This window comes from Callithrix jacchus, chromosome 9 (genome assembly GCF_049354715.1).
Source record: "Callithrix jacchus isolate 240 chromosome 9, calJac240_pri, whole genome shotgun sequence".
Lineage (NCBI taxonomy): Eukaryota > Metazoa > Chordata > Mammalia > Primates > Cebidae > Callithrix > Callithrix jacchus.
In genome coordinates this window covers 12813323-12935218 of record NC_133510.1, presented here as the reverse complement: position 1 = coordinate 12935218, position 121896 = coordinate 12813323, and the positions used below count along the sequence as shown (strand labels likewise).

Genomic DNA, 121896 nt, shown 5'->3' with positions numbered 1-121896 from the left:
TGGAGGAAAGCTATCACTACCTAGGATTAGGATTCCTGGAGCAAAAAAATAAAATAAAATAAAAAAATAAAAATAAATTACGTAAGATATAAACTTTTATTGTGTTAAGTTACTGATATTTTGAGGTTTACTTACCGCAGTAACTAGCATTACACGATCAGATATACAGTAAGTAAATTTATTTTAAGGTTGAAATTCCTTCCTAGCGTTGTTGTTTAAGGCCACCCAGTGATCTGACACTCTTTACACCCTGGTTTGCTCGATGAGAGAATCTTTAGATCTTCACTATCCAGGTCATCTCTATGCTTCGTCTCCTATACCGAATGCAAGTGCGTTCTTTGCACTATTATCTTTTTCTTCTGAATTCACTGCTCTCACCTTCAACATCTGCTACATTTTGGAAACCAGATAAAAAATTTCTGTCCTTGGCCAATCTGAATTCAGTTCTCTCTCATTTCCTTTTTCACCAAGTTGTGTTTTGGCTTAAACTTCATAAACTTCTACTTTCTGAATGAAGATGCATGTATTCTACTCCTTAAAAGCCAAGTATTTTCCCACTACTGTGAAAATGTAACCAATTTCAGTTCTTTCACTAGCCTGCTCCAAACCACCTGAGGAGTTATTTTTGCCAGCCCCTTGTGTGAACTGCTTTTCTATCAAAGCACCTCAGACATGCATGAAGAAGAAATATACACCTCTCTTCAGTGGGATAGTCCAGTACCTAACACTTACCAGAAATGTCTGTCTTCCAACAGATGTTCAGGTAACCAGTTCTAACTATTTTGTGTGAGACTTTAGAGTTCACGTTTTTTTTTTCTGCTCTATCATGAAGTCAAGATGTTTATTCTAATCTGAGATAATCTATTTAAGAGTACCGTAATGTGCAGGAAATGTTTAATGAAGTGTGGAAGGAGTAAGTAAAGATGAAAAAAAGTGCAATGAACTTGATAAATACATGGAACTATTTCCAATATATCTTGAACTATTATCAAGATAATAGTGCTCTGTCTCTCTAAAAGAGAAAAAGAATACCTAGATTTGGGAAATACATGAAAAAATACAATTTTAGTTAATCGAACTACTATGTAAAACACTCTGCAAATTATCGGTAAATACTAAGAAATAAAAAGAGAAAGCATAAGTTGAAAAACTGGCAAGATCTCTTTGGCCTAGAGTTGTCTGCTACAGTAATTAGTTCTGTCTGTGTCACTTAATAGCTGTGTTAGTACCTGTCTGCTGGTGTAACCAATCACATAGACTTAGGGGATTTATAGAATGCAAATTTATTATCTTATGCTTCTAGATGTCACGAATTGAAATGGATTTCAGTGAGCTAAAACCAAGGTGTTGTCAGGGATCTAGGGGAAGAATCCATCCCTTGTCTTTTCTGGTCTCTAGACCTGCATTTATTGTTTTCCTTGGCTCATGGACCCTTCTTCTATCTTAGAAGCCAACAACGTAACCTCTTTAAATGTTTCTCAGCCTCCATCATCACGCTGTGTTCCGTCTCTCCAATATCCTACCTCTCACTTAAAAAGGACCCGGGTAATCCAGGCTAACCTTCTCATCCAAAATCCTTAACTTAATGACATCTTCGAAATCCCTTTTGCACATAAGGTAATTTACAAGTTTGAGGAATTATGACATGGACATGTTAGAAAAGGGCATTTTTCTGCCTATCACAATGTCCAAAAATAAATTTTAACTATTTTTCTCTGATTAGTTTTTCGAATACAACAAATCACACATTTTTTTCCCTCTCTATAGAGTTGTAAAATTACCCTGGAAAACTTGTTCCTCTTCCAAAAATGTATATTTAAAAGTATATATTTAAAATGTGTATCTTTCTTTCTTTGATTCAATCATGTTCAATTGACACTGAAGAGATGGGGAGATGTGAGGCAGCGTTCTTAATCTCAAAAGATAAAGCCAGCATTTCACTTATGAGAATCTCCAAAAGATTGTTGGAAAGTAATACATATAATTACTTGGCAAGGTGTGACATCAAAGATAAGGATAACAGAGGTATACTATTAAATCTACTTAATTTGGCAATTTCCATATCACATGTATTCAAGTTATGACTTGCATTTAAATGCATTTGAGCAAAGGTTCTCTTTGTCCTTTCCTTTTTACACATTCCAGGCCCCAACAACTCTCCTGTAGAAATGTCAACATTAATTCCTTCTTTTACTCACTTTCAATCTATCCTTGTCCCATCCGTTTTATCTGCTTTCTCTAACTCGGTTTCATTTTTCCTATTCCATGGTTAGGAGCGTGGTGTCTTGTGATGGTGATTTCATGTATTTTCTGCTTGGGATTATTAACAACATCCATTTTCCTGACCATCAAGTGTAAGTACAAAAAGAGAGTTTCAAAATAGCAGATATTGATATATGCATTATATACTACAAATAGCTTATATATAATGATATAAGTATATCATTATATACAAAACTTCATAATTTACAAATGAATGGTAAATCAAGTAATATGTGAATGCATGCAAATGATATAAAACATCATGATATAAATGAATGGCCTCAAATTTAAATCATTTAATAGAAGTCTCTGAGCACCCAGATGCCACTTTCAATGATCTATTGCATATTTTTTAACTCAAATCCTGTGCCATAGATCTCTGGGAGAAACAATGAAAATAATAACATATTCTGATTCAATTTGTGAGTAACATGTTAAGAATGCAATTTGAAAGATTTCACATTCTGCCTTCTGTTTCTAACATACATTTAATTTAAACTTGACTTTTGAAGATTATTTATATTAGGCAAGTTTCAATTTAAAATGTTTAATGCAAACCTGAGAGTTTTGTTAAACCACATTTAACCACATTGCTTTTTGGTTCAAATGAAAGACATATTTTCATGTTTGGCAAGTGAAATTTTTATAAAATATAATAATTACAGAGCTTCAGATTCCAGAAAAAGAACTATGAACCTCTAACATCACACATGGTAGCACTAAGAAAATGTATGTAAAAAGACAGAGGTGAAGGGCATTGTTTGGGTAGATGTTTCTTTCTTGTATGCCTTGGCAAATCCTGTATCTAACAGGCATCAGCTAGAGAGGAAGAACTATGTACTCAGAATAAGGAAGGGAAAGGTTCAGATTCACATTCACAAAGTATGGGAAGTTTGATTTTGCTCATGTAATGTCATGAGCTTCCTTTTCCTGCTGGAGTTTAGAGGAACGTTTTAAGAATTACTAAGAGCTTAATTGTTACTTTGTCTATCTCTTCAAATGAAGTTTCACAGCTTAACTGAAATGTTAGAACTTCATGACAGTTTACTTTTTCTCTCTCTCTGCTCACTTTGTGTCTTATTAAAAAATATATAATTTAGGCAAATGTGAATTCATTTTTTTAAGAAGCATACATATTGAATACCTATTTATCAAACACAATGGAAACAATTTGTATTTAAAAGACCAAACAGTTAAGTCAATTAACGTCTAATAATCCATTTTCTTCGGTAAAAACTGAGAACTTTTAATGACATGTTGCCAAGCTTCATTGTAATTCTACAATATAAGAATTTGTATTTAACTATTGTTGCAAATATTTAAAAATATTGTTTAAATATTAATTCTGTATAATGAATTTCAATGCTATTTTACAAATAATAATTATTTGGGTAAGAAGATTTTAAAACAACATATAAAAACATTTTCAATTAAAAACAAAATTAACTGAACATGCAACATCTTGAAGCAGTGTTGTCAAGTGAATGCAGTATATATAATTTGGTTTTTATATAAACATAAATCTACAGTCTCCAATTGCAAAATATTTTGTCTACTATATAGACAAAAATTATATACTACATAATAAGGATGATTAGAAAATTACACTCTACATTTCCCATGTTCCGAAAAGATTTGTTGTTCAGTGTATATATAAGTGTCTTCTCTATCTACTAAGCAAAATCTCTTAGATGAAACATAAAAATATTGTTCCTAAGACAGTGAGTTATTTTAAACTGTATTAATTAATTTTGACCCAGCAGAATCACTTTGGGAAATCGTTTCTATAGGTAAACCTGCAATTTAACAATGGGGGGAAATTCTCAAATACCACATTGGTAAGAGACCATGTAAATAAATAAGGGTACAGCATCTAAACAATAGAATACCATGAAGCAAGAACAAACAAACACACACTGTATTAAGAAAATGTCACTATGATGAGAATAAAAAACCTAGCTAGAAAATGATGTGATTAAGACTTCCAGTAATTTCTAGAAAATTCTTACAAATTAAAGTTTTAGCTTGCTAAAAATAGGTACTTAAAAAACTTAAATATCGCTATACAGATGTAAAGTGTATTTTCCTTTAGCTTTTGTTCAAGTGTAGTGACTATTAATTTGTATTGTTGTTGTTTTCAAAATTATAATTTGCCTAGGTTTCTTAAACATTCTTAGAACTTAAGGCTTGAAAAAAATAAAACCAGTTACCATAATAAAACTGTTGTGTTAAGCAATAAGCAGCTTCTTCTTGAGAAATATTCTGTTCAATGATTAATTACTTGCCCCAGCTAGTTAGAGATTCTGTTATAGCCAGGACTTGAGTTACAAAAATCATGTTTATTTTTTAATAAATATGCCATTTTAATTATGTTCCATTTTAAATTAAAATATTACATCCAATTCTCTTAATGAAAACTTGCATTGTAAGGCAAGTGTCAAAACATATTTAAATTATATACATATATATATTTTTAAATAGGACTATGTTTCTGGCAAAAAGTAGTGAATAAACACTATAACCTTTTATTTAAAAGTATCATCATGTGAACATAATGAAAGTACTAATTATAAATTACTGAAGGACAGTTCATACCTACCTCACAATAGAAGGACTGGTAAAATTAATTATATCATATTTATATAAAGAATACAATGCAGACCAGATGTGGTGTCTGTAATCCCAGCACTTTGGGAGGCCAAGGTGGGCAGATCATGAGGTCAGGAGTTCGAGACCAGCCTGACCAACATAGTGAAACCCCATCTCTACTAAAAATACAAAAATGAGCCAGGCGTGGTGGTGGGCACCTGTAATCCCAGCTACTTGGGAGGCTGAGGCAGGAGAATCGCTTGAACCCAGGAGGTGCAGGTTGCGATAAGCTGAGATCGCTCCACTGCACTCCAGCCTGGGCTACAGAGCAAGACTCCATCGAATAAATAAATAAATAAATAAAACAAAACGCCATTATTTAAAGAAATCTTCTAGAACCATTGTTATTGTTATGAAAATATGGTTTTGCAATATTTTCTCATGAGATTTCTAAAAAGACATTTTTACAAATATACGGTTTTCTAACAGTTGTATTTAAAATACTTTTCTATGTACGTACTTAGAAAAGGGTTTCTGTAGATATAAACCAAATAATAACGGCTATTATTTGAGTGGTAGGTTCCAAAGCAAGTAGACTTAATTTTTAGCTTTCTTCTTACCATTTCACATTTTCTAATTTTTCTACCACATTATTTATGCCACCATTTTTTATGTAAAAAAAACTATAAATAAAATATTTATAAAATAAAATACAAAATATTTTCTAAGAAATCAGCTTTTCTATTTGTTTTTACTGTTTATTTTCTTAATTCATCAATTAGGTACAATGTATAATATCATATAACAAATAATTTTATTTTGGGGAGCTTAAAAGTACTGTATTATTTTTCCCTAGGAAATTATATTGTTTTGCCTTTATTCCTCACGTTGCAAATCGATTACAACCTCAATCCCAATTAAGGTGCTATATTTTGCTTCCTATTTAGGGGGAAACTCTGAAGGGAAGTCTTATTTCCCTTTCTCCAGTTTTATTACAATTTTATATAGTATAAGCTGTTCAGATAGTAATAAACACAACAGCTTCTAAAATACAGCTAATCTTAATAAGTATCTATAAAATTTTGTAATTATATCTTGAATTTCTAAGAGGAAAATTATTTTTCGATGTCTAAACATGCCAGATTATTAATAGGATAAAATTAGAGCATCACTGTCCTACACTCCTCTCTGGTTAGGTTCATTATTTTGCTAAAAAGAGGAAAAATAATCCAAGCAGCTGTCAGCCTGGGGTTTGAACTATGCACACCTGCACAGGCCATAAACATCTGCTTTCTCAAGTCCATGCTTTGACTTCTGCTATTTCCTTCTCAGCGGCAATATTGATAAGTAAAACAGATCAGAATATGTAGATACACAATTAATTAAAAGTTTTCCTTCCTTCCTTCCTTCCTTCCTTCCTTCCTTCCTTCCTCCCTCCCTCCCTCCCTCCCTCTCTCCCTCTCTCTCTCTCTCTCTCCCCCTTTCCTTTCTTTCTTTCTTTCTTTCTTTCTTTCTTTCTTTCTTTCTTTCTTTCTTTCTTTCTTTCTTTCTTTCTTTCTTTCTTTCTTTCTTTCTTTCTTTCTTTCTTTCTTTCTTCTTTCTGTCTTCTTTTTGACAGAGTCTTGCTGTCTTGCCCAGGCCAGAGTGCAGGTAACCCTGCCTTCTGGGTTCAAGTACCTCTCCTGCCTCACCTTCCTGAGTAGCGGGGATTACACCTGCTCGCCACCACACCCAGCTAATTTTTGTATTTTTAGTAGAGACAGGGTTTTGCCCTGTTGGCCTTGCTGATCTCAATCTCTTGACCTCATGTGATCCACCAGTCTCAGCCTCCCACAGTGCTGGGATTACAGGCAAGAGCCACCGCGCCCAGCCCAGCCTGTCTTGGCCAGATAAAAAATATAAAAATAATTTTACAGATTTGCCCATTTGTTCTCCTCTTTTGTTGTTCCATTTCGCTCTAAAAGATATGCTTTTTAATCCTAAAGGTCTGGCTGACATGAATAGATTTTTGCTTTATTAATTCACTAATTTTTCTCGATGCCATTTGCTCTATACAGCATGTCCATTCAATAGTCACAATCCAATAACGATTAACATATCAACTTATTTTTTTTTTTTGAGACGGAGTTTCGCTCTTGTTACCCAGGCTGGAGTGCAATGGCGCGATCTCCGCTCACCGCAACCTCCGCCTCCTGGGTTCAGGCAATTCTCCTGCCTCAGCCTCCTGAGTAGCTGGGATTACAGGCACGCACCACCATGCCCAGCTAATTTTTTGTATTTTTAGTAGAGACGGGGTTTCTCCATGTTGACCAGGATGGTCTCGATCTCTTGACCTTGTGATCCACCTGCCTCGGCCTCCCAAACTGCTGGGATTACAGGCTTGAGCCACTGCGCCCGGCCCATCAACTTATTTTAAACCAATTATATAACTGAGTAGAATCATTCTCCCTGATTTCAAAGCCTATATTAATTAAAACTAGGTGTATTAGTGGACAAAAAGACAGCTATAAAATACAAAAAAGAATCCAGAAATAGACTCATACTAATATGCCAAGTGATTTTGTCAGTAGTGTAAATCAACTGAAAGAGGGAGGATAGTCTTTTCAACAAATGGTGCTGGAAAAATTAGACATCCACAGGGGAAAAAAAGAAAAAGAAAAAGAAAATAAACCTGTCTTATACCTTATACAAAAATTAAAAGTTAACTCAAAATAGGTCACAGTCTTAAATGTAGAGCATAAAACTGTAAAACTGTCAGAAAATATAGGACAAAATCTTTAGAATCTAAAGGTAGGCAAACAGTTCTTGGACTTACATCAAAAAATAATTATTGAAAGGAAAATTGGTAAGCTGGATGGACCTCATCAAAATATAGCATGCATAATGTGTAAAAGACAGTAGGAAGCGGGTAAAAAGACATGTTACAGGCCAGGTGTGGTGGCTCACACCTTGAATTACAGCACTTTGGGATTCCTTGAGCTCAGGTGTTCAAGACCATCCTGGGCAAGATGGCGAGACCCTGTTTCTACAAAAATAAATAAGTAAATAAATAAAATACAAGTTAAAGACCTGGAATAAATACTTGTAAATCAATATCTGACAAAGGACTAGAACCTAGAATGTGCAAAGAAGTCTCAAAACTCAACAGTAAAAAACTAGGCCTTCCAATTAGAAAATGGCAAAAACACATGAAAAGACATTTCACCAGAGAGAATATACGATGTCAAATAAGCACAAGAAAAGATGTTCAATGTCATTAGCCATTAAGAAAATGAAAATTAAAAATATAGTGAGATGTTACTATATACATAATCAGAATGGCTAAAATAACAGTAAGTGACAACATCAAATGCTTGTCAAGCTACCGAGAAAGCAGATCATGCACTCACTCCTGGTGGGAATATAATATGCTGTAGCCACTCTGGAAGGTAGCGTAGCAGTTTTTAAAAATCTAAATTTCACACTTCCTTAAAACACAGCAATTGCCCTCTTGAGCATTTACCTCATAGAAGTAAAAACTTATGTTCACGCGAAAACCTGCACGTGAATGTTTATAGTAGCTCTATTTGTAATGGCTAAAACCTGAAAACTACCTAAATGTCCTTCAGTGGGTGAATAGTTAAACCAGTAGTGGTAATCCATATCATGGAATTCTACTCAACAATAAAAAATAGATGAGCTATTAATTTAAACAACAATCTACATGAGTCTCCATAGGATTATTCTGAGTGAAATAGGCCAACAGCAAAAGGTTACATACTGTAAGATCCTATTTATATATAATTCATGTGATAAAATAGAAAAGGAAAACAAATTAGTGATTGCCAGGAGTTAACACACGGTGAAGGCAAGAGGGAAGTGGATGTGCTTATAAAAGGGCAAAGACAGATCCTCACGGTAAGGGAGGAGCTGAGTATCGTGATTGTATCAATATCAATATTCCTGGTTGTGGCATTGAACTATAATTTTGCATGCCCATGTACTTATATGGAACTGTGTTTAAATATATATGTTAATGATAAAACAAAAGGTGCAAAACCATGTAAACATATTGTTACCATTTATGTTAAGGGGAGCGAGGGAATTTCATATTCATTTGCTTTCATTTGTAAAATTTCATTTTGTTTTATTTTATGTGTAATATTCAAAAGCTCTCAAATAACAAATAAATCGGTAAATCTGGTTGTTTGTGGGGAGTAAAATCGAGTGAATTTAAAATGGGTGCAAAGAGACGTTTTGCTCCACATCCTTTGCAGTGTTCGTTTCTTGTACAATGTACATTTTAAGAGAAAACCCAAAATAATACAAATTTGAGTCTCAAAAATAATAGTAATTTGTAGTTGTCTTTTGTCTGTGTTGAAGGATTATTTTGCTATAAAATGTCAAAATTTTATTAGAAATGATTGCTGCCATTTGAAGTGTTGCAGGTGTCCACCATTGTGATACAGCAGCAAGAAAAACTCATCCAACAAGAGAGGGCACTGCTAAACTGTACACAGTGGAATAGAAGCCATGCCCTTCAGATGAAACATTGTCAAACCTTCATGCAAAACTTTCTCAGCTCAGGTAATGGATACAAAATCAGTTTGCACTGTATAAACCCAGTTATATATACAGCAATACCTCAAAAGAAACAGTGACACACATTTTGTTCTCTGCAAAACTGTGAGGATTTTATAATGAGTGCCTAATTTTGATCACTCTTCAGTTCAATCTTATTTATAACCTCCAATACTATGTGGAAACACTAAGGATCCAAAAGAATGCAACTAAGGGAAATGTACTATCAAATGCCAAAAAGGTTTGTGTGCAATTAGCAATCAGATTAAAACATACACACACACACACACACACACACACACACACACACACACACACACACAAACATTGTTTCATCCAGTCATTCAAATTTGTAAGTGTATTTTAATTCTAGCTCCAAATTTCTCAATACATTTAGATATTACTTTAGATTCAAGTTTAGATAGCTTTGAGCAGAAAAATTCATTTTGAAAATAAAAGAGTATTTACCACGAAATTCTTTTATGAATGCGTGACCAGCTCTTTTTAAAAATTCTATGAACTTACTCTAGTTTATACTTTTATAGGCCTTACAAGCCTTTTAAACCTAATGCAGTTATTTCTACCTGTCATATACTTTGTCAAGTATTCTATGGTTACTTAATTGGCATTTCATAATGCTTGCACATATAATTTAGAGAACGAACTTTCCTAGAGTGGATACCATTTACATAATTGCCAATGAGAGAGGTCAAAAGTCAACCACAGTTCCTTCTGATTAAAATTTAATCAAGTAACTGTTTGAAGAATCACTGTGTGTCCAACAATGTTTCTATCTGCAGCAGGCCATTGCAAACTTCAGTGAGGCTCACCTCTGAGCCATCAACCTTGAATAGAATAACAATATCCATTTTGGAGACCTACAAATCCAACATGTTCTCCAATGCCACAAGTATCATTGTCTATAACAATGATATTTGTTATTTACACTCGAACTCTAACAATGTTCCAGAAATTGATTAGCATGGATTCCAAACAAAAGGTATTAAAGGCTTTAAACAACTCAACATCTGACCCGGAAGCTACTGATTTCTTAGCCTAAATCTAGGGACTATCTAGAAACCAGAGTCGTGGAAGTTTCTGTGTCCTTCCTTCTATAAAACTGCCAGAAACACTTGGTCAGATTCTTGATCTTAGATTCCCCTTTTACACATTTGATCGTCCTTCTTTTGTGACTATATTGCTTCTTAAAACAGTTTCCATAAAACTGAGGAAACATTGAGACTTTCTTCTCAGTTGTATCAGAGTCCTAAATTAAGCCTATTGTTCATTTCTGTTCTTCTCCAATTTTCCTCACCTGCATGTTTTCAAATCACCCCTTAAGGTGGATTACTTGTTCTCAACATTATGAAATATTTCCTTGTTTAGCTCTCAGAATTTAAACACAAATTCAAGGCTTAGTATTCAATCCATTCAATGGTCCGGTACATTTCTAGCTAAATTGGGGCAGGAAGACTAACGGACATGAAACAATGAGCAAATAACTGAAGACAATAAACGATGTGAATTCAAACAGAGGGAAGATTGATAAAACTGGAATAATCAGATCAATTATTATAGAAGAGAAAAGAATTGTTAAATATATCCCCAAATTATTTTCATATTTAAGTTAAGGCCCATTGCAGGTAGAAATTATTACATATATCTTACTATATTGAGCCCCAAGAAGCTGAAATTGATAAGTACTATGTCATTGAACCATTATGTTATGGGATTAAGCCTGACTGAGGGTGATGCAAGAGGTTTTTTGGGGGATATATGTTGTTAATATTTTATAATAAGATAATAAAGTAAAATGTTCATATTTAAAGCTCATAACTGCAACCCTTGTCCAGACAATTGGATTCAGAATGGAGAAAGTTGTTACTATGTCTCTGAAAAATGGGAATATTGGCACACCAGTCAAGAGAATTGTTTAAAGGAAGACTCCAGGCTGCTACAAATAGACAGCAAAGAAGAAATGGTAAATACTGTTTTGTGGTCTTATTCTGAATATACCATGTTAATTATTAAAAGAAATTCCTCATTCTCATAAAATTCCTTAATATTCTATAACAGAATATAATTGTAAAAATAAACGTTTAAAAGAGACAAAGTTAGAATCCATATGCTTTGTTTTCCTTTGAATGGAAAAACATAAAAACAGGATGGTTATCAGAAATTGAGAAGAATATGTGTGTTCCATGTCCTGGTTAACTAAAAGGTGGAGGGAATAAGAATACTGTTTTGTAGCATGATAATCCACATCAAGATATACATACATTATGGTTGCAGATACGTTTCAAATGTATTATTTTCAATGCTATAGGCAAATATAACAATCTATGATAATCTTGTAATTATCAAGGAAAAACAGAAGTATAAAAGCTGAAGTGATATTATGAAATAAATAGATCTTTAAAAGTAAGTATCTGCTAAATGAAATGTTTAAGTGGCATTAAACCTAGTTTACCAATGTCTTAACAAGTGAATAGGCCGGGCACAGTGGCTCACGTCTGCAATCCCAGCACTTTGGGAGGCTGAGGCGAGTGGATCACCTGAGCTCAGGAATTCAAGGACAGCCTGGCCAACATGGTGAAACCCGACTCTATTAAAAAATACAAATATTAGGTGGTTGTGGTGATAGGTGCCTGTAATCCCAGCTACTTGGGAGGCTGAGGCCGGAGAATCACTTGAACCCAGGAGGTGGAGGTTTGCAATGAGCCGAGATCACACCATTGAACTCCAGCTTGGGCAACAAACATGAAACTCCATCTCAAAAAAATAAAAAATAAAAAAAATAAAACAAGTGAACAGTAAGATGTTTTCTTGAACTCATTCCACCCATACATATATATGAAACAGAATGCAACATTATACATTTTGGGCCCGATGAAAAATGTATACCTGCCATATTCAGTAATTGGATGAAGTTCATTTCAACAAAAATCATGAGAAAATAATTCGTTAAGGATATGCAGTAAACCAAGAACACCTGAATAAACTATTACAATTTGTCAAGTTGCCTCTGGAATCTTCTGAACTATTTTCCACATCGAAGTATTCTGAGAAAGGTCTGTGATGTCAAGGTTATTTTGACTTTTGACAATGAAGGTACAGTATAACATTTACCTTTTTTTAGTATATTCTACCTGCCAGGCTCTGACTATGTTGAAACATTTTAAATCCCAGTTGTCTATTTTTTTCATCGTACTTAACACCACATTGATCATACAGCAATAGAAAAGAGTCTAAAAAATGCATCTACACTTTTTTATAATACTCCCTTCTCCCTTTTTCCAGGTTTCAAGTTCCCATAAATTTCTAGGTAAAATGTCACATTTCATATTTCACCGCAGTTTTGTTTGTTTGTTTTTCTCACTTCACGTTCAGGTCTTGTCTCTTACAGGATTTTATCACCGGCAGCTTGAGGAAGATCGAGAGAGGCCATGAATACTGGGTGGGGTTGTCTCAGAATGGACACAGCGCACGCTGGCTTTGGCAAGATGGCTCTTCTCTTTCTCCTGGCCTGTAAGTCTCTGAATGAAATGCTGCATGCAAAGTTAGAAACATGAGGGAATTCCAAAGTTTATTTTACCTTGTACCATGAATTTTCTCCAAGAGACAAGCAGCATGTTAATGTTACAAGCTGCTAATTGGTACTAAAGCTAACAAAATTAAGAGTAACTTCATGCCTTCGAAGTCTTTCTCCTTCCCCACCCTGCTGCTATCTTATAGAAAATTCACCTCACAATTTGAGTGTCTGATGAACAATATAATTATCAAGTGCATTTCTTTTGTATTGCTTAAAGTTTAGAGAGGGCTAAGGGGAAAGGATTAAAATGACTGTTAATTTCCACATTAAGCTTTTCAGATGGCAGCAGGGAGACGGAGAAGCAGAATCAGGTGCCTTATTATTTTGAAAATTAAGAGTCAGCAAAGAGATTCTAATTTAGAGACGTCTTTGGGTATTTTTGTTATTTTTTTTTTTCTTGACATGCTGTTTTTGTTCAAATCGTATTAACATTCTTTGTTGAGAGAAGCAGTTACTGAAGGACAAAACCACCACCGGAAGGTGCTATGTTAATACAAAACAAAACAGGCATCTCCACACCTCTCATTAGTTACCCTCAGGAACGTCTCTGAAACCCCCAAATCTAACCCCAGAAATGCTGGCTTGCCTTTCCAGGTTGCCAGTAGAGAGATCTCAATCAACTAACCAAGTCTGTGGATACGTCAAGAACCATTCCCTTCTTTCGTCTAACTGCAGCAGTTGGAAGCATTTTATCTGTGAGAAGTACGCATTAAGACCCTCTATCTGAAAGAAATCGTGTTCCAAGTGCTCTGCTGCACTAGAACTTGGAAAAGGCCATTGGAAACCACCATCCCCCCCAAAAAACCACAAAAAACTAACAGCAAGTAGAGCAGCAAACCAATATGTGGGCGATGAAATTAGCAACCTGGGACTCAATAATACACTTGGGAATATTCTTCCTTACTGTCCAGATTTCATTTGATGTTGTTCGAATTGCCAAGAATAAAACTTATTTAGAGCTAGAGGACAAAACCCTGACGAGTTAAGAACAAATGCAAGGAAATCATTTTTATTGCTGAAAGTCCAGAATGACTGTAAATTTCACACAAGGTACAGAGCTGTAAGTTGTTGGGGAGGTGATGCGGTTACAGCTGACTAATACTTTTAAAGGAAGTAAATCTGACCTTTTCAACGCACAGTCCGTGAGATCTTTCTTTGCATTTTATAGGGTTTCAGGCATTATGTTATCAAAATGTTAAGACAGAAGTACAGAGATACGAATTTCCAAAGTGGAAGAAAGTCAGGCTTCTATCTGCAGCCTGCACAACCACGTACTGTTTAAGGTTTGGTTTCTACTAGAAAGATGAACTACTAGCATTTGACATACGCAGAAGGAATAGTCAGGATGCCAGGTCAGTGTGTTCTCCAGGGAATGCTGTGAATTCCGTCTTTCCTTTCAGTGACCATCCCTGCCATTCACAAAGTAAAGGAGTCATGGTCTGGCCTCTCAGGGTTAACACTCCAGCACTTTCAACTACATCTCTCAGTGCCTCAATTGCCTCACTGTAAAATAACACCAGAACTTACTTCAAAATACTGTATGCGGATTAGACTGTAAATATATGTCAGTGCTGAGAAGAGCCTTGCACAGAGTTGAACGCTCTGCCAGCGCTTGCTTTTGCTCTCTGGATTACCTCGCCAATCATCTCTGGCAGCAACCTGTATTTGTGCATTCCAGACAAAAATCATCCCTTTTTTGCTCCCGTTGCAGCAATATTGAGAAGTTACAGTTCATGTGTAAAATGTCAGCAGCTCTTTGGAGAGAACATCTGCTTTAAAGTTGATTCTCTTCAAATAAATCAATAGACAGTCTCTGTCCTAAGTCTTTAGGCTCCCTGAACATGAACTATCTTATTCCCAAGAGAGGATTCATAGCTAAATACCCTGTGATCTACAGAAGGAACAGATTCCTTAACTGTTATTACATTACCTGTTACCATTTACCATCCCTACAAACACCTTACAGCATAGTACGTTCTCAATAAATATTTGCTTAATTCAATATGATTCTATTGAATTCTTCATTTCTCACAAGGAGGAGCTGACATTCATTAGGTTGTCATCTTTTCTTCCAAGCATACAGGCGTCATTTAAATATATAAAGTAAAAATAAAACCTAATTCTCAGAGTCACTGGAAATAATTTAAATAAAACGAACTATCCTCTTACCTAAAGGTCCTTTTACAATGGGTAAGGTTGCATAAGGGTGAGAGGAGTATGTTTTTGTTTATTTACCCTTGACCTAGAGCTTTCATTTGTGGGAGTATTAAGTAAAAGAGATTTTTCTCTAACTTTCTGCCTAACCTGAAAAAGGAAAATAGCAGAGAAAACACAGCATATATTGTCTCCTGTGTTTGGTTTCCACAGCCGACAGTTGGCAGCTGAATGTAATAGCCTGGAATAAAGGCGAAACAACAGCGGAATTTACCAGCAAAGATGGTTTGCCTTAAAGATTCTTCAAAGTATTGTCATGGAGCTATGTTTAGAGAAGGGATACGAGGCATTTGTAATCATTCTTAAGAAAGTACAATGAAGCGAAAGGCAAACATCCTTCAGCTGATGTCTTCCTGTAGTGGATGATGCAGTATTTACAAGTTAGAATTTATCTACAGTGCAGCTGACTTCAGCTCCTACAAATCTCCTCAGCAACGATGCTGCTTTCCACACAGATGCTATAGTTGGGGGATTCTTCTCTGCAGGTTTCTTTTGGTCCAGGATAGCAAGGCTTTTTAAATACAGTACTGAGTATATGAGTCTTACATCCTAGTCCTATCAACAATGAATTGGGCATTTTAGATCTCCGTCATTGAGTTCCAAGTTAGCCTTAAACAAAGAAAAAGAAACCTAAAAGTGAAACTGTCCTGCAAATGTGAAAAGTTTTTGTTTCATGGTTTGGTTAAAGTATATTAAATGTATAAAAAATATATAATAATAATAATATTGGTAGAATAATAGTAGATATTATTTGAGCCTAAAAATCTATTCATGCAATGAAGCTTGTGCAAAAGTCATGCACACTTTAAATTAGATGATCTTGCTGTTTGTAATCTTCAAAAACCGTAAGAATTTTTCTATAGAGGAATTGACTCCCAAATATTAAAGCTGGCCTTGAGACAACCTGGTAGACTTCTCTACCCTGTTCATAATGTGTTTGCAACCTCAAAATAAAAACTCCCCATTACCCTTCTCACACTTCCTGCTGTTAGAGGGCTCATGGCCTGCTTCCTGTTGATAAACCCTGAGAGCAGGTTCAATATCCTCTGGAAAGGAAAGGGCTTATTGTGTACCCTGGGGATCTCAGCTCTACCAGGAAAGGCTGGGCTCCTCATTTGACTGTTCCTGCAATTTCTTCAGAGTTACATAAACAAGAACCTACAAGAGAAAATAAATCTCATGCAGAAAACCAATTCATATACTGCCCATCTCTGATTCTCAACTGGAATTGTTTTTAGCAAATCAGATTTTAAAATTCATTTTATCATTATTTCCTATTCTTAATACCTATTTTTCAAAAGCGTGTAGTAAGAATGTTATGCTATACACTTTTTCTCTTGTTTTAAAATGTTTGTTCATATTGTGATCAATATTGTGAATTTTTCTATGAAGATGAAGGTATTGAGAGGAAAGAAGGAAAAGAATAAGCTCAAGGAAGGAGCTGAAGTATGTCAAATGTATGTTATTTTTTCCTCCTCACTATCTAAAGTGACTATCCCTTAGTCCCAGACTTGGAATGAGAATGCCATTCAACACTCACTCTGCAGGCGGCTGGACTCTTCAAATCAAGCACTTAAAAAGAGGCTTGCCATCCATCCCTGAGCTAGACTGCAGCTACATAGGATGCTAGGAGTCAAAACTTAAATGAGTGCATGTTTCTGTTTTACAGTTAATCCACATTTCTGCTATCAGCCATATTTTCTTTCTGTAGCCACAAGACTTACATACCAATTACTTAACTGCAGGCTTACTTCTCATTTCTTGTTATGTACCTATTATATAAACTACTTTCACTGAATGTCTGCACTCATCATAGAAAATATTTGCAAATAATGTCCTTAGCTCCCCAGTATACGTGCCCTTCTACAATTTGTTCATAAAAATCTCCAAAGAAGTCTGTTGTTATTAATAAATCAAGTTTAGCCTAACACTGCCTTCTTGCATATTTTAAGATCAGCCTCAAGGTTTCTCTGTACATCATGTGAACTCTAAAAAAGTTGAGGTATAAACAGACCCCAGCCTACACTTGTGCCAATCACTGTGTTTTGGCCAATCAAATGTAGCCAACTGTTTGAACTGTGTTCAAATAAGGCAAGTGCCGAGCTGAAACCAATCCGGTTTTTTCTGCACCTCACTTCTGTTTTCTATACTATATTTTCCTTTTTCTGTCCATAGCTCTTCTTCCACCACATGGCTGCTCTGGAGCCTTTGAGTCTACTGTGACTCTGACTCTACTGTGGCTGCCCGATTTGTAAATGGTTCATTGCTCAATTAAACTTTTAATTTAATTCACTTGAAGTTTTTTCTTTTTAACATTGTTCAGCCATGTGTGTGCCCCCCATATTTAAAAATAAATCACTAGAGTCCTTTTAGAAATACTTTCGTGAGCTCCCTGACATTTTATATTGCAATTTACATTATGAAATGGATTTCACCTCATTTCAGCTAACAGTAACATTATGAGGAAGTTATAACTGTTTCTACTTCATATGCAGCGAGACAGACTTCATGAAGTAAAGCGACTTGCCTAATAAGTACATCAGAATAAGAAGTCTAAAGTCTTCATTTTCTGACCACAAATACAGTTTTCTTTGCATGACACAATGTATCAACAGAACCTGCTCAACCCTAAAGAAAAGTTTAAGGAAATCAACAGAAAATTGAAAGGAAAGTTCTCAAGGAAGAATTTGCAATAGTCTTTGCTAAGTGACAATCTTACAAAAGGAAGTTTATGAAAATGAGCACCAGTGTGTTCTTTCTATCATATGATTGCTCCTGTCTGTCGTTTTACCATGAGATAGATGTTTATGAAAAACACAACTGAAGTACTTCAATTTCCACTGTTGAAAAACAAAGATTTATAATGTTATATTTTCTAGCATTAAACCCCCAAAATTGATTTATAAATAAACCAGTAAACTTGGTGGTTGCAATGATGTCTCTCACAATGATCCCTGCTCCATTTGTGCATGGAGTCATCTCAAGAAAGAAATGCCTCGCAAAGGAGTAGCTGCAAAGATGTTACCGCCTCTGTTCATGTCCCATGACCTGACTGGAAATCATGTGCACTAATGCAGCTCGGCTTACTCATCAACCATGTGTTAATGCCATAAGCTCTCCTCAAAAGATTTCATTTTAGGAAAGTGTTAAAACCATTCTCTCGAAGACAACATGTATTTCAAAGATGGCTTATTTCCCCAAATAATCACATAATCAGTACTCTTGTAGAGTCCCCAAAAACTCTCAGTAAGACGTCCAATCAAAATAATAATTGCTATCATATTTTGAAAAGCATTTTCATGCTGAATTTCCCCACAAATCATAAGTCCATTGTAAAATCACACACTTCACAGTATTTACATTTATTATTATTATTAAGTCTTCAGTACCTCAAAGGTATAAATATGGTCAATGGAAGAAAATAGGAACTGAAATCAAAGTATTACAGGTGCAGATGAAGAGACTGACTTTTTTCTAGTCTTTAATCTCTTTGAAGGGAACATTGGGGACAGTAATTCTGATACGGAAATGAGAGGGGGATATATTTCTTTCCTGGGAGAAATTCATATGGAAGAGAGACAACTATCAGGGTCTTAATGGACCCAGGGAGGAATGTTTATAAGACACTGACATTCTCATAACAATAGACACTACTGTTCAGAAGCAGGCCATAGAGAAAGCAAATGGGGTCTTTACTGAGAGATTAAGAAGGGACTGGTATGAACTGAAACAAACATGAAGAATTTCTTGTGTATTCGGTGGTACAATCTGGGGAGTGACTGCTTATTTCTCACGGACAACTTGACTGTCAGGAAAAAGGATGTTACTTCCGTGTATTTCCTCTGCTTCAAAAAGTTTCTCACTCCTCCAAGTATAAGGAAGACATGGAAACAAGGAGGTGATATTCGACGTTGAGAAGAAAGAAAGCTAAAAGTTGTCTCTAAACCAAGAAGGTAGATGACATTATGGGTTTCTGAGGTTGTTGGTGGCATGTAAGTAAGACTTCTTGTGACTGTTAAATATGTGCATGGACCCAAGCTCGGAAATGCTGGTGATCCTGAGCAGGAAACATGAGAACCCATCTTGTACTAGTCAGAGAAATATTCTTGCCTGATTATGTTCCATTTCCCCACGTCTCAAGTAGCCCTTGCATTGGCATTGCCTGGCTCACTCTGCTGTTTGTAGTTGCAGCTGGGGAGTCAGTCACCTTCACCTGATGTTTCAGGGAGGAAATGGAGGCTCTCTGGCTTCACCATTGCTGCCCTCCTCTCACACACACACCGCTTCAATTCTTGGCAGTCCTTTGAGAAGATCATCTTATTAAGGATGGCCACACAGTCTCTGCTTCTCGGGCTGGTGACATCTATCATAACATGGAACCTTAAAAAAAGAAGAAAAAGTAAATTTAATCACGGTTTATTTCTAAAATAAAATATTAAATACCCATTCTTCCTAGGGTGATAAAATTATAGTCTGGGTATCAGAATAAGTGTACTGAGAAAATGGGGTCATGTGCCTCTTTTTCTTCAGCCCCTTCAGTTTCCAGACTCATTCTTAGAAACAACAGTTCACCTAAAACAACACAAATCATCTCTAACTAAAGTGAAGCTATGTGTTCTATTCCAAAATTATAGGGGTTTTCTGCCACTTAAAAAGTTACCTACCTCCTCTGTAACTCAGTTTACTTAACTGTAAAATACAAGTGATTACATCCAATATGTCCTGTCTCCTGGGAGAATAAATGCTATCTTATATGTGGGGAAGAATAGTATCTGTTCCAACATGGATTTAAATGTGGTATATTTCTATAGAGAAATTACATGTTCTTATTTCAAAGGATACTGATATGGTTTGGATGCTTCCTCTTTACAAATTTCAGTTGAAATGTCATCCCCAGTGCTGGAGGTAGGGCCTGGTGGGAGGTGTTTGGGTCATGGGGTGGATTCCTCATGAATGGCTTGGTGCCCTCTTCTAGGTGATAAGTGAGTTCTCACTCAGTTCATGCAAGATCTGGTGGTTTAAAAGGGCCTGGACCCTCCCTCACCCCTCTCTTTTGTGTTTTCTCTTGCCATTGGACATGCCAGCTCTTGTTTTGCCTTCTGACATGAATGAGTAAAGCTCCCTGAAGCCTCCCCAGAAGCCAAGCAGATGCTTGTACAGCCTGCAGAATTGTGAGCCAATTAAGTCTCCTTTCTTTATAAACTACCCAGGCTCAGGCATTCCTTTATAGTGATGCAAAAATGGACTAACACAGTTACCATGTCAACTCCTACCTAAATGCTCATAGCATAAGTACTACTAGTGTTTCCCACCACTGCTTGTATTTTCTGCAAGTCTTTTCTCAGAGACTGCGTTTTTAAAGATGTGCTCCCTATTTCACTGAACAGAAAGCCAAGAAATCTTATCCTATCTCTGAGTATTGACAAGTTATGTGACTTTAGGCAACAATCATTACAGCCCGGACTTCTGGGCTTCAGTTTATTCATCTATAAAAGATCTCTCTCTCTCACGATCTCTCGTCTCTCCCTTCTTTCATCCATAATAAATACCAGACACACACTTCTGAAAGCAGCAAGAGAACTACCCCTGATATTTTACTAATGCTATGTGTCTTTCTCCCTCACAGGCTTATAGGCAGTTCAAGAGCAAGCACTATCTGGGTACGGTGGCTCATGCTTGTATTCCCACCACTTTGGGAGGCCAAGATGGGCAAATCACTTGAGTTCAGAAGTTCTAAACAAGACGGGGCAACACAGCATAAACCCACCTTTACAAAAAATACAAAAAATTAGCTAAATGTAGTGGTGCACACCTGTAGTCTGAGCTACTCGGGAGACTGAGGTGAGAAGAGAACTTGAGCCTGGGAGGCAGAGGTTTCAGTGAGCAGAGATTGTACCACTACACTCCAGCCTAGGCAACAGAGCAAGACACTATATCAAAGAAAAAAAAATGATGTAGCACTGTGGTGAAAACATCTTCAGTCATCCTCCTGCAAACAGTCTCCAGTACAAAGCAGAAGTTGGATTAATACTTGATGAGCCAAATTCTTGAACTCTAGCAAACTATCTTGTAAATGCCTTTCCCATAAAATATCCTGAGGGCTTACAGTTCAGAAGTGTACGGGGTTCCATCCATCCACAGCCAGACCTTGCCACCGCCAGGGCGGAAGAGCCCTATCCAGTAAAAGTAGAAAAACTCAGAGTAGCTCTGAGACATGGCAAACTCCTGTGAAAAGTACACAAGAAAACCTTTAGATTTGGTGGCACAATTACACACATGTACAGACGTGCATGGGGCAGCCAGCACTTTTCTCAAAGCACATACAAGTCCTGCTTCGCATAGATGCTCGAATGCTTAAGAGAAAAAGCATCTGTCCTGAGGCCAGTCAGAAGTTTATCCAGGTTTAATAACTTATTTTGTCTTAGTATATATGGAGAACATATCAATATTCTGAAAGCAGAAATCACATCAACTAAGATTTGTTCCTGACCCCTTGCTTTAAAGGCTCAGAATTAAACACTAATGTTGATATAAAATATGAGGGAAAGATTAACAAACAGATGTGGAATGATTCTGGGACATGGAAGAATATGGAGGGGAAAATGCAGGAATGAGGCAGTAACCTTCATAAATACCTGGGAAAGGAAGAAAAAAAGTAAATGAAAAATTTGCAAGGATGATTTATGTCTTAGACTAGGAAGGGGAGAAAGAAATTTTACATTTCGATTTATAAATATTTATGAGCACACATATGTATAGTCCTATACATGGTAATTCTTTTCCTAATATCCATATTTAACATATGTTTACATTTTAAAAGTTATTTTGAAATGCAGAGTGAGACTAGATACTTTTTCAAAGTGATTTTAAAATGTATCTTGTCTCACTCTGCATTCCTAATACATGTTTTTGGAGAGTTGGTGGGGGCAGGGTCTCACTCTGCTGCCCAGGCTGGAGTGCAGTGGCATGATCACGGCTCACTGTAGCCTCAACCTCCCCAGGCTCAGTGCACTCCTAATATTTTAACAGAAAAACGATCTAAACATGTATAATAATTATCCATTTTGATATCTTTAGTTTCCACCATACAATGAGTTTCTCAACAATACACTTTGTTTCATTGCTATGTCCATAAGCCTTCAGATAGTTAACAAAATATACAGATTTAATAAGAGATTATTGGAAATTTAAATGAAACTGTTACCAAGCAATAGTCATAATGTGAGCATGTGAAAATAACTGTACTTGAAAATATTGATTCCAATTAAATAGGAGGGGTTCCTTCAAATTATAAGTTTTGAAAGCAAATCATATGAAAATGATTTAAATATATAGACATAAATATGAAGTTCATGATAGAAAATAACTACATAGCTTTAACAAGGAAATTTCTCGCTTGTTACTTGAATATGCTAAAAGGAAAAAGGAAAAAAATAAAACAAGAAAATTCCCTACCACATGATATAATATGGTCCAATTATATACCTGAGTCTGCAGTATGTGCTGGGGGCAGAGGAAACAAAGAGAATAAGAAAAATTAGGAGGGTTTATGTCAGGGCACAGTCTTAGACAAAGAAATTACCTCACTTTATGCCTAAATTAAATCATCAAGAAAGGGTCATAAAATATTATTTTAGTAGGTGAGAGAAATTACAGAGTTTCTTTCATCACAGATTTCAGGAAGTAGGCAGAAATTAGAGGTAATTAGAACAATGTTAAGAATTTGTGGAGTGAGCTTGGCATTTAATTCAATTAAATAATCCCTTCTTGATGACCTATTCTTCATCAAGAAAATCTCTGCTAAATTCTAGAGAAACAGTGATAAATAAGCAATGGCTATACTGTTTGAGCCCTTCAATTCAAAGGCAGTAATAACTATGAGAGGAAAGGGAATCATCATATTTCGTTAGTGTACTTTAACTGCATGTATTAACTCAATAAACGTCAATTTGTAGTTTTATTGTCACACTTGCCTTGACCAGTCTATCCTAGGCTGTAAACTTCTGGAAGGCAAGATATATATTTGCAGATTATGGTAATAATTTAAATGTTTTCCACTTAAAAACTTTGCCACTTTTAGAATGGAAGAATAGACAGCACTATTTTCATTTCAATGTTTCTGACATTGCATCAACATTATTCCAGGCTGGGTGCAGTGGCTCATGCCTGCAATCCCAGCACTTTGGGAGGCCGAGGCGTGTGGATCACGAGGTCAAGAGATCGAGACCCTCCTGGTCAACAAGGTGAAACCCCGTCTCTACTAATAATACAAAAATTAGCTGGGCATGGTGGTGCGCGCCTATAGTCCCAGCTACTCGGGAGGCTGAGACAGAAGAATTGCTTGAACCCAGAAGGCGGAGGTTGTGGTGAGCCAAGATGGTGCCATTGCACTCCAGCCTGGGTAACAAGAGTGAAACTCCAGCTCAAAAAAACAGCAAACAAAAAACAAAAGACATTATTCCTTTTCCACCCAAACCAAAAAAGAAAAGAATGCGTTCTATCTTTGCTCCCTGACTGAGCGGGAAGTTTAAAGAGATATTGCTCACGTTTCTAAGGGGTGGGTATTTGTGGAGAACACAACTCCTTTTATCTACTTCAGGGGACCATTCAAAGCAATAGGAATAAGACTCAGGCCCTGATTAAAACAAGTAGGAAAACCTGTCGACCGATATCCTTGATCCTTAGAATCTTCTTGCCCAGCTCTTTTATGGCCTCTTTTTAATAATCCTTCAAACATTGAAAAGCCTCAGAATCTTACCAGCTCTTCTTTTGTGTCTATCTTCAGCATGGTAGAGTTCTCACTACGGCAGAAATATTTACAGTCCTCCCAACTTTTGCTGTCTTTATAGAACTGGTAGCAATTGTCTCCATGCCACTTCCATTGCTCTGGACAAGGGCTGCACCTGTGTGCTTGGAAAAATTTTATTATTATTTTGTCATTTTCTGCATGAGTCTGTTGTGTTCCTTTCTTGAAGTTATATAGTATTTGATGTCCCAAGAAAGAACTAAGTTGTCTTCAACATTTAATGAATAGCCCAGGCAGTGATAACTATGAATATTTAAAGAACACCTACTAAATGCCAGGAATTATAAGTGGTGCTGAGATACTGTAGAATTAAAACACACATTAGCTGCTTATGTGGAATGTGGAATCTAGTAATAAATGATGGGAACTCTCTTGACACTGCCTATGAAATTTGGAACATGCTGCTGTAGTGGTTCGTGCCTGCAATCCCAGCACTTTGGGAGGCCAAGGCAGGTGGATCACCTGAGTTCTGGAGTTTGAGACCAGCCTGCCAACATGGAGAAACCCTGTCTTTATTAAAAATACAAAAAAAAAAATTAGCTGGGAGCCTATAATCCCAGCTATTAGGGAGGCTGAGGCAGGAGAATCACTTGAACCCAGGAGACGGAGATTGCAGTGAGCCGACATTGTGCCAATGCACTCCAGCCTAGGCAAAAACCAAGACTCTGTCTCAAAAAAAAAAAAAAATTTGGCACATGAAGAGAATATCCAATTTCACAAAGCTGTTCATATGTACAGAAACTTCATCTGCATTGTGTTTAGGAAATAAAGTTTCTGTAATGTTCTTCCTCAAAATGATCTTATACAATAGCAAAATAAGTTTTAGGAAATACAATTATACCAATATGATATGGAATCTTTTCTCACTCTAAACAAAGATAGATAAAATTTTAAAGAAAAAAATTACTGAGGCAAGCATGAAGTTAGAATTGCTAAATCTCCATGTCACAAATTAAGTGGGGCATCCAGGCCACAGAAGTATGGGTAGTGACAGCAAATATAGGATCCAGGCCCTGAGAGTCCTAGTTTCAACACCTACGTGGGTACATGACCTTAGGTCATTCAGAGTTAGGAGCCTGTAATCCAGTCTCTGGTGGGTTTGTAGTGGGGCGAGAACTTGAGTCATATCGGTAACAGTTTTTTTAACTTTAAAAGCAATCTAGTTAACATGTTAAAATCTCAGTGGCTAATACATAAGTAGGTATTATATTATTGTTTATATCTTCTTGTAAATTTCAAATATTTCATAAAATAATAACTTAGAAGGATATTTTTATCATTGTTAGGACAACCTTGCTGTGGTGCCCAGTAGCTTTTGCACTCTGTCAGACAGGTCTGCTCCCCTCAGAATTCTGCTAGGAGAAATATAACAAACCTGGATAGACTCAAGCACAAATAAAAGGATCCTCAGACTTCCTAAAACACAGAACAAGAATGGGAATGATGCTTACCTAAGAGGATCTCTGTAAAGAGGAAATAAGTAAAACAGTCCAGTTCGCACAGAGACTGACACATAATAAATGTCAGTTTCAACTGTGGTCCCTGTTATGAGAATTTGGATGGGTAATGCCTGCTTGGAGAGCTGTGCTGAAAAAGATTAAGAAGCAGCATCTGGACTCAGCAAGGAGAATCTTGGTTCATTGTCATGTCCGCTCTGATTCAGTAAGTAGAAACTGTGTAACTGCAATTTTGGTACAGTGCATAAATACCTTATCCCCCTCTCATGTGTAATGTTTTCTTAAATACCTTTGATTTTCAGGTATAAGTGATCCTCTATGTGCTCTATGTAAAAACAAGTCCCATACTCATATGGGAATTAGTATGAAGAGAAATTTTCAATGAATGTTTAAGAGGAAGCAAGGGACAATTAGATTGAAAAGTGAGAGACTCCAGGACCAAGAGCCTTATGTGAAATCGGTAGTGATATGATGTAACTAAAGAGACAGAGAAACCTTTATACATTCTTATCTTCAACTAACTAAATATTTGATATAATATTACTTAAACCATTGGACGGTGAAACTGTAATACAGATCAGAAGAAATTCATTTATCTATGTATACATACAGTTACAGGTATAGACATAGATAGAGATAGATATAGTTATAGATATATAAATACAAAGAGATCTGCAGATATCCTCCACTCTAGCCTGGGTGACAGAGTGAGACCCGGTTCCCCCACGTCTCTGTCTCCCAAATAATATGTATATTTTTAAAGAAGAAAATGTATGTTTTGGGTCAGAAAAAAATGTGTGGACTGAAAATGGACTGATCTCAAATGTTTTGTCCATGGTATATACACCTAGGAAAATTAAAATACAAACGAACTTCTAAACTGAACACGTACACTTTCTATGAACTTATTTTATCTATAAATTGCCAAATTTTGTATATGGTATAGTGCAATAAATATTTACAGGTATTTAGGATCAGTAAATAATAATGTTCATATTAGCAAGACCAATACCCTGAAGGGCATTCCATTTCATAAATACATGAAAATATGTCATCAAAAAAAAAAAAAAGGCTGATCATCTTTTTTTTCTTATAGTCCTTTCTCTCTCTGTTTCTCCTTTATTTTTCTGTGCTTCAGACAAAAGGAATGTAAGTCTGTTTACATGTCTGGCCCAGAACTTTCTGCTCATATATCTAACTCCCCAAATAGCATTCCTGGTTTCCAATTTCCCCCTTGTAGCCAAAGAATTCTTCTTCCTTTCACTTGATTACATCTCGATGCTTCTAGTTATTTTGTACCCAAATTCTGGAGATATTTTGGAATCTTTCATTTCTCATACATCCATTTATAGCCCATCACATAACTATTTTCACAAACAATATCCTAGTTAGAGGTATCATCATGTTTCTCCTAGATTTCAGTAGTAGCCATCTCTTATCTGATTTCTCTGTTGCTATTCTTTCCTCTTCCAGTCTAATTTTAACATAATTGCAGAGTAAGCCTGTAAAAACTTATGCCAGATAATGTATTTCTTCTGCTCAAGATCCCATAATTAATCCTTATCTTCTCAAAATAGTAGCCAAACCTCTTGCAAAGGCACCTAATGCTGTACATCATCTCTACCTAGTCTCCTGTTAGTCTTCCACTCCAAGCACATGGGCTCCTCATTCTTCCTTGAACATGCAGATACATTCACATTTTAAGGCTCTTGTGTTCCTGCTTTACCTATGAGGCTTATTATTCCTCTCTATATGTACATGGCTAACTCCCTCAATTTTTCAAGTCTTTCTACCATAAAATCATCTTAATTAAAGATTTATGACATCTCTACTTAAAGTAGCAACACAAACACACTACCCTTGAATTCCTTATCCCTCTTGCCTTGTTTACCTTCATTTCTCATAGGATTGATTAATCTCTCCTACATTTTATTTTGGTTGACCAGTCATTATTGTATACCTGGGACCTAGGGTTTCCCAGGCTGTGGGGCTTTTAGTACTAAAATAGGGAACATTTGGGGCAGACTTGGAAATGCTGGTTGATATAGTTTGAACATTTGCCCCCTCCAAATCTCACATTGAAATTTGATCCTGGTGTTGGAGATGGGGCCTAAGGGGGAGTGTCTCGGTCACGGGATCCCTTATGAACAGCTTGTTGAGTTCTCACTCCACTAGTCCTGGGAGAACTGATTGTTAAAAAGTGCCTGACACGTCCCTCCCCAGTCTCTTGCCTCCTGGACTCTTGCCATGTTACCTGCTGCACTTTCCCCCATGTATGGAAGCCACCTGAGGCTCTCAGAAGAAGCAGATGCCGGCACCATGCTTCTTGTATAGCCTGCAGAATCATTAGCCAAATAAAACTCTTTTCTGTATGAATTACCCAGGCTCAGGTACTCCCTTACAGCAACAGAAACAGACAAAGACGTTAGTTGTCTTTTTAAATGTTTTTCAATATACTTATTTCCACCACCCCGCTAGAGTAAGTGGCCCATGAGAGTAGAAATCCTATGTGTTTTGTTAGACATGCATTAGTAGGCATTCAATAAATACTCCAACCATACTGGCAGTAATACTAAGTAAATGGATAGATAAACACCACTTCAGTGGGTAGGTGGGTGGGTAGGTGGATGGATGGATGGATGGATCAATGGATGGATTACGGGTGAGAAGAGGGTAAGAAATAAAAAGTAGCAGATTAAAACTGAGAACTAACATCTAACCAAAAATATGTAAGAATTTTTTATGAGAAGCATTAATACGTTTGCATGCAGACTTTATATTTAAATTAAATATGATTTATTTGCATAGCTTCTCTTTTTATTTGTTTTTATATACCTAAATGAAAATTTGAAAGACCATTTGTGTTACGAAAATCTGGATTACCTTTAAAAAAATTTTTTTGTGTGTGGCAGAGCACAGTGGCTTATGCCTGTAATCTCAGCACTTTGGGAGGCCAACACAGGCAAGATCACTTGAGGCCAGGAGTTCAAGACCAGCCCGGGCAACATGGCAAAATCCCATCTCTACTAAAAAAATACAAAAATTAGCCAGGTGTGGTGGTGCACACCTGTAATCCCAGCTACCCAAGAGGCTGAGATATGATAATTGCTGGAACCCAGGAGATGGAGAGTGCAATGGGCCGAGATCACGCCACTGCACTTCAGCCTAGGCAACAGAGTGAGATTTTGTCTCAAAAAAAAAAAAAAAAAATTGAGATGATGTCTTACTATGTTGCCTGGGTTGGTCTCGAGCTCCTCAGTTCAAACAATCTTCCAGCCTCAGCCTCAGCCTGTCAAGTAGTGGATTATCTTTTTGAAGATATGACACCCAACAAAGAAAAGTATGCACACTGGATTGTTAGAAAAATTAGTAAAATAAGGGCCAGGTGTGGTGGTTCATGCCTATAATCCCAGCATTTTGGGAGGCCAAGCCAGGGGGATCATCTGACGTTGGGAGTTCAAGACCAGCTTGCTCAACACAGTGAAAACCCATCTCTACTAAAAATAAAAATAAAATTGCTGGGCATGGTTTTGTGTACCTGTAATCCCAGCTACTCAGGAGGCTGAGGCAGGAGAATTACTTGGATTTGGGAGGCAGAAGTTGCACTGAGCTGAGATCATGTCACTGCCTTTCAGCCTAGGCAACAGAGTGAGACTCCATTTCAAAAAAAAAAAAAGAAAGAAAGAAAAAGAAAAATTAGTAAATAAGGACATTATGAGGCTGGGCAAGGTGGCTCACACTGGTAATTCCAGCAATTTGGGAGGCTGAGATGTGCAGATCACCTGAGGTCGGGAGCTCAAGACCAGCCTGACCAACATGGAGAAAACCTGTCTCTACTAAAAATACAAAATTAGCCTGGCATAGTGGTGCACACCTATAATCCCAGCTACTTGGGAGGCTGAAGCAGGAGAATCAGTTTAATCCAGGAGGCAGAAGTTGTGGTGAGCCGAGATTGTGCCGTTAACACTCCAGCCTGGGCAACAAAAGCAAAACTCCATCTCAAAAATAAATAAATAAATAAATAAATAAATAAATAAGGACATTATGACCATTGAAGTCATTAGTCAGGTAGGAAGGAATCACTTAGAGAAGTGAAAGTGTGCCTACTAATATTTTTTCCTGGGTAACCACACAATCAGGATGTCTGTTTCAGGTGGGAAGATGAGAAGACTCTGCCCTCCTTTAGAGTTCCTAAAAGATAAATAAAAAATGGGAACCTGAACATGAATGTCATTTCCCAAGTAAGCATGATAAAGAGAGCAGAAGAGAGCTGACTTGAATAAAGTAGATTATCACAAAACCTGAAAAGAACAGGAGAATAGGAATACACACACACACACACACACACACACACACACACACACACTGAAGTGATGCTCCTAGACTTCTCCAGGAGTATTTTTTATCCATAGTAGTTCACCTACTGCTGGCACTGTCGTCATCTGTAGTCCTTGTTAAAATACATATTTTAGTTATCCTGAATTAAAATAACTGGGATTTGATTCAGGTTATCTGCATTTTTGGACCACTCCCTGTATGATTTTAAGATTTGAGAACTATAGTTATGAGTTTGCTTACTTCTTGCTAGTAAAGAATTTGTAAGAACATTTGCTGAGGTATACTGAGACACAACCCTGTATTTTGTTTACTCGTAGTGTTATTTTGGTTATTCTTAGGTAACTGTTTTATTGTTTTAAATGTCTGCATTGGAAGAGTCCCTTGATGTATGGTATCACAGACACATATGAATCGCATGATCCCAACAACTGATCATGATCCTGAAGCCCAAACCCTTTATTCAGTTTGCCAGACCTCTAGTTAAATAATATTTAACTCTCACTTTCACTGGTGGGAAATCCATCTCTCTATTGCCAAATAGCATGGGGATACAGTGACCAGGACACACTCACCTCCAGCTTTGTTATAGAGCTCACGACAGAGTTTTTCAGCCACATGCTGCAGACTTTCTGTAAGCTTCATGTTCTGGACTTGAAGAGATTGAAACTGTTGGGAGATATTTCCGAATCTTTCTTCCATATGGGAAATGGTGTCTTGATGCGTATTGGAGAGCTGGTAGTACTGAAAAACTAACCCAAATGACTGAGTCAGACTGGACAGCTTATTTCTATGTTTTATTTCCATTTTCTGCATATGGGGAAGACAAAACAGTGTATCTTTTAGTAGCATCTTAGGCTCTGAGATCTCATATTGCCTATATTCAAATTTGGACCCCAATACATATATGAGAAATTGTATCACCTTGGGCAAATTAATTTCTTTAAGTCTGTCTAAAAATGTGAAGTCATGGGGAGAAAATGGCAGATAAGAGGGCTAAGGTGCAGCTCCCACTTGGACAACAGAACAGCATGAGGAGACTCACACTGTGAACTTCTCCTCTAGGAACCACCTCGGGAACATACCAGGAAAGCTTAAAGAATTCACAGATCCTTTGAAAGCTGCAACTTAATACTGAAATTTCTGCAAGACAGCCAAAAATGTGTGAGTTGGGGGCATACCTACCTCTGAACACACATGCATACTGGGGAACCTGAAAATCTGGGTTACAGGAGAAGGTTTTAATCTTAACTGAAGCAGAAATGGATTTAGGGAGCCATGAAAAATATAAAAGTAGAAGAAGCAGAAGGAAGAGTTCTGCAGGCACTCCCCTTTCCAGCTCAAGCCCCGGGAAGCCATCCCTGACTTTGTCTCACAGGGGTCTTTGGATAAGGCAACCAGTGGAATCAAAGAGGAATCACAGAGTGAAAGAAGCTAACGAATTCTGTAATAGTTTCGGCTAGGTACAAATTTCTTAAGCAGAATTCAGGGGGCAAAGAGAAACTGCTGCAGATATCAGCAGAGGAACTGTGATGGATGCTGTGGGAAGGTGAGGAGGGGTGTGGCTGGAAAGCCTGCTTGTTTTCTCAGTGGAGAGGCTTGTAGCCTGGGGCAAGCTCAGAGTGCCTGGCATGGGCTGCTGAGATAAACTCGGTGTTGTTGGTAGGACATGAGACGAGCAAGATTTGCCTCACAGCTACGTGGGAGCTGGGTAAGGCCTATCACTGCCGGCTTTCTCCCACTTCCCTGGCAACCTCTACCACACAGCAGAGGCAGCCGTATTACCCTGAGAATCAACCCCTATACCCCACAGCGTTCATGGCAAGCCCCGACCCAGGAGAGTGTGAGCTTAGACCTGCCTAACCCTGTCCCCATGTGATGTTTTTTCTCTCCCTATCCTGGTAGCCAAACACAAAAGACATAAACTCTTGGGAGCTGTATGGCCTTCCCATCACCTGAGAAACCTAAATACTTATCCTGGCCAACTTAGAGCAAGCTTATATCCCCTGTCTACTACTGAAGCTGGTGCTCTCTTTAAAGCACCATCTCCTGGCTGGAGGCCAACCAACTCAAGCCATTACAGTAACCCATGATAGAATAACCCTGCTCCAAGGAGGGAGAGACAACAGCTAATTCCACTGCAGTAACATCCTGGCTAACCAGAGGTCCTGAGTTGTCCATCTGACAACTTCACTGCTAGCATAACCAGCCTTCAAGAAAACCAGCACACTAAACGTATCTATAACCAAGGACTCTCACAGAGTCACTTCACCTCCTTGCCAGCTTCACCACAGCAGTGCTGGTGTCCACAGATAAGAGACTTGAAGACGGATCATATCACAAGACTCTGCAGACATTCTCCAGCACCAGCCTAGAGCCTGGTGGCACCACTGGGTGGCTACACCCAGAACAGAAATAACGATCACTCCTCTGGCTCTAAGGAAGCCTTAGACCTCGGGGAAGGGGGAGAGCACAGTATCAAGGGATCACCTCATGGGATGAAAGAATCTGAATGGCAGCCCATGTGTTCCAGATCTCTTCACTGAAATACCCAATATACCCAAATGAGAAGGAAGCAGAAAAGTAATTCTGGTAATACAAAACAGGGTTCTATAGCACCACCAAAAGATAACATTAGTTCCCCAGAATGGATCCAAACCAAGAAGAAATCTCTGAATTGCCAGATAAAGAATTCAGAAGGTTCATTATTTTATTTATTTATTTTTAATTTTTTTTTGTTGCATTTTAGGTTTTGGGGTACATGTGCAGAACATGCAAGATAGTTGCATAGGTACACACATGGCAGTGTTTTTTGCCGCCTTCCTCCCCTTCACCCACATTTGGCATTTCTCCCCAGGCTATCCCTCCCCAGCTCTGCCCCCCCCACTGTCCCTCCCCTATTCCCTCCAATAGACCTTACTTGAGGAGATACCAGAGAAAGGTAAAAAACAACTTAAAGAAACTTTTTTATGAATCTTTCTTTTTCTCTTTTCTCCTTCCTTCCCAGACCAATTTTTGTTTTTTAATTCTGATAATGTAATGTATTATATTTATTGACTTGCGTGTATTAAATCAGCCCTGCATCCCTGGGATGAAACCCATTTTATCATGGGGTATTATCTTTTTGATATAATGTTGGATTCAGTTAGCTAGTCTTTTGTTCACAATTTTTACATCAATGTTCATTTCTTATCTCAAACAGAATGTTTAATTCTAGTTGGCTACTCATTGGTGTATTTTAATTCTTCCATTATTCAACGTTTAAATAGTTGCCGTTCAAAAAAAAGATACACTGAGTTTTCCAAAGGCTACAGAATTAAAGCTTAAAAAACAAATCTATGACAAGCGTTTCTCATCCTAGACAAACCTTGGAACCAGGATCCTCCCCCAGGTCAGAGCGCAGACTTACACAAAAGCCCCAGGGCTGCCAGCCCTATCAGCAGCACCAAGCACAAAGTCAGCAGGATCAGGGCCACTGGTCGCCATGCTGAAGAGGGAGCCCTGTGCCCTGCAGGGAACAGAAGAGAAAGCAGGGTTTGGCTTTTTCTTCCTCTTGCGTCTAAGTCAATAGCATGTAAGGGAGAGGAGTTGATTCTGCACAGGAACAAATTGTGCTGGACAACAATAACCAGGGCCACAGAATAACTTGCTGTCTGTCCTCAGAAACATCATCGTAAGGCTCAATGAGAGCCTCACTTACCACGGCTAGATTCTCACAAGCCCCACCCATTTGCATCCACCCCTCAAGTCTTATTTGCACTGAATTACACAATGCATTATCATTATCTTTACATGGTTGTGTGTACAACCTTTTGCTTGTCAAAATTCTAATTATGAAAGAGGCTGAGAATCTCTGAACCTTACCAAGGGACAACTTTTTACATAATCAGGGGAAAGATGAAATTAATTTGTTGTTACTTTTGAAAAACATCTCCCTCCTCCCAAGTTCTATATATGCTTTTTCTAAAATGCAAATTGCATGTTAGTAATGGGAAGTAATAATTTTACTGTTTCTCTGTGGAACTGCTTCACTGAAAGTCCCTCTTTTGTAAGGATATTGTTTGTTCACTCATTCGATTTATATTTTTTCAAAAATAGATTATAAAGATACATGATCATCAGTTTCTGAAAGATGAATCCAAACTGTTTTTGCAGCAGTTAAATAATTTTTGAAACTGTGACAAACATGTTTTCCTTACCCTTCATTCCCAAAAGTTTGACTAGTAATTGCAGAGGTTTTACTGTAAGTCATGAGTAGACCCCTCACCTAGTGAGATCACCTGTCTGGGTCTGAATGACCAACATATCTAACAGGGAAGATTCTCAGTCAGGTGCATCTAGCGTTGTGATAGAAATGAAACAAAGGGAGAGTGAAACCCTCAAACAAACTCTGATCTCTCTGTAACCCATTAGTTCACTTCATTGAGGATTCAAGTCACTCTCTGAAACAGAAAGAGATCAGAGGGTTTTTTTGAAAGGAAAATTCTTTTTCTTCTAGCAAGGTCCTCTACGTAGTACATTCTAGGCACAGAGATTTTCCAGGATGGAGTGCAGTGGCGCAATCTCAGCTCAAGGCAACCTTTACCGCCCAGGCTCAAGCAATCCTCCCAAGCAATACTCAGTAATACTCAGCCTCCTGAGTAGCTGGAACTACAGGCATGTCCCACCACGCCTGGCTAATTTTTTTTCTATACTTTCTTTAGAGACGGGGCTTCACCATGTTGCCCAGGCTGTTCTCTAACTCCTGAGCTCAAGCGATCTGCCTGCCTCATCTCCCAAAGCGCTGGGATTATAGGCATGCGCCGCTGCACCCAACCAATTCTAGGTAAAGAGATTTATTTGAACATTGTTTCCCAATGGGGAATGATAAGTAGTAAAGAATAAACAAATAGACAATATGATTACTATCCTCTGGAACTTACAGTCTAGTAGGGAAATTAAGTTAAAGTCTCAGAGCAGACATACTGATATATTTTTAAATGGGAATCTTATTCTTTCTTTGCAATCATCCCCTTCATAAATAGCCTGCATTACATTTAGAATAAAATCCAAATCCCTTTTCACAGATTGCTTTTTAAAATTAAGAAAAAGGCAATTTTATTATGGTACTTTCCCACTTAAAAACTTTAAAAGCTTTATTGCACTTAAAATTAAATCCTACAGAAGTCTCATTGAGACCTTCCTTAGCTCTTTCATCCCTTTCTGAACTATTTTCCTCTCACTCACATGTACAGTAGTACCTAATGGCCTTCCATTCAGTCCTTGATCTGATCACGCTTGACCCTAAGTAAATTTTATTTATCAGCCCTCCTTCTGCCTCTGCATTAACATCAGTTTCAATGGCACATCCGTGGAAGAGGTCCGTGAGCCCACCGACAGCGCATATCACTCACTCTGTGCTAGGTAACATTTTCATGACGGTTCTTTCTTTTTCTCTGTCTCCTTTCTCTCCATTTAACATTCCATTAAATCCATGATCTTGTCTATTTGCCCAGCAGTGTATTTCCACCACTGAAAGCAGTGCCTGGCACATAAAGGCTGAGTAAATCTTTGACAGTTTAAATAGTCAAAACATGAAATTATTAAAAATTAACATGACTTAAACTATCTAAGTTTTATAAGTGGGTTCTCCCATGTTAAGTTTTACAGGTGTCCTTTAAACCTAAATCTATTGACTTTTCAGCAACATTTATGTCAGCAGAAAACAGACTCAGCTAAATACATCTCCCAGCCATGTTGCTTTCTATACACTGACTTTCGTGAGATTCTATATCATGAGCAAATCTGAGGGAAATTCGCCTCCTCCCCTTGGTTTCCTTCAGTTAACTAAGCTATGTGATTTAGTCTTAGTTTTTCTGGAGAAGGACGGTTTTCTCACAGTATTGACTGTGAAAATATTTCAGATCAGCAGAACATTAAAAAAAAAAGATTAGAGACAGAATATAGTTTGAGTTAATCATCCTCTCCAAAACCCTGTATTTGTAAACTTCCATATGGTCCAAGAAAGTTAACCATTTGGATGTTTCGAAAATCCATAGTTAAAAGTGCATGTGTGAGCCCACCGCCATGGTGATGTTATTTTTCCACATACCTCTTATTACCATTACGTATATTGTATATCTTTCTTATTTCATTTGGCTTCTATCTGTCTTACTCTAGAAAAAATTTAGCTCCTTCTTGGAAAATATTATCTATCTAGCCACTGTTGTAACCAAGTTCCTAGAGCAGTAGTTGAAATAAACTCAACTAAAATTAAATGAATGAATGAATGAATAGGTCCATTGTATACAAATATCTGTGTTATACGCCTACCTACACCTACTCAAACATAGTTACATTAATACATATCTCATAATAATTTTTAAAATCCTGTTACTTCTTATAATTAATATTTGTCTGACTGAAATTAGAAATAAGAAGTAAAGATGTCCGGGGGCAGTGGCTCCCAGCACTTTGGGAGGCCAAGGCGGGCAAATCACCTGATGTCAGGAGTTTGAGACCAGCCTGGCAACATGGTGAAACCTCGTCTCTACTAAAAATAAAAACAAAAAATTAGGTAGGCATGCCTGTAATTCCAGCTACTCCAGAGGCTGAGGCAGGAGAATTGCTTGAACCCAGGAGATGGAGGTTGCAGTGAGCCGACACAGAGCCACTGCACTCCAGCCTGGGTGACAGAATGAGACTCTGTCAGAAAAAAAAAAAAAAAAAAAACAGGCTAGGTGTGGTGGTTCAAGCCTGTAATCCCAGCACTTTGGGAGGCCAAGATGGGTGGATCATGAGGTATGGTGATCAAGACCATCCTGGCCAACATGGTGAAACCGCATCTCTACTAAAATACAAAAAATTAGCTGGGCATGGTGGTGCATGCCTGTAATCCCAGTTACTTGGGAGGCTGAGGCAGGAGAATCGCTTGAACCAGGGAGTCGGAGGTTGCAGTGAGCTAAGATCTGCCACTGCACTCCAGCCTGGGTGACAGGGCAAGACTCTGCCTCAAAAAAAAAAAAAAAAAAAAAGTTTCAAGAAGTAAAGGAGAACTCTGACACACGACCAAATTATTTTTCTTTATAAATCTGTTTTCTGCCAGGCACAATGGCTTAGGCCTGTAATCCGATCACTTTGGGATCCTCCCAACTAAAGCACGAGGATTGCTTCAAGCCGGGAGTTTGAGACCAGCCTGAGCAACACGGTGAGATCCCATCTGTACAAAAAATTTTAAAAATTCATCAGCCATGGTGGCACACACCTGTAGTCACAGCTACTCAGAAGGCTGAGGTGGGAGGACTGTTTGAGCCAGGGAGGTCAAGGCTGCAGTGAGTCATGATCGTGCCACTGTACTCCATCCTGGGTGGCAGAGCAAGATCCTCTCTCAAAATTAGTAAATAAATGAAATGAAATAAATAAAAAAATAAAATAAAGCTGCTTTTTCTTGCATAATATCGAGGACATGGGAGGTGTTGTTTTTCTGCCCAAAGGAACAAAAACAGTGAACTTAAATTCCTACTGTGAAGTGAGGGCCTGAACTTTAGAAATCAGAACATCTTTCAATAATGATTATATTCATGAAAAGAAAAAAAATACATGACCCTTCCCTCTAGGGCAGAAAAAAAAAAAGAAGTAGTATGTCTTCTGCTTTAAAATCTCTTCTAAGAAATCCTCTTTTTCTGATCAAATTTCACATTTTGAAATTCTTCTTCTCTTCCCATCTCTCTCACTCTCTCACTTGCTTTCTCTCTCTCTCTTTTTTAATATTCTCCATCTAATCATTCTACATAAAGACACAGAGAAACACAATCCTGGGGAGTTCATCTCTCAGGAAACCAAGCTCCCATGACAGAAAGTCTATGAAGTTGAAAGTTTCACTTTTTCTTTTTCTTTGATGCTGTTTTCCCCTCTAGATGTTTTTCTTCTAACTGTGAGTCTGATGTTTCTGAGTTTTATTCCAAGTGCCCCTAATCATACCGAAGTCTCTCTCCAGGGATCACCCTCACCCTAACATAAGGCAGATTTTCACAAAAATAAGATGCCTGGGAGGTCGCTTGGGTTTGGCTTGGCTTTATTGTGGTTTTATTTTCTGGAAGAGAACCCCTTTGCCGTTTCCTGAGCCATGTTTAGAAAGAGGTGTGGACAGGCCAAGGAATGATATAAACATCCCTAGGAATAATAAGATACATATAGGGGAAAAAACTTTCCTGTATCCTCTTACTATAACTTACTATAATAGGCCTCAGTGTCAGGGTCAGATTTTGAATACCAATTCCTGTGTAATTATGTGAAACTTTGTGGGTGGAGAGCTGTCAAACAGTTCCTCTTCATCAGGCATCAGCGAGGGAAAACTTTGTTTTCCACCCAAGAAACTAAGCCGCCGTTACCACACGCAGTCTATTAGTATACCTATGAAATGCAAAAGGTCTTAAAAGCTGAAGACACAGAGAGTTCAAACAATGTGCATGGTACAAACCAGTTGCAGAGCCAGGATGAAGTCATTATGCTTAATGCTATACTTCACACACTTTTCCCTGGGCCAGTCAGGAGTCTCAGAGACATGAGGGCAAAACTGATGGCCATGTACGTAGTATTTCAGAAAGCACTTCTTTGATCTCTTTGTATTTGGAAGTGTAAATGTCTTTGTTTCCTTAATCCTCACATACAGCACATAGGAAACCTCTTCATGGGAAACAGTTCATGGGCTGAGTCTGCTTTTCTGTGTTCATGTAAATGCAGTTTCCTTTCTCCTATAAGTCTATTTCAAATATTGCTATTTGAAATATTTATACTCTCTAAATAAAAGTGGGTGTTATCCTTATTATTTGAAAATAGTTTACATCTAAGAATATATTAGCTATTTCTAGCATATCACTGAGTTTCCAATTCACAGTATTTAGAAACTTAATTATATTTTTCCTCTTCAGTAAAATTTAGGTGACTGAATTTTATATCCACATCAACAGATATTATTTATTGAAATATAATTCAAAAATAACATTTCCATTAATGATAATTGCTCAAATTTCTTGAATTACTCAGAAAAATGTGTTATATGAATGTTCTCATTTAGCCTCACAAACACCCTATAAGGTAGATATTATTATCCCATTTTACAGGTGGGGAACTGAGGCCTAGGGAGTTTACACAGCTCATTTGGGCACACACGGCTACTATTAGTAATAGTTACTAATAGAAACTATAAGTGTGTTATAGATACACTTTATTTCATTGGAAGCTTCCCAAATGTATTCATAAGGACAATCTTTTTCTCTTTTTTTCCTTTTCTTTTCAGATAGAATTTTGCTCTTGTTGCCCAGGCTGGCGTGCAAGGGTGTGATCTCCGCTCACCGCAACCTCTGCCCCCCAGGTTCAGGCGATCATCCTGCCTCAGCCTCCCAAGAGGCTGGGATTACAGGCATGCACTACCACACCCAGCTAATTTTGTATTTTTAGTAGAGACGGTTTCTCCATGTTGGTCAGGCTGGTTTCAAACTCTCAACCTCAGGTGATCCACCCGCCTCGACCACCCAAAGTGCTGGGATTATAGGCGTGAGCCACCATGCCTGGCCTAGGAAAACCATTTTTAACATTTACAAACACTGACTTACTGTCCAGGTGTGGTGGCTCACGCCTGTAATCCCAGCACTTTGGGGAGGCCAAGGCAGGCAGATCACAAGGTCAGGAGATCAAGACCATCCTGGCCAACATGGTGAAACCTTGTCTCTCCTAAAATATAAAAAATTAGCCGGGCATGGTGGCCCTAGCCTGTAGTCCCAGCTACTCAGGAGGCTGAGGCAGGGGAATTGCTTGAACCCGGGAGGCAGAGGTTGCAGTGAGCCAAGATTGCACCCAACCTGGTGATATCACTGCACTCCAACCTGGTGATAGAGCAAGACTACATGTCAAAAAAAAAAAAAAATCCCCACATCTTAAAAAATAATTCTTAAAATTTTTCACTTAACCCTATAATACCTCAGCAACAACCCGTTTTATCTTCAAAAAAAGAAAGAAAAAGAGAAAATGACTTAAATTATTTATTTTGCCATTTAACCATCGGTTCCTTTTCAAATCACTGCTATCAAAACGAAATAGTTTCCTCCTTATTACTAAATCGTTAATAATTTTTAGTCTTCCCTTTACTTCAACTCCCCGCAGTACTTGTTGTTCGTTGTTTTTAAAACTCACAGTCACTATCATTGACTTTTTCATTACTCTTGAATTTATTTTCTCTTCTATTACTCAAATTTTCCACTGCTTTTGAATTTTTTGTCTCTTGAACCCTTGATGCATCTGTCCCAGATTCCTGCTTCCACCCACTCTCTGCTATTTATCCCCGGTAGCTCCTTTTGGAATCTTTCATTCTTCCTGCTCCTCAGTGTTGATATTCTCTCGGATTCTCTCTTTTACATTCTACTGTTCATTCATCTTTCCATTTTGCATTCCCTCCCTCAGTGGTCTCACTCACTGCCACACATTTTAGTTACCATCCATTTATTTTACTTAATGACTTAGGTACCTCACTTTTTTATTTATTTAATTACTATGCCAATAATTCCCACATGTGTATGTAGCCCAACCCACATGTACATATACAGGTGTGTTTGGACAGCTCCAAATGCATGTCCCTCCTTCTACAGGCCCCTCAAACTCAAACTGAATTCATCACCTTTCCTGTCCCTTCGCAGTTTCTGTCTCAGCAGCAGCACCACCCACATTACATCAGACAGAACCTAGTCAACCTACCACCAAGCGCCTTTTCCTTGTCTCCTCATATGTAACCAGTCACTAATTATCTAAACTCCATCACCTCGACATTTTTCATCTCTGATTCTTTTTCCTCATGTTTGCCATGCTGCCTCAGTTCATGTTCTTCTACTCTTGTCCTAGACCAGTGAAAACATTCTGTGTCGGCTCATATGCCTTCAACCTGTCCTTTCCATCGCAGCGTAGATGGTCTTCCCAAAATGCAAAATGCTGTTTCTCCCTATCTAAATCCTGCATTGACCTCATTTCAACTATCGAATAGAATTAAAATCCACCAGCCTGCCCTAAAAGGCCTCCTTAACTTGCGCGCTTACCCCTTGCCAAGTGTCCCTCCTCCAACTCTACACCTAAGCTGCACATATTACTTATAGTTCTCCAAAAATACAAAGCTACTGAAAACCCTCATAACTTTCCCTTCATGTGTCTCTCTGAACGTAGTGTCCCCAGCCTCTCAAACACTTACTCCTGATGCCTTATTATGTGGAATATGTTAAAATTAACTCAACTTCACATCTCTCCTTCTGCTAAGTCTTTCCTGAGCTCCTCTACTTAATCAGGTAGATATAAGCAAGCTCTGGGCTCTACCGTACATGCTGCTGCCATAACACCTTACTATACTTTACCTTAGTTGAGAATTGTATTAGACTTTCAATTTCCTTATGAACAGGCACCATATCACATTGGACATTAATCCTCAGTACTAAGATAACTTGACCCCACACATAAGTTTGTGAAACATGCATGAGGGTGTTGTCTTTAGTTTTTACTAGCTTGATTGTTTGGCATTTTTAAAACAAACATAGTTGTTATGTCAATTGTTATTGACAAAATAAAAAACTAGAAATGAAATGAATGTGTGTGCTTTATTTTTATTAAATCTACAAAATAAAAGTTGCCAGCTCTGAATGGTGTCACAGCATTATGCTGAATCGGAATCTTCCACATTGCAGAGAAATTCTGACTGATTTCCACTCTGTTATTTTTATCAGCAAAGGTATATTAGATATGTTTACCTAAGAAATAATTATACTTCTATGACGACATTCCTCCAAATGTTTGCCTTACCAATAAAAGATGAAAACAAGATATCACATATGTAGAGTAAGATAACTATTTCCAGATGTTTCCCTCCAAGACAATTCTTTCCGTTTCTTACAAAGAGGCCCCCAGATGTTGCAGCTAGTGTTTTATCTTGCTCTACCTCCCTCTCCACCCTTCAAGCTCAGCAGAACTTATTTGTACATGCTGGTCTTGATTATGCTGATCACGAGTCCTAGAGAGAGCTCCTGGCTCCAGTCAAAGATGGAAAATGAAGTTATAGACAAGCCGCTCAAAAGCACAGCCCTAAAAATGGACTCTTCGTAATATTTTTTGGAGGAAAACACTTTGTATCCTGTTATATTTATATGTATCCTGTGGCTACAGAAACTGACATCCCTACTTTTGTCACTTAGCTTCGTGTCAAAGAAGTTGGAAATCCCCAATGTCCCCTAACAGCTTACTGGATAGTTTAGTTAAAAAAAAAAAAAGCCACATCAGTGGGTCTCAGGTGGAAGATCATTTAATAAATAGAAAGTGAATAGAGAGTTTAGTAGGCGAAAGAAAGGAAAACTGATAAAGAAATAAGGAAGAGAACAGTTTTGAAAAAAAAGGGCATATCCAGATTTACAAAGGTGAAGAAAATGATGATATAGTCAGAAGGGAAAGGACGTATTAAAATCCAGGCACTGAATGAATGTCTGTTCAATCTGATACAGACTGACAGAAAACTGCTGAAAGGAACACTTTAGGAATTCTCAAGAAATGGAATGTTGAAAGGAATCCTACATTTCTGGAGTGTCTGTAAGATATCAAGTATTTCACATAATTCGTCATTCTCAGTACTCAGGACCACCTTGTAAAGGAAGTTTAATTACTTCTATTTAATATTAATTAAAGTTAATATAAACTAATATACCTAAAGAATTTAAACACTGACAGCACATAATGAGTCCTGTATACATGTTTGTGGCCATTAATATTTTATAAATAAGGAATATGATGCCACCAGGATACACAAATAATGCCTCCAAAGTTACACAGAAGGTAAGTGGTGTCCCTGGGTTAGGACCTAGAATCTAGCCGTGCCATGTGAGCCCTTTTCACTAGAGCTTAAGTCATATTTTAGCTTTAGATTGGCTGAGTGGCCCAGGAAATAAAATCCTTCTCTAAGTCTGCGAATTATGGAACTGAATAGAACTGAAAAAAAAAAAAAATCACTGCTAGGTCCTAGGGTGAGTAATTGGAAATAAAATTGTAAGATGGAAGCTAAATATAACGAACATTAAATATTTTAATAATTTGATTCAATCTTCTCCAGAGTATTCTGAAATCGTTACAGAAAAAGGGGATAGGGACTGGACATAATGGAATTTGACGCCATTATTTAAATTATTGAATCACAGATGTTCACAGGTAAAGGAACCTTAGAAAGCATTTGCTTTAATCATCCTTCATTTCACATCTGATAAAACCAAACATCTGATGTTGACATGACTGTCTTAAGGGCTCACAATTTCAAGAGGCAAAATTATTGTAACAGAAAACTGGGGTTCATTTGTACACTTGAAAATCCCCCCTAAAGCCATGACTTCAAAACTAGCAAAAATGTGGCTTTTATAAATCTACATTTCCAGATCAGATGGTAAACAAAACAATACTTGACTTGTTTTAGGGAAGGTGGGAAAGAGAAAGGATGTAGCTTTAATCATACATAAAATTTCACTTCTGTATGCTACGCCTGCATGGAAAAAGCAACACATGCTCACCTGCAAACCACTGTGCTAGCAATAGAACTTCAGAAAAACAAACATCTGTATGTAGATTGAGTTTAAATTTCCAGCTATTCACATATGTGGCATTAAGTTGTGGAAAGTGCACAGCTACACATCACTGTAAATCACAACATTTCTTCTCTTTTCTCTATTTTGTACATTTCTAGGAAGGATAACTCATCTCACACATTTTGCAAGGGCTCTGGTCTATTCGGACCCCAGGAGACCGAGTACCTGTGCACCGGGGCTCCGGCTGCCGGGTTGTGGCAGAGGCTTGAGAATACAGGCTCATGGTGGTGTCCTCATCATCATCCAGCATGTCCCTCGTGCTGCTGTACTTGGCCTGCATCTGGATTCCCGCAGCTGTGAGAGTGAAATGTGGTCGGATTGCCCTAGGCCGCCTGGCTACTGGGAGCTAGTTCAGGAAGCAAGGCACTGAAAGGCATTCCTAATGTTCTTTCCGGGTAAGTAGCAGGGGAAGTCTCTGACTGCAGTTCCTGACTGGAGAGGCCCAGCCCCTCTCCTGTGAGCTTGTACTCTGAATGCCAAATCAGTCAGGCTGAGGGGAAATAGCATGTGTTTTCTGTTTAGGCGGTATCTGTCTCAACAGTTATCAAAAAGTTGGCCTTCCTCAGTCTCTTTCATTTACCTGTTTGCACTTCTCATGTAACTAGTGTAAAGAAGGCAAGTTCTCAGAATAGCACGGTGGTTCCTTCAGAATAATAACAGAATAATAACACGTTGGGAGGACGCACATTCCTGTTTCCTACCCATCCTTTAAGGAGTCGCTTAAGTTAACCTCTCTGTGCCTTTGTGAAAAGAACAGAGCTTACAGGACCTAGCCCCTTCCTTTCTCCAAGAACAGAGTAGTGATCTTTCTTACAGTATCTGAACTTGATTTAACATTTTATAGCACATTTGGTACATTATGATCATGAGGAATTATACATTTTACTGGAAGTCAAATCTTTTTAAACTATTACTAACCACCATGTGTTCTGGGGAAGCCAATTAGTTCGGAGGACAGCCAATTAGACTGGAGGACAGGTCACATCACTGGATCCTCTGGATCCTTAGCAGACATCCCCAGCAATAGTCTGGAGCCACTGAGTGGCTAGACCCAGAGGAGCAGCACTCAGAGTGGTCTATCTCTCAGGAACTCCTACTCCTAGGGGACGGGAGAGTGCACCACGCCGTGCCTAAATTTCCTAAACTGAGAAGAAAATGTTTTAGGTTATGTGAAAAAATTCTTCCTGAATCAGTCCATTAGAATTATATTCCCTGTCTTGGTCTGTTTGTGCTGATCTACAGCAGAATACCTGATGACCTACAACGGAATACCTGAGACCAGATAAATTACAAGCAATAGAAATTTATTTCTCAGCATTCCAGAAGCTGGGAAATCTGAGATAAAGGCACTGGCAGGTTTGGATGTCAGGTGAGAGCTACACTCTCTGTAGAGGAGGAAGGCGATTCTCACATGGCAGAAAACACGTCAAGCCAGCCAAATGCTACATGTAGCTTCTTTTATAAAGGCCTTAATATCATCCACAAGAGAGAAGCCTTCAAGGTCTAATCACCTCTTAAAGGCCCCACCTGTCTCCTAATACCACCACACTGGCAACACCTGAATTCTCCAGGGAACGCATTCAAACCATAGTAACATAGTTATCAGTAACAACTTTGTGGTTTGGGGAAGACAATTAATCATTTGTGCCTACAATTCCTAAACTAAAAGACAAATGAGAAGGTCGCTTTAGATCAGGTCTAAAAGTTATTCCTGAATCTGTACAATCGAATTATATTCCTCTTCCAAAACTTTTCCAGATTTTAAATGATAGATGGGCAAAATCAAGCATCATAACTATAAGGGAGTGCCAGAATGCTTCAGCTGGGGTAGCCAGACCTGATAAAAGATTTATGAAGAAGTAAACATTGTAGATTCACCTGTGTTGCAAGCTGTGTTGTTCATCAAATTATTCTATTTTTTTTTTTAAACTGGTGCATTTTTTTTTTTAAGATGGCAGATTGGAGGCAGTGTTAGCATGACTCTCCCACTTGGAAGGACAAAATAGTATGTAAAATTCTCACTGTAAACGTTTTTCCAAGAAGCAATGCAGGAAGTGAACAGCAAAACTGAAAGAATCCATAGACTCTTTGAAAGAAGCAGCAGGCTGCAGCCTACACTGTGAGCCAGGTGAAAAACCATAAGCCCCCAAAGTGTGAGAGGTAAAGAGACTGGCTCCAGGATACATACTCCCACTGGGGAACCTGAAAGTCCAGGCCATGGGGGAAGGCCTTAACCCTTCACAGGGAGCACATTCAGGGAACCCTGGAACCCATTTAAGGAGCAGTGAGAAATATAAACGTAAGAGCAGCAGCAGGAAGAGGCTTGTGTGCATTCCCAGTCTCCAGCGTGAACCAAGGGAAGCTATTCCTTAGTATACCTCACAGAAAACCTCATGGAGCTCAGCCAACGAGCTCAGGTAAGGGCTGTACCTTGAAAAAAGCTCCGAACTGAAATTCACAATATAACCTCAAGTAAAGATGAACTCCCTTGGTCAGAACCAGAAAGGTGAGTGGGAAGTGTGCTGCAGCATGAGTGCAGGATCCGGGTGTAAGCTTTGCGGGTGGACAGAGAGGGGCATGGCCTGAAAGCCAGCAGTTGCTGTCACCACAAAAGCTTAGGGCCTCAGGCAATTGTGAGTTCTGAGTGCAGACTGCCTGGAACATGGCTCACTGCTGCCAGCAGAGTACTGCAGGAGCCTGATCTGCCTTGCCAACTGTGTGGAATCTGGGTTAGGCTTACTGCTGTGTGCTACTACCTGTGCAAACTCTTCTGTGCAGCAGAGGCAGCAATGCTCCCCTATGGAACATTACCCCAGTGGCCAGAGAACCAACTCCATCTCCAATAGGAGCCACTGCTTGCCATGCACATGGTGACTCAGAGCGCAGACCCACCTAACACAGCCCTCATCTGGCTTTGCCCCTCCACTCATCGTGGTAGCTTAATACAAAGGGTAGAAACCCTAGGGAGGTTTATAGCCCCATCTATCACCTGAGAGCCAGACTACTGACCATGGGCAACATAAGGCAAGCACAAATCACACTGCTACTACCACACCTGGTACTCTTTTGCAAATGCCACCCCATAGCTGGAAGCCAACCAACACAGTCCATTACAGCATCTCCAGGTGGAATAACACTGCACTCAGAAAAGAGAAAACTACTGTGTGACCTCAGCTATTACCACTGCCTGCACCACCCTGTCTAACCAGGACATCCTGAGACTGTCCACATAACTAGTTTATTACTATTTTAATTGGCATTCAAGAAAGACAACACACTAAAGTTATCTATAATCAAGAATCCACAGAGTCTATGTCACTCCTCTGGCACCCCCATCAGAGGTGGTAGTGATAACTGCTGCTGGGAGACTGGAGGACAGGTCCTATCACTGGATCCTTAGCAGACATCCCCCAGCAATAGTATGGAACCACTGAGTGGCTGGATCCAGAGGAGCAGCAGTGCTCACAGTAGTCTGTCTCTCAGGTACTCCTATTCCTAGGGGAAGGGAGAGTGCACCACTTAATGGGAACACTCTGTGTGACAAAAGAATCCAGATGGCAGGTCTTGAGGATCAGATTGTTCCACCTGTAAAAAGTTTCTTTCAATAGAGGCAGAATTGCAGGGATGGGCTCAGCATGGAATGTCTACAGCTGTACCCCAACAGTCAGACAGCCCTGGTGCTTATCAAGGATCTTAGAGAAGGGGACTTCCTACCTACCTCATCCTCCACTGCACACACAGCTGGGTCTTCCCCCACAAGAACTCAACGTGGGTGCACCCACAGACAGACTTTCTAGAACACTTTGGGGTGACTGCATCCCCACAGGAGAAGCACCCTCCAGTTTCAGGCTTACATGAGAGACAGAGTCACAATTCTTCTCTACTTGGAACATTAACATTCTGACAGATGAAAAGAGAGGCCTGTGGATAGCTTCCCTGCTGACCTGACAGAAGAGCTACCACCCTAATAAGACTTCAGTGTGTCTCACTGACAGATCCCCAGCCCCCTCTGTCAAGGCTGGGACCTCTGCCCACCATTGGATATTGTATTTACCCACCTGCTTCAGCCACAGTAGGTTCCTATCTAGGAACACCTCTCCTACTGGCCTGAAGCCTGAACCATCAACCCACTGAATAAAATACTAGGGAAAAGTAAATAAATTAAGAAATGCATACCACACTGGAATGAGATAAGCTTCCAGAGACAGTAAGTTTTCTTGCACACCAAGCACATTATTACTATGACTAGCATCTGAGAAAGCCATCGTACCAAGTCTCTCTATAACCAAGGAAATCACACAGAGTTTTCACCTGAAAGCACCAAAAACCAAATTAGGCTATAAACAACTATAAACATTAAATTCAAATCCTTAAGAAGGAAAATACGAAATTTTTTTTTAAAAATCACACAATCAAATCAAATAAATTTAAGAAAAATTAGAGGAAATAGTCTACCCAAGTGAGAAAGAACCAGAAAACTAATTCTGTTAAAATGATAAATGGGGTAACACCTCCCAAAAGATCACATTAGTGCTCTAGCAATGGAGCCAAACCAAGATAAAATATTAGAAATACCAAATGAAGAATTCAGATTAAAAGTTACACAAGGAGATACTGGAGAAAGGTGAAAACCAACATGAAGAAATTTTTTAAAAATTCAGATTGTAAATGAAACATTTTCTAGAGAGCTAGATATCATTAAAAAAAAGAACTTCTGGAAATGAAAAGCACATTTAGGAATTACAAAATGTAGTGGAAAGTTTTAACAGTAGACTAGAAGAAGTAGAAGAAGGAACTTCAGAATTCAAAGAAAGGCTTTCAAATTAACCCAACTAGACGAAAATGAAGAAAAAAGAATCAAATAAACAAACTCTCCAAGAAATATGGTAATATGTAAAATAGCCAAACCTACGAATAATTGGTGTTTCTGAGGAAGAAAACAAAAAGTTTAGAAAACTTATTTGAAGAAAATAATTGAGGAAAACTTCCCTGGCCTTGCTGGAGATTTAGATATCCAAATCCAAGAAGCTCAAAGAACTCCTAAGAAACTCATTGCAAAAAGATCACCACCAAGGCATAGTCGTCAGGCCATCTAAAATCAACATGTAGAAAAAAAAATCTAAGGGCAGTGAGACAAAAAGTATCAGGTCACCTGTAAAGGAAAACCTATAAGTCTAACAGCAGACTTCTCAACAGAAACCTTATAAGCCAAAAGGAATTGGGATTCTATCTTTAGCCACCTTAAACAGAATAACTGTCAACCAAGAATGTTGTATCCAGCAAAACTAAGTTTCATAAATGAAAGACAGATAAAGTCATTTTCAGACAAAGAAATATGAGGGAATTTGTAGTGCTACCAAACCAGCACTACAAGAAATGTGAAAAGGAGTTCTAAGTCTTGAAACAAAAGCTCAATATGCACCAAAATAGAACCTCTTGAAAGCATAAAACTCACAGGGTCTATCAAATAATAACACAATGAAAAATGCAAAGTATCTAGGTAGCAATTAATACAATGAGTAGAAGAATACCTTGCATCTCAATATTAATACTGAACATAAATAGCCTAAATGCTCCACTTAAAACAAAAAGATTGGCAGAATCAATTTTAAAAAATCATAAACTAAATATCTGCTGTCTTCAAGAGACTCATCTAACATGTAAGGACTCATATAAACTCTCAAGGTAAAGGGGTAGAAAAAGATATTTCATGCAAATGAAAACCAAAAGTGAGCAGCAGAAGCTAGTCTTATACCAGACATAACAGACTTCAAAGAAATAACAGGTTAAAAAAGAAAAAAAAAGTCAAAGAAGGTCATTATATAATGATAAAAGGATCCAATCCAAAGATATTAGGCATAAATTGATATTTACCTGACACTAGAGCTCTCAGATTCATAATCTTTAACGAAATACTAGCGAACTGAATCCAACAGGCTAATCAAAAACACAATGCTGGGCAGAGTGGCTCACACCTGTAATCCCAACACTTGGCAGGCCAAGGTGGGTGGATCACCTGAGGTCAGGAGTTCAAGACCAGCCTGGCCAACATGATGAACCCTGTCTCTCCTAAAAATACAATAATTAGCCAGGTGTGGAGGTGTGTGCTTGCAGGCACAGCTACTAGGGAGGCTGAGGCAGGAGACTCACGAATTGAGGAGGCAGAGGTTGTGGTGAGCCGAGATCATGCCACTGCACTCCAGCCTGGGCAACAGAGAAATTCCATCTCAAAAAAAAAGAAAAGAAAAGAAAAAGAGAAAAAGAAATACATAAAAGGAGAATACACCATGCTCAAGTGAGTTTCATCCCAGGGATGGTTTAACATAAGCAAGTCAATAAATGTGACACATCACATAATTAGAATTAAAAACAAAACCATATGAATATCTCAATAGATGCAGAAAAAGCATTCAATAAAATCCTGCATTCCTTTATGATAAAAACCCTCAACAAACTAAGCATAGAAAAGACTTACCTCAAAATAATAAAAGCCACATAGCACAAAGCCACAGGCAACATCATACTGAAGGGGAAAGGTTGAAAGCATTCCTCCTGAGAACAAGACAAGGATACCCACCTTCATTATTTCTGTTCATCATGGTACTAGAAGTCCTAGCCAGAGCAATCAGGCAACAGAAAGAAATAAAAGGCCTCCAGATTGGTAAACAGGACATCACATTATTGCTGTTTGCCAGACAGGATTGTATATCTAGCAAACTCTGAAGACTCCTCCAAAAGACTCCTAGATTTGACAAACAAATTCAGTAAAGTCTCAGGTTGCAAAACCACTGTATACAATTCAGTAGCACCGCTATATGCCAGTAACAACCAAGTTGAGAGTCAAATCAATAACTCAACACTTTTACAGCAGCTGCAAAAAATAAAATAAAATACCTAGGATATACTTAACCAAGGAGGTGAAAGAGTTCTGCAAGGAGAACTACAAAACACTGCTGAAAGAAATCATAGAGGACACAAACAAATCAAAACACATCCAATGCTCATGGACTGGAATAAATAATATTGTGAAAATGACTATACTGCCCAAAGTGATCTGCAGATTCAATGCAATTTCCATCAAAATACCATCATCATTTTTTCACAGAACTAGAAAAAAAATCCTAAAATTCCTATGGAACCATAAAAAAGTCTGGATAGCCAAAGCAATCTTAAGCACAAAGAACAAATCCGGAAGTATCACATAATTAGACCTCAAATTTACTGTAAGGCTATAGTTACCAAAACAGCATGGTACCGCTACAAAAGCAGACACATGAACCAATGGAACAGAAAAAGAGAACTCAGAAGTAAAGCCCAATGTCAGGGCCAGTGGCTCACGCCTGTAATCCCATCACTTTGGGAGACCGAGAAGGGCAGATCACTTGAGGCCAGGAGTTTGAGACCACCCTGGCCAACATGGCGAGACCTCATCTCTACTAAAAATACAAAACTTAGCTGGATGTGGTGGTGCGCACCTGTAATCCCAGCTACTCAGGAGGGTGAGGCAGGAAAATCGCTTGAACCTGGGAGGCAGAGGCTGCAATGAGTCGAGATTGTGCCACTGCACTGCAGTCTGGGCAGCAGAGCAAGACCACATCTCAAAATAAAAACAAAAACAGGTTATTAGGGAAATGCAAGTCAAAACTACATTGAGATACCATCTCACGCCAGTCAGAATGGCGATCATTAAAGAATCTGGAGACAACAGATGCTGGAGAGGAGGTGGAGAAATAGGAACACTTTTACACTGTTGGTGGGAGTGTATATTAGTTCAACCCTTGTGGAAGACAGTGTGGTGATTCCCCAAGGACCTAGAAATAGAATTTCCATTTGACCCAGCAATCCCATTACTGGGTATATATCCAAAGGATTATAAATTGTTCTGTTATAAAGACACATGTACACGAATGTTCATCACCATGGCACTGTTTACAATAGCAAAGACTTGGAACCAACCCAAATGCCCTTCGATGATAGACTGGACAGGGAAAATGTAGTACATAAACACCATGGAATACTATGCAGCCATAAAAAAACGATGAATTCATGTCCTTTGTAGGGACATGGATGAACTTGGAAACCATCATTCTCAGCAAACTGACACAAGAACAGAAAATCAAACACCACATGTTCTCACTCATAGGTGGGTGTTGAACAATGAGAACACATGGACACAGGGAGGGGAACACTACACACTGGGGTCTGTGTGTGGGGGGGAATAGCGGAGGGACAAAGGAGAGATAGCATGGGGAGAAATGCCACATATAGGTGAAGGGGAGGAAGGAAGCAAATCACACTGCCATGTATGTCCCTATGCAACAATCTTGCATATCCTTCACATGTACCTCAAAACCTAAAACAGGCCTGGCACAGTGGCTCAGGCCTATAATCCCAGCACTTTGGGAGGCCGAGGCGGGTGGATCACGAGGTCAAGAGATCGAGACCATCCTGGTCAACATGGTGAAACCCCGTCTCTACTAAAAATACAAAAAATTAGCTGGGTATGGTGGCACATGCCTGTAATCCCAGCTACTCAGGAGGCTGAGGCAGGAGAATTGCCTGAACCCAGGAACCCAGGAGGCGGAGGTTGCGGTGAGCCGAGATCGAGCCATTGCACTCCAGCCTGGGTAACAAGAGCGAAACTCCGTCTCAAACAACAACAACAACAACAACAACAACAAAAAACCTAAAACGTAATAAAATATATATTAAAAAAAATAAATAAGAGAGAGGCGGCGGCACCACGCGGACAGGAGCTGGGTGGGTGGGTTCCGAGCGGCGGTGGCTGAAGACCGGACGCAGTTGAAGCGGCTCCGTCAGCTGATGGAGGCGAGACCTGAGCAGCGCGAGCTGGAACGCGGCCGAGCCCCGGGCGCTGTCCCCGGCGGGTGGGCACAAGTGGGCGAGGAGCCCCGCACCTCAGCCTAGCCTGTGCACGAAGGCGACGGACGCCACCGAGAACCCACACCGGGACGGAAGGCGGGTCTCCGGCGCCACCGCGGCGCCCCCTAGCGGGAATCAAAATCAAATCTCCGAGAGCGACCAGGTCAATGCGAGCGAGCAAGAACCAGGAGGACGTGGGAAAAAAGCTACTTGGGGGCTTGAGCTGCGATACCAGCAAAAAAGATTTAAAAGACTATTTCACTAAATTTGGAGAGGTCATTGACTGCACAATAAAAATGGATCCCAACACTGGACGATCAAGAGGGTTTGGGTTTATCCTGTTCTACAATGCAGCCAGTGTGAAGGTCCCAGACCAGGAGCACAGGCTGGATGTCCGTGTCATTGACCCCAAAAAGGCCATGGCTATGAAGAAGGACCCGGTGAAGAAAATCTTCATCGGGGGTCTGAATCCTGAAGCCTCCGAGGAAAAGATCAGAGAGATTTGGCGAGTTTGGGGAGATTGAGGCCATTGCAATTTCAGTGGATCCAAAGTTGAACAAAAGACGAGGTTTTGTGTTTATCACCTTTTATTATTTATTTATTTATTTATTTATTTTTTGAGACGGTGTTTAGCTCTTGTTACCCAGGCTGGAGTGCAATGGCGCGATCTCGGCTCACCGCAACCTCTGCCTCCTGGGTTCAGGCAATTCTCCTGCCTCAGCCTCCTGAGTAGCTGGGATTACAGGCACGCGCCACCATGCCCAGCTATTTTTTTGTATCTTTAGTAGAGACGGGGTTTCACCATGTTGACCAGGATGGTCTCAATATCTTGACCTCGTGATCCACCCGCCTCGGCCTCCCAAAGTGCTGGGATTACAGGCTTGAGCCACCACGCCCGGCCCGTTTATCACCTTTTAAAAAAGAACCCGTGAAGAAGGTTCTGGAGAAAAAGTTCCATACTATCAGTGGAAACGAGCGTGAGGTCAAGGTGGCCCAGCCCAAAGCAGTTTATTAGCAGCAGCAGTATGGCTCTGGGGGCCCTGGAACCCTCCACGAGGGAACCGAGGCAGCAGAGGCGGTGGAGGAGGTGGAGGTCAGGGTGATACAAACTACGGCAAGAGCCGGAGACACGGTGGCCATCAGGACAAGCCACACTGAGGCGGCGGCAGGAGAGACCAACTGACCGCACACTCGCTTTGTCAGGATATGGAGGGAACACAATTACGTACCAAATGTAACTTGGCAAACTTTCTATGGCCTGTCCCGTGTGCCTCTTACTTAAAATTCCCCCCATGGAAATCACTCTCCTGTTTACCAATTCCAGAGCTCTAGTTGTTCAGGCAGCGTGTGGTGTTTGAGAGACCAGAGCGCATTGTGGGCTGATTTTTTTTTTTTTTAACCGAGTTTTGCTCTTGTTGCCCAGGCTGGAGTGCAATGGCGCCATCTCGGCTCACTGCAACCTCCACCTCCAGGGTTCAAGCGATTCTCTTGCCTTATTACCAGGTTCCCCAGATGGCAGTCTCTGCTTCCTGCTGCCTGGCTCTGCAGCCTGGATCTGTGGACCCTGGTTGTAAAGTATAAATTGTTTCTTAGAAAACCAGTGTCACATTTTTTCACCTTTTAATTTCATATTATTTGTGTCATACATTTCCTATTATGGAAGTGTTAATTTTACTGTATTTTTTGGTACCTTTTGGGAATCTAATATAAGGTATTTTACATGTGTCCTGATTTTGCCACAACCTGGATATTGAAGCCATCCAAGCTTTTGAAATAAAAATTTAACCCCCCCATGAAAAAGAAATAAAGCCAAATACTTAACAGACAGCTGATTTTTGATGAATCATACATAAACAGAAACTGGGGCAATAACACCTTATTTAATAAAAGGTGCTGGAAAGGCTGACAAGCCACATGTAGAAAAATGAAACTAGAGCCCTCAAAATCAACTCAAGATGGATCAAAGACTTAAATCTAACACCTGGAAGTATAAAAATCACCGAATATAATAAGAAAAAACTCTTCTGGACATTAGCCTATGCAAAGAATTTATGACTAATACTCCAAAAGCAAATGCAACAAAGACAAAAATAAATAAATGAGACCTCATGAAACTAAAAAGCTTCTGCACAGCAAAAGAAATAGTCAGCAGAGTAAACACACAACCCACAGAATGAGACAAAATATTTGCAAACTATGCATCCAACAAAGGACTAATATCCAGAATCTACAAGGACCTCAAACAAATCAGAAGGAAAATAATAATAATAATAATCCCATCAAAAAGTGAGCAAAGGACATACATAGACATTTCTCAAAAGAAGATATACAAACATCCAGCAAACATATGAAACAATGCTCAACATCACTAATCATCAGAGAAATGCAAATTAAAACCACAATGAGATCCCAGCACTTTGGGAGGCCGAGGCGGGTGGATCACGAGGTCGACAGATCCAGACCATCCTGGTCAACATGGTGAAACCCCGTCTCTACTAAAAATACAAAAAATTAGCTGGGCATGATGGCGCGTGCCTGTAATCCCAGCTACTCTGGAGGCTGAGGCAGAAGAATTGCCTGAACCCAGGAGGCGGAGGTTGCGGTGAGCCGAGATCGCGCCATTGCACTCCAGCCTGGGTAATAAGAGCGAAACTCCGTCTTAAAAAAAAAAAAAAACCACAATGAGATATCAGCTTACTCCTACAATAATGGCCATTATTAAAAAGTCAAAAAACAAAGATGTTGGCATGAGTGTGGTGAAAAGGAAATGCTTACACACTGCTGGTGGGAATGTAAATTAGTACAGCCTCTATGGAAACAGTATGAAGATTACTCAAAGAACTAAAAGTAGGTCAACTATTCTATCTTGCAATCCCACTACTGGGTATCTACCCAAAGGATAATGTCATTATATATGAAAAAGACACGTGCACATATATGATTATAGCATCACAATTCACAGTAGCAAAAATATGGGACCAACCTAAGTGCCCATTGACCAATGAGTGGAAAAGAAAATACGGCATATATACACCATGGACTACCACTCAGCCATAAAAAATAATGAAATAATATTTTTCATAGCACCTTGGTTAGAGCAGGAGGCCATTATTCTAAGTAACTCAGGGAGGGATGAAAAACCAAAAACTTTTTGTTCTGACTTATAAGTGGAAGCTAAGCTATAAGTAGGCAAATGCATACAGAGTGATATAATGGACTTAAGAGACTCAGAAGTGGGAGGTGAAAAGGGAGGCGGAGGGATTAAAACCTATGTATTGAGTACAATTTACACTACTCAGGTGGGTGACAGGTGCATTACAATCAGAATCCATTGCTATATAATTCATCCATGTAATCAAAAACCTCTTGTACTCCAAAAGCTATTGAAATTAAAAAAAATACATAACTAAAAATACAAATATCTTCCTCTTGCGTAGTTCCTTGTAAGAGTAGGAAATCAAAAATTATTTGTTTGCATTGGGTTGGGTATCAGAGAGCCATATGACAGAGAAGGTAGTCGGAATTGTGAAGATGAAGGTGTGTGAAGGCCATATGTGAATAAAACAGAGATAGAGTGCTAAAAATGATAACAGCTGGGATCAGAAAAAGGCACCCGTAATTATGAGTCTCATAAAATAGCAATTAGAACTATTTCATGTCACAAACTTCAGTTGTTATTCAAGTATATTCCTCAGAATTTTTGATAAACAACATACATTAACATTTATACTACTTTTCCTTAAAATTTGTTTTTTTCAACAATAACAAGAATATTTTTGACTATTGGCTATATGGCAAGTACTAGTCACAGACTGTTGTGTACACCCATGTACACCAAAGCTGTCTGTTCTTTTAGAGACTATATTCTATGGAGAAAGGCAGATATATACAAGAAAGATAGTATGAAGCTGGTGCAAAAGTTATTGTGGTTTTTGACATTGAAAGTTTTTTCTTATGTCATTTTTTCCCTTTCTTTTTCTTATGTTTATTATATAGTACAACTATTTTTTTTATTTTACTTTAAGTTCTGAGATATACATGCAGAATGTGCAGGTTTGTTACATGGGTATACGTGTGCCATGCTGGCTTGCTGCACCTATCTGTCTCATCCCTTTCTACATATTTTTAAATAATGACAATATAAATTTGCATATTAAACAGTAGTAAACCTCACAAAAATCTTCATCTTCTCTTAGATTTAAAAAATTTTTAAGAACTCTAATTAATGCTTTAATATCAAAATATCTACTATAAATATTCCCTCCACCCACACCAAATTCATTTTTTGGGGAGAAGGCAAATCGTGATAGTGATTGTGACACATGGGCACATAATTTAGAGGCTAGGGGTTTTTTGATAAGAGTTTTCTTTTTTTATTGAGATGAAATCCACATAACATAAAATCAGCCATTTTAAAGTGAATAATTTAGTGAAATTTGTACAATTTCTTTTCACATATTAATTGACATTAGAGGGCTGCAAATGCCTCCCCAGTAATATAGAAATATCCACTGGAAATAAAAATAGCACCAGTGGGAAAGTATGAAAAAAAAGAAAAGAGACAAATCAGCACATGAGGAAATATAGTTTCATTCCAATAATACCTTTTTGCAGTAGTTACTGAAAAAAATGATAAAAATTATAAAACAGTACATCAGGAAACTAATAAAGCATGTTTCATATTACAAAATGTTAATGCTTGTTCCAATTAGATTGATTACTTTTTTATATTCATCAACAGACTTTGTGTATTTTTTGGTTGCTAGCGTTTAAAAAGCAGAAAACTTTCCTTTGAGAGCAGTTTCCATACTGCTAGAAGTTAAGGGACAAATTGTGGCAACAAACCATGCACTTCAATGGCATATTTGAGTACAAAAACAACTCTAATAGAGCCGGGAATTAAGATTATCTTATGGTTTATCCCAGGTAAATACCAAGTCAATGGCAAAATGAAACTTCAGGCTTGGGGCAAGGCGTGATGGCTTACATCTGTAATCCCGGCACTTTGGAAGGCCAAGGCAGGCAATCACTTGAGCCCAGGGGTTGGAGACTAGCCTGGTCAACATGGCAAAACCCAGTCTCTACAAAAAATACCAAAAGTTAGCCAGGCATGGTGACATGCACCTGTAGTCCCAGCTACCTCGGGGGAGCTGAGGTGAGGAGATGGCTGCAGTGAACCAAGATCGCGCCATTGCACTCCAGCCTGAGTAACAAAGTGAGATTCTATCAAAAAAAAAAAAAAAAAAAAAAAAGAAAGAAAAGAAAAGAAATTCAAGCTTGACTGCCCTGACTCCATGTCTAGAGATCTACTAACTAGAACAATAATACTGGCCTATGTGTAGGTCAACAAATACAGAAACCACAGCCTCCCCTTTCAATTTCTTGGGTACGATTACAGTTTGCCAAGCTCTCTGAACATTTTCTGCATTTATTTTGACTTCTGCTGTTACTCTTTTCTGTTCTGTTTTCTGTCCTCCTTACTAGCTCACGTATTTCTTCCCTCCTCCTCTACCCTATCCCTTACATTGCAAACTTCTTCTCACAAATACTATATGAGGGCACACTACACAATTGATCATAAATGATTGACACATGAATCCATACACAATTGAGAGATGAGTTTTCTTGGGTAGCTGTGGTTCTGATCTGAAATCTGTTAAAATAGAATACAATGATGTAATTAGAACAAATGTTAAGGAATACTGTCCACATGGCACTCAAATAAATTAGTAAGGATATTGGTGAAAAGAGTTCCGAAGTGTTTATATTATTGGAAAAAGGGGTTTAAATCTAAATTGTTTTTAATCTCAAGTGGTTAAATGAATAGTCTCCATTCTTAAGGCAGAAAAATGACACAATTTTTTTATTCAAGAAATAAGACTAGTTGCATAAACTTAAAAAAGATCCTGGCAAAGAAGAAAAATCATTTAATATTCTATTAAAAGTTCTTTATATATCTTTCAACCTATTACTTAGATGTTTCTTTATCAAATCAAGCAACAGCTCAGTGAAACTATTATTGAATATACTTAGTGAGTAGACCAAGCAGAAGTATTAATGCTGAAAGGAATCAAGAACTAAAAAAAAGAATCATAGATGCCTTTAAATCAGGTCATTTAAAGGAAGGGCAAACAACTCTTGTTTATTTTAATTTATCCTGAAAGCAGAATTATATCACAATACAATGCTTGACAGTTATGGTAATCAACATTGGTAAATGGAAGCACTGTCCTATTCAATTTGGTCTTCAAAATCCTGAAGGAGCAGTGTTAATTAGTCAAGCTCAAAGAGGATCACTGCACCTCAGTGCAAAAGCTATGACTTGGCGCTCTTTGTCTTGGGTATCTATCTCTTCTTCTTGACGCTGAGGTTGGAAGACTGAGAAACCTTTGCTCTAGAGATGACTAAGACTAGGATTAACTACTTAGTTTATACCTCAGGGAGAACGCTGATCAGCATTATTTTTAAAAATTTTTCCTTGACATCTAAGTGTTTTGGGGCTGGATTAAATAAATGCCACCAAGAAAACCACAGAGTACTAACATATCAAACAAAACGTTAACTTGGGCCCACGCTTGTGATTATAGAAAGAGTCCTCTAGCCATATGTTTAAAACAGCAAAAGAAAACTCAAGACAAACAAGTTCTATAAAAAAGTAGAAAATACATTTGGCCGATTGTTTGTTAATACATTCACTGTACTTGGCCTAGTAGAAGTAAAACAGTTAAGTGATTATACTCAGCAGTCGGTACCATTCACACCATTGGGTGAACAGACTCTGTGGTGAGAACAGAGGCAAATGAAAAAACACTTCGAATTAATTCTGCAAAGATTTTAAGATACAGTGTTAAACACCCTATAAAAAGCAATCTGACATAAAAGAAAACTAGTCAACACAAATGAAAAGTAGTAAAAAGAAAGAGAGAGAGAGAGACAGAGACATATATACATATAGGACATTGGAATTACATATAGACAGATATATACAGGACATTCAGACACATGCTAAAACAACTATGGTTAGTGTATTCTAAGAGTTAAAAGACAGTACTGAGAATGCTGGAAGGAAAATGGAAGTATAAGTGTTGAAAAAATAGATTTGAGAAAAAAACCATACTAAAATTATAGAACTGAAAATGTCACCAAACAAAATAAAAAATATAGACCTTTAATAGCAGATTAGCCACAGATGAGGAAAATAGATGAACTGGAAGATATGTGAAGGGTAATTACATAGATTGGAGTGAAAAGATAAAAAAGAATGAAAACACAGGAAAAAGCAAAAGAAACATATAGGATGCTGTAAATGGATCTATAATGAGTGTAACTGGGATTCTAGGAGAAGGGAAATAAGATGGGGAAAACACAAAATTTGAAGCAAGTATGGCTGAGAATTTTTCATTACTGAGTAAAGACATCAGATTTAAGCCACATGTTACCTTCAAACAGATGAACTCGCAAAAGGAATATTGGATCTGGGTCACGGCACCAGAAAAAAACAAAAAGAAGAAGAAGAAGACGATGTAACCCCAGCTACTCGGGAGGCTGAGGCAGGAGAATTGCCTGAACCCAGGAGGCGGAGGTTGCAGTGAGCCGAGATCGTGCCATTGCACTCCAGCCTGGGTAACAAGAGCGAAACTCCATCTCAAAAAAAAAAAAAAAAAAAAGAAGAAGAAGACAAAGAAGAAGAAGAAGAGGAGGAGGAGGAGGAGGAAGGGGAGGAAGAAGAAGAAGAAGAAGAAAGAACAATAAAAAATAGAAAAAAGTGGAATAACGTATTTGAGTGGCTGAGAGCAAAAACAACAAACTCCTAATCCTATACTTATTGAAAATATCAGTCTTAAGAAAAAATACCTGAAATGTAGAGTAGGAAAGGAAGAAATAATAAATAATTAAAATCATAAATATGTGGGCAAATTGAATTGAATACTAACTGCATAAATTGCTGTGTGCCACCATGCCTGGCTAACTTTTGTATTTTTTTTTTAAGAGATGGGGTTTCACCATGTTGGCCAGGCTGGATCTCAAACTTCTGACCTCGAGTGATACATCTGCCTCGGCCTCCCAAAGTGCTGGGATTACAGGCATGGGCTACTGCACCCAGCCCAAACAAGGGCTTTTTTTTTTTTTTTTTTTTTTTTTTTTTTGAGACTGAATCTATCTCTATTGCCCAGGCCGGAGTGCAGTGGCATGATCTCAGCTCACTGCAACCTCCGTCTCCCGGGTTCAAGCAATTCTCATGCCTCAGCCTCTGAGTAGCTGGGATTACCGGTGCCCACCACCACACCTAGCTGGTGGTGCACAGCTGTAGTCCCAGCTACTCAGGAGGTTGAGGTGGGAGGATCACATGAACCCAGGAGGCAGAGGTTGCAGTGAGCTGAGATCGTGCCACTGCACTCCAGCCTGGGCGATAAAATTAAAATAAGTACATTAATATAATAGCATATAAACTGAGGAGGGCATCAACAAAGTAAAGGAATGCTCTATTAATTTTTATATTGATCAGGAAGAACATAAAAATGCCAGTCAATATTAGTCTTTGATGAGTGAAGATTACGTATATAATTCCAGGAACAACTACTCAAAGATTAGTAAAAGAAATGTAAAAGATGTGAAAGAGCACATTCCAAATGAACAGATAAAAAAACTGAATAAGAAAAAGTGTTGGCCGGGCGCGGTGGCTCACGCCTGTAATCCCAGCACTTTGGGAGGTGGAGGCGAGTTGATCACAAGGTCAAGAGATCGAGACCATCCTGGTCAACATGGTGAAACCCCGTCTCTACTAAAAATACAAAAAATTAGCTGGGCATGGTGGCGCGTGCCTGTAATCCCAGCTACTCAGGAGGCTGAGGCAGGAGAATTGCCTGAACCCAGGAGGTGGAGGTTGCGGTGAGCCGAGATCGTGCCATTGCACTCCAGACTGGGTAACAAGAGCAAAACTCTGTCTCAAAAAAAAAAAAAAAAGAAAAGTAAAGAAAAAGTCTTATAAGAAAAACTGAACAAGGAAAAGCAAATGAATGACAATACCAGTGACAAAGACTTCAACACATAATAAGGAATAATGTATACTCATGCAAATGCGAAATACATTTAAAACATCTTTCTAAAATGCAAAATGTGAAAATGTGGTTACTTTTTAACTTAATAATAAGTATCACACATTAACTATGTACAAGACACTGTGCTAAATAACTTTATTTTCTTTCTTTCTTTTGTTTTTTGAGATGGAGTTTCATTCTCGTTGACCAGGCTGGAGGGCAATGGCACAATCTCAGCTCACCACAACCTCTGCCTCCCGGGTTCAAGTGATTCTCCTGCCTCACCTCCCAAGTAACTGGGATTACAGGCATGCACCACCACGCCTAGCTAATTTTGTATTTTTAGTAAAAACAGGGTTTCTCCACGTTGGTCAGGCTGGTGTTGAACTCCAAATCCCAGATGATCTTCCTCCCTCTGCCTCCCAAAGTGCTGAGATTACAGGAGTGAGCCTCTGCACCCAGCCCAATAATTTTACTTTTATACCCAACTCATAATTCTAAAAACGAGCACTCTTCCTTTCTTTTGTTTTTGTCTTTTGTTTGAGTTGGAGTCTCGCTGGAGTCCCATTCTGTCATCCAGGCTGGAGTGCAGTGGCATGATTTCAGTTCACTGTAACCTCGGTCTCCCAGGTCCAATCAATTCTCCTGCCTCAGTCTCTTGAGTAGCTGGGATTTCAGGCAAATGCCACCACACTCAGTTAATTTTTGTATTTTTAGTGGAGATGGGGTTTTGCCATGTTGGTCAGGTTGTTCTCGAACCCCTGACCTCAAGTGATCTGACCACGTAGGCCTCCCAAAGTGCTGGGATTACAGGCATAAGCCAGTACTTCTGGCCCAGAGCACTCTTTCTATTCTCATTTATGGATATAAAAAAATGGGACTCAGAGAGGAAAAATGACTTATCCTCAATGTCACACAATCAGTGAGTGGGCTAATAACCCGAATTGAGGCCTGGCTTCAAAACTGACGTTCCTAACCAGACGGTTACACTGACTGACTGACTGCTCCTTGCCTGGACAACCTCAACATGTCGGATGCCTCCCTGGTAAGAAAACCAAAAGAACATCGGTGTTGATGGCGCTAGAAGGCCTCTCGGCTCCTTTTCGCTCTCGAATCCTCCTCATTCTTCTCCTTTTGTCCTAGCTCACTCTTTCTCTTCTTTCATGCCTTTCTTTCTCAAATATGGTTAGCAAATCAGGTTCTTAGTCGCTTGCCAGAGGTTTTCACAGATGAGGTGAAAACCTCCCTCTGCGAAAGAGGATGAAGCACTGTGTCTCTAAACACTTACAAGTTAGGAGAGAATGTTGATCCATCCTCCCACAGCCATGGTCCCTCAGTCTGGGTCCTCGAAAGGCCTATCCAGAATGAATTATCAGGTTGGGAAGATACTTGCTTTAATATAAATCCCTGTAAGGAAACAAACACAAATAGACAACAAAGAGAGAGAGAGAGAGAGGAGAGAGAGACACTATTAGCATGAACATGGAGAAAAAGACAACTGATTGAATCACTTTGGCGAAGGATGCTTGCCTAACCTGACATCAACCTCGAGAGAAATGTCAATTTTTGAATGTCATTGAATGTCTCAAAAGGCCTATTTTATTTATTTAAAGTAATTATCATTTAACTTTCCAAGAGAATAGATTTATAATGTCAAGATCGTACTGCCTCCATTCAATCTATTGACAAAATCCCAGATGACAGGCCCCCTGGGCACTTTTCATGGACGACTGGCCGCTATCTTCTCCTCCAACTGAAGAAATAAATGGATACTACTCTTGTTAAGAAGTACTTCTCAGAGTTAGGTAACAACTTAAAAATGTTTTAGTCCAACTGCATATTTTATGAATAAGTAATGTGAGGTTCAGCGAAGAGATCTGAATTGTTGACAAATACAGAGCAATTTACTTTCAATTATAGGCTGGCCTAAAAGTCAGATAGACTTGTAATCCAATACTCTTTCTTCACCGTTTAACTTTAACATAAATTGTTACTACTGGGTAAGACATTACAGAAACAACAAAAAAAAAAATGAGAATAGTCAAAGTGGATGTAAAAGCGTCAACTGGTTTAGATGGAGAATATTCCCTATTAACCCCTTCCATTGCCTCATCCAAGCCCTGCCCTTCGTTCACGGTGGTTTATAAGTGCCGCTTTTTATGAAAACTTCTTATGAACAGGGATCTCTTTCAGCTTCTATAATAGCTATTGCCAATGCCGGATATTTAACTTTTAATAACTCCTAAGTTGCTTTTTTTTTTTACTTAAAAAATTATATGTGTCCTGGGATAGCAGTGCTATTTTTTAACCCTCTTTGCCTTTCAAGTATCTTGCAAAGAGCAAATAATTTATAAACATATATTATTACTGCTGCCGTTTTTCTTGATAATTATGATGACAAGGAGGACAATGTTCCACTTTACTCCACCAAATTTAAAAATTGAAATACAAACTCACAAAAACGGGTAGTGGCCTGATTATTGTAGTCATGCATACATGGAGTGTGTTTCAAAGGCTTTGTTTTAAAGTGAAACAGTTTTTTTAATTCGTTAAACGCCTATGCTATGCACTTTATGTGCTTAAGGTTACGATTGTAATTACAGTGAAAGTAAAAATCACTTTTGGCTGAGTGTAACCTGTAATCCCAACACTTGGGGAGACTGAGGTGGGCGGATCACTTGTTCCCAGGAGTGTGGGACCAGCCCAAACAATATGGACAAACCCCGTCTCTACAAAACAATACAAAAAAAAAAAATGAGATGGGTATGGTGGTGCACCCTGTAGTCCTAGCTACTCAGGAGGCTGAGGTGGAAGGATGACTTGAGGCTGGGGAGGTCAAGGCTTCAGTAAATCGTAAACTGCACCACTGCACCACTCTATTGCTCTATTTCAGGCAATAGAGCGAGATACTGCCTCAAAAAAAAAAAAAAAAAAAGAAGGAGGAGGAGGAGGAGGAGACTTCATTTTAGGGAAAATTGTCATTACCTGGAATTTCCCTCTATTTTCCTTTTGGATACAGACCACAGATAATTATAACAGAAGTGTATACTTGCCAATTCTTTTGAATTGTCGATCTTCAGGAGGTTAGAGTCCAGTTGAGAGCATTGTCTTTTACTTCCATCCCAAGAATTTAGTGATGTGCTGAATAGATAACAGCTATTCTCATGTATAATCCAGTTAGGAGGACAAGGGCTGGAACGATCTCCTAGAAATAAAAGATTCGTACCATGAGTTCATAGCATACCAATCCACTCTTTTAGTGTGAACACCATTCATCTTAAGGACACTTCCAAAATAACCAATGAGCTGCCATTATTATATTTCAGTTTCAGTTCAAACTATAGGGATATGATTTTACCAATGAGAATACATTCAAATCTTCGTATTCATTTAAAATTTAAAAATGAATTAACTATGAGTAGTATTTTAGGCAGCCAACCATCCTTTTTTCTTGAGTTTGATTTCTTCAGATTCAGCTCAAAACTACCTTTCTCCTTAATAACTCCTTAAAATAAGTCCACTCACAATCAATCACTGAGGAACACAGCAATTTCATCTTGCTACTTCATTTTATGATGTAAGATCTACTTCAGAATGTGACTTTCCAAATGAGAAAAGTATAGGTCAATTATTCATATTACGCAGTATCTCTGTTACATATTATTAACTACTTAATAAAAACGTTGAGGAGGTATGGGTCCAGACATGAAAAATTAAAATGAAAATATTAAGTCACAGTCAATTATGATGCAATTAGAAGTAAAGGTCAAGTGTATATAGAATTGTAATTAAGTAAATGAAATTGTACGAGTAAACGAATTCGATGAGTTTTCGGGAACGTGTGTATTAGCTCTACCTCTTTTGTGTATTTTTAATTTAGCTTCTTTATTCTTGGCAACATTTTCCCTTATTTCTTTTCTCCCTGTCATTCTTCCTTTCTCATGTCATATTTTCTATTCCAACTGTATTGCTTTAAAAATGACAATTCTGTAAGGAGAGAGAACACTTTTCTTTGTATTGAAATATATGATCTCCTGTAGATCTAAGCACGTAGCCAGTGATAAATCAGTTACTGATTTTAAAAATTGTTAAAGTCGAATTTAGAACTGTTCAGCCAAGTGCATAGGGTACTTACAATTTCACCTTATTGTATATATGACAGGGATACATTACACTAAGATAATACTGATATGTGTACTTGCCTTTAATGTACAATCATTGAATCTAAGCATATTTTCTTTACATCCCTGTCCCAGGCCTCAGCACCAAGAATTAACCCTCTCGAAACAAGATTCAATCCTTTAACTATGCCCTTGCCTGTGGTTTTGATAGCTTTGGTAGGAGTCACACTCTCTTCTAAAGATGATTGTGTGGGTTGACTGTGGTTCTCTTTATTTCTTGGTGGAAAGTGGCCATCCTTCAGTGGGTTGCTTCCTGAATGGGATCTCCATATAGCTTCAATACCAACAACAACAACAGTGACAGGAAAAACAGTCATTCTGCTATGTTTGAAGATTAAAATCCCAAAACCCATATGATATTGGAATAAAAGGATACATTACTGATTAATGATAAATAGATGATATATTGCTGTGGAGAGATAAAGACGATTGATTGATAGAATAGGCAAAAAAATAAATAACTTTCATAAAGGAGGTATAGTGAAAAAAAGAAAAAGGAAGGTAGAGAAGAAGAAATAGAATGAGGAAGGCAGCAAGAGGCAAATGTCATATAGTCAATTGGAGCCATGGCAGATTGGAAATAGCATCGTCTTTCACCTTTCTTTCTTGTTTAAAAATGAGAGACCCTTGAGAAACTGCCCAGTACCTATAACATAGAATGCACTCAATAAACATTTGACTAATTAAGGAACGTCATGAAGATTCTCTGAAGGCACTTGACAACAGACTGCATGTGATATAAAAAAGATATTCATCCTAGCCAGGTGTGGTGGCTCATGGCCTGTAATCCCAGTACTTTGGGAGGCCAAGGTGGATGGATCACCTGAGGTCAGGAGTTTGAGACCAGCCTGACCCATACAGGTGAAACCCTGTCTCTACCAAAAATACAAAATTAGCCAGTTGTGGTGGCAGGTGCCTGTAGTCCCAGCTACTCGGGATACTGAGACAGAAGAATCGCTTGGACCCAGGAGGCAGAGGCTGCAGTGAGCCGAGATGGGGCTACTGTACTCCAGCCTGGGCAACAAGAGTGAGACTACATCCCAAAAAAAAAAAAGAAAAGAAAAAAAGATAGTCATCCATTACAAAATATCGACTTAGGACCAAGTGCCTCAGGCATTGCTGGTATATTCAAAAGTGCTTATATTAAAGATCAGAAATAATTTCCTTAATGACCCTCCTAGAAATAGTTTAATGTCTCTATAGTGAATTTATTTCATTAGGAAGACAGCATCATATTGTACTTCCTTCTTCAGCTCCGTGTATTTCCTTCCATTAATTTACCGTTTGAATTCCACAGCGATGAGTTTTTTAGACAGATCACCTACATTTCTAATCATGGTCCCACCACTAACCAGCTTATAACTCTGGAAAGGTAAAATAACCTCTCAGTTTCTTACCCCTAAGGGAATGGGCATTCATAGCACCAACTCAATGCAGATAAAACCAGATTATATATAAATTAATGTAGATTATGCATGTCAAGCCCTTAATAGAATGCCTGGCACATAATAATTGCTTACTGAATTGTCTGTGGTTGTTATTGTTAATCTCCCCCACCAAATACTCACCCGTGGTGCCCAGGACCACAGCTGTCACCACTGTTACCAAGCAGAGGATTCCCAAAATCACAGCAATAAGACGCCAAGGAGGAGATGCAGCGCAAGATCCTGGGGAGCCAGAGAGGGCAGAAGTGGAATAAAGAAGGAGAATAATGGATGGTGGGGCACTTTAATTCTACAGTTCATCAAAAATCTGGCCAGGCACGGTGGCTCACACCTGCAATCCCAGAAGGGATACTGAGGTAGGAGGATTGCTTGAGGTCAGAAGCTCAAGAGCAGCCTGGGCAACACAGGGAGACCCTGTCCCTACCAAAATAATAATAATAATAATAATAATTAGCTGGGCATGGTGGTGAGCGCCTGTAGTCCCAATTACTCTGGAGGCTGTGGCAGAAGGATCACTTGAGCCCAGGAATTGCAGAGCAGCCTGGGCAACAGAGGGATACGCCGAAAAAACAAAAAACAAAGCAAAACAAACAAACACACACACGAAATCACAAACCGACAACAAAAACTGGCAAATTTGAAAGTGAATTATTAATCACTGCCTAGATTACCTAGTCACCTAGGATTAGCTGTGATTTTCTCCAACTGTAAGGATATCTCTTCTTCATCTGCTAGAATTGTAATTTCAGCACATTGCCTTGATATCTGTATGCTCCTCATTTCAGCTCCACATTGACAGCTACAGGTCTTGACGTTAGATCCCTGAAATCCTGCTGCTTCTTAGAGGAAATAGCTTGAAGCTGGGGAGATAGCACTGATTACTGAGGGTAATTTTCCCTTTCTGTATGTTTGTTGCGTGACCCAGGGCAAATTACTCCCTTAGTTGTTTTTTATTCCTCTTTGTGAAATTGGAGTAATATCTCAAAGGATGATTGTGGGAATTAAAAAAGCTAACACACACAAAAGCACCTTGTTTAGAGACTGCTATGGCATAGGTGTGTTGTTACAGAAAACTGTCAGCCTACACGTTTGCATCGACACTCACGTCTCCCTACCCCTTGCCTCACATGATTTTTCTATCCTTCCTCAACAGATTTCCCAAGAAAAGAATTACATCAGTGCTGAGAGGAAAATAATTGCACAATGTGAATAACAAGAAAGCAGAAGAAAGCGAACTCTGGTGTCAGAACTGACAAATGAGCTCTCTCTTAACGATAATAGGGAATGAAGTTTGTATTAACATTGCCATAACCAGAATGTATTTCCGCTTTCCACTGAGACTAAGCTGTAAGGACATTTCATAGAACTGTCACATAGGAGAATCATAAGAGTAGACCAAATCACTCATTCTATGAATACAGAGATCCTCCAATGCCCTTCTTTCTATTTCATTTCATTTACATTTTAAGATTCGTGTCCTGCTGATGGAAGGTTTTGTTTTGTTTTTTTGTTTGTTTGTTTTTGTATTTTGAAAAAATACTCCTAGAGATGGGAGGTTTTTATCTACCATATATTAATCTATTTTCCTTCACTGGCATATCAATAACTCTTTTTTGTTTAAAAATCATCCAAATTAACCTCTTACCACAAAAAAATGTTATTTATATTTACTTCTTTACGTTTCCTGGCCTCCATTCTATAATCTATCCTTTCTATCAAACAAGCAGCAAGTCACTCAGATAGAAATCCTTCATCTTTGTGTATTATCCCACTTATTACCAATTTCTCACTGATGAAGTGTCTATATCTATAGAAAAGAGAAACTGTATTTTCTGCCATCAGACATAATTAATTTAAATATTAATAATTGGTCATAGAATAATTTTCATAAAAAAAGGTTTAGAGTGCATTCAAATTGTCTTCAGTGACATTTGAAGCCCTTTAAAATACATTCATAAAGTTCTACTGATCATGAGCCTCTCAAATTTTCTCCTTTTATACCTTTTTGAATGGGAGAGCTAAAGCCATACGTTAGAAAAAAAAAATATATATATATATACACACACACATATACATATGTATATACCTTTCTCTGAAACAACGGATATCCTGGTATTGTTTTGAGAGCTGAAGCGTAATTGAGTGTATCCGTCTTCATCCAGATTTTCTAAATCAGGATATTCCATTGTTCTTGAGAGCCCCCGAATAGCCACAGCATTTGGGAGCTCTTTTCTTTCTGCTCCTGAGACGATTGCCTGTGGACGAAAGAGAATCTCTGAGTCAAACCATGTGGGATAGGCACTGACTGGAGTTGGACAGATTAAGCTTAAGTCGTTCAACCAGATACTCAAAAGCAGGAAGTGAAACTCTGCTGTGGGAATTTTCCATTTGTACCTTTAGGTCCTGTTTCTGAGACTGCTGACTCAGGAAAATGAAAAGGCAGCATAGCAGATAAGTCTTTGTTTCAAAACAAATGTAAGAAAAACGCACAAATTAATGTGTTATGCTGCCTTCGTTACTCTCACAACTGAATCCGACATCAGGAATTAATGTAACCGATGCAAACTACTACAGTTTTGGTACTCTGCATGCACCACAACTTTGCTGTAACCTTGTTCATGTATTTATTCATGTGTTTTTAAAAATTATGTAAACAGGCCGGGCGCGGTGGCTCACGCCTGTAATCCCAGCACTTTGGGAGGCCGAGGCGGGTGGATCACGAGGTCAAGAGATCGAGACCATCCTGGTCGACATGGTGAAACCCCGTCTCTACTAAAAATACAAAAAAAATTAGCTGGGCGTGGTGGTGCATGCCTGTAATCCCAGCTACTCGGAGGAGAATTGCCTGAACCCAGGAGGCGGAGGTTGCGGTGAGCCGAGATCGAGCCATTGCACTCCAGCCTGGGTAACAAGAGCGAAACTCCGTCTCAAAAAAAAAAAAAAAAAAAAAATTATGTAAACAGATACTGAATGCTCACCTTTTCAACGGACAGGAGCTTAGAACACAAAGAAAAATGATACCTATAAAGAAACTCATTGCCTAATAGAGGAAATATGTAGATAGGTAAATAAGGGCTGGCATGAGAGGGTGCGTTGTTCTAACAACAGACAGAGAAAACAAACCTCTAGGAATTATCAGATACTAACAATACAAAACGACTTTTATTTATTGAACAGTAACTTTGAGCTAGGTACCACACGTTGCATATGGTTTGTTCAATCTCACTTTTGCAAGGGGTTGTTATTTCTGTTTTCAGATGCAAACATGAGACAGAGAAAATTTAGTCTCCTTCTAAGGCTTAAGAAGCTAATTTTAAAAATTTAGAGCAAGGGATCAAACTAAAGCTGACTCTTGCTGCAAAACTCATGGTCTTTTTGCTACGCTACATGCCTCTTTCATCATCCCATACACTCATATTGCAAGGAACAGCTCAAGGAAGGTGCTGGGACTGAAATATTATGCTAGTATGCTAAACGTTTGATATTTTTTTCCCTCTTCCCATTTCCATAGTAATGATCAAGTCAAGGAAATACAGAAAACACCTAACATTGCTGGAAACTGAAGTGCCCAACTCATTTACCAGAACCAGAGTGCAGGAGACATCTGAGTGTTGTCAAAGATCAACAAACCTGAATGGTAGTTAATGTGGTGAGGACAGGTTTTATTCAGCAATACTATTGCAACAGGAAACAGTGCAGCATGAACGGAACTCAATTTCCCCAAAAGTAAAGCTGATAACATTTTAAAGTATGGAGTGTGCTAAGGAAAATACATTGAGTGGTGTTAAGGAGGTTAATGTGACTAGACCATCTGGATTTGTTAATTGGCCCTTATCCAGAGGAGAGAGAAACTTCGCCTATCTATGTGACAGATGGGCATGGTGCAAGTTGAAGTGAAGCACCCAGGTGAGTTGGTCTTTATCCTCCAACTAAAAGAAAGAGCAAGATTTAGCTCCCTGAAAGTTTGCATGTCAAAGAAACAGCTCCCAGGTCCTTGAAGAAACAGCTCTGTGTGGTAGATTTGCTTCTCAAAGGGCAGAGAAAGAATTTAACTGTAAGATTTCTTTTCTTTTTATTTATTTTTTTATTTTTTATTGGATTTTAGGTTTTGGGGTACATGAGCAGAGCATGCAAGACAGTTGCGTAGGAACACACATGGCAGTGTGCTTTTCTTTCCTTCTCCCCTTCACCCACATTTGGCATTTCTCCCCAGGCTATCCCTCCCCACCTCCCCCTCCCACTGGCCCTCCCCTTTTCCCCCCAATAGACCCCAGTGTTTAGTACTCCCCTTTCTGTGTCCATGTGTTCTCATTTTTCATCACCCGCCTATGAGTGAGAATATGCGGTGTTTCATTTTCTGTTCTTGTGTCAGTTTGCTGAGGATGACGTTCTCCAGATTGTGACTGCTCTAACAGGAATTCGGGAGCCTATCTGTCACCAAGTTTTGACTGGAACAAAAAGTATATCCTCCTAGCAGCATTGGGCTTCCTCAAGCTGGCATTTTAGGTAGGGCTGCGTCATCCTATGGACCTTGCCTTAAGCAACTAGAAGGCACGCTAGAGCTTGCTGAGTCTCTAGTGCAGAGATTTGGGTGGAGTTGTTATATGATGAGGGTTCAGCACTTCTCACCATCTCCCTACCTATCAAAATGGAAGAGAGCTCAAGGAAAGTATATAACTGAGCTTCCACACCTTACTTAAGCTGCCACAAAAGTTTTACTAAGTTCTTGTAGACATGTTGCAAAGTGATAATGTGGATCTTAATCTCAGCATTCAACAGTCTTTCGGTTCTATATGCAGTGCTTGGAAAGCAACGTATGAGATTGAGGACATGCTACTCCAAAATATGGATTCTTGGCATTTGAGAAAACGGCAGGATCAGAAAGTTCACTCTCATACCTTTCCCCATCTTTCTGCCTTGAAGCCGGTCATAAGACCCTCATTCTAGAAGTATCCTTTCCCAGAGGAAAGAAACATCCTTATCTTTGAAGACACAGAGATGCCAAGAAGAATCTGAACAAATTAGTCTTGCTAAGTTCCCTCCAGTTTATTGCCATTAGATTATACACCCCCTGTCCAATGTAGGGGAGAAAAAGTAGTATCTTTTCTTTGCCCATCACAAAGTTCGTGACTGAGACCCCTATAACAAAAGACAGACTAACAAGACAAGCATACATGTTATATGACAAGATAGGCTTCTAAAATAAAGACCCAGGGAAAACTAAATATTTTTCTTGTTTTCTTATTTTTTTTTTTTTCCAACAGGGTTTCACCATATTGGTCAGTCTGGTCTCAAACTCCTGACCTCAGGTGATCTGCTCGCCTCAGCCTCCCAAAGTTCTGGGATTATGGGCGTGAGCCACCGCGCCTGGTGAAAACTAAGTATTTTTATGGACAGTCTTGGAGAATAAAAGGGTATAATCTAACGGTAATAAGCTGAGTGGAACTTAACAAGGCCTGTTTGTTCAGGTGACTCCTATTAAATAAATCGGTGCTATTCTCTTGTTAACCTGTGTTTTATTATAGGTGCCATGAACCTAGCAATGAGCGAGGAAAAGGAATCTTTCCACCCCTACAAAGGGATACCATGGAATTTCTCATTGAGTGAATAAACTGGATCCCGGAAGAAGGATTGGTCTCCTAAATAGAAATAGAGAACAATAACGAGGGGAGTACCCTGCAGTCAGTAATAAGACGGTGTCTTTACTATCAAATCAGACCAGATCTCCTATGGGAGAGTCTTTTCCAAAATGACTTTGATTTCCTATGACTGTCTCCGTGTATTTCATCACAATCCCATGAAAACAGTTAACTCTCTAAGTTGTCAAAGAAATTTTCAATAAACATAACATTTAGTCTAATTCTCATTTTTCTCCTTTTTTGCCTTTTCGTTTAAAATAAAACAAACATTAATTACACAAATCATTGACAACCTAGAAAAACAATACCCTTCGTATTTCAAGACAGTGGAAGAGACAGTCTGTGTATTCAGAGAAAAATATCCCTAATTAAATGTTAGTGCAAGAAAAAGTTTGAAAGCCAGGTGTGGTGGCTAAGGCCTATAAATTCCTGCACTTTGGGAGGCTGAGGTGGGAGGATCACCTGAGGTCAAGAGTTTGGGGGAGTCATTATGCCCAGCTAATTTTTGTATTTTTAGTAGAGATGGGGTTTCACCATGTTGGCCAGGCTGGTCTCAAATTTCTGACCTCAGGTGATCCACATACCTAGGCCTTATAATCCCAGCTACTTGAGAGGCTGAGGTGAGGGAATTGCTTGAACCCGGAAGGTGGAGGCTGCAATGAACTGAGATCCCACCACTGCACTCTAGCCTGGGCAACAGAAAGACCCCATCTCAAATCAATTGATCAATCAATCATCAATCAATCAATCAATCAATTTAAAAAGTAAACAGCCCAACCAGGTGAATTAAATTACATAAGAAGGAAGAAACTTCAAGTCACTGGTGGAGCTTCTAATTTCAGAGTTTACGTTCTACCCAATAAATGGAGCATGTGGCATTGCTGCTTCGGACAGTGATTAACTGTGTGACTTTAGATGTATTGTTTCTTTTTCTATGCTTGCTTCTTCACCCATAAAATCATAATGGGTCTCTGTCGGGATCCTTGTACGGTAAATAAGTACAGGAAAACTGATAAAAACAGATTCTAGGCTGGCACGAATTAACCAAAATGATGACAGAATCAACAGGCATGAATGAGGTGATGGCGCCATCTGCTGCTTTGTTTTAGGAATTCAAAGTAAATTAGAGGAAGTTAATCTATTTTATTTATTTTATTTTTTGAGACGGAGTCTTGCTGTGTTGACAGGCTGGAGAGCAGTGGTGCAATCTCGGCTCACTGCAACCTCCTCCTCCTGGGTTCAAGTGATTCTTCCGCCTCAGCCTCCCGAGTAGCTGGGACCACAGGCGCGTGCCACCACACCTAATTTTTGTATTTTTAGTAGAGACGGGGGTTTCACCATGTTGGCCAGGATGGTCTCGATCTCTTGACCTTGTGATCCGTCGGCCTCGGACTCCCAAAGTGCTGGGATTACAGGCGTGAGACACCGCGCACTGAAGAATTTCTGCAGGCTAGACCTGACTCATAATAAAAAATGGCACTTTCATTCTGCTAAAAGGCATCTATGGTTCTTCATTCATAAGGAATAATCAGCGTTAGGAGTTAGCTTCTATTAAGATCAGCTGTTTGAGTTCAATAATTGCCATCTACATTTATTTTTAATTTTAAATTTCTGCGACCATCAGTTGCCAGATAGAAGGAAACATATCTTGCTCGGTACCAATTCCCAGTGCCTAGAGTGTTGCATTAACTACATTAAATGGATGAATAAGATCATATATCCGGCTGTTTTTAAATGTGTTTGTTTTCTTCCTCCATACCACACTGAAGACAGCACAAGAACAGGTTCCATCTATATTCATGAACAGTCTCCATGTAGAGTCATCACCGTAGCCCTGTTAGTACTAAAGAAAGAAGGTGTTCACTAGAGCGTTGATAAATGAATGAATGCATTAATGAATCAACCAAAAAAAATGAGAAAAACATGTCTAATCCATATGTCTTCGTCAAAGTGAATTAGCATAAAGGGGAAATCAAAATATCTGAAATTGTTATTTTTATATCTAAGTTACTGAAGTATGTATTCAGCCTTTTAAAAATTACATAGTTGCCCAGGTGCAGTGCCTCACACCTGTAATCCCAGCATTTTGGGAGGCCCATGTGGTTCGATTGCTTGAGGCCAGGAGTTCGAGACCAGCCTGGCCAACATGGTGAATCCCCATTTCTACTAAAAATACGAAAATTAGCTGGCGTGATGGTACACACCTGTAGTCCCAGCTACCTGGGAAGCTGAAGCACAAGAATTGCTGGAACCCAGGAGGCGGAAGTTGCAGGCCAAGATCATGCCACTGCACTCCAACCTGGGCAACAGAGCAAGACCTTGACTGAAAAACAAAAATTTCCTAGCAGATATCCTAATTATTTTCAAAATATAACAAAATAATAAGATAAACATAAGTAATTATTTTAATTTGCAAAGGGTTTCGTATTTGTTGTAAATAAATGACTATGTTGTGTAAGCTTAGCAAAGGGAGACAACTTGATATTTATGAATATATTGAGATAGATGTCTGCTGTCAGTACTACAGGATGCTTTACTGAATTTGAATGATTTATAATATTACTATTGGAGTGCGTGTTATCTGAGAGTTGAGATACAAATTATCTATCAGCTGTGCTGTTAAATGAGTCAAAGAACTAGGGGGGACCCGAGACATGTGACTGTTCACTGGAGGATAACCTGTGTTGTCACTGAAGATCAGTTTAATAATTATTGAAGCCCTCAGATTTCCTTTTGGTCCACATACAAGTCAGATGGATGATACTTCTACTTAATCCTGTGTTTCCCAACTATGTCAATGCTTAGTACTCCTCAATTCTTTTATATATGAATAACAATGAAAAATATATGCATATAAGGAGGCTGAGGCAGGAGAATTGCCTGAACCCAGGAGGAGGAGGTTGCGGTGAGCCAAGATCGCACCATTGCACTCCAGCCTGGGTAACAAGAGCGAAACTTCGTCTCAAAAAAAAAAAATATATATATATATATATGCATATATAAAGGATAATAATTAAAAGCATGTGCATATATTTTCAATTTGCTTTCAGGAAACTAGTATTCCATCAGTTTTATGGTGCATGGCACCTTTTTACAGGTGTTATCCATCATGGGATGAGGAAGAACATGGAAGGGTGGAGGTTAAGAGGATCTGGGAGATAAACACAGATGCAAAGGAAGTACATTTGAAGATATTAAAATATAAGAATTGAACGTCTTAAATTTGCTCATTTTACTTGTTACATTTTTAAAACTTGAACATGCTGGGCCCAGTGGTTCACACCTGTAATCCTAGCACTTTGGAAGGCTGAAGAGGCAGGTGGATCACCTGAGGTCAGGAGTTCAAGACCAGCCTGGCCAACATGGTGAAACCTTGCTTCTACTAAAATACAAAAATTAGCCGGGCATGATGGTGGGTGCCTATAATCCTAGCTACTCGGGAGGCTGAGATGGGAGAATCGCTTGAACCCAGAAGACCACAGTTGCAGTGAGCCGAGATAGCCTCACTCCATTCCAGTCTAGACAGCTGAGTGAGACTCTGTCATCCCCTAAAAAAAAGAGAAAATTGAGCAATAAATTCAGGAAAGTATACACATTCTGCCAAGCCAGCATAGCCTAAAGTTTACAGTGTGAAATACTCTAAGGTAATCCAATATTTGAAATTACATTCAATTATATATCATTTATTCCTATATCAACTCAAATTTTCTTTCAGAGCCCTAATAAACTTCAGAAACATCTCCACAATAAAAAAAAAGAAAGAAAACTGAAGAAATTGCTGAACACTACTTTTTATGCTTAGTAAATGAAGGGCCAAGTCAGGGTACGTTCCACAGCATGTTATTTTAATAACGACAACTTAAGAATCTACAATCAAAACCAGAAATATTTATGGGGCCTTAAGAAGATTTTAAAAAATTAAACAGACTAGGCACAGTGGCTCACACCTGTGATCCCAACACTTTGGGGGAGGCTGAGGATGGCGGAACACCTGGGGTTGGGAGTTCAAGAACAGCCTGACCAACATGGAGAAACCCCAGCTCTACTAAAAATAAAAAATTAGCCAGGCATGGTGGCACATCCCTGTAATCCCAACTACTCAGGAGGCCGAGGCAGGAGAATCACTTGAACCCAGGAAGCAGAGGTTGCAGTGAGCCAAGATCACACCATTGCACTCCAGCCTGGGCAACAAGAGTGAAACTCCATCTCAAAAAAAAATTTTTTTAAACAAATCTATGAACAGCTAACATTTCTTGAACTCTTACCAAATTCCAGGCACATTGTGAAGGACGTTACAAACATCATTCCATTAAGTCCTCTAATATCTCTGAGGGAGCTATAAGTGCTATTTCTCTTTCAGTTGAGAACTTCCTGGCATTTGGAGGGCACATAACTTGCCTTAGATACAGAAGTGTTCAGTAATTAACTGGGATTTGAACTAGTTCAACTTCAGAGCCCTTGTGCTAAACTACCATGTTTATTTCTCATTAAAGATATGCAAGTATGAACAACAGTTTATTTACATCAGGAGTCAGTAAATATCTTCTGAAAAGGGAGAGAGGGTAAATATTTTAGATTTTGCAGTCCACTTTTAGTCTTTGCTGCATATATTTTTAATAACCCTTTTAAAATGTAAAAGCTGATCTTAGATCCCAGCATGCACATAACAGGCTTCGGGTCAAGAACTGAAGTTGTAGCCCTGATTTAAATGATACAGTTGGGATCAAGGGGCACTAAGTGAATGAACAGAAAGAGTTACTCCCAGGATAGATCAGACCATGGCAACTGCCTCTGAATCTAAGGTTTAAAATCATGCACTAGTATCTATAAAGAACGAAGACAGAAATAGTAAGGGCAAATGGACAATGACTCAGGCACTGTCAGCTTGGCTAAAGAAGGTAGTTCTCTCATCAACTTTGAAACAGAAACTACCAGACACAAAGTTAAGAAATCCATCTTTCAGTCTTGGACTACAATTTTTTTCCCCAAGGATACTCTCAGTTCAACACATTTTTGTTCAATGATATCAGTAGCTCTAACAGAAAGAGAAGCTTAAGTACCTGATTACAAAATACTTATCTTGGACTTTTTCTTATAGCCACAAAATAGAGTAACAAGAACTCAATTCACCTTCCAAATTAAAACAAACAAATGGATACACGTATATAAAGCAATCGTTTTCAAAACACTGGCTATCAAGTAATCAAGGAGAATGATTCCTGAGAGATGGAAAACAAGCAAGGTGAGCTCTATAGTTGCCTCAGCTTACCATGTTTAGAAAGTTTCCAGGCCACACGCAGGGAGGGGGAACTGAGGATGAAGCTGGTAAATTTCATGGATTAAAGGAATGTAGCTGAAAGCCAGAGAAGAAGAAGGTAGACAGAGTACACAGCAGAGTTCAAGAGAGGAGTGGGCTGCATCAAGAAAGAACCTCGGAGCTCTGCAGAGAATCTTGCTTGAGAACTCAGCAGAGTTCAGATCAAAGCATAAGTGTGAGGAAGCTGCCAGAGGGGCCAAGGAAAGAAACAGCCAACTCGATTAGAGGAAACACTCCCCAGTGCACACACACAGCAGGAACTGCCCTTTCCTAACATCAAGACCGGAGAAGATCATAGTTCAGTAGGGCTCTGAGTAGGATACTCAGAAAATCTTGCCTTCATAGTGGAAAATAAGCCAAAGTATGAGAAATTCTTTAATATTGCCTATCATAAAAGCAATAACAGAAGCATCAGACCGTTTCTATGAAACTTAAACATGTCTCATAATAAAACTCAGGAATGGCTGGGCATGTTGGTTCATGCCTGTAATCCCAGCACTTTGGGAGGCCAAGGAGGGCAGATCATGAGGTCGAGATCAAGACCATTCTGGCCAACATGGTGAAACCCTGTCTCTACTAAAAAATACAAAAATTAGCTGGGCATGGTGGCACATGCCTGTAGTCCCAGCTACTCATGTAAGGCCGGTTGCCTTGCCGGTATCAAATGGACACCTTCATCACTCTCCACACCTGATAACTGCGTCATCACCCGAGCTCATTATCTGGCTTCCCCACAAAGCTTCCCCTCACCCGCCTCTGCATACCATGCGCAAGCCCACACTCAGCACTAAATTATGCATCCAACCTCCAGCCCGCTGTTAAAAAACCCCGCAGAGAAATTTTTTTTAAAAGAAGCCCCACGGTTCCCTGCCCAGCAACAGCCTGCCCCACACACTCGGCAGGCCCTCGTACCCAAAGTCCTGCCCACCTACCAATGGCAGCTAGTTTCATGTACTTCCTTCTTTAAACTCCATGTGCTTCCTGCTCCTCAACAGCCAATAGAAATGCCTTCTCTTTGTTTCCCCAGTAGTCAATCAAGGCCCACTTACCCAAAGTCCCACCCACCTACCAATGGCAGCTAGTTTCATATACTTCCTACTCCTCAACAGCCAATAGAAATGCCTTCTCTTTGTTTCCCCAGTAACCAATCAATTGCTTGCACACCCCTAAAACCCCATGTCCTGAACAGCCGAATGAGACTTCTCTGACTCCTCTTAGACCACTGAGGTTGTCCGGGAGCTGAATAAATTGGCTTCTCACTTTTTTTATACCTGCCTCAGTTTCCTTATTTTACTCGGCAATAAATCTTACAATTCAGGAGACTGAGGCAGGAGAATTGGAAGCAGGAGAATTGCTCAAACCTGGGAGACAGAGGTTGCAGTGAGCCAAGATTGCGCCACTGCACTCCAGCCTGGCGACAGAGCAAGATTCAATCTCAAAAAAGGAAAAAAGAAACTCAGGAATATTTACAGGAGCACAAACCTATCTAGTATTGACCAAGATAAAATGAACAATGTCTGACTTTTAGTCAAAGATCAGCAGGCATGCAAAGAGCTAGAAAAATATGACCCATAATGGGAAGAAGAATAATCAAAACCAACTCAGAGGTTAGAATTAGAAGATATAGACATTAAGATAATTAATGTGTTCAAAACACATTTACGTATTTTAAAAGTTACAGAGATGTAGAAGAAAAAAAGCAAAGTACACTTCTAGAAATGTAAATTACGAAAGATAAAATTAAAAATACACTGTAAGGTATTAATGGCAGATTAGATACTGAGAAGGAAAGATGAGTTAACCTGGAGAGATAACAAAAGGCACTATTAAAAATGAAATCCTGAGAGAATATAATTTTCAAAGGAAAGAAAGGGATGAAGAAAGAAAAGTAAAATAGAAGAAGGAAAGCAAGAAAGAAGGAAAAGAAAAAGGGGAGAAAGAACAGAAAGGAATAGAAAGGAAAGAAGGCAGGTGGTGGGAAGGGGAAAGGAAGAAGGGAAGGGGAGGGGAGGGGCAGAGTAGGGCAGAACATTAGGTTGCTGGGGGTAACTTCTAGCAACCTAATACATGTGTCTTGAATCCCTTAACAGTGCTTGGGAGTGGGGTAGAGGTTGGAACGGAAAAAATATTTGAAAAAATGATAGCTTAAAATTATCAAAGCTAATGAAAAATATAAAATGATAGATCCAAAAGCTAAAGAACCTTGAACACAAGACACAAACAAAAAACTTCACCAAAGCACATCATAATAAAAAATGCGTAAAACCCGTGACAAAACAAAAATAAAACATGTAACAAAAGCATAGATAGTTATGTACAGAGGAACAAGAATGACAGAATATTTGTCATAAGAAATCATACAAGTTAGAAGACTGTGGACCAACATTTTTGAAGTATATAAAAAAATCTGTCAGCCTAGCATTTTATACCCAGTGAAAATATCATTTAAAAATACAGATGAAATAATGTTTTCAGATATCTTAAATTGAAATTCATCACAGACAGACATTCAATAGAGAAAACATTTTAAAAATTCTTCCAGGAAAATGAAAATGTCTAATGATGATAAAGCAGGACTAGAAAAAGAAATCAGTATCTTTGGAAATAGTAACTACACGGGTAAACACGTGATTTTTTCTTATTATTTAAAAGTCTTTACTGCTTAAACAAAACTAATAGCAATGAATTTGGGCATTTATGACATACCTAAAAATAAATTATATAACAACATTAGCATGAAGACTGAAAGAAGAGAAATAGAAGTATACCATTGTGAGATTCTTATCCTAAAGTTGTATGATACCACTTTAATGTAGACTGCAGTAAGTTTGATATTTTATAAGTCAAAGTTCAAGAGGAAGAACGGATCTTGTGGACAAGAAGTCTGGACTCTATTTTACATGTATTGAGAAGCTGTGGAAGGATTTTTTTTTTTTTTGAGACAGAGTTTTGCTCCTGTCACCCAGGCTGGAGTGCAATGAACACAATCTCAGCTCATTGCAATCACCACCTCCTGGGTTCAAGAGATTCTCCTGCCTCCTGAGTAGCTGGGATTACATGCGGGCACCACCACACCCAACTAATTTTTGTATTTTTGTTAGAGACAGGGTTTCACCATGTTGGCCAGGCTGGTCTTGAACTCCCAACATCAGGTGATCCTCCTGCCTCGGCCTCCCATGTGCCGTATATGTACCACATTTTCTTGATACAATCCACTGTTGATGGACACCTAGGTTGATTCCATGTCTTTGCTATTGTGAATAGTGCTGTGATGGGCATGTGAGTGCATGTGCTTTTTGGTAGAATGATTTATTTTATTTTTATTTTTTGACATATATCCAGTAATGAGATTGCCAGATTGAATCGTAGTTCTGTTTTAAGTTCTTTCAGAAATCTCCAAATTGCTTTTTATAGTGGCTGAACTAATTTACATTCCCACAACAGAGTATAAGCATTCTCTTTTCTCTGCAGCCTTGCCACCATCTGTTGTTTTACGACCATTTAATAATAACCATTCTTTTTTTTTTTTTTTAAATTCTCTTGCCTCAGCATCCCGAGTACCTGAGACTACAGGTGCGCACCACCAAGCCCAGCTAACTTTTGTATTGTTAGTAGAGACAGGGTTTCACCATGCTGGCCAGGATGGTCTCTATCTCTTGACCTCATGATCCGCCCACCTCAGCCTCCCAAAGGGCAGAGATTACAAGCATGAGCCACCATGCCTGGCCTAATAATAGTCATTCTGACTGGTGAGAGATGGTGTCTCCTTGTGGTTTTAATTTGCATTTCTCTAATGATTAGTGATGATGACCATTTCTTCATGTTTGTAGGCCGCTTGTATGTCCTCTTTTGAGAAGTGTCTGTTCATGTCCTTTGCCTATTTTTAATGGGGTTATTTGTTTCTTGCTTGCTGATTTGTTTAAATTTTTTCTTTTCTTTTTTTTTTTGAGACAGAGTTTCATTCTGTCGCTCAGGCTGGAGTGCAGTGGCATGATCTTGGCTTGCTGCGGTCTCTGCCACCCAGGTTCAAGTGATTCTCCTGCCTCAGCCTCCCAAGTAGCTGGGACTGCAGGCATGTGCCACCACACTTGGCTAATGTTTGTATTTTCAGTAGAGATGGGGTGAGATGGGGTTTTATCAAGTTGACCAGGTTGGTCTCAAACTCCAGACCTCAGGTGATCCACCCACCTTGGCCTCCCAGAATGCTGGGATTACAGACATGAGTCACCATGCACAGCCTAAATTTCTTATAGATTCTGGATTATTACACCTTTGTCAGATGCATACTTTACTAACGTTTTCTCTTATTTTGTAGACTGTCTATTTTCTCTGTTGATAGTTTCTTTTGCTATGCAAACCTCTCTAGCTTAATTAGGTCCTACTTGTTGATTTTTGTTTCTGTTGCAATCGCTTTTAAGAATTTAGCCATAAATTATTTGCTGTAGCTGATGTTGAGTAGGGTATTTCCTCAGTTTATTTCTAGAATTTTTATAGTTTGAGGTCTTACATTTAAATCTTTAATCCATCTTGAATCAATTTTTCCGTATGGCGAAATGTCTGGTTTCACCAGTATCAGTCTTCTGCATATGGCTAGCCAGTATATTCCAGCACCATTTATTGAATAGGGAGTCCTTTCCTATTGGTCGCTTTTGTCAACTTTGTCAAAGATCAGGTAATTGTAGGTGTGCGACTTTATTTCTGCGTTCTCTATTCTTTTCCCGAGGGCTGTGTGTCTGTTTTTGTGCTACTATCATGCTCTTTCGGTTACTGTAGCCTCACAGTATAGTGTGAAGTTGGGTAACATGATGCCTCCTGCTTTGTTCTATTTGCTTTGGGTTGCTTTGACTATTCAGGCTCTTTTTTGGTTCTATATAAATCTTAGGATTGATTTTTCTAATTCTGTGAAGAATGATGCTGTAATTTGATCATAACAGCTTTGAATCTGGTCATCGCTTTGGGCAGGAAGTCATTTCAACAGTGTTGGTCCTTCCAATCCATGGGCATGGCATGTTCTCCACTTATTTGTGGTGTCTCCTGTTTCTTTCGGCAGTGTTTTATAGTTCTCCTTGCAGAGATCTTTCTTCTCCTTGTTTAGTTGTGCTCCCAAGTATTCCATTTTATTTCTGGTTATTATACGTGGGATTGTGTTCTTAATTTAGCCATCAGCTAGAATGTTACAGGTGTTTAGACACGCTAGTAATTTGTGGCCTGGCGCAGTGGCTCACACCTGCAATCGCAGCACTTTGGGGGGCCGAGGCGGGTGGATCACAAGGTCAAGAGTCTGAGATCATACTGACTAACACGGCGAAACCCCGTCTCTACTAAAAATACAAAAAATCAGCCAGGCGTGGTGGCACGAGCCTGTAGTCCCAGTTACTTGGGAGGCTGAGGCAGAAGAATCACTGGAACCCAGGAAATGGAGATTGCAGTGAGCCAAGATCATGCCACTGCACTCCAGCCTGGGTGACAAAGTGAGACTCCATCTCAAATAAATAAACAAATAAATGCTACTAATCTGTATTCACTGATTTTGGATCCTGAAACTTTGCTAACATCATTGATCAGTTTTAGGAGCATGCTGGTGAAGTCGTTAGAGTTTTCTAGAATCATGTTGTCAGTGAAGGGAGGTGGCCTGACTTACTTTCCTATTCAAATTCCCTTTATGTCTTCCTCTTGCCTGATTGCTCTGGCTAAGATTTTTGGTACTATGTTGAATAAGAGTGGTAAAACTGGGCATACTCATCTTGTTCCAGTTCTCAAGGGAAATTTTTCCAGCTTTTTCCCATCAATATATTAGTCTGTGGGTTTGTCACAGATGACTCAGTATTTTGAGTTTATCTTTCTTTAATGCCTATTTTGTTGAGGCTTTCTTTTTTCTTTTTTTAATAGAGACTGTGTTTCACTATGTTGGCCAGGCTGGTCTCCAATGCCTGACCTTGTGATCCACCTGCCTCAGCCTCCCAAAGTGCTGAGATTACAGGCATGAGCCACTGCACCCGGTTGAGGTTTTCCTTTTAACCATAAAAAGAGGCTGGAATTTATTAAAAGCTTTTTCCCTGTCTATTGAGATGATCATATGATATTTATTTTAAATTTTGTTTATGTGGTGAGTCAAATATTTGATTTGCATATGTGGAAACAACCTTGAATCCCAAATATAGCTTACTTCATTGTAGTTAACTTTTTTTTTTAGTATTCTTTATTTTTATTCTTTTTTTTTTTTTTTTTTTTTTAGATGGAGTCTTGCTCTGTCGCCAGGCTGGAGCGCAGTGGTACAATCTCGGCTCACTGCAACCTCCGTCTCCTGGGTTCAAGCAATTCTCGTGCCTCAGCCTCCTGAGTAGCTAGGATTACGGTTGTGTGCCACCACGCCCAGCTAATTTTTGTATTTTTAGTAGAGATGGGGTTTCACCATGCTTGCCAGGATGGTCTTAATCTCCTGACCTCATGATCCACCTGCTTCAGCCTCCCAAAGTGCTAGAATTACAAGAGTGAGCCACTTTGTCTAGCCTATTTTTATTATTTTTAGATACAGGTCTTGCTGTTTTACCCAGGCTGGTCTAGAGCTCCTGAGTTCAAGTGATCCTTCTGCTTCAGCCTCCCAAAGTGCTGGAATTATAGGCATGAGCCACTGCACCCAACTGGTTGTGGTGAATTAACTTTTTGATGTGTTACTGGATTTGGTTTGCTGGTGTTTGGTTGAGAATTTTTGCATGTATTATTATTTATATGTAATGTATTTTTGTAATGTATATATGTAATGTATTTTTGCATATATTATTATTGAGGATGTTGGCCTGAAGTTTTCCTTATTTGTTGTGTCTGAAAGATACTGCCTTCGTAGAATGAGTTAAGGAGGAGCCCCCTCTCCTTAATTTTTTGTAATAATTTCGGTAGAATTGGTACTAATTCTTCTTTGTCCATCTGCTATAATTCAGCTCTGAGTCCGTATGGTCCAGGATTTTTGTTGGCTGGTAGATATTTTTTATTGTTTCTATTTTGGAACTTGTTACTAGTCTGTTCAGGTTTTTGCCTTCTTCTTGGTTCAGTCTTGGGAAGTTGTATGTTTTCAGGAATTTATCCATTTCCTCTAGCTTTTTTAATTTGCATAGAGGTTTTCATAATGGCCTCTTAAGATCCTTTGTATTTCTGAGGAATTGGTTGTAATGTCGTCTTTGTAATTTCTGATTGTGTTTATTTGGATCCTCTTTATTTTATTTATTTATTTATTTATTTTTTTGTGACGGAGTTCCATTCTTGTTACCCAGGCTGGAGTGCAACGGCGCGATCTCGGCTCACCACAACCTCCACCTCCAGGGTTCAGGCAATTCTCCTGCCTCAGCCTCCTGCGTAGCTGAGATTACAGGCACACACCACCATGCCCAGCTAATTTTTTGTATTTTTAGTAGAGATGGGGTTTCACCATGTTGACCAGAATGGCCTCAATCTCTTGACTTTGTGATCCACCTGCTTCGGCCTCCCAAAGTGCTGGGATTACAGGCTTGAGCCACTGCGCCTGGCCTTTCTCTTTTCTTTATTAACCTACCTAGTGGCCTATCAATCATGATTATTCTTTCAAAGAACCAGCTCTTGGTTTTCTTGATCTTTTATATAGTGTTTTGCAACTCAATTGTATTCAGTTCCTCTTTGATTGTATTTTTATTTTTTATTTTATTTTATTTTAGTTTTTGGAGACAGAATCTCACTGTGTCTCCCAGGCTGGAGTGCAGTGGCATAATCTCAGCTCACTGCAACCTCTGCCTCCTGGATTCAAGAGACTCTAGTGCCTCAGCCTCCCAAGTAGCTGAGATTACAGGCATGTATCACCACATCAGACTAAATTTTTTTTTTTTTTGAAGCAGAATCAGTGGCACAATCTCGGCTCACTGCAACCTTTGCCTCCTGAGTTCAAGCGATTCTCCTGCCTCAGCCTCCTGAGTAGCTGGGATCACAAGCACATATCACCACATCCAGCTAATATTTGTATTTTTTAATACAGATGGGGTTTCACCATGTTGGCCAGGCTGCTTGTGAACTCCTGACCTAAAGTGATCTGCCCACGTCGGACTCCCAAGTGCTGAGATTGCAGGCATGAGCCAGTGTCCCTTCCCCAGTGTTAGTATTGATATGTGACATTGATCCTGTCATCATGTTTTTAGCTGGTGACTTTTTAGTTCCTATTGCATAGTTGCTTTATATTGTTGGTGGGCTATGTGATTAAGTGTATATTTGTAATAGCAGATATCATTCTTTCATTTCCATCTTTAGCACTCGTATAAAAACATCTTGTAAGCCTAGTCCAGTGGTAACAAATTCTCTTAGCATTTGCTTGTCTGAGAAGAATTTTATTTCCCCTTTGTTAGGGACTAGCTGCCCCAGAAAACCCCCTCAGCATAGCTGATTACTAAACTCCCACCCTGATTACTCTGCAGCTGCATTCCTAAACTCTTATCTAGGTGCCACAGGAAGGCTGCCAGACATGCTACGTTAAGCAAAGCCTAATTACAGCCATCTGGGAAGCACAGGAAAGGTCATGGGAAACAAACCTTTATTACAGGTATTTGTAAATTCCTGTTTCACACATACCTGTAAAATCCTGGGTTTTTTAACTGCCACCACAAAAGTCACAGGATGATGTAGTGTAAGTCTGTCATGAGCTGATACTACCTTTGTGCTTGTTACAAGCTGATAAAGTTTCTCAGTCTGGAGAACTCCCTTAAGCCCCTCTCACCTCACATAAACCCCTCCTTTTATAAGCTCAGGGCTGCCTCCTCTAACTGTTATGGAGCAGCCCGCCAGGTCTACTAATAGGACTTGGAATTACCAGGGCTACAGGAACAGGGATAGCAAGGCTATCCACCTCCCTGTCCTACTATCACACCCTCTCTAAAGACCTTTCAGACAGTCTGCAAGACAGCAGAATCCATTGTTACTCTTTAAACCCAAATAGACTTTCTAGCAGCAGTTACACTCCAAAACCATCAAGGTTTAAACCTCCTGACTTCCAAGAAAGGAGAACTGTGTACCTTAGGGGAGGAATGCTGTTTTTATTCTAACCAGTCAGGAGGAGTATGAAATGCTGCTCGACAGTTAAAAGAAAAAGCTTCTGAAATTAGGCAATGTCTCTCAGATTGCTGAGCTAACCTTTGGAGTTGGGAACCATGGCTCCTCCCACTAGCTGGACCTCTTATTTCTATCCTTCTCCTTCTAGCATTTGGTCCCTGCCTCTTACAACTCCTCGCCAAGTTTTTACAGGACCATATTAAAGCTTTCGCCCATGGGACAATAGAAAATATAATGCTGCTCCAAGAATACTGACAGTTCCAGGAATGACAATCCCTACAATCTAGTCTCTCCCCCTGAACATGGCCCCTATCCATCAAGAAGCAGCCAGATGACAACAGCACCCCTCTTCTAGTACCTCGTAAAAGGCTGGAGTGTTAGGGACAAGCTGCCCCAGAAAACCCCCTCAGCACAGCTGACCCCCCCTCCCACCCTGATTACTCTGCAGCTGCATTCCTAAACTCTTATCTAGGTACCACAGCAAGGCTGCCAGACAGGCTAAGTTAAGCAAAGCCTGATTACAGCCATCTGGGCCATGCAGGGGAGGTCATCGGAAACAAACCTTTCTTACAGGTACTTGTAAATTCCTGTTTCACTCATACCTGTAAAATCTTGTTTTTTTTAAACTGCCACCACAAAAGTCACAGGATAATGTATTGTAAGTCCGTCACAAGCTGACTATCTTTGTGCTTGTTATAAACTGATAAATTATCTCAGTCTGGAGACTCCCTTAAGCCCCTCTCACCCTATTTAAACCCCTCCTTTTATAAGCTTAGGCCTGCCTCCTCTAATGGTTGTGGAGCAGCTCGGCAGGTCAATAAACTTGCTTGCCTGACTTTGGGTCTACTCGTCCTTTTTCTCGGCCGACCTTACACCTTTCACCGGTCAAGCTTAGTTTATCAGGATATAAGTTTTTTTTTATTGCAGTTCCTTTTCTTTAAGAGCACTAAAAATAGGCCCCAATCTCTTCTGACTTGTAAGGTTTTTGCTGAGACGTCTGCTACTAAATTGATGGTGCTGCTTTTGTAAGTGTCCTGACCCTTCTCTTTAGATGCCTTTACTTTTTTTCCTTTGCATTGACCTTGATAAATCTGTTAACTGTGTGCCTTGGGAGTGCCTGTTGTGCTGAAGCAGTAGCAGCCATGAGAACAGACCTCTCAGACACCGAACTAGAAAGGAAGGGGTTTTATTATTACGGACACTGAACTAGAAGGAAGGGGTTTTATTATTACAGACACTGAACTAGAAGGAAGGGGTTTTATTATTACGGACACTGAACTAGAAGGAAGGGGTTTTATTATTACGGACACTGAACTAGAAGGAAGGGGTTTTATTATTACGGACACTGAACTAGAAAGGAAGGGGTTTTATTATTATGGACACTGAACTAGAAGGAAGGGGTTTTATTATTACGGACACTGAACTAGAAAGGAAGGGGTTTTATTATTACGGACACTGAACTAGAAAGGAAGAGGTTTTATTATTACGGACACTGAACTAGAAGGAAGGGGTTTTATTATTACGGACACTGAACTAGAAAGGAAGAGGTTTTATTATTACGGACACTGAACTAGAAAGGAAGAGGTTTTATTATTACGGACACTGAACTAGAAAGGAAAGGGTTTTATTATTACGGACACTGAACTAGAAAGGAAGAGGTTTTATTATTACGGACACTGAACTAGAAGGAAGGGGTTTTATTATTACGGACACTGAACTAGAAAGGAAGAGGTTTTATTATTACGGACACTGAACTAGAAAGGAAAGGGTTTTATTATTACGGACACTGAACTAGAAGGAAGGGGTTTTATTATTACGGACACTGAACTAGAAAGGAAGAGGTTTTATTATTACGGACACTGAACTAGAAGGAAGGGGTTTTATTATTACGGACACTGAACTAGAAAGGAAGAGGTTTTATTATTACGGACACTGAACTAGAAGGAAGGGGTTTTATTATTACGGACACCGAACTAGAAGGAAGGGGTTTTATTATTACGGACACCGAACTAGAAGGAAGGGGTTTTATTATTACGGACACCGAACTAGAAGGAAGGGGTTTTATTATTATGGACACCGAACTAGAAGGAAGGGGTTTTATTATTACGGACACCGAACTAGAAGGAAGGGGTTTTATTATTACGGACACCGAACTAGAAGGAAGGGGTTTTATTATTACGGACACTGAACTAGAAAGGAAGAGGTTTTATTATTACGGACACTGAACTAGAAGGAAGGGGTTTTATTATTACGGACACTGAACTAGAAAGGAAAGGGTTTTATTATTACGGACACTGAACTAGAAGGAAGGGGTTTTATTATTACGGACACTGAACTAGAAAGGAAGAGGTTTTATTATTACAGACACTGAACTAGAAGGAAGGGGTTTTATTATTACGGACACTGAACTAGAAAGGAAGAGGTTTTATTATTACAGACACTGAACTAGAAGGAAGAGGTTTTATTATTACAGACACTGAACTAGAAGGAAGGGGTTTTATTATTACGGACACTGAACTAGAAGGAAGGGGTTTTATTATTACGGACACTGAACTAGAAAGGAAGAGGTTTTATTATTACGGACACTGAACTAGAAGGAAGGGGTTTTATTATTACGGACACTGAACTAGAAAGGAAGAGGTTTTATTATTATGGACACTGAACTAGAAGGAAGGGGTTTTATTATTACGGACACTGAACTAGAAAGGAAGAGGTTTTATTATTACGGACACTGAACTAGAAGGAAGGGGTTTTATTATTACGGACACTGAACTAGAAGGAAGGGGTTTTATTATTACGGACACTGAACTAGAAGGAAGGGGTTTTATTATTACGGACACTGAACTAGAAAGGAAGAGGTTTTATTATTATGGACACTGAACTAGAAGGAAGGGGTTTTATTATTACGGACACTGAACTAGAAAGGAAGAGGTTTTATTATTACGGACACTGAACTAGAAGGAAGGGGTTTTATTATTACGGACACTGAACTAGAAGGAAGGGGTTTTATTATTACGGACACCGAACTAGAAGGAAGGGGTTTTATTATTACGGACACTGAACTAGAAGGAAGGGGTTTTATTATTACGGACACTGAACTAGAAAGGAAGAGGTTTTATTATTACAGACACTGAACTAGAAGGAAGGGGTTTTATTATTACGGACACTGAACTAGAAAGGAAGAGGTTTTATTATTACAGACACTGAACTAGAAGGAAGAGGTTTTATTATTACAGACACTGAACTAGAAGGAAGGGGTTTTATTATTACGGACACTGAACTAGAAGGAAGGGGTTTTATTATTACGGACACTGAACTAGAAAGGAAGAGGTTTTATTATTACGGACACTGAACTAGAAGGAAGGGGTTTTATTATTACGGACACTGAACTGGAAAGGAAAGGGTTTTATTATTACGGACACTGAACTAGAAGGAAGGGGTTTTATTATTACGGACACTGAACTAGAAAGGAAGAGGTTTTATTATTATGGACACTGAACTAGAAGGAAGGGGTTTTATTATTACGGACACTGAACTAGAAAGGAAGAGGTTTTATTATTACGGACACTGAACTAGAAGGAAGGGGTTTTATTATTACGGACACTGAACTAGAAAGGAAGAGGTTTTATTATTATGGACACTGAACTAGAAGGAAGGGGTTTTATTATTACGGACACTGAACTAGAAAGGAAGGGGTTTTATTATTACAGACACTGAACTAGAAGGAAGGGGTTTTATTATTACGGACACTGAACTAGAAAGGAAGAGGTTTTATTATTACGGACACTGAACTAGAAGGAAGGGGTTTTATTATTACAGACACTGAACTAGAAGGAAGGGGTTTTATTATTACGGACACTGAACTAGAAAGGAAGAGGTTTTATTATTACGGACACTGAACTAGAAGGAAGGGGTTTTATTATTACGGACACTGAACTAGAAGGAAGGGGTTTTATTATTACAGACACTGAACTAGAAGGAAGGGGTTTTATTATTACGGACACTGAACTAGAAGGAAGGGGTTTTATTATTACAGACACTGAACTAGAAAGGAAGGGGTTTTATTATTACGGACACTGAACTAGAAAGGAAGAGGTTTTATTATTACGGACACTGAACTAGAAAGGAAGAGGTTTTATTATTACGGACACTGAACTAGAAAGGAAAGGGTTTTATTATTACGGACACTGAACTAGAAGGAAGGGGTTTTATTATTACGGACACTGAACTAGAAGGAAGGGGTTTTATTATTACAGACACTGAACTAGAAGGAAGGGGTTTTATTATTACGGACACTGAACTAGAAGGAAGGGGTTTTATTATTACAGACACTGAACTAGAAAGGAAGGGGTTTTATTATTACGGACACTGAACTAGAAAGGAAGAGGTTTTATTATTACGGACACTGAACTAGAAAGGAAGAGGTTTTATTATTACGGACACTGAACTAGAAAGGAAAGGGTTTTATTATTACGGACACTGAACTAGAAGGAAGGGGTTTTATTATTACGGACACTGAACTAGAAAGGAAGAGGTTTTATTATTACGGACACTGAACTAGAAGGAAGGGGTTTTATTATTACGGACACTGAACTAGAAAGGAAGAGGTTTTATTATTACGGACACTGAACTAGAAGGAAGGGGTTTTATTATTACGGACACTGAACTAGAAGGAAGGGGTTTTATTATTACGGACACTGAACTAGAAAGGAAGAGGTTTTATTATTACGGACACTGAACTAGAAAGGAAAGGGTTTTATTATTACAGACACTGAACTAGAAAGGAAGAGGTTTTATTATTACGGACACTGAACTAGAAGGAAGGGGTTTTATTATTACGGACACTGAACTAGAAGGAAGGGGTTTTATTATTACAGACACTGAACTAGAAGGAAGGGGTTTTATTATTACAGACACTGAACTAGAAAGGAAGGGGTTTTATTATTACGGACACTGAACTAGAAGGAAGGGGTTTTATTATTACAGACACTGAACTAGAAAGGAAAGGGTTTTATTATTACGGACACTGAACTAGAAGGAAGGGGTTTTATTATTACAGACACTGAACTAGAAAGGAAGGGGTTTTATTATTACGGACACTGAACTAGAAAGGAAAGGGTTTTATTATTACGGACACTGAACTAGAAAGGAAGGGGTTTTATTATTACGAACACTGAACTAGAAGGAAGGGGTTTTATTATTATGGACACTGAACTAGAAAGGAAGGGGTTTTATTATTATGGACACTGAACTAGAAAGGAAGGGGTTTTATTATTACGGACACTGAACTAGAAAGGAAGGGGTTTTATTATTACGGACACTGAACTAGAAGGAAGGGGTTTTATTATTACAGACACTGAACTAGAAAGGAAGGGGTTTTATTATTACGGACACTGAACTAGAAGGAAGGGGTTTTATTATTATGGACACTGAACTAGAAGGAAGGGGTTTTATTATTACGGACACTGAACTAGAAAGGAAGAGGTTTTATTATTACGGACACTGAACTAGAAGGAAGGGGTTTTATTATTATGGACACTGAACTAGAAGGAAGGGGTTTTATTATTACGGCCCAGGAGCAAGGCTTTATGTTTTGTCCAAACGGTCACGTTCCCGTAACAAAGAGAAGCTCTGCCTTTATATAGGCTTATACTCTAGATATTACACGTGAAAGAATCTTAGGTTTACAGCCTTAGAAACTACAAGTGACAGGGTCTTGGGTTTATAGCTTTAGGAATTACATGTGAAAGGGTCTTGGTCTCCAGATGGAGGAGTGGGTGGAGGTTTGATCTTGTTTAACTAAAAATGTCTTGGCCAGTGCGGTGGCTCATGCCTGTAATCCTAGCACTTTAGGAGGCCGAGGTGGGTGGATCACCTGAGGTCAGGAGTTCAAGACCAGCCTGGCCATCATGGCGAAACCCCATCTTAAAAAACAAAAACAAAAACAATGTCTTTCAGAGAGATTCCCCCATACCACGCCTGCTATCTTATTGGAAGGTGATTTAGGAGGTGCCAGTCAGCCAACCTTTTCTTCTATTGAAATGCAATGTGGAAGTCAAGGGGGTGGTGATCCTAGATGCCTGGGTCTCCTTCCTCACCGTGTAATATCTCATGGGGGTTATCTGTATTTCCTTTTTTTCTCTCCTTTTTGAGACAGAGTTTTGCTCTTGTTGCCCAGGCTGGAGAGCAATGGCACAATCTGCCTCCCAAGTTCAAGTGATTCTCCTACCTCAGCCTCCTGAGTAACTGGGATTACAGGCATATATCACCATGCCTGGCTAATTTTTGTGTTTTTAGTAGAGATGGAGTTTTGCCATGTTGGCCAGGCTGATCTCGGACTCCTGACCCCAAGTGATCCATCTGCCTTGGCTTCCCAAGTGCTGGGATTACAGACATGAGCCGCTGCTCCCAGCCCTGTATTTCTTAACTTTGTGTGTTAACATCTCCAGTGAGAGTGGAGAGATTGTCATGGACCATATCCTCAAATATATTTTCCAATAGCTTACTCTCTCTCCTCTCTCAGGAATACCAATGAGTTATAGGTTTGGTCTCTTTACATAATTCCATATTACTCTGGGCTTTTGTCCATTTAAAAAAATTATTTCTTCTTTATTTTTGTCTGAATTAGTTGATTCAAAGAACCAGTCTGAATTTATTTTCACAGCTTGGTCTATTCTGCTATTAATGCATCCAAATGTATTATAAAATTCTTATAGTAAATTTGTCAATTACAGAAGTTCAGTGTGGTTCTTTCTTAAAATGCTTTTTTTTTTTTTCAGGCTGGGTGTGGTGGCTCACACCTATAATCCTAGCACTTTGGGAGGCCGAGGTGAGTGGATCACCTGAGGTCTGGAGTTCAAGACCAGCCTGGGCAACATGGCGAAACCCTGTATCTACCAAAAATTACAAAAAATTAGCCTGGCATGGTGGTGTTCATCTGTAATCCCAGCTACTTGAGAGGTTGAGGCAGGAGGATCTCTTCAACCTGGAAGGTGGAGGTTACAGTGAGCTGAGATTGTGCCAGTGGCCACTGTACTGCAGCCTGAGTAACAGAGGGAGCCTACACCTCAAAAAAAAAAAAAAAAAAAAAAAAAGAAAGAAAGAAAAAAAAGAAAAAGAATGGAAAGGAAAATGAAAATGAAGAAAAAAGGTTTTGTCATCTTTCAGCTCTTGGATCATTTTCCTTGGATTGGGTTTCAATACATTGAGACTCCTGAGTCTCAATGAGCTTCCTTGCCATCCAGATTCTAATTTCTGTGTCTGTCATTTCAATGCGGTCAAGAGCCACTGCTGGGGAGCTAGTGTGCTCATTTGGAGGTAAGGGGACACTCTTACTTTTTAATCGCCAGAATTCTTAAGCTGATTCTTTCTCATTTGAGAGGGCTGGTGTTCCTTTAACTGTGGTGTAAGTTGAGTCTAATCATTTGCTTCATTTCTGAGTGCTGTCCGAGGACCAGGGCTCTGTGCAAGATCTTCGTTTGCGGCTGGATTCTTGCCCTGGGTTCCACGGGCCGATATTTAATATATTGGCAGAATACTTTTGGTGTCATTTGAACTGTTATCCAGCAGATGGCGCATAAGAGTAAAGGCCAGCCCTGCAGGCCTCTTGTGTTTCAGCGAGTTGGCGGCAGTGTCCCGTGGTGTGGCCCAGCGCGGAGAGCTGACTGCGTCACCAGGTCTGCTCCTAGGCCTGGGCAAAGCCCCCTCCAATCACTATCGCCATGCCCGGATTTCCTTTGCTAGGTTGTCCGGGCTGGGCGGCTTCCTCGGGCAGAGACCCACGGCATATCTGTGGGGCATATCTCCATGCCAGTTCGAATGCTTATGAGGAGTGTAGTTCACTTGTAGCTACACATTTCATTCAGCAATGAATCCTAGAGGTTCACGGCAAGAGTGGGCTGCCTTGCCTAGGAGTCATTCAGGGCCAGGAACGGGGTTCCCAGTCTCCATCTCTGTCAGCAGGAGTGGTGCTTCCTGGCTGCGTCTATTTGGCCATTTTGTCTCTGTTGACCAAATAGCTTTTTTTTTTTTTTGAAAAGGAAAATGAAATTGATAAACCTCTAGCTAAGCTGATTAGTTAAGAGAGAGAGAGAGAGAGAGCAGATACAGTTAACACTGTAAGGAAGGAAAGAAGTAGCAACACTAAAGATTCTACAGATATTAAAATAAATTTTATAAATGGTGTGCCAAAAATTAAACAGCTTAGATGAAGCACATAAAAACCTTGAAAGACAGTAACCACCAAAGCTCATCGAAGAAGGATTCCTTTGAACAGCTCATCATGTAAAGAAACTGAATCTCGCTGGGCATCGTGGCTCACGCCTGTAATCCCAACACTTTGGGAGGCTGAGGCTGGCGGATCACGAGGTCAGGAGTTTGAGACCAGCCTGGCCAGAATGGTGAAACCTCGATCTCTTCTAAACATGCATAAAATTAGCCCGGCATGGTGGCTTGAGCCTGTAATCCCAGCTACTCGGGAGGCTGAGGCAGGAGAATTGCTGGAACCTGGGAGGCAGAGGTTACAGTGAGTCTAGATTGTGCCATTGCACTCCAGCCCAGGTGACAACAGAGAGATTCTGTCTCAAAAAAAGATAAAAATACTGGCCGGCATGGTGGGTCACACCTGCAATCCCAGCACTTTAGGAGGCCGAGGCAGGAGGATTGCTTGAGCCCAAGAGATTAAGGCCAGCCAGGGCAACATAGGACGAGCCTGTCTCTCTTTCTCAAATTAAAAAAAAAACAAAAACAAACATTTAACTGGGCATGATGGTGCACATCTGTGGTCCCCATTGTCTCAGTTACTTTGGAGGCTGAGGCAGTAGGATCACTTCACCGTGGGAGGTCAAAGCTTCAGTGACCTGCGGTCGTGCCACTGCAGTCCAGCCTGGGCAACAGAGTGAGACTCTGTCTCAAAAAAAAAAAAAAAACAAGAAAAATATTTCAAGCTGCATATCTGATAAAGGGTTTTTAACCCAAATATATAGAGTTCTCAAAACTCAACGGTTAGAAAAATAAACCAAGCAAAAATTTTCAAAAGATTTATACAGTTACTTTATCAAAATTACCTAGTACAGGTGGTAAACAGGCTTATAAAAATTTGCTGGGCACAGTGGCTCATGCCTGTAATTCCAGCATGCTGGGAGGCTGAATCGGGTGGATCACCTGAAGTCAAGAGTTCAAGACTAGCCTGGCCAATATGATGAAACCCCGTCTCTGCTAAAAATATAAAAATTCGCCAGGCGTGGCAGCGGGCGCCTGTAATCCCAGCTACTTAGGAGAGTGAAGCAGGAGACTCACTTGAACCTGGGAGGTGAAGGTTGCTATGAGCCGAGATTGCGCCACTGCACTCCAGCCTGGGCAACAAAAGCAAAACTTTGTCTCAAAAACAAACAAACAAAAATGTATAGGAAATGTAAATTAAAACTCTGAGGATATACCATTATATATCTATTAGAATCATTAAAATCGTAAGGCAAACCATATTAAATCCTGGCATGGATGAGGTGGAATTGGAACATTCATACACTGCTGGGAGGAATGTAAAATGGTACAACTTTGGAAAACAGTCTGGCAGTTTCCTAAATAGTTAACTATACACCTACTGTGTGATCCAGACATTATACTCCTAAGTGTTCATCCAAGAGAAAAGAAACCCTGTGTTCAGACGGACTTGTACACAAATGTTCATAGCAGCTTTATTTGTAATATACCAAAAATGAAACAACCCGAATGTCATCAACAAGTAAATGGGCAAATTGTGATGTGTGTAATTCAGCACGTAAAAGGATGACAATTCGTATAAGCAGTAAGATGGAGACATATGATCTCAAAATAATTATGCAAAGTCAAAGAAGCTGGACAATAAAAAGGCATACTATATGATTCCATTCATATGAAACTCCATAAAGTGCAAAATGAAAGCCGACTGCTGATTTTCTGGGGACAGGTCATCGGGAGGGGCATTGCAACACTTGAAGGGATGATGGATATGTTCACGCTCTTAATTGTGGTATGCATCTTCCTCACAAGGTGTGAAAACATATCAAATTGTACACTTTAATATGTTGTTTATTTTATGTTAATTATATCTCAGTAAAGCTATTAACAAAAGCAAACATCTCTTGACTTCCTAAGGATGATTCAGCTCTTTAAGAAAACAAAACAAAAAAAGATTCCGGCTAGATTATGTTCAGCAAAATAAAAGGACTTTCTTAAAGTAGAATAGCCTATGAAGAATGAGTGGAAAAGAAATAGAAACCTGAAAACAGAAGATATATTTCTAATTCCATCTGTTTCTATTCGGTAATATTTGAATACCTGGCTCAGTTTGTTCTAGATTGAATATCTTAATTTTTTCATCTTGTATGTTTCAAAATTATAGCATAGCAAAACAGAGTTGAGAAGAGGTCATCTACAAAGGGTATGTTCTTTAGGGAAAGAAATTTCATTCTTACCTCTGGGCCACACATCCCATGATTCTAACAAGAACTGTTGTGAAGGGTTAAAGCAATTAAGCTGTTCTCTGGTAGAAAAAAATGATGAAGAAATAATAACTAATTTAGGAAGTATTAATAGGTTGTGGATTAGCTCACAGAAAAGACCACTCATTTACTAATTACTTCCTCGGACTCCCCACTTGTCCCAAAATATGTGTGTGTGTGTGTGTGTGTGTGTGTGTGTGTGTGTGTAAATGGTAGAGAGTCTGGAGATTGAACCACAGTTTAAAAACCAAGGAGTGATAGCTTTTAAAGTGAAGAACATGTGTTTCTTGATTGGCCTCTGCCCCTCTCTGTTTCTTCATGTGCACGTTTTCCTGGGCATATTTCCCCTTTTTGCTCTCTGGCTGCAGTTGAGCAAGTTCTCCATGTTCTGTCTTTTACGCAATTTTAGGAGGGTGAGGGGAGGGTGATAAGGAGGTAGAGAAGACTGAGTGCAGAGAGTTTTCAAGCTTGAAGAGGAGTCAAATTTTAAAATAAAAAGAGGCAAATGGACTTCAGCTAGCAGGGAAGCTTGGGACAAGCTAGGTGAAGTAATACAGACAGCTAGAATAAAAAATGTTGGCATAAAGGTGCCATGCACGCACCTGGAGCCCCAGTTTCTGCAAAGGAATTCTGCAGCCAGCTAGCTGACCGTCCTCTGGGCTCTCACGCTTTGCACCCAAAGAATAGCTTAAATTTCAGAATAGAACTCAAAGATTTTCTTCTTTTCTTCCAGAGTCTTCAAATTCACTGTGCTCTTAATAGATTTGCCTCCTTCTGACATATTCTGAAGGCAACTAAAGCACAGTTTTCTGCAAAAACAGCTCCTTGTTGTATATATGCGCAGGTACCTAAGGAGTATGTCTGGGAAATAGCACCTCGGAGTCTAAATCTGTAGGCAGGGAGAGAAGAAAAAACACCTTAGATTTACCGCCACCTTGTTTCAGAAGCTTAGCTTTTGAAGCTTTTTGTCTTAAAGCCTCCAATCAGTAATAAACGAGGGAAGGAAAACTCAAGAAAAGGTCTGAATGGGTAAATGAGTAAATCTTTTTATGAGAGAGGTGAGGAAGGAGACTTTGAGAAATTCCCCCAAGCTTCTCTCTGGCAAGAAGAGGGCATTAGTGGAATTCAGGCCGTGACTTCACTAGCACGTTCAGCAAAGAAGAGGAAACTGACAAGAGAGGCATCAAAAAGAATGGGAAACTTACAAGTAGGGCATCAAAGGAGAACCGTCCTCCCAGAGCCACGGGTAGCGGGGGTTCCTCCGAGACAGCCCAGTCCAGAATGGGAAACTGGAATGGGAAATTGCTTGCAGGATGAAGTCCTGTGGGGAGTAATGTTTCTGAGTTTGCGGAACCTGCGTGGTGGTTTTAGAATCTGAAAGTCAGTTAGCATTAGATCCATACAACTAAAGAACCAAAAGGGATCTCTGACATCCCCTTGACGGTTTTATGGAAACACTTACTGAAGCCTAGAGATACTACGGAGCCTGTCAGTCCAAGGTCATGCACAAAACTGGTGGTCAGACTAAGCTAAAACACAGATATTTTGGCTCTCAAACAAGAATTCCTCCAGTGACAATCTAAACCAGATTTATTTCCCTATCAACCAATTCTCCAGCCCAACAAATATCCAAAATCACTCACGAGATCCTCTGTACTATTAATTTTCAGCAACTTGGCATCCAAAGATAAGCAGTTCTCTTGGCTCTTTTTCCAGTCAAGTGAGCCCGAGGGAAACAGGTAACAGTTTTCTTTATGCCAGATCCAGTCTTGAGGACAAGGAGCTGGAAAGGGTAGTGTATCTAATCAATCAGTTATATTTGAGTAAAAGCAGTTCTGCAGTTCTTAAATCAATTATCCCCTTAGTCCTCTCACGTGCATACTATTTATGTTTCTTTTTTGTTTTTGTATTTTTAGTAGAAACGGGGTTTCACCACGTCGGCCAGGCCTCCCAAAGTGCTGGGATTACAGTCATGAGACACCGCGCCCAGAGCATACTACTTCTTAAGCAAAATTTCACCCAAGTTCTGCAAATACCTAAATAGCCTCAGAGTCCTTATTTCTCTATTTTTGAAAAAAAGAAAGAAAGCATATCAATTTTAGCAACCTAAATGTACTTCTCATTTAGTGTTTTCACTTCCCCTGCTGCAAAGCAAGTTAAACCAGCATATAATTTTAGGAACTGATCTATTTTTTAAAGCTGTGTTTGGAATAATGAAAATGAGGGTTGGGGGAATAGCTATTTATTAGCCTTTCTGATATTTTTAAAAAAGCAAGGCCTATGTATTTTAAAACTTTGTATCTTGGAATAATGAATGTAGGCTTAAATACCGTGTGTCTTGCTTTTAGACATGTATAGTCTAATATAGTAGCCATATGTGATTCTTGAGTACTAGAAATGTAGCTAGTTTGCATTTCTTTAAAAAATTATTTTAATCGAAACACGGTCTCAGTCTCGCTGTGTTGCCTAGGCTGGTCTTGAACTCCTTGTTTCAAGCAATCCTCCTGCCTCAGCCTCCCAAAGTGCTGGAATTACAGGCATCAGCCACCACACCTGCTAGTTTGCATTAAGATGTAAAACACACAAATGATTTTGAAAACTTAGTTTGAAAAAAAGAAAAGAATGTAAAATAGTCCATTAAAAAGTTTTACACTGATTAGTATCAAATAATATTTCAAATATCTTGGGTTAAGTAAAATATGTTTCTAAAATTAATTTTATCTGCTACTTTTTCATTTTTATGTGTCTGCTAGAAATTTTAATGATGTATATGTAGCACATACTATATTTCTTTTGTACAGAGTTGTTCTAGGGAAAACAGTATTCATATAAAGTGTGGATCTCAGTTTCAATAAGATTTTTAAAAGTAAGGACATTTTCAGGAGCAAAATTCACGGGGATTCTAACAAATCCAACACAGGGCTTAGACAATAGGTAAAATATACCAATGTCCACATGTTTATGGATGCTTTCAGGAACTCCCAAAGCATCACTATCATCACCACCATCATCATCATCATCTCTTCCATTTCTTTAAGGGTAACAAAGTACTCTGGTCTACACTGCAACCAAATGGTGAAAAACTAAAATATTTGAGAAAGGCAGCATTTTAATTTCATTCTCATTGCGGTATAAAATCACTAGATAAATGCATAAGAGTTGGCTTTATTAGAGAGGAGAAAATAGGAGGGACTGAAAAACAAAAGAAAGTGAAGCCGGATGTGGTGGCTCACACCTGTAATCCCAGCACTTTGGGAGGCCGAGGTGGGCAGATCACCTGAGGTCAGGAGTTCGAGACCAGTCTGACCAATATGGTGAAATCCTGTCTTTTAAAAAAAAACAGAAGAAGAAGAAAGTGAATGAGGAAGAGCATACAAAACACTAAGTTGATTTTTCATCAAACTGATACTTATAAAAAGAAAAAGAGACCAAGCTGAAAGCAGCAGTAAATGCAAGCTTCTTAATTCTTAATTTACCTAACCCCATCATATTATGTCAACATAAAAATATGTACTTTTTCAGCTAGGCGTGGTGGCTCATGCCTATAATTCCAGCACTTTGGGAGGCTGAGGTGGGTGGAGTGCTTGAGTTTAGGAGTTCCAGACTAGCCTTTGCAACATGGTGAAACCTGGTTTCTACAAAAAAAAAAAAAAAACACAAAAATTCACTGGGCATGGTGGTGTGCGTCATCGAACCTAGGAGGCAGAGGTTACAGTAAGCCGAGATCATGCCACTGCACTCCAGCCTGAGTGACGACAGAGCAAGAGTCCATCTCAAAAATATATATGTGTAGATATATGTGAGTTTTTGTGGACTAAAAAGACAGTCTGGGCAAGTTTTCCAAGCTGTGACAAAGGAAGAAGGACACATTACAAAATGTAGTATTTAAACTAACTGCATTTCTGTTTGTGTTTGTGTGTGTGTGTATGTTTGTATGTGTGTGTACACCAAAATAAGCATAGTAAGTGATATTTGTAATTGCCATATAATTTAACAAACACAAATATCACTCAGTATGTGCCAGAAATTGTTGGAAGCACTTTACAGATATCAACTCAGTTAATCCTCATAACATCTCTATGAGATAGGTTCCATTCTTTTTCTTCTTTTGACAAATAGAGGAGAATCTGGACCTACGCAATCTAACTCTAGATTCTGTGTGTTTGACCAGTCTAACATACTACTTTTCGAACTTTTAAGTTAAAACCATTTAAGGAAATGTTTCTCAGTGACACTCAAGACACTTTGATACAGAATCTTGACGGTAAATCTGTAATCTGCCACTTTTTTCTTTTGAGATGGAATCTCGCTCTGTTGCCAGACTGGAGTGCAGTGGCGCTACCTACCTCAGCTCACTGAAACCTCTGCCTCCTGGGTTCAAACGATTCCTCTGCCTCAGCCTCCTGAGCAGTTGGAACTACAAGCATGCACCGCCAAGCTCAGCTGACTTTTTTTCTGCATTTTAGTAGAGATGGATTTTCACCATCTTGGCCAGGATGGTCTTGAACTCCTGAATCTACTTACATACAGTAAAGCTTGAGAACCACCTCAAATTCCATTGCTAAATGTGAAGTCTATTCCTGCAAAGGCCTGCATCCCACTAGCTCATTGGCCTAAAGCAAACATATAATAACATCTCAGCATCTCTTCCCACTATATGTACATTGAAGGCCACAGTCTTTTTAGTAAAAAAGATAAAACTTGCCTCACCCTGGAAAAACCAGGCCTTTTTTTTTTAATATGGCATTTCAGTATTACTTTTCAAAGACATCTCAAAGGTCCTTGGTGAAAGGCAGAACTTTATTTGGTATCTGTACTAACTAGCCTTTATCTGACACTGTCAAGGAATGGAACATGTTACTTGCTATATCTGCCAGCATCAGACATATCACTTCATGTCTTTTATTAGCCGTTCATCCAGGGCATCTCTAGGAGATAGTTCTGAATGGTCCTGATGTAGATTTAATACCAAATGACTGATAAAGACAAAATTGTCTTATGGCCTTGCCTGTGATATGACCATTGGTTGGCGTGTGGTTATTTCTGCTTTTATAAACATTCCTACCCTTAATATATAAATCTTCTTCCTTTAAGCGTTCTTGAAGGTGATATATTCATTTCCTTGAAAGGTCCAACTTTAAAGAGATTAAATATGTTTGATACTTGCTAAAAATGATTTTGTCTAAAAATTTCTGCTCATATTGAAAATGTAAATGACTTCTAAATAGTGAAGGGATTTATAAACTGAAAAACATTACACAAAATTACTTTTTATCATCATTTAACTTCATCTAGGTCTCAGTGTTTCACCTGTCAAGGAAAAGTTTAGGTATCTGTGAACTGTTATTATATACTCTTTATTCAAAGAAATGATGTGGTTGAGAGTAAGTCAATTGTGCAAGCAGGAAGCTAGAAAGATCTTTATCAGAGGCAGCTGTTTACTAATCCTGACAATAGGGCACTAATTTATGCACCTCCAAGGAAACAAAGTACCTCTGCATGACTCTATCTCACACCTTTTACCTCCCCCAGGCCTAAAAATGTGTACCAGATTTCATGACAGTTAATGCAGTAGCTTCCCTAACAGTATCAGAATTCACATCATAATCTTCTTATAGACGCTACTATTTCTGCCTGCCTCTGGATTCTGAGTCCCTTTCGACAACTAAAATTAACTCATTTCTTCTTATATAAATAGACTTCTTGGACTCCTCATATTTTTGTCTAATCTGAAGTATCTGCGTAATGTTTGCAAGCCAGCCAACCTCCACTGGTACTATTTAAATTGATGAGCCCGGCCCAGTGGCTCGTACCTGTAATCCCAGCATTTTGGGAGGCCGAGGCAGGTGGATCACCTGAGGGCAGGCGTTCAAAACCAGCCTGGCCAACATAGTGAGACCCTGTCTCTACTAAAAATACAAAAATTAGCCAAGTGTGGTGGTGGGCACCTGTAATCCCAGCTACTCAGGAGGCTGAGGCAGGAAAATCACTTGAACCCGGGAGGCTGAGGTTGCAGTGAGCTGAGATAGTGCCACTGCCCTCCAGCCTGGGTGACCCCCTCTCAGAAAAAATGAAAATAAAAACAAAAATTAGCCAGGCATGGTCTTGGGCGCCTTTAATCCCAGCTACTTGGGAGGGTGAGACGCTTGAACCCTGGAGGTGAAGGTGGCAGTGAGCCGAGATCAGGGCAGGGCACAGCCTGGGCAAAAGAGCAAGACTCCATCTCAAAAAATTGAAATAAAATAAAATAAATTGGTAATTTGATGTAGTACACTTTAAGAAATAGTGCCATAGAATGAGCTAATGTAGAGTTAGGGGTAGACAGTTGCAAGGACAAAAAGACCCTTTAGAAAAAGAAATACAGCGATTAAAACGCACTGAAATGGAAAGAGATAAGGATCTATGGAAAGGGCTGGGGGTGGCAGAATTCCTCAAGAAAAATCTCCAAACTGCTACTCAGGAGGCTGAGACAAGAGAACTGCTTGAACCCAGAAGGGGGAGGTTGCAGTCAGCTAAGACCTCATCGCTGCACTCCAGCCAGGGTGTGACAGAGCTCTCAAAAAAAATTTTCGCCACTAAAATTTGAGAAAGAAGAGGCTCTTACAAGGAAGAGAAACTTAGATCCACCAAAACATATGCTTAATTAAATCAAATTTCTCAAAGATTTGGCATACCATAGGATGGTTATGATAAAAATTAAGAATTTATTGCCAGGCACGGTGGCTCACACCCATAATCCCAGCACTTTGGGAGGCTGAGGCAGGCAGATGGCTTGAGGTCAGGAGTTTGAGATCAGCCGGTTCAATATAGCAAAACCCTGTCTCTAATAAAAGTACAAAAATTACTTGGGTGTGGTGGCTTGTGTTTGCAATCCCAGCACTTTGGGAGGCTAAGGCAGGAGAATCACTTGAGCTGGAGAGGCAGAGGCTGCAGTGAGCCGAAATCACACCACTGCTTCCCAGCCTGGGTGGCAGACCAAGACTCCATCTAAAAAAAAATTGGCTAGGGGGAGTGGCTCACGCCTGTAATCCTAGCTAACACTTTGGGAGGCTGAGGTGGGTGAACCACCTGAGGTCAGGAGTTTGAGACCAGCCTGGCCAACACGGTGAAACCCTGTCTCTACTAAAAATACAAAAATTAGCCAGGCATGGTGGCAGTGTCTGTAATCCCAGCTACTTGGAAGGCTAGGCAGGAGAATCGCTTGAACCCAGGGGCAGAGATTGCAGTGAGCAGAGATCTCACCACTTCACTCCAGCCTGGGCAAAAGAGAGAAACTCCGTCTAACAAAAACAACAACAAAAATCGAGAACTTCCCGTATAGAACATTATGAATAAATAATTATATGCATAACAATACACCAATTTCGAGCCCAGAGTTGTTTCCAAAAAATAGTTCAGACTGGACAGAAAGCTTCCACCATCTCTGCTCACCCACCCTTCTCCCAATACCTGAGCAATTTGCTACTCTCTTCAGTGTTTCTTGGAGATTCAGATTCTGTTGGTGAAGTTCCATTTGCTCTTTGGATTTCTCATTCAGCTTCTGGGCGAGGGTTTCAATAATTTCTTTAAGTTCTTTTTGTGATTCCTGTGAAGCTTCTTCTGCCTGTTGCCGGGCTGAGATCTGTCTCTCCAGTTTATTTTTCTGGTGAGTTAGGTTTACTTGCTGTTGTGTTAGGAGGTCCGATACCTGGGATACTGAATCACAATTTCCTTAAGACTCTAGTTTCAACCCAAATAAAAATCCCTCAAGAGACTTTTTGAGGAAATCAAAACAGAATTAAATCTATTTTGACAATAGATAAGCTGCTGAAAAATGACTCAAGTTTACTCAGAAATTACAGATGTGGAGGTTCTTGAATATTCCTAGGGTATTTTGTTTAAGAACATTGCAAACACATAATTTTTTTTAAAAATTACCAAGTTTTTAAAATTGAGTTACAAATGAAAAGTAATCACAAGATAACCAGTATAGTAGTGTAATAAATAAAATAAGGAAAACCTAAAATAGACACCCAGCAGACTCAGTGACAATTAGCAAGAATTGTCATTAGTGATTTACTCTATTTATGTCTTAATTCCTCTGCTGTATTTCCTCCCATTCTGTCTACTCTTCCAGACTTCCTAATTTGAAGAACTGTGACACACACCCCTTTTTTGAGACAGCCACACACAAAATTATTGTAAATCACTGTGTCACAAGAGTCTTCGAGCATGTTTTCTTTCTTCCCCACCCCCTGCCGCCCCGGCTACCTTACGTTTTAGGAAAGGTGGCGATAAAGCGAAGATTGTGAAATCAAGCAGCCAATAAATGTTAAGGGTCAGATGTCTCAGTTCTCAAATTTTGATGGTGCAATACAAAGCAGACCACTGGGTTTGAAGGCAGCTTTGACCCTGTTAATCAAAGTCTCAGAAGATTTTTCTGATCACCACCACTGAGTCAAGGACACTACTCCCAGTCACTAGGAAAGGCTCTAAGTGACAGATTTAAAATGAAATAGTCTGTGAACTTGAACAACCATTAAGAAGCAAATAGCACTTCAATGGCCATAATAATCTGGATCCTGGGTAGCCTAAACCACTCAGATCTATAACCTAAATTCACAGGCAGGTCGAGTGAATGATAGGCCCCATTTTCTTTCCTTCTTGGCCACTCTGGACCTTCTTTTCACTTCTTTTTTTCCTCAATATCCATTCTCTCTTTTCTAATGTGCTTATTGTACATTTGAAATATATTTTGCTTTAAATGTTTTATTTATTAAGATTGTGTTTCTGATTCTTAACATTAAAATGGTAGCTAATCATCTTTATCAAAACTCAGCAAGCTAAATAAAATTTCTTTTACTTTTGGGCCTCTCAGATGATCTTGGAGATTCGTAACTTTAAATTATTGTCTTCTGTATCGTTTCAGAATTTAAGTAGGCTCTATCCATGAATTTTTTTTTTTTTTTGAGATGGAATCTCACTCTGTTGTGCAGGCCAGAGTGCAGTGGTGCAGTCTCTGCTCACTGCAACCTCCATCTCCTGGGTTCAAGCAACTCTCCTGCTTCAGCCTCCTCAGTAGCTGGGATTGTAGGCATGCACCACCACACCTGGCTAATTTTTGTATTTTTAGTAGAAATGGGGTTTCACCATGTTGGCCAGGCTGGTCTTGAACTCCTGACCTCAGGTGATCCACCCACCTCGGGCCTCCCAAAGTGCTGCTGGGATTACAGGCATGAGCCACAGCACCCAGCCTATCCATGAAGTTATAAAAACAAACAAACAAAAAACACTAACCAATTGTAATCTTCATTTTACGCCTCCATTTGAGGATGAACAATATACCAATTTATCTTCATGGTCACTATAAAAACATTTTGCTGGCTGGGGTGCGGCGGCTCATGCTCGCAATCCCAATACTTTGGGAAGCTGAGGTGGGCAGATCATGAGATCAGGAGTTCAAGACTAGCCTGGCCAATATAGCGAAACTCTGTCTCTACTAAAAATACAAAAATTAGCCTGGTATGGTGGCACCCACCTGTAATCCCAGCTACTCGGGAGGCTGAGGCGGGAGAATCACTTGAACCCGGGAGGCAGAGGTTGCAGTGAGCTAAAACCATGCCATTGCACTCCAGCCTGGGTGACAGTTTGACTCTGTCTCAAGAAAATTTTTTTTGGCTGGGCATGGTGGCTCACACCTGTAATCCAAGCACTTTGGAGGCCAAGGCAGGCGGATCACCTGAGGTCGGGAGTTCAAGACCAGCCTGACCAACATGGGGAAAGCCCATCTTTAAAAAAAAAAAAAATTGCCTAAAATGAATCTAAATCATGGCTGTTTGTAGTTGTTATGAAAGAAACTTATAAACCGTATACTATATTTATTAACCTCATTTCCAACACTCCCACCCTGACAAATATCAGTTCCTTATTTTAGCACTTACATTCCACACCCAGCTTTATAATGATCACCACTGATCCCAGGCAAAGGACCCCTAGAGTCACAGCAACCAGGCACCACCATGGAGAATAAAGAAAGGGAAGACCTAGAGTGACAGAAGATAGACAAAAATGAGTGAACAAGTAAGCAAACCCTTCTTTGGAGCCTGTCTGTACTTGGTGTTTGCATTCCATACCCTCAGTCCTCCAAATGACTCTGCAAATAATTCATCATACACATTTAGGAATGGAAAATAGGAAGAGTTAAGGAATTTCAGTAATTTACCCACGGTCCTACAACCAGTAAATTCAGACTCAAGATTCAATACCAGATATTTGAATCTAAATATATGATTCTAAAGCTGTTACTTTATCTACGTTCCCCACAATGATTCCTCAGGAAACACACAGTCCGGCTTGGTTGGATCAACCTCATCCACAGTGCAGAGAGCCTGAAGTTTTTCATATAGCCCATGTGTACACATGTGCACACATGCACACACACAGGGTGTGTTTTATAAGTAACATAAACATCAAGCAAGTAAAGTCAGACAACAAGCAAGTAAACTTTCATCAATCCACTGAGATTTCCTCAAATAATTTCATAAATAATTTTATGCTATTCAATTATTATTCCACCAAAATTACATCTTGGAACTGGGGTTATTAATCGAAGAGAAGTAGGTATTGGAATTCACCTGAGGTGACTGGCAAAATACTAGGGAAGAGAAAGTTTAGATTAGTCAAACCTTTTAGAAGACTGAAAGGTTTTACTGGGACGGGCCGAAGGCAGTTGGTTCATTACGTCAGCACAGCAAAAAGATAGAGACGACTGGTCTCGGTGGCTCACACCTGTAATCCCAGCACTTTGGGAGGCCGAGGCAGGTGGATCATGAGGTCAAGAGATCGAAACCATCCCGGTCAACGTGGTGAAACCCCATCTCTACTAAAAATACAAAATATTAGCTGGGCATGGTGGCGCTGAGGCAGGAGAATTGCCTGAACCCAGGAAGCGGAGGTTGTGGTGAGCTGAGATCGTGCCATTGCACTCCAGCCTAGTTAACAAGAGAGAAACTCCGTCTCAAAAACAAAAAGAGATAGAGACAGTAAGAGTCTTTCCCAGTTTAAGTCTGTTTACCCCACATTCCTTTGTCTCTACTCTGTTTACTATGTAAACTTTGTGCTAGATGGTCCTCTCAGGGGGAGGTCAAAGGGGAATCACCCGTTAATGGTGTTTACTCTGGGCCCCAGAACCTAAAGCTTTTATTATTCATAAAACCACTCTTTTAACCATATTAATTATTCACAGGCATGCTAACTTAGAACCTCTGTTGTTAAATCCATACTGAATAAATGTGAGGGTGGGATGGGGGTCTTAGTCGATTGGCTGCCAATTGCCCTTGGAAAGCAGTCAACGACCATCCCTAGCCCACTTAAATCACTGTAATGGGTGTGAGAGTGCATTTATTCAACCATCCTTGAGTCAGGATCCGCAGGACAGACCTCTGCAGGTGGTGATCGACATCTCAGTAGGGATGAAACTTTGATATTAATTTGGTTTATATTAACAGCATGTCCTACACTCACACCAACTGTAGGCTTGATTTTATAAGAGAAGTGTTCACCATTTTGAAAAACTCACAGGTGTACGAATATCCAATTATGTGTTCCACCACAAAAAAAAAAAAAACACAGATATTACTGGTTTTGTAGAAAAACATTCCATACAATGTATTTGGTTTCCTCACCTTCTGAGATAAACAAATAAGGCACTGATATTATTATCCTCTGTACGCAAATAAGGAGAATGAAAGGTTTAGGAACTTGCTTAAGATCACACAGATGCTAAATCCCAAAAATAGTCTTTAGTCTAATTGTCAGTAGCTACTCGACTTGAAACATTATAATAAAATTTCCAGTGTGAATGTATAATAATCCAAGTCAAGCAGTGGTCAGATATATTCAAATTTTCATGTATCAAAGGTACTGTGTTAGACTCCACAAATGATAAAAAGAAGATAGAAACTTGACAGGGATAAATATGGTTCATCCTCTGATTCAATACTTATTGGCTTCTAGAGTGTGTGTGGCAAGCTAGCAGAGAAATTGTAGACGATAGTTATGTCTCTTGCAAATAATTGCCTAATTCTAGCCTCAGGGGCAAATATCTCTGTGTAAATCTTTCAACCAGTCTTTCAACTCTCTGGTCAGTGTTCATTCCACATTATAGGGTGTCAGATACCCTCATCACTCTTTTTCTTTTTTTGAAATGGAATTGCCCAGATTGGAGTGCAGTGACACAATCTCGGCTCACTGCAACCTGTGCCTCCCAGGTGCAAGTGATTCTCCTGCTTCAGCATCCTGAGTAACTGGAATTACCAACACATGCCAGCATGCCCTGTTAGTTTTTGTATTTTTAGTAGAGACGGGGTTTCACCACCTTGGTCAGGCTGATCTCGAACTCCTGACCTCATGACCCACCAGGCTTCTCAAAGTGCTAAAATTAGAGGTGTGCGTCACCACGCCTGGCCACATCACTCTTAAATAATGAAAAACTAAATTTTTAGAGGAAAAAGAATCACAGGATCCTGTTCAGAAAGGCATGTTCCCTTTTTCTATAGATTCCCTTTTGTCCTGTGTCCTTGGAAGGCAGAGACCATTAATCCAACTCCTGCCCCTTCTAGTGATTTTCTAATCAGAAAGCAATCCAATTCTTTGCAGTAGGTACCTGATCTTATCAAGATTCTGAAAGAATAATCAATCTCATGATTATAGTAAAATTCAGGCCCTCAGTATTTACTACACAAATAATGAGTGAGTGAATAAACAAATGACTATTGTTCACTTCTGGTTTTACCTGTCACTGTTTTTATACCAATTAAGTTTATTTACTCAAATGTTAAATCACTCCATGCTCACACCTATGTTCCCTGTTGAGAGAGATTTCTATGTTGTTTTTGGAAATGTAATCTGAAATTTCTTTATCCAAAGTTCTGATAATACTTGTCTGTCTTTCTCTCCTTGTATTCTGTTCATTTTCCTCCAAATAGATCTAGACTAAGAGGCAATTTATCCCGATTGTCTGTGGAATTGAGATTATGAATTAATTTATACCGATGCAGTTTAATTTACTGTACATGTCAAACAGAACTTACAATTTTTCAAAGCAGTAGTAAACAACAAAATGTAACTTATGCTAAGCTATACTAAATATCATTTACTTTGGCTGCATAATTCATGAAGTACTTCAGGTTTTTGAATGCCTGAAGGACGCTTACAGAAATTATCATTGTATACACCGGATAAATTTGTTTCCCGAACCCCCGATGTATTGAATTCTGGATAAATGGGAGTTTGTGGTACAGTCCTAGCTCTACTGCTTATTGGCTCCATAAAACTGGGTAATATGATGTTGTTAGTTCTCTCCATGCCCAGTTAGCTCTCTGTAAAAGGGAGATAATAATACTGCCAATCTCAAAGTGTTGTTGTAAAGATTCCGAGAAATAATACTCTTAAAGTGAATAGCATAGAGAATAACCTGTAGTAAATATTCAGTATAAATTGTTATATATAAGTTGTCATCATCATCATCATTATTATAGCCTACTTGTTTTTCTTTTAAGCAAATGGTATTAATTCTATTTCCCCATACTTGGGTGTTTAGCTTTCCAATCCCATTCTTGGATGAATTTACATTTTGGGGCTAACACTGGGATTCTGTCCCTGTACACATTTTCCCATCCCTAGTACCTTTAGCCTTTCTTCCATTTGACTTCTCATCAGGGTGGTCCCTCATGGTCTTGATGTTTAGGTCATCAAAAGTCATTTCCAAAGTCAAGCCAAGAAAGAGAGAGTGCAGCAGTCACGAACTTCAACAAACTAAAAATACGTGAGCTTCTGCTGAAGTATTTAAATAGCTGCTGTTATCTAATAGAAGAATGACTCAATCATTGGCAGGAGGAAGGAGATGCTTTGCTTCATATTGGGAAGTTCGCTGACGAAAATTCTTGTGTTACGTATATTGCAGGCACAGAAAGTGGTGATTCTGATGGTGTTTCAGGATATTTCGCTAAGTAATTTATGAAAGGGAAAACTGTATCTTTGATGAGCATTCAAGAAGAGACATTGTAGCCACTCTTCAGATACAGAAACTGAAATTCAAAGAGTAAATTGCACTACATTTGTGAAAAATGTGTCAGAAATTTTGGCCAGAATATTTGACTCCAATGTTTGTATTTGTTTGTTAATTTCACTTAGCAGACTGTTTCTATATGGTGTCTTTTACAAATCACACAGATTCTTTTCAAATGTTCACTGTTTTATTTCGCTACAGATCTGAGAATACTGGGGGGAATCACATATGGCTCCCATTTCCAGCAATGGTGTCCTGGGTAACTTTAGAATTTAATTGGGGCTGTTAAACACAGTGCCGCTGTAACAAAGCAGCAGAAGACACTGGAACTAGAAAGAGCTGGTTTCAACACTTTCCTTTAGTCTACAATCTTGGGAAATCTTAATACTTTGAATCTATGTCTTTGTCTGAAAATTTGGGTGTAATGTCTACCTGATAACATTGCTATAGGAATTCAAATGACATGCTGGGTAAAAATGGCAAGCTTTGGACTTGGAGCATAATGAGAACCCAATAAATAACAGTTATTAGTATTCTAGTAATCTTCAGCCCAGTTAAATTACCCATCAAATAATGTATTTCAGTCAAATCCACGATTAACTTATGTGACAAAGACTCTCCTATGGGAGCCCCTTAAGTATGTCTGTATGTATTTACTGATTCAGTGCTTACCTATTTTCCCTCGACAACCTCCTAATCAGATATATATCTGTTGGAGATGTCTTCTGAAGGATTTATAAGCAAAATGATACGATATCTGGGATTTACTTTAAATTACTCCAGGAAAAAAAGGAAAAAGGAAAAATGAAAAAACAAATACATAAATAAAACATATGGGAAACTATCAGGAAAAATCACTGGCTGGGTGCAGTGGCTCACACCTGTGATCCCAGCACTTTGGAAGGCCAAGGCAGGCGGATCATGACATCAGGCGTCTGAGACCAGTCTGTCCAACATGGTGAAACCCCATCTCTACTAAAAATACAAAAATTAGCTGAGCGTGGTGGTGTGCCCTGTAATCCCAGCTACTTGAGAGGCTGAAGCAGGAGAATTGCTTGAACCTGGGAGGTGGAGGTTGCGGTGAGCTGAGATCGTGCCACTGCACTCCAGCCTGGGTGAAAGAGCAAGACTTCATCACACACACACAGAAAATCACCAATATTGACAGCCTAATTAGGATTCCCTGTTTCCTGTATTCCTTTTACTATGTGCAGAGTATCTGAGACCAAATTGGAAAAGTTGGCTGGGGGTGGTGGCTCATGCCTGTAATCCCAGCACTATGGGAGGCTGTGGCAGGTGGATCACTTGAGGTTGGGAGTTTGAGACCAGCCTGGCCAACATGGTGAAACACTAAAAATATAAAAGTTAGCGGGGCCTGGTGGTGGGCCTGTAATCCCAGCTACTTGGGAGGTTGAGGCAGGAGAATCGCCTGAACCTGGGAGGCAGAGGTTGGAGTGAGCCGAGATTGTGCCACTGTACTCTAGCCTGGGCAACAGAGTGAGATTCCATTTCAAAAGAAAGAATTAAGAAATACTGAAAGGATAGCACACTGAAAAGTGCACTTTATCATTTCTACAGTGACTCAGTTATTTTAGATGCCATGAATATTATATAACATAAAGTGTTTACCATTTTAACCATTTTTAGGTGTACCATTCAGTGGCATTAAGGACATGTACAATGTCGTGCAGCCATCACCACCATCCATCTCCAGAACTTCCCATCTTCCCTGTCTGAAACTCTGTACCCACCAAACAATAACTCCCGTGATGGTGAATTTTATATGTCTTCTTGACTGGGCCATGGGGTTCCCAGACAGGATGCTTTTAAATGAGATTAACATATTAATCAGCAGAGGAAAGCAGATTTTACTGCATAATGTGGGTGGGTCGCATTCAAAAGTTGAGGGCCGGGGGTCCAAAGTGGCTCCCGCCGGAGGTCATGGCGCTTGCGAAGGCCAGATCATCAGTTCAAGGGTAACCTGAGCAACCTCATAAGCTCAAACTGATTGGCAAAAAAAAAAAAAAAGTTGAGGGCCTAAAGAACAAAAAATACCTAACCTTCCCCCAAGTAGGAAAGAATTCTCTTGCAGTCTGTGGACTGGAACTAAGCCATCAGCTCTCCCAGTTCTCCACTTGCTAGCCGAGCCTGGCAGCAAACACTGCAGATTTTAGCTTACCAGGCTCTGTAATCATACAAGCCAATTCCTTATAATAAATCTATTTCTATGTTTGTATACCTCCTATTGATTCTGTTTCTCTGCAGAGGTCCGACTAACACAAATTCCAATTTCTTTCTCCTCTCTTGGAAACCACTGCTCTATTTTTTTGTCTCTATAAATTGGTTTGCTTTAGGTACCTCATACTGGTGGAATCATGCAATATTCGATCTTTTGGGTCTAACTTATTTTATTTAACATTACGTCTTCAAGGATTATCAATGTTGTAGCGTGTGTCAGAATTTTGTTCCTTTTTAAGTCTGCCTAATATTCCATTGTATGTATAAACTGCATTTTACACTTTATTTATCCATCGATGGATGTTTGTGTTTCTCCTTTTTTTAAACATCAGTGGGATAGTTTCTACAATCCTTGTGTGGCAGATAACTGGACAGATTTAAACAATTTTAGGAGGCTCCCATTATCCCTGCCTCCTGGTGTCCCTGATCTTGTATAATCCTTCCCCTCAAGTGTAAGTGAGACCTATGACTTGGAGTGTAGCAGAGACGCTGGAATGCATGTGATCATGCACATGTGCTTACGTAAGGTACAGTGACTGGTATGCTAAAGTCTGTCTTCCTATCCTATCTCCATCTGTATCTCCCTGTCTAGATTTTTTGTTTTTAAATAGAGTCTCGCTCTGTCACCAGGCTGGAGTGCAGTGGCGCAATCTCAGCTCACTGCAACCTCTGCCTCCTGGGTTCAAGCAATTCACTTGCCTCGGCTTCCCTAGTAGCTGGGACTACAGGCACATGCCACCAAGCCCAGCTAATTTTTGTGTTTTTAATAGAGACAGGGTTTCACCATGTTGGCCAGGATGATCTAGATCTCTCGACCTCATGATCTGCCCACCTCAGCCTCCCAAAGTGCTGGGACTACAGGCATGAGCCACCGCACCTGGCCCTCCCTGTCTAGATTTTTAAAAGCAAGTTTAAATGAATCCTGCAGCCAAAAAGAAATAAATTCGGCCTGAGGGAGCTTACAAATGAATCTTCCCAGGTAAGCCTTCAGATGAGCAGCCCAGCAGACACCTTGACTGCAGCCTTGTGAGACACAAGCAGAGGACCCAACTAAGATGTGTCCATGCTTCTGACCCACAGATACATTGAGATAATAAAAGTATGTTGTTTTACATTGCTGCTTATATGATGTGTGGTGATGTATTACACAGCATATGAACCTAAAGCATCCTAGGATAAACTGAATCCTTCTGTCTTGTTTAACTTGTTTTAACTCTAATCTTTCTACAGACTTCAATGCCTTTGAGGCTGTCACTTGATCCCTATGCTGTGATCTTGGCTCATCAGATGGAAACGCTTCCCAGGGGATCTCCCAAGGGTTGCAAAGATGAAACTTCTTCTGCGATATTATTTATTTTTTAAGTCAGGGCTGTGGACCTACTCACTGACTTACAGTTTGAGGTTGATGGCTCAGAGTAAGAATAGTCCTGGTCTCCATTTTAATGAGGCACAGAGAGAAAAGAAATCCCTAGTGGCCACCTGACTTAGGCAAGGTCAAAAGGAGAATGATCATAGGCAAGGTCAAAAGGAGAATGATCAATGGGACCAGAAGTAAGCAATTTTTTGGCTACACTTGTTACAGCAGTTGTATAACAATACCCTGCAGCATAGGTGTAAAGGTCTATGTACATGCACCGTCTACTGGTTCCACTCCAAGTTCCTAACTACCTGGGCATAAGCTAATGATTCACGAGTTTAAAGGAACTGCGCAAGATTGTGTAGGATTGTAATGAGACCATTTCCCTCTACCCAGCCACCTGCCCTTCTGAACCTGTCCAATGTGTACTTTGTTCAGTCTTCTTGCCTGAATTATCTTTCTTCTTTCACGATTCCTTATATAGAGTCTTGGTTAGGGACAGAGTTAAAGCTGCCCCAAGGCATAATCTCATTCATTAGGATAAAAACCAACTTTAATTTTCCCAGGGACTAATCTGATGAGGAAAAAAAAAAGGGTAATAGTAAATCTAGGAAAGGAAAGTCACAAGGAGATCATTAACAGGACCTATTTTGTTCAAACCTGTTAGGAAGCTGGAAGGCAAAAAGATAATGGCAATCACATGTTAGAAAGTGCAGTGGCAGCGGGGAGTCATGTTAACTAGCAAACCTGTTTAGGCAGGTGAAGGCTGGCATGGCTGGGGAAAGAAGTGGCCAGGCAAGCAAGGGAAAATATTCAAGAATTAGAATATCAAAAAACCTAAAATGTGGTCTGGTATAAAAACATACAAGAGGGCCGGGTACAATGGCTCACCCCTGCAATCCCAGCACTTTGGGAGGCTGTGAGTGGATCAAAAGGTCAAGAGATTGAGACCATCCTGGCCAACATAGTGAAACTCTGTCTCTACTAAAAACACAAAAATTAGCTGGAGGTGGTGGCTCATGCCTGTAGTCCAGCTACTTGGGAGGCTGAGGCAGGACAATCTCTTGAACCCAGGATGCAGAGGTTGCAGTGAGTTGAGGTCATGCCACTGTATTCCAGCCTGGTGACAGAGCAAGACTCTGTCTAAAAAAAAAAAAAAAAATATATATATATATATATATATATATATGTACAAGAGAAGCATAAAGGACAGTAATTATCTAGAATAGTGAAAGTAAAGGTTGCTGGCAAAATTCACTGAAAATGAAAATAATCTTAGTGAACACAAAAAATGTTAGTTAGGATTGCAATATTTATTTTACACATATTAACTCATTTAATCTGTATAAACCTATCAAGTAACTATTACTATTATTACCCCCATTTATTTTTATTTATTTTATTTTTTTAAGACGAGATTTCATCGTGTTGGTCAGGCTGGTCTTGAACTCCCGACCTCAGGCGATCCACCCTCCTTGGCTTCCAAAGTGCTTGGATTACAGGCGTGAGCCACCATGCCTGGCCTATTATTCCTATTTTATATAAAATAAAATTGAGCCAACAGAGATCTAATAACCTGCCTCAAGATCTCACAGCTCATAAATGACAAAATTAAGTATTTAAACCCAGGTAACCTGGCTAGGCTTTAAGCCTTGGTGCTCTACTGTCTTTCTGACAAGAAAAAGAGAAGGGAAAGGTTCATGATGGGTTTCCTATGTACGGAGAACTCATGACAGAAATAACGTATTCACAATGCCTTCCTTTCTCTTTTTGCATTTTCTGTAGCAAATAACATCCAAAGCAGGTAAGGTGGGTATTCGACTCCTGTTTTATGAATGGGAATGTTAAGGACTTGAGAAATTACGTAATATTTTAGTGGAAGGTCAACTAAAGCTCTGCTCTCCTTATCCTATAAAATACCTTCCACTTTGCCATGTCTTCTATTGAATCCTGGAAATCACTCTTCATCCTAACCCCAATTGCCTAATTAAAAAACAAAAAAATGACTGTCAGTGCTCATTTAGTTTTGAAACTGACAGATTTTAAACTACCAGTATTGTACCAGGCCAGTCTCTTGGTATTTGTTTTCCTTAGCTGAGAACAAAACCAGTTTATATCCTCCATTCTCATATCACCAAGCTGTGTGAGGACCCTTAAAGTATGATCAGCCTACCCAGGAGTCTCACAGAATCACTCAGAATAATTAGATTTACTGAGCTGGAAAGGTTCTGAAATGAGGTTTTATTCCATTCTTATGAGATAGTCATATCACTCTAAACTAACATCTAATTTTCTTATCCCAGCCTGGCCTACATGGTGAAACCTTGTCTTTACTAAAAATACAAAAATTAGCTGAGTGTCATGGTGGGCACCTGTAATCCCAGCTGCTCAGGATGCTGAGGCAGGAGCATTGCTTGAACCCAGGAGGGAGAGGCCGCAGTGAGCCATGATTGCAGCACTACACGCCAGCCTGGGCGACAGACAAAGATTCCATCTCAAAAAATAATAATGATAAGAATTTTCTTATGAAATATTTGGTATTAAGTAAAAGATCGCCTATATAAGTACAAATCATTCTTACAGTATCCATTTGTTTTGCTTTGTTTTAGGTAGATTCTCACTCTGTCGCCCAGGCTGGAGTGCAGTGGCGCTATCTCGGCTCACTGCAACCTTTGCCTTCCAGGTTCAAGTGATCCTGCTGCCTCAGCCTCCTGAGTAGCTGGGATTACAGGCGCCTGCTAGGACACCCAGCTACTTTCTGCATTTTTAGTAGAGACAGGGTTTCACCATGTTTGTTGTCCAGGCTTGTCTCACACTCCTGGCCTGAAGTTATCAGTCAGCCTCGGCCTCCCAAAGTGCTGGGCTTACAGGCGTGAGCCACGGCATCCAGCCCATTTGTTTCTATAGATTTGTTTATTATGAGTATTCTATGCTCTTGCATGGGTGCCTGCTTTTACTCTGAACTTAGGTTTTGTTTGAGGGGCAAGACATTTCTCAATCACATCACTACTTTACCAAAGAGAGAGAGAGAGAAAGAGAGAGAAAGGAGTAAGACAAGAAAGAAACAAAGAAGCCTATATATTTGTTTTTAAAAAATTTGGTTTTAAAATAATGTCTTTCTCACTTATCGATTTCAATGGGAAGTGAGGTCAGGGTGGAGGAAAATGTCACTGACAACACATGAAAATTCTAATCTTCCAATTCGATTTCTCATCCTCAGATCTGTTTTCTCAGGAGATGAGATGGCTTTCCTGTTCATTTGGCAACCTCTCAGCCTTACCCCAATGATTAAGGATAAATGACCCAGAACCAGGAGAGTTGATTATCAACGTAGTGAAGGGGAGGGTTTCAAAGAGCAAGAAGGGGTTGTTAATCACATGGGGAGAGAAGAAAGGAGATTGGCAGGGTGACTTTCACCCTGCCACAGTCCCCCTGGAGTGCTCTGGTGAAGGATTAAGAATATTACCAGTTTTCTGATGAAGAAAAGAACATATTTGGTCACCAGCATTCTGCCTTTGACCATCCTCAAAGCCACGATTTTCATCACTGCCGAGAAAAATACCTCATTCAGAGGACACATAAGTCCTCTTTGAATGTCTTCCTTTTGGGAGCAGTGGGAGAAAGAAACTTAGAGATGTAGAAAGAATTAATAGCATAAAGGAAAAGAAGGCAAAAGGTAGCAAATGTGGGGGCCATAGAAATAGTAATAAGAATAGAGAAGAAAACCAGGAAAACAAAAGAGGAGGCAAAGGCCATAGAAAATAACAGCCAGAGAGAGTAAGAGAAGACGGAGAGAGAAACAGAGAGAGAAAAGCTGATAAATTGCTGAGAAAAGTTTCTCTCCTTAAGAATTATAAGTCAGGAAGTCAAATATGACACAGAGCATGGAAAGGAGGCAACGGATGCCCAGTGCAAGATTCTGAAGAAGCCGGAATTCAGCCCGATGGGAGTCCGCGTTCGTGTCGTGGCAGCCTCTGCCCTGGTGCATTTCATCTTGGTGAGTTCAGTGATGAAAAGGCAGAATGATAGTACTTTTCCACAGATTAATCAATTCTCAGAAGAATCTGAAAGGAAATGGACTGCGGGGTGGGGAGACATATACGGAACCCAGAGGTAGTAGGGAAACGAATAACTACAAAGTTTTGTTAGTATTCTGAGATTGTATAGATGCTTGTGTGACTGATGGCAATGACCAGGAACAGGGGGACAGAAATTAGAGTGAGCATGGAAACAAGCAGGATAGCTGTGGCACTTTAGAAGTGCCACTGAAGCAGATTTCTCTCTTTTAGCATCTTATCACTCATCCCTCAAAATCCCCAAAAGTTATGAAAACTAGGTATGTAATTCCCCTAAACAACATTTCCCACATCAGATCTAATCCCATTCTAGCAGTTTAGGTGCCTCTAGTCTAGAAATAAGAGAGGGAGAAAATATTTTGAGCCCCACAATGAATCAGAAGTCTCTGAGTAACCCGTTAGTGGAGAAAAGGGTCACTGGACTGAGGAATTCTAAAGAATTGTCACAGTGAAGTTAATAGAGCTATGACGTCTAGCAAGAAGGAGAACAAATCAAGAAAACTGGATAGTATCAGGTTCCTGTACGGCCCCTGTCCAGAGTGGGCCGTATGAAAACTGGATAGTATCAGGTTCCTGTGCGGCCCCTGTCCAGAGTGGGCCGTATGAAAACTGGATAGTATCAGGTTCCTGTGCGGCCCCTGTCCAGGGTGTGCCGTATGAAAACTGGATAGTATCAGGTTCCTGTGTGGCCCTTGTCCAGAGTGTGCTGTATGAAAACTGGATAGTATCAGGTTCCTGTGCAGCCCCTGTCCAGAGTGGGCCGTATGAAAACTGGATAGTATCAGGTTCCTGTGCGGCCCCTGTCCAGGGTGGGCCGTATGAAAACTGGATAGTATCAGGTTCCTGTGCGGCCCCTGTCCAGGGTGGGCCGTATGAAAACTGGATAGTATCAGGTTCCTGTGCTGCCCCTGTCCAGGGTGGGCCGTATGAAAACTGGATAGTATCAGGTTCCTGTGCTGCCCCTGTCCAGGGTGGGCCGTATGAAAACTGGATAGTATCAGGTTCCTGTGCGGCCCCTGTCCAGGGTGGGCCGTATGAAAACTGGATAGTATCAGGTTCCTGTGCTGCCCCTGTCCAGAGTGGGCCGTATGAAAACTGGATAGTATCAGGTTCCTGTGCGGCCCCTGTCCAGGGTGGGCCGTATGAAAACTGGATAGTATCAGGTTCCTGTGCGGCCCCTGTCCAGGGTGGGCCGTATGAAAACTGGATAGTATCAGGTTCCTGTGCTGCCCCTGTCCAGGGTGGGCCGTATGAAAACTGGATAGTATCAGGTTCCTGTGCGGCCCCTGTCCAGGGTGGGCCGTATGAAAACTGGATAGTATCAGGTTCCTGTGCGGCCCCTGTCCAGGGTGGGCCGTATGAAAACTGGATAGTATCAGGTTCCTGTGCGGCCCTTGTCCAGAGTGTGCTGTATGAAAACTGGATAGTATCAGGTTCCTGTGCGGCCCCTGTCCAGGGTGGGCTGTATGAAAACTGGATAGTATCAGGTTCCTGTGCTGCCCCTGTCCAGGGTGGGCCGTATGAAAACTGGATAGTGTCAGGTTCCTGTGCGGCCCCTGTCCAGGGTGGGCCGTATGAAAACTGGATAGTATCAGGTTCCTGTGCGGCCCCTGTCCAGGGTGGGCCGTATGAAAACTGGATAGTATCAGGTTCCTGTGCGGCCCCTGTCCAGGGTGGGCCGTATGAAAACTGGATAGTATCAGGTTCCTGTGCGGCCCCTGTCCAGGGTGGGCTGTATGAAAACTGGATAGTATCAGGTTCCTGTGCGGCCCCTGTCCAGGGTGGGCTGTATGAAAACTGGATAGTATCAGGTTCCTGTGCGGCCCCTGTCCAGGGTGGGCTGTATGTTTTTCTTGCTAACAGACCTGTTACTGTTAAACTGGTATCTGAAAATCCATTTTTTTCTTGTTTTCTTTTTGTTTCCTCTTCACTTCCTTTGCCTTCTCTTCCCTTCATTGTTCCTTTCTTTTCTCTTTGTAACAAACTTGAAAAGTGGCATTTTCTCTGCTGAGCACTTGAAGCTTCTCTTGCCTTTAGTGAAGAGAGTGAAAGAAAGTCCCAGGGCTGGGTGAAGGAAACACACTTTGTCATCCTTAGTGGTCATCTCTTTTAAATAAAAACACAAACAGGGCTTTCCTCAATTTTTTTTTTTTTTTTTTTTTTAGATGGGGTTTCACCATGTTGGCTAGGCTGGTCTTGAACTCCTGACCTCAGGTGATCCACCCGCCTCGGCCTCCCAAAGTGCTAGGATTACAGGCGTGATCCTAGGATTACCGCACCGGGCTTCCCAAATGTTATCTGCAGAGGCTGGCTGTTAATCCTTCTGCAGATCCTTCTCAACCTGATACGTCTTGAGTATGTGTGTCTCTTTACCCCTTCACTGCCCACCACAAACTCCCAATAGTTACAAATCTGTTTCTTTTCTAAGGGTCTTTGTGGTTGCTTTCCTGAAATGTCAGATCACTCAAGTTATTAGAAGACAGAAGCAGCTTGTAGAATTGAGTTTACTTCAATGGTTTGTTGTTGCTGTTTTCAAAAAGGAGTTTTGCTCTTTTTGCCCAGGCTGGAGTACAATGGCGTGATCTTGGCTCACTGCAACCTCTGCCCCCCAGGTTCAAGCGATTCTACTGCCTCAGCCTCCCAGGTAGCTGGGATTACAGGCACATGCCACCACACCTGGCTAAT

At 39.6% G+C, this 121896-nt stretch overlaps 5 protein-coding genes and 1 pseudogene across 9 annotated transcripts in view; 3 read left to right on the top strand and 3 right to left on the bottom strand.

Annotated features, from left to right (window-relative positions):
- The first annotated feature begins 647 nt into the window (after positions 1-647).
- Positions 648-13867, top strand: CLEC9A (C-type lectin domain containing 9A). Its single transcript, XM_002752165.6, has 6 exons — positions 648-763; positions 2274-2354; positions 9271-9417; positions 11241-11392; positions 12818-12939; positions 13598-13867. Exons 1-6 carry the CDS (start codon positions 673-675, stop codon positions 13728-13730), a joined length of 726 nt encoding a protein of 241 aa, XP_002752211.3. The 5' UTR covers positions 648-672; the 3' UTR covers positions 13731-13867.
- A 4693-nt stretch (positions 13868-18560) lies between these two features.
- CLEC1A (C-type lectin domain family 1 member A) lies at positions 18561-43787 on the bottom strand. Of its 2 annotated transcripts, XM_002752163.6 has the most exons (6): positions 43612-43787; positions 33225-33323; positions 30391-30567; positions 23976-24127; positions 21324-21442; positions 18561-19597 (listed from the first exon to the last, which is right to left on the bottom strand). In XM_002752163.6, exons 1-6 carry the CDS (start codon positions 43724-43726, stop codon positions 19417-19419), a joined length of 843 nt encoding a protein of 280 aa, XP_002752209.3. In that variant the 5' UTR covers positions 43727-43787; the 3' UTR covers positions 18561-19416. The 2 variants fall into 2 exon arrangements, with proteins under 2 accessions (XP_002752209.3, XP_002752210.3); XM_002752164.6 differs by lacking the exon at positions 33225-33323.
- Positions 43788-52625: 8838 nt separating this feature from the next.
- On the top strand, positions 52626-53487 carry LOC100387389 (heterogeneous nuclear ribonucleoprotein A/B-like; annotated as a pseudogene).
- Positions 53488-56678: 3191 nt separating this feature from the next.
- On the bottom strand, positions 56679-69300 carry CLEC7A (C-type lectin domain containing 7A). 4 transcript variants are annotated; one of them, XM_002752160.6, is made up of 6 exons: positions 69080-69300; positions 67117-67215; positions 65685-65822; positions 64421-64572; positions 62656-62774; positions 56679-57982 (listed from the first exon to the last, which is right to left on the bottom strand). In XM_002752160.6, exons 1-6 carry the CDS (start codon positions 69177-69179, stop codon positions 57850-57852), a joined length of 741 nt encoding a protein of 246 aa, XP_002752206.2. In that variant the 5' UTR covers positions 69180-69300; the 3' UTR covers positions 56679-57849. The 4 variants fall into 4 exon arrangements, with proteins under 4 accessions (XP_002752206.2, XP_002752208.2, XP_009001589.2 ...); XM_002752162.6 differs by lacking the exon at positions 65685-65822; XM_009003341.5 differs by lacking the exon at positions 62656-62774 and having other exon boundaries at positions 56693-57982.
- A 27382-nt stretch (positions 69301-96682) lies between these two features.
- On the bottom strand, positions 96683-111289 carry OLR1 (oxidized low density lipoprotein receptor 1). Its single transcript, XM_002752159.6, has 6 exons — positions 111159-111289; positions 107414-107515; positions 104943-105188; positions 99137-99276; positions 98699-98814; positions 96683-98382 (listed from the first exon to the last, which is right to left on the bottom strand). The coding sequence occupies exons 1-6, from the start codon at positions 111232-111234 to the stop codon at positions 98238-98240; spliced, it is 825 nt and encodes a 274-aa protein (XP_002752205.1). The 5' UTR covers positions 111235-111289; the 3' UTR covers positions 96683-98237.
- Positions 111290-118838: 7549 nt separating this feature from the next.
- The window catches only part of TMEM52B (transmembrane protein 52B), an 11588-nt gene continuing 8530 nt past the window's right edge, over positions 118839-121896 (top strand). The window contains exon 1 of the mRNA XM_009003339.4: positions 118839-119132. Coding sequence (XP_009001587.1) covers positions 119079-119132 — 54 coding nt within the window. The 5' untranslated portion in view covers positions 118839-119078. The remainder of the gene's footprint in view (positions 119133-121896) is intronic.

Bases quoted from the DNA above. Each gene is read 5' to 3' on its own strand.
- CLEC9A (XM_002752165.6), top strand. From the start codon at position 673: ATGCATGAAGAAGAAATATACACCTCTCTTCAGTGGGATAGTCCAGTA. The intron at 764-2,273 runs GTAACCAGTTCT...TTCCATGGTTAG, and splicing joins GTCTTCCAACAGATGTTCAG to GAGCGTGGTGTCTTGTGATG. The intron at 2,355-9,270 runs GTAAGTACAAAA...TGCCATTTGAAG, and splicing joins CATTTTCCTGACCATCAAGT to TGTTGCAGGTGTCCACCATT.
- CLEC1A (XM_002752163.6), bottom strand. From the start codon at position 43,726: ATGCAGGCCAAGTACAGCAGCACGAGGGACATGCTGGATGATGATGAG. The intron at 33,324-43,611 runs GTACTCGGTCTC...TGTTCCCTGCAG, and splicing joins GCCGGAGCCCCGGTGCACAG to GGCACAGGGCTCCCTCTTCA. The intron at 30,568-33,224 runs GTAAGTCTGCGC...CATTTGGGTTAG, and splicing joins GGCAGCCCTGGGGCTTTTGT to TTTTTCAGTACTACCAGCTC.
- OLR1 (XM_002752159.6), bottom strand. From the start codon at position 111,234: ATGACTTTTGATGACCTAAACATCAAGACCATGAGGGACCACCCTGAT. The intron at 105,189-107,413 runs GTAAGTGCTAAA...ATTGTGATTCAG, and splicing joins TATAAAGCTGGGTGTGGAAT to TATCCCAGGTATCGGACCTC. The intron at 98,383-98,698 runs GTAAGTTTCCCA...CCCTGCCTACAG, and splicing joins TCTCCTTTGATGCCCTACTT to ATTTAGACTCCGAGGTGCTA.
- CLEC7A (XM_002752160.6), bottom strand. From the start codon at position 69,179: ATGGAATATCCTGATTTAGAAAATCTGGATGAAGACGGATACACTCAA. The intron at 65,823-67,116 runs GTGAGTATTTGG...TTGGTATTGAAG, and splicing joins TGTGGTCCTGGGCACCACGG to CTATATGGAGATCCCATTCA. The intron at 62,775-64,420 runs GCAAGTATACAC...GTTTCCTTACAG, and splicing joins TCGACAATTCAAAAGAATTG to GGATTTATATTAAAGCAAGT.